This window comes from Molossus molossus, unplaced genomic scaffold (assembly GCF_014108415.1).
Source record: "Molossus molossus isolate mMolMol1 unplaced genomic scaffold, mMolMol1.p scaffold_m16_p_6, whole genome shotgun sequence".
In the NCBI taxonomy this organism is placed as follows: Eukaryota; Metazoa; Chordata; class Mammalia; order Chiroptera; family Molossidae; genus Molossus; species Molossus molossus.
In genome coordinates this window covers 42,319,642-42,447,681 of record NW_023425399.1, presented here as the reverse complement: position 1 = coordinate 42,447,681, position 128,040 = coordinate 42,319,642, and the positions used below count along the sequence as shown (strand labels likewise).

Sequence of the window (128,040 nt, the reverse complement as noted above, 5' to 3'; positions counted from 1 at the left end):
GATAGAAGCACCGATGTCAGGGACAAACATCAACCAGTTGCATCCTGCACACCCCCTACTGGGGATTGAGCCCAAACCCCGGGCATGTGCCCTGACTGGGAATCGAACCGGTACCTCTTCAGTCCATGGAGTGAGGCTCAATCCGCTGAGCCACACCAGCCTGGCAGAGAGGGTCACTTCTTGAATATGCAAGTTTACATTTCCTCAAAGAAATATTTATTGCATATTATTAGTGACCATATTTTACAGTAAAATTAAGTGTATACACTTTTCACAAACTTAAAATGGAAATCAAAGCATCTATCAAATTTATATCCTGAAACAAAGCCCTGGTTTTCAGATTCTGCAGTCAATCATGATTCTGGTCCACGGCCACCAGTCCATGATTTCCAATAGTTGAGGATCCTGTCAGTAATTGGAACAAAATCTTCTTTGTATGTGACAATGGTTTCCACGTAAAATCCTTTTGGAGGCTCAGTTATTTCATCCCTTTGCTTTAATTCATCACCTTTAAAAAATATGGTACACCTGAATTATTAACTTTTAAGTTAGAGAGCAGTCATTAAAATTATTTAGTAAAGTCTTGGAAATAAAATAAAATAAGCTAAGAATTACTTGGCTCAGGAAATTCATCTGTTGAGACATCTTTTTGTTCTACTTCATCACCTTTAAAAAAACAAAATACCTGAATTAACATCTAACTTAAACAGCAGTCATGTAAATTATCTGTAAAGTCTTAAATAAAATAAAATAAAAGAATTACACCACTCCCCTCAGAATCCTGACACTATTTTCTTTCTGTAAAAAAGAAAAATAAACAAAACGTGCCCACTATAAACACTGAAATATTTTTAAACCCTCAATACTGGACATGTGTACTTTTTGGGCCACTGATAAACTTCATCACCAAATGTAATCTTCAGCAGTTACCACATAACATCCACATCACGGCTTTACTGAGATATACTTAACATATCATACAATTACTCATTTAAAATGTAACATTAAATAGTTTCTAGTATATGCAGATCTGTGCAACCAGCCCAACAGTCAATTTTACAATATTTTCTTCCACAAAAATAAATCCCATACTCTTCTGTCACTCATGACTCCTCCCATGCAGCCTCGGGCACCCACAAATCTACTAGCAGTATCTGTAGATTTCCAAATATTTTAAAGCTATGGGATTTCCTTTCTGGTAAGGTTTTAACATTCCTTAGCTGGTGTAAGTGCTGAAATGTTTGCTCGAAAAATGCGACAAGGGCTAATGTTACAGAAGCACCACTGTCCAGTGTCTGAAAACACATCTAGAACATTACACGGATTCTTCCCATTCTTAGTATAAGGAATGGCCTCATTAAAATATAAACAAGGTTTCTGTAAGACAACTTAAAATGTAGTTCCTGCCATATTCCATTACACACAATGGCACTAAGCAACCGTTCCCAAATGTTGAAGTATATGTGGGGCAGGCGGCACAGCGAAGCCGCTCCTATGACCCCTGAGTGCGCCCCACGGAAGGCTGCACGTCCGGTGGAAGGTCTGGGAGAGCCGTACCTAATGGATTGCTCTTTTTCCTGCCGAAGAAAATCAAGGAGCCCAACAGGGTCCAGGTGCCAAATGCGTAGACAGCGGACATGCGCCGATACCAAGACACAGCCTGGTCCGGACGCATGGTAGCGCCGGTGTAAGGATTCTAGTCTCCGAGACTTACGGCGTAGGCGGGTCTTCCGGTCGGCGCGACGCCACCATAGCCGCTGCCTCCAATGGGGAGCTTGCCCCGATGCATCCTGGGGCCTATAGTTCAGAAAGTCGCGCCTGGGACTGGGCTCAAGTCACGGGGCTTTGATTGGGTGGTTTCCTTGCTTTGCTGCGAAGGCAGGACCTTGCATGCCACATGACCTACCAAATGACAGTTTCTCTGGGCAAACTTGTAGCTTGCAAAATTATAACACCTGCCTTAACAGGCATCAGATGGTGTTTGTAAAGGTTAATTGCATTCCTCTTCCAGTTTAGATTTGCGAAGATACCACCTGTCTCACCCGGCATGCTCATCTTCCCCTTTTTCCTTTCTGGAACCCTCTCTGGGTGATCATTGAGTTCCTCCAGGTCAAAAGGAATCCCTCAAGTATTATGCTAAGCAACATAAGCCAGTCAGAGAAAGACAAGTATTACATGGTCTCACTTATTTGTGGAATGTAATGAACAAAAAGATCTATAGACCTGGAAGTAGGGAACAAACAAACCCCAGAGGGAAGGGGAGAGGGGAGGGAAGAGATAAACCAAAGAACTACATACATATATGCATAGTCAGTGGACACAGACTACAGGTGGGGGAGAGGGAGCAGGGAGGAGGGTGTCAATGGAGTAAAAAGGGAAGAACATTTGTAATACTTTCAACAGTAAAGAAAAACAAAACAAAAAACATATCCCTCCACTATGCTCTGGGCCATTCTTTATTCCTTCCTCTGGGGCCTTACCCATCAATTATATCTAATTCTTCCCCACCTCCCACACATTTTCATTTAATTTTACCCTTCATCATACAAAAAAATCTGTACCATATCACAAAAACATTTTCTTCAAAACTTCCAAATCTTTCAGGGCTCTTTCTACTTTGTCCATTCTCAAGTAAATGGTGTTTTGACAGAAACAGAATAAACTCTGAATCGTGGGCCAAAAGGGGTTACATACTAACCTGACAAGCTCAGGGAAGGCCTGCATGGCAGTCTTGCAAACTCCAAAACCTAAAGTAACCAGAAAAGATGGTTTAAAATTAAAACTTTTTAACTAAAAGCCGTTTATGGCAAGTAGTCATACCCCAGGCTATAATCTTCCCTAACAAAAGTCAATCTTTACCTTCACTAAAGCTGTCTCACATCTTTTGCATCTACAATAACACACCTTTGGGATGTTAGGGTAACTCCCCTTTTTTCCAGACTGCTCAGGGCACAGCCAGGAATAACCAATGCACCAGGGAAAGACCATAAATCCTCTCATTGCTATTTTTATCATATTAATTGTTGACTATTAACTATCCTATACAGTCCTCCCTTGCCACTTAGCGCTTAAACTTTCGCAGCTTCATTCTATTTTGGTTTTTGGTTGTTTTTTTTTTTTTCAAATATATTCATTAAAAAGTGGTCGAGACAGTGAAAATGATACAGTGCGTGCTTGGTTGTCTGAGTCAATTATACACCCTGTATTACAATGAAAATTAAAATTACGGTACATGTGGACTGTAGGCCTATGTATCCAAGCACCCTTGCAAATCCTTCAACACCAGGTGCAACCACTCAACCACTCCTTGTGTGTGGGCCATAACTTTTTTCCAAAAAATTGAGTGTGGTGAAACCAAGCCAATTGGAGTGTGCTGTTCACTGATTGGCTATTCTGTCCTCCTATCCTGGCCACTGGTTAGCTCATCCTCATGCAAGTTTGTTTCTCTCATACACACTTCTACATCACTATGCATCAGAAGCATCTTTGTTCTTGTAAGTGTTTGCGATTTCCAAGAACTTTTGTCTAAGCTAAACGTGCTGCTTCTTCTAAGACTTCTGACAATGAAATTAAGTGCCGGAGGAAGATGCTTACCATCCAGAAGGTGAAACTCTTGGATATGAACAAAGATGGCAAGAAAATCATAGAGGTTGCTCATTATGACTTGAACAAGTCTACCATTCACTCCATCTGTAAAGATGAAAAGAACATCCATGCAATGGCTACTGTCTCTTTCAACAAGGAAGCAAAGCACATCATGACAAGTCGTAATAAGTTCATAGTGAAAACGGGAGTTTGCCCTAGCCATTTGGATCAGCGACAGCCGCAAGAAAAACATTCTGTTGGATTCGCTGGTCATCCTGGAGAAGGCGAGGCAGCTCTATCAGCGCTTTATGGCAGATGAACCTCAACCAGGACCCTCTTTTGCAACATTCATGGATTTCACAGCAAGCAAGGGTTGGTTTGAGAAGTTCCAGAAGAGGTATCATCTGAAGAGTGTTATTCTCCAAGGAGAAGCTGTCTCTGCTGACCAGCCTGCAATAGAGGACTATGTGAAAAACACATTCCAGAAGATCCTTGAGGAGGGTGAGTATCACCCAGAACAGGTGTTCAATATGGACAAAACAGGACTGTTCTGGAAAAGAATGCCTTCCCAGACATTCGTTTTTAAGGATGAAGCCAAGGTCCATGACGATGACGTGGATGAGCTGCTGGAGACACATTCAGATCCCCTAACTGACGAGGATCTGGTGGAGATGACTAAGTCTGCAAGTGAGGAGGAGGAAGAGCAGTCAGAGATTCCTGGGGGTGAGGAGGAGGAAGTTGGCCTTACACTTGAGCTTCCCTCGCAAGTTGTGAGAACTATTAAGGTAGTACAGGACATAATTGGCAAATGGGACCCACAAATGATGCATGAATTGCGGTTTCAGAATGCCCTTGAGGGAGCAATAGAACCCAACAAAAGCCTCCTCACACATATGAAAAGACAGCGTCAGCAACTGCCTATCATGATGTTCTTGAGCCGCGCACCCAGACACCCACTGCCTACTCCTAATGCTCCTTCAGCAGAAGAAGATGACGACGCACCTGCTAAAGATACTGCACCACCTGAAGACTCTTCTGTTGAGGTCATGCCTTCAGAGGAGCAGTAAACTTGCTCTTCTTTTTTATCCTCACCCGAGGACTTTTTTCCATATTTTGTTCAGATAGAGTGGGAGGAAGAGAGAGAGAGAGAGAGAGAGAGAGAGAGAGAGAAACATCGATATGAAAGGGACACATTGAGTGGTTACCACCCGCACAACCCAACCAGGGCCAGGGACAAACTGCAACCGAGGTACATGCCCTTAGCGGGAACCAAACTCAGGTCTCTCTGGACTGCAGGTCAATGCTCTAACCGCTGAGCAAAACCAGCCAGGGCCTTGCTCTTCTTTGCTGTGCAGTACATCTCTTCATCTTCATCGCTTCATCGTCAAACAAGTTGCACTATTTTCATAGGTTAGTGGTTGTGTGTAAGAACTGTGTGTGTAATTAAATGTACAATAATATGATATCTGCAACATCTAATATGTCTTATTTTCTCTAATTTATTGGGTAATATGAGTGTAGTGGTGACTAAAGGGTGTTATTTTATGAGAGGGTTCTAATAATGTTAAAAAACTTATTTAGAAAGTCATAAACAGGTTTTCTATGCTCTAACTGCTAAAATATTTGATTTATAAATGAAGAATCCTATTCTGCAGAAAATCATTTATCGCGGTAGAGTCTGGAACTGATTAACCATGATAAACGAGGGCCAACTATACCCACCTATGTAAAACATGTATGTGTCTATCCTTTCACTTTTCATCCAGTCCCAGAGGTTCTCCTCCCCATTTGCTTTCACTTCCCTAATCTATCACCAATGGATTCCATGTAACCCACTTCTAATCATTTCTAAATTGTTTTAGCTGCCATGATCCAAGTCTTTTTTTTTTCATCTTTACTGTTGAAAGTATTACATACCCACTTCCCCCCCACCCCTAACTCCTAGTCCCTGCTTTCACTGCCTTCAACACAATATTGTCTGTGTCCATTAGTTATGCATATATGCATATAAATTCTTTGGTTTATCTCTTCCCAACTCCCCAACCATTTCCTTCTGAGGTTTCACAATCTGTTCCCTGCTTCCCTGTCTCTGGATCTATTTTGTTCAACAGTCCTCCTAATATAAGTGAGATCATGTGATACTTGTCTTTCTCTGACTGGCTTATTTCACTTAGCATAATACTCTCCAGAATCCTCCATGCTGTCTCAAAAGGTAAGAGATCATTCTTTCTTACACCTGTTTAGTATTCTATTGCATAAATGTAGCAAGCTTTTTTTTTTAAATCTTCACCCAAGGATACATTTTTTTCATTTATCTTCAGATAGAGTGGGAGAGAGAGAGATAGAGAGAGAGAGAGAGAGAGAGAGAGAGAGAGATCAACCGGTTGCCTACCGCATGACCCCAACTAGGACCAAGGATCGAAATGCAACCAAGGCACCTGCCTTTGACCAAAATTGAACCCTCGACACTGGTCCACGAGCCAACGCTCTAACCACTGAGCAAAACTGGACAGGGCATACCACAGCTTTTTTATCTCCTCATCTACTGAAAGACACTTGGGCTCTTATCAGATCTGATATGTTGTAAATAGCACCGCTATGAACATAGAGGTGCATATATTCATTCTGATTGGTGTTTTAGGATACCCAGGATGTATTCCTAGCAGTAGCACCACTAGTTCAAATGGCAGTTTTAATTTTAACCTTTTGAGGAAACTCTACTCTGTTTTCCACAGTGGCAACACCAGTCTGTACTCCCACCACTGGGGTATTAGAATACCCTTTCTCATCTCATCAGCTGATGGTAGCCATTCTGGCAGGTGTGAGGTGATACCTCATTTTAAATTGCATGCCTCTGATAATTACTGAAATTGAGGAATTTTTCATGTCTCTTGGCCATTTGTATGTTCTCTATGGAGACATTTCTATCCAGATCTTCTGTCCTTTTTTTTTCTCTTCAACACCTTGTGAGGTTTTAAAAATTTATTTATTTATTTATTTATTTTATTTTTATTACAGATGTTTCTCATTTTTCTTCTATTGACACCCTCCTCCCAATCTCGCCCCTCCCCCAGGATTGTTGTCTATGTCCATGGTTACCCACACATGCTTATAAGTTCTGTGGTTTATCTCTTTCCTCCTCCCCCAACCCCCTCTTCTGAGGTTTGTCAGTCTGTACCCTACTTCTATTTCTCTGGGTCTATTTTGTTCATCAGCTTCTTTTGTTCACTGTATTCCACAAATAAGTGAGATCATGTAATATTTGTCTTTCTGATCGGCTTGTTTTGCTTAGCATAATACTCTCCAGGTCCCTCCATGTTGCTCAAAGATAAGAGCTCTTTCTTTCTTACAGCTACATAGTATTCCACTGTGTATATGTGCCACAGGTTTTTATCCACCAATCTACTGATGGACACTTGGGCACTTTCCAGATCTAAGCAATTGTAAATAATGCTGCTATGAACATAGGGGTACATATATTTTTTCAGATTGGTGTTTCAGGCTTCTTAGGGTATATTTGTAGATGTGGGATCACTGGGTCAAATGGCACTTCAATTTTTAATTTTTTGAGGTAACACCATATTGTTTTCCATAGTGGCTGCACCAGTCTGCATTCCTACCAGAAGTGTACGAGAGTCCCCTTTTCTCCACTCCTTTGCCAGCACTTGTTGTTTGATAATTTGTGGATGGCAACCATTCTGGCAGGTGGGAGTTGATGCCTCTTAGTTGCTTTAATTTGCATTTCTCTGATTGATCATTAGTGACACTGAGCATTTTTTCATATGTATCTTGGCCATTTGTATGTCCTGTTTGGAGATGTGTCTATTTAGATCCTCTACCCATTTTTTAATTAGATTCTTTGTCTAACTTTTGTTGAGTTGTATGAGTACTCTACATATTTTGGAAATTAGCCCTTATCTGATGTATCTTTGCCAATTATGCTCTCCCAGACAGTGGGTTCCCTTTCCATATTAATGCTTGTTTCTTTTGCTGAGCAGAAGCTTTTTAGTTAGATGTAGTCCCATGTGTTCATTTTTTCCATTGTTTCTCTTGGCTTAGGCATTGCATCATAAAAATTCTGCTGTGTGTGATGTCTAAAATTCTGTTGTCTACATTTTTTTCTAGGATTTTAATGGATTCATGAGTCACATTTAAGTATTTTATTTATTCTTTATTATCATTGTTTTATTTTTTATCTTTATTGTTGAATGTATTACAGATGTTCCTCATTTTTCCCCCATTGACCCCCTCCTCCCCACTCCCGTCCCCCTCCTGCCTTTCCTCACACTGTTGTCTGTGTACATTGGTTATGCATATATGCATATAAGTTCTTTGGTTTATTTCTTCCCACCCCCTACCCCCCTTCCCTTTAAGGTTTGTCAGTCTAGCAACCAATTTGTACTACTTAATTCCTTCACCTTTTACACCTACTCCCCCAAACCCCCTCCCATCTGGCAACCAACAAAATGTTCTCTGTATCTATGAGAATATTTCTGTGCTGCTTGTTCATTTTGTTTGTAGATTCAATTGTCGATAGATATATATTCATTGCCATTTTATTTGTTCATATTTTTTATCTTTTTCTTCAAAAAGACCCTTCAACATTTCATATAATAATGGCTTGGTGGTGATGAACTCCTTTAGCTTTTCCTTGTCTGAGAAACTTTATATGGCCATCGATTCTAAATGACAGCTTTGCAGGATAGAGTAATCTTGGTTGTAGGTTCTTGCTTTTCATCACTCTGAATATTTCTTGCCACTCCCTTCTGGCCTGCAAAGTTTCTTTTGAAAAATCAGCTGAAAGTCTTATGGGAACTCTCTTGTAGGTAACTAATTGCTTTTCTCTTTCTGCTTTAAGATTCTCTCTTTGTCTTGAACCTTTTGCATTTTGATGATGATGTGTCTTGGTGTGGGCCTCTTGGGATTCATCTTGTTTGGGACCCTCTGTGCTTCCTGGATGTGTGTGTCTGTTTCCTTCACAAAGTTAGGGAAATTTTCTGCCATTATTGTTTCAAATAGATTTTCCATTTCTTGTTCTCTCTCTTCTCCTTCTGGCACCCCCAAGATGCAAATGTTGGCATGCTTGAAGTTGTCCCCAAGGCTCCATACACTATCCTCATTTTTTTTTTATTCTTTTTGCTGTTCTGATTGGGTGTTTTTTGCTTCCTTATATTTCAAATTGATGGTTTGCTTCTTGGCTTTACCTATGCTACTATTCTATGTAAATTATTCTTTATTTCAGTTAGTGCTTCCTTCATTTCTGACTGGTCTGATTTTATGCTCTTGAGGCCCTCACTAAGTTCACTGAGGTTCTCACTAAGTCTATCGAGCATCCTTATAAGCAGTGATTTGAACCCAGCATTTGTTATGTTGCTTATCTCCATTTTGCTTAGTTCTTTTCCTGATGTTTTGTTCTGTTCTTTCATTTAGGACCTGTTTCTTTGTCTCCTCATTTTGGCTGCCTCCCTGTGTTTGTTCCTATGTATTATTTAACAAGAGGTATGAGGCTAGCTGAGACCAGATGCTGCTTGTTTGAAAGAATTTAGGACAACCTGAAGCAGGATCCAAGACAGGCCAATCCTATGGTTAAGCAACTGGCAATAGCTTGGGTGGGCCTAAAAGTTGGGTGGGGTGAGACCTCAGGGAATCACCAGGGTGGGGCAACCAGTGTGAGCCAGGTTGCTGGAGTCCCAGATATGGCGGCCATCTGCCACCCCAGGGAAGGGCTCACCAAAAAAACAAAGGCCTATAACTGCACGTCTGTCCCAGACAAAGCCCCCTCTCCAGCCCTCGCTCCAGTGCCAACAGCTCAGTTCTTTTCTGTATGTCTCTGGTGCCCCTTGAGCTGCCTTCCCTCCAAGCTGAGAGGGAGTGAGTCTGATAAGCCTCTGCTGATGCTGCTGGGGATGGGTCTCAGCTCCTAATCTGAGCTGTGCTGCCTAGGGATGGATGTCTGCTCCTGAGCCTCTGCTGCTGGTGGTATGTCTCAGCTCCCAAGCATCAACTTCTGTTGGGGATGGGGCTCTACTCCCACCCAGTCACTGTTGCTGTGAGGGAAGGTGCTGGGCTTCCAAGCTGGTGCTACTGCTGCTGAAGGTGGTGCTCAGCTCTGATCACGCTATTGATGTGGGGCATGGTGCTTGGCTCTGGGCTGGTTGAGGCTTCTGCAGTGGGCACCTTCAAAGTGCCACTACTGTGTGCTGGTCTGAGTTGACACAGTAGTGTCCACTGATCTGATGGTGCAAGGTGCACTGGTGGACTCAGGTCATTCGGCCCTAGCTGCTCCCCACTGCCTCCTCCCAAGGAAGACCAGGGATCTTCCAAAATGGCAGGTCCTTCTGGCTGTGCAGGGAGAAGCACCCTGACAAGCTGTCTCCTCCCCATCCACAGCACAGGAACCCTCTGCCCCACTTTTCTGCACTACTCAAGGTTGCTTGTCCACACTCAAATCCACTCACAGTCTCTCTCACACTCACTCACACTCTCACACACTCACCTTTACTCCGGTCCTGCCCATCGCCACTTGTGTCTCTCTACTTGCCCATTATTTAATTGGATTTTGTCTTCCTTTTGTTGAGTTCTATGAGTACTATATATATTTCGAATAGTAGCCCCTGATTCGATGTATGTTAGCAAATATGCTCTCCCAAAGAGTGGGTTCCCTTTTCATTTTGATGATGGTTTCTTTTGACGTGCAGAAGCTTTTTAGTTTGATATAGTCCCATTTATTATTTTTTTCCTTTGTTTCTCTTGCTCTACCTAGGTGATGTATCTGTAAAAATTCTGCTATGTATGCTATCTTAGGTTTTGCTGCCTATACTTTCTTCTAGGATTTTTATGGTTTCATTAGTTACATTTAAACTTATCCATTTTGAGTTAATTTTTGTGTATTGTGTACGTTGGTGGTCCAGCTTCATTTTTTTTTTTTTTTTTGGTAGCTCTTTAGTTTTCCCAACATCATTTATTGAAGAGGCTGTCTTGACTCCACTGTATGTTCTTGCCACCTTTGTCAAATATTAATTGAGCATAATTTCTTGGGTCAATTTCTGGGATCTCTGTTCTATTCCATTGCTCTTTATACCTGTTCTTGTGCCAATACTAGGCTATTGGGTTTACAGTGGCTTTGTAGTATAACTTGAAATTTGGAATTGTGATCCCTCCAACCTTGTTATTCTTTTTCAAGATTGCTGTGGCTATTTGGGGTCTTTTATGATCCCACAAAAACTTTTAGAATATTTGGTCTGTGAAATATGTCACTGGTACTTTAATAGGCATTGCATTGAAACTATAGATTGCTTTGGGTAGTATAAACATTTTAATGATGTTGATACTGCCAACCCATGAACATGGTACATGCTTCCACTTTTTAATATCATCCTCTATGTCTTTTTTCAAAATCCTTAAAATAAGTCCTTTACCTCCTTGATTAAGTATATTCCTATGTATCTTATTTTTTTGTTGTTCTTGCAATGGTAAATGGGACTGTTCTTTTTTCTTTTTTTTTTTTTAGTTTTCCTTTCAAATGTTCATTATTGGTGTATAAGAACGCAATCAATTTCTGGATGTTAATTTTGTATCCTGCTCCTTAGCCAAATTTAGTTATTAAATCTAATAGAAGTTTGATGAAGTCTTTAGGTTTTCTATGCACAATATAATGTCATCTGTGAAAATGCCAGTTTCACTTCCTGTTTTCCAATTTGAATACCTTTATTTTTTTCTTCTTGTCTAATTACTGTGGTGAGGACTTCCAATACTATGTTGAATAAATGTGGTGAAAGTGGACATCGCTGTCTTGTTCCTGTTCATAAGGGAAATGCTTTTAGTTTTTGCCCCTTGAGTATGATGTTGGCTGTAGGTTCGTCATCTATGGCCTTTATTATGTTGAGATATGAACTGTCTATGCCTGCTCTGCTGAGCGTTATCAGAAATGGGTGCTGGATCATGTCCAATGCTTTTTCCGCATCTATTCATATAATCATATGATGTTTATCTTTCATTTTGTTTATGTGGTGTATCACATTTGTTGATTTGGAAATAGTGTACCAGCCATGCATCCCTGGGATGAATCCCATTTGGTCATGGTGAATTATTTTTTAAATGTATTGCTGGATCAAATTTTCTAATATTTTATTGAAGATTTTAGCATCTAGGTTCATCAGGGATATTGACCTCTAGTTTTCTTTTTTTGAAGTGTCTTTATTTGGTTTTGGAATTAGGACTATGCTGGCCTGATAAAAGAGCTTGTAAGTCTTCCTTCCTCTTGAACTTTCTGGAATAGTTTGAGAAGAATAAGTGTTAGTTCTTCTTTGAATGTTTGGTAAAACTCCCCTGTGAAGCTGTTTGAACCCAGGCTTGTGTTTTCTGGGAGTTTATTGATTACAGCTCCAGTTGTCTTAGTTGTTATTCGTTTGTTCAATTTTTTTTACTGTTCCCAATTCAGTTTTGGGAGACTGTGATTCCAGGAATTTGTCCATTTCACCTAGATTGTCCAATTTGTTGGCATGTAATTGTTCATAGTATATTCTATCACTTCTTTGTATACTGTCATGTCAGTTTTACTTCTCTTCTTTCATCTCTGATTTTGTTTATCTTGATCCTCTTTCTCTGTCTCCTGATGAATTTGTCTAAAGCTTGATCAGTCTTGTTCATCTTCCCAAACAACAACTTCTTGGTTTCATTGATCTTTTGAATTGTTTTTTTAGTCTCTATGTCATTTATTTCTGTTCTGACCTTTATTATTTATTTCTTTGTATTTGCTCTGGGTTTTTCTTTATGTTTACTTTCTAGTTCTTTAAGTTGTAGGGTAAGATAGACTATCAGAAATATTTTCTTGCCCAGTTGATGTGGCTCACTGGTTCAGCACTGACTCATGCACTAAGAGGTCACCGGGTCAATTACCAGTCAAGGTACATACCCAGGTTATGGACCCAATCCCCAATGAAAGGCATGCAGAAGGCAGACAACCAATGTTTACTCTGATTGATGTTTCTATCTCTCCCTCTCTCTCAAAAATCAAAAAATGTTTTTAAAGAATATTTTAAGTAATTTTTCTTGTTTCTTGATGTAGGCCTGTAAAGCTATGAACTTCCCTCTCAGGACTGCTTTCACTGTATCCCATAAATTTGTGTTGTTGAGTGTTCATTTACAGTTGTTACTTTTTTTTTTTTAAATTTCTTCCTTGATCTTTTTGGTACCCCATTCATTATTTAATAGCATTCTATTTAGCCTCCATGTGTTTGAATATTTGGGTGTTTTTATTATGTTTAAATTCTAATTTCATGTCCTTGAAATATGACGTGATGCTTGATATATTTCAAGTCTTCTTGAACTTTTAGGAACTTGGTTTGTGTCGTAACATATGGTCTTTCTTTGAGAATGTCCCATGTGCAATTGAAAAGAAAGTATATTTTGCAGTTTTGGGGTATAATTCTACATAAATATCTATTAAGTCCATTGATATAGTGCATTACTTAGAGTCTCTGATTCCTTGTTAATTTTAGAGGACATATCCAGTGATGTCAGTGGGGTGTAGAAGTCCCCTGCTATGATTCTATTGCTGTCGATTTCTTCCTTAAAGGCTTCCATTAGTTTTTAAATATAGCTTGGTGCTTCTATATTGGGTGCAGATATGTTTACCAAGGTTATATTCTCTTCTTGGATTTATTCTTTTCATACTATGTAGTGGCCTTCTTTGTCTCTTGTTTTTTATGTTTTTGTTTTGTTTTGTTTTTCTCAGATAGGAGTATTGTAATCCCAGCTTTTTGTTTCATTTCCATGTGCTTAAAAATTTTTTCCCAACCCTTCGTTTTCAACCTGCATAAGTCTTTTCTTCTATTTAAATGGGTCTTTTTCTTTTTTTAATCTTTATTGTTGAATGTAAAATGTATTACGGATGTTCCACATTTTCCCCCCATTTACCCCCTCCTCCCCACTTCCGCCCCCCTCCTGCCTTTTCCCACACTATTGTCTGTGTCCATTGGTTATGCATATAAGTTCTTTGGTTTATTTCTTTCCACCACCACCCCAACCCCTTTTCCTTTGAGGTTTGTCAGTCTAGCAATGAATTTATACTTCTAAATCTCTTCACCTTTTTCACCCATTCCCCCAAACCACCTCCCAACTGGCAACCAACAAAATGTTCTCTGTATCTATGAGAATGTTTCTGTTCTACCTGTTCATTTTGTTTGTAGATTTCATTGTTGATAGATATGTATTCATTGCCATTTTGTTTGTTGATATATTTTATCTTTTTCTTCAAAAAGACCCTTCATCATTTCATATAATAATGGTTTGGGGGTGATGAACTTCTTTAACTTTTTCTTGTCTGGGAAAGTATATGGCCATCGATTCTAAATGACAGCTTTGCAGGATAGAGTAATCTTGGTTCTAGGTTCTTGCTTTTCTTGCCTGAATATTTCTTGCCACTCCCTTCTGGCCTGCAAAGTTTCTTTTGAGAAATCAGCTGAAAGCCTTATGGGAACACCCTTGTAGGTAACTAGCTGCCTTTCTCTTGCTGCTTTTAAGATTGTCTCTTTGTCTTGAACCTTTTGCATTTTGATGATGATGTGTCTTGGTGTGGGCCTCTTGGGGTTCATCTTGTTTGGGACTCTCTGTGCTTCCTGGACTTGTATGTCTGTTTTCTTCACCAAGTTAGGAAAGTTTTCTGCCATTATTGTTTCAAACAGGTTTTCGATTTCTTGTTCTTGCTCTTCTCCTTCTGGCACTCCCAAGATGCGAATGTTGGCACGCTTGAAGTTGTCCCAGAGGCTCCTTACACTATCCTCATTTTTTTGGATTCTTTTTTCTTTTTGCTGTTCTGATTGGGCATTTTTTGCTTCCTTATATTCCAAATCGATGGTTTGCTCCTTGGATTTACGTACTCTATTATTGAAGCTGTGTAAATTATTCTTTATTTCAGTTAATGCCTCCTTCAATTCTAACTGTGCATCTATGATTTCTGACTGGTCCTTTTTTATGCTCTTGAGGCCCTCCCTAAGTTCACTGAGGTTGTCACAAAGTTCATTGAGCATCCTTATAAGCAGTATTTTGAACTCAGCATCTGTTAGGTTGCTTATCTCCTTTTCGCTTAGTTCTTTTATTGGGGTTTTGTTCTGTTCTTTCATTTGGGACGTGTTTCTTTGTCTCCTCATTTTGGCTGCCTCCCTGTGTTTGTTTCAGTGTATTACTTAATGAGAGGTATGGGGCTTGCTGAGACCAGATGCTGCTCGTTTGAAAGAATTTAGGAAAACCTGAAGCAGGATCCAAGGCAGGCCAATCCTATGGTAAAGCAAGTGGCAACAGCTTGGGTAGGCCTAAAAGTTGGGTGGGGCGGGGCAGGGCCTCAGGGAGTCATCAGGGTGGGGTTACCAGTGTGAGCCAGGTTGCTGGAGCCCCAGATACGGCTTCTGTCTGCCGCCCCAGGGAAGGGCTCACCAAAGGAACAAAGGATCTGACAGCACGTTTGTCCCAGAGAAAGCCCCCTCTCCAGCCCTTGCTCCAGTGCCAAACAACTCAGTTCTTCCCTGTGTGTCTCTGGTGCCCCTCGAGCTGCCTCCCCTCCAAGCTTAGAGGGAGTGAGTTTGATAAGTTTGTGCGCGGGCCCTTTAAGGAGCTGCCTGGGGCTCCAGCCGCGTCAGCTTCCCTGAGCCTCAGTTCCCACTGGTTTTTTCAGCCAGAAGTTATGGGGATTCTCTTCCTGGCACTGGAACCCTGAGCAGGGCACCTGGTGTGGGACGGGGACCCCTCAATCCTCAGGAAGGATCTTCCCAGCCGAGGTATCCTCCTGATTTTTATCCACCACGCTTGGGTGTGGGACCAGCCCATCATGCCGCTGCTGCCGCTGCCCCTCATGCCGCAGCCCGTCCTACCAGTCTGGATGTGGCTGCTGCTTTAACTCCGTAGTTGTAGGACTTCCATTCAGCTTGATTTCAGGCGGTTTTGAATGATGGTTGTTCTGTAGTTTAGTTGTAACTTTGATGTGGTTGTGGGAGGACGTGATACCGCGTTTACCTACGCCGCCATCTTGACTGGAAGTCCCATAAAATCAAGTCTTTTGTTCTGAGGTCGGTATCTTGTAGACAAAATATATATGGCTCATGCTTTCTTATCCATTTAGGTACTCTGTGTCATTTCATTGGAGCATTTAATATAGATATATTTAAAGTTATTATTGAAATGTACTTATTTATTACAATTTTAATTAATTCTGCCTATGTTTCTCTCATTATTTCTTCTTATTGCAGCGGTCCCTTTAACATTTCTTGCGATGCTGGTTTGGTGCTAATATATTTTCTTACCCTGTTTTTTGTCTGGGAAGCTCTTTATTTCACGTTTTATTTTGTTTTTTTATTTTAGTTTTTCAATTTTTATTAATTTATTTTTATTAAAGCTGTTTATCCTTTTTCGCCTTCTAGACCCCTCTTCCTCATCCTGCCCAACCCTACCCATATAGTATTGTTGTCTATGTCCATTGGTTATGTGTATATACATATAAATTCTTTGGTTCAACTCATCGATCCCCCCGACCCCCATACTCTAAGGTTTGTCAGTCTGAACCATATTCCTTTGTATGTCTCTGGGTCTATTTTGTTCATCAGCCCACCTTGTTCATTATATTCCACAAATACGCGAGATCATGTGGTATTTGTCTTTCTCTGCTTGGCTTATTTCGCGTAGCATAATGCTCTCCAGGTCCCTTCATGTCATCTCAAAGGATCAGAGATCTTTCTTTCTTTCTTTCTTTCTTTCTTTCTTTCTTTCTTTCTTTCTTTCTTTCTTTCTTTCTTTCTTTCTTCTTTCTTCCTTACTTCCTTCCTTCCTTCCTTCCTTCCTTCCTCCCTCCTCCCTCCCTCCCTCCCTCCCTCCCTCCCTCCCTCCCTCCCTCCCTCCCTTCCTTCCTTCCTTCCTTCCTTCCTTCCTTCCTTCCTTCCTTCCTACAGCTGCATAGTATTCCATTGTATACACCACAGCTTTTTTATCCACTCATCTATTGATGGACACCTGGCCTATTTCCAGATTATGGTGATTATAAATAATGCTACTATGAACATAGGGGTGCATGTGTTCTTTCTGATTGGTGTTTCAGGCTTCTTAGGATGTATTCCTAGAAGTGAGATCACTGGGTCAAATGACAGTCCAATTTTTAATTTTTTTGTAAACACCATATTGTTTTCCATTGTGGCTACACCAGTCTGCATTCCCATCAGCAGTGTACTAGGGTCTCCTTTTCTTCACACCCTCGGAGCACCTATTGTTTGATTATTTGTTGATGGCATGCATTCTGTCTGGTGTGAAGTGATACCTCATCATTGTTTTAATTTGCATCTCTCTGATGATTAGTGATGTTGAACATTTCTTCATATGTCTCTTGGCTAATTGTATGTCCTGTTTAAAGAGGTGTCTATTTAGGTCCTCTGCCCATTTTTTAATTGGGTTCTTTGTCTTCCTTTTGTTGAGTTGTATGATCACTCTATATATTTTGAAAATTAACCCCTTATCTGATGTATCATTGGCAATTATGCTCTTCTATACAGTGGGTTCCCTTTCCATTTTGATGCTTGTTTCTTTTCCTGTGCAGAAGCTTTTTAGTTTGATGTAGTCCCATGTGTTAATATTTTTCCTTTGTTTCTGTTGCTTTAGGTATTGTATTAGTGAAAATTCTACAGCTTATGATATTTGAAATTTTATTGCTTACATTTTCTTCTAGTATTTTTATGGATTAATGAGTCACATTAAAGTTTTTTATTCATTCAGAGTTTATTCTTGTGTATGGTGTAAGTTCATGATCTTGTTTCATTTTTTTGCAAGTAGCTGTCCAATTTTCTCAACACCATTATTAAAGAGGCTGTCTTTACTCCATTGTATGCTCTTGCCACCTTTGTAGAATAGTAATTGAGCATAATGTTGTGGGTCCATTTCTGGGTTCTCTGTTCTGTTCCACTGGTCTATATGCCTGTTCTTGTGCCAGTACCAGGCTGTTTTGATTACAGTGGCTTTGTAGTATAACCTGAAATCTGGTAATGTAATCCCTCCAACTTTTTTTTTTCAAGATTGCTGTGGCTATTCGAGGTCTTTTTTGGTTCCATACACACTTTTGAAATATTTGATTTAGTTCTGTGAAATATGTCATTAGTATTTTAATGGGAATTGTATTGACTCTATAGATTGCTTTGGGTATTATGAATCTTTTAATGATGTTAATTCTTCCTATCCATGAAAAAGGTATATGCTTCCACTTTTTTATATCTTCCTTTATTTCTCTTTTTTCAATGTCCTCTAGTTTTCTGAAAATCTGTCCTTTTCTTCTTTGGTTAAGTTTATTTATAGTTATTATTATTATTTTTTGCCATGATGGTTCATCATTGGTCTATAAGAATGCCTTGATTTCTTGACATTAATTTTGTATCCTGCTACTTTACCAAGTTCATTTATTAAGTCTAGTAGATTTTTCATGGAGTCTTTAGGGTTTTCTATGTATATAATGCCATCTGCGAATAATGACAGTTTTACTGTCTCCTTTTCAATTTGGATCCCTTTTATTTTTTCTTTATGTCTGATTGCTGTGGCTCAGACTTCCAGTACTATGTCAAATAAGAGTGGTGAAAGTGGGCATCCTTGTCTTATTCCTGTTCTTAAGAAAAATGCTTTTAGTTTTTGCCCATTGAGTATGATGTTGCCTGTACATTTTTCATATCTGACCTTTATTATGTCAAAATATGATCCCTCTATTCCCACATTGCTTAGCGTTTTTATCGGAAATGGGTGCTGGATTTTGTGGAATGCTTTTTCAGCATCTATTGATATAATCATATGGTTTTTATCTTTTATTTTGTTTAAGTGGTGTATCACATTTATTGATTTTTGAAGATTGTATCAGTCTTGCATCCCTGGGATGAATCCCACTTGGTCATGGTGAATAATTTGCTTAATGTATTGCTGGATCTGAATTGCTAGTATTTATTTATTTTTATCCTCACCTGAGACATTTTTCCATTTTTTGTTCAGATAGAGTGAAAAGAAAAAAGAGGAAGAGAGAGAGGGAGAGAGGAACATTGACGTGAAAGGGACACATCGAGTGGCTGCCTCCCGCCCAACCCAACCAGGGCCAGGGACAAACTGCAATCATGTACATGCCATTAGCAGGAACCAAACTTGGGTCTCTGGACCACAGGCCCACACTCTAACCACTGAACCAAACCAGCCAGGGTGAGTCATGCTTTCTTATTCAATTAGCTACTCTGTGTCTTTTTATGGAAACATTCAGTCTATTTATATTTAAGGTGATTATTGATATGCACTTATTTATTGCCTTATTTGTTTTGTGTGGTTCTATTTTTCTTCCTATTTCTTCTACTAATTACAGCAGTCCTTTTAGCATATCTTGCAGTGTTGGTTTGGTGTTTATATATTTCCTTAGCCTTTTTTTGTCTGGAAAGCTCTTTATTTGATCTTCTATTTTGAATGATAGCCTGGCTGGACAGAGTATTCTTGGATTCAGATCCTTGTTTTTCATGATCTTGATTACTTCATGCCATTCCTTTCTGGCCTGTAGTGTTTCTATTGAGAAGTCAGATGATAGCCTTATGGTGGTTCCTTTGTAAGTAATCTGTTGCTTATCTATGCTGCCTTTAGGATTCTCTATTTGTCTTTAATTTTTGGAATTTTAATTACTATGTGTCTTGGTGTAGGCCTGTTTTGGTTCTTCTTACTTAGGGCTCTCTGTGCTTCTTGAACTTGAATGCTTTCTTCTTTCACCAAGGTAGAGAAGTTTTCTGTGACTATTTCTCCCAATATATTATCTAATCTTTGTTCATTTTCTTCTTCTTTGAGGACTCCTATGATGCAACTGTTTATACGTTTCCAGTTGTCCCACAGTTCTCTTAAGCTGTCTTCCTGTTTTTTAATTGTTTTTTCCTTTTGGTTTTCTGATTGGTTGATGTTTTCTATTCTGTCTTCTAATTCACTGACCCAGTCCTCAGCTTCATCTACTCTGCTGTTTAGTCCTTCCAATGTGTTCTTTATTTCTGCTATGTCATTCTTCTTGGTGGTTTTTCATTTCCAATTGGTTGATTTTCATTGTTTCCATCTTTACTCATGTGTTGCTGTTGTGCTTCCTCAAGATCATGGCTCTGAACTCCACGTCTGATAACTTGCTTAACTGCATTTTATTTATCTCATCTTTGGTAGAGTTCTCTTGTTTTTTTCATTTGAATTTTTTTCTTTGTTTCACCATTTTGACTATTTCATTGGGTTTTGGAGCCTGCCAAATTTTCCCTGTGGGTGTTGGTGTTCTGATGTTCATGGCTCCTTCTACTTGGTTTGGATGGGTGTGGGAGGGCCCACGTTATACACCACTGTCAAGTCTTACTTTCCTGGGTAGAGTTGCAAGCCCAGGAAAGTTTCAGTTAGCCTGTAGCTTTTTGCCTGGAGGCTATTAGTCTCAGTTACTCAGATCCTTGGAATTTGGCTCTCTGGTATTCTGTGTAAGAAGATTTCCAGAGGGTGGGACTGATGCTAGTTGTTAATCAGTCTAAATTTGCATTTCTTTGGCTCACCTTGAAGGGGCTGAATCTCTGAGGGAGGAGCTGCTGGTTTTCCCCACTGCTCTGGGAAGAAGCAAGCTGGCCACTGTCCTGTGTGGCTGGGTAGGAGCAAGCTGGCCACCATCCTTTGTGGCCATAACTCAGCAAAAACTCTGGGCACCCTCCAAATCCCGGGTGTCCCCACAGAGTTCCAGTCCAGTCCAGTCTTCCCTTCCTTTGCCGGAGCCTAAAGTGAGTGGCTATAGCTAATTCAGTGCTCTGTTCCAGCCCTCTGCACTGTGGAGCCACTTGGGATTTTAACCCCAAGGGCACTGCTCACAGGTATGGCCGCTGATGTCCGTGGGCTCCCAGCCCACCGCCCTCTCATGCCTCCACAATTTTACCAGTGTCCCTGGTTATATGGTCCTTTCCCACTGCTTTTCTGTTGCTTTGTTCTGATGATTTGTTTTTATTTTCATTGTAATTCCCATTTGGTCCTGGGAGACCATCTGTGTGGCTTCCATTCACTCCATCACCATTTTTTCTCTCCCATATGCAAGATTTTAAAATGTGGGGGAGGCAGGATGGGGAGGAGGGTGTCTAGGGGGGAAAAGGAGAAACATCTGTAATAAAAATAAATCAATAAAAAATAAAAAAATATTTTAAAATGTTGCACATGGCTTATCAGAAGTGTGCATTAAGCACTGAAAATAATTCATAAATTTTCAATGTGTGGTTCACAAACTTCCAGAGTATCACTACCGGATGGCTTCACAGGAAACCATTACTTTTGGCTTACTTGGTTCACTGACAGGACACCTGCTACCCCTGGGAGCTCCTTGTTTGAACTTGATGTTGAGTCTTACCAAGTTCCTTCCTAGGGTAGACTGAAATCTTTGGAACATACATTTTAATAAAAAAGGTATGTATACAGCCTGGCTGGTGTGACTCACTGGTTGAGCTTCAACCCATGCAACAAGAGGGTACCAGTTTAAATCCTGGTCAGGGCCAGGTTATAAGCCCATCCCCAGTGGGGGGCATGCAGGAGGTGGCCAGTCAATGTTCTCTCTCATCAATGTTTCTATCTCTCTCACCCTCTCTTTTGCTCTCTCTCTAAAATCAATAAAGAAAAAATATTTAAAGAAACATATATACACAAATAGAACAGTTTTGTTTGTTTTTTTTTTAATTTGGCAAAGCTTCCCAGGTAATTTCAAACATATTAAATAGGTCTAGTTAGTTTGAAAATGTTTCCTTTATAACAAGAGAGAATAAATTCTTGAGGTATTCCAGGGCCCATTGTTATAACTCAGTCATCTCTTGGTTAGAAAGCCTCCTAAAATTTAAACTTTGGCAAAGTTTCTTAATCCCGGAAAATGGCGGTGGGCAGGACCAGAGGGAGAGTGAGTGTGTCAGAGAGTGAGTGAGTGAGTGTGTGATAGAGTGTGAGTGGACGTGAAGGTGGATGACAAAACCCGAGCAGTGCAGAGATGCAGAGAAGGTTCCTGTGCTATGGATGGGAGCAGCCAGTGACCCTGGTAAGCAGCCCTTCAGGGCGCTTCTCCCTGCACCATGGGGAGGTCCCACCATTTTGGGATATCCCGGGTCTTCCCTGGGAGGAAGCAGTGGGAGCAGCTAGGGTCCAGCCACCTGAGCCCACCAGCACACCTGGCACCATCAGACCAGTGGACACTCTGTATCAACACAGACTGGTGCACAGTAGTGGAGCTCCCAAGGTGCCGGTTGCAGAAGCTGCAGACAGACTGGAGCCCAGCACCATCCCCCATAGTAGCAGCTCCATCAGAGTCAAGATATACCCCCAGCAACAGAGGCTGGGGAGCAGACATCCATCCCCAGGCAATAGAAGCACAGACCAGCAGCTGAGACCCATCCCCAAAACCTACAACAAAAGCTGAGCAGGAGTTGAGCCCCATGGGGCAGCAGCATGCCACAACCGCCAGCGGAGGACCTGGGGCTCCACAGAGGCCTGTGCAGTCCCCTAGCCCACAAAAGCAGTGGAAAGCCAGAGCCCAAGAGACTAGTGCTATCCAGATGCCTGCCCGTGGGAACTGCAGGGTGCGGTGGCACCAGAGATGCCTGTGCAACCCAGCAGGGACTGTGCAATCCAGTTACCCACAGGACCTGCGGTGTTGAAGCACCAGAGAGGCCTGTGTGACCCAGCAGAGACTGTGCCATCTAGCTACCCATGGGACCTGCAGGGTGCTAAAGTACCAGAGAGGCCTGTGCGACCCAGCAGCCCATAACATAGGCATAGAGCCGGCTCCCCAAAGGGACTGTGCAATCCAGTTACCCGCAGAACCTGCAAGATGTGGGGGCACCAGAAAGGCCTGTGGACCCAGCTGCGCACTAGATAAGCGTAGAGGATGCGAAAATGGAGGTGGAGTGAATAGAAGCTATGCAGATGATCTCCTAGGGCCAAACAGGAATTACAATGAAAATAAATACAAATCCTCGGAAAAAAAAGCAACAGAAAAGCAGCAGGACAGGACCCTATAACCAGGGACAGTGGTAGGATCTACAGAGGCACAAGTGGGTGGCAGGCTGGGAGCCCACAGACAGCAGCAGTTTTAACTGTGAGTAGCACCCTTGGAGAATAAAGACCAAGCCCGCTCCAGAGCAGAAAGCCAGGACAGAGCCTAAAATAGACACAGCCACTCACCTAGGGGCTAGGGCAGAGGGAGGGCAGACTGGGTTGGAATTCTGTGGGGACAACCAGGATTTGGAGGGCACTCAGAGTTTTTGCTGAGTTGTGACCACAAAGGATGGTGGCCAGTGTGCTCCTTCCCGGAGCTGTGGGGGAAAGCAGCAACCCCCCCTCCCCCACCACCACCACCACCCGGAGATTCAGCCTTTCCCAGGTGAGGCAAAGAAATGCAAATTGAGGCTCATTAACAACCAGCCTCTATCCCACCCTCTGGAAATCCTCTTATGCAGAACACAAGGGCTACATTCCAAGGCACTGAGTAACTGAGGCTACTAACATCCAGGAAAAAGCTAGAGGATAACTGGATCTTTCCTGGGTTTGCAAATCAACCCAGGAAAGTAAGACTTGACAGTGGTGTTTAATGTGGGTCCACCCAGGCTCATCCAAACCCACAAACAGCAGAACAGCAACACCTACAGGGTAAATTTGGCAGGTTCCAAAACACAGAGATTGCCAAAATGGTGAGAAAAAAAAATCCCAAATTAAAGAACAAGAGAACTCTACCGAAGATGAGATCAATGAAATGCACTAAGCAAATTATCAGAGGTAGAGTTCAGAGCCATGATCTTGAAGAAGCTCAACAGCATGAGTAAGGACATCAGCACCATGAGTAAAGATATAGAAACACTGAAAACCAACCAAGTGAAAATGAAGAATGACATAGCAGAAATTAAGAACACATTGGAAGGACTAACCAGCAGAGTAGAGAAAGCTGAGGACTGGATCAGTGAAATAGAAGACAGGGTAGAAAAAAATCAACCAATCAGAAAACCAAAAGGAAAAAAGAATTAAAAAACAGGAAGACAGCTTAAAAGAACTGTGGGACAACTGGAAACGTAATAATATTCGCATCATAGGAGTCCCCGAAGAAGAAAAAAATGGTCAAGGGTTAGAGAGTATATTTGAAGAAATAGTGACAGAAAACTTTCCTAACGTGGTGAAGGAAGAAGGCATTCAAGTTCAAGAAGCAGAGAGAGCCCCAAGTAAGAAGAACCCAAACAGGCCCACACCAAGACACATAGTAATTAAAATTCCAAAAATTAAAGACAAAGATAGAATGGGAAGGAGAGGGTCAATGGGGGAGAAAAGGGGGAGCATCTGTAATACTTTCAACAATAAAAAGAAATAATAATAATTATTGTCATCTGCTGGGCACTTTCACTGTTATATCCCACAAGCTCCTTAAACTCACAATGTCCAGAATTAAATGTATCAGTGCCACCCCCCAACAGGAAAGAAACTTTTACTTCCTTTTCTGTAACTCAGAGAATGACTACCCAAGCCAGAAACCTGGATTGATCATCTTGCCTAAATATACCATTTGTAACTTCTCTCTAAACCCAAACCTCTGCCTGGCCATGTGGCTCAGTGCTTGAGCACTGACTCATGCACCAAGAGGTCACGTGTTTGATTCCTGGTCAGGGCACATGCCCAGGCATGCAGGAGGTGACTAATTGTTCTCTTTAATCGATATTTCTCTCTCTCTCCTCCCTTCCTCTCTAAATTCAATTAAACCTTTTTTAACCCAAATCTCTCTTGGATTACAGCCTCCTCCCTTCTCCCCTGTCACTTTCCTAGAGTTTTTAAAACCCTTAGCTAAATCAGAGGCTTTCTTGGCCTTTAATGTGGAATTCAGAGTCCTCATGAGGCACATAGGTCTCCATGTCCACCTGTTGGGGTGGCTGCTCTCCAAAGAACACTAGTCCCCACCCTCCAATTTCTATCTGGAAATAGTCACATCTTCTACATTAGGTTACCCAGTGATATCCCCTTTCCCCCAGGACAACTTATTTCACTTGGAGAGATCACCCAAGTGAGCTAGGTCTATCACATTCTTCTGTTAGTTTGAAAGAGAGAGGTCTAAAGAGAAACAGTTACAGCTTTAATCTGTACACATACTTTTATGTTCTCTTCTACATGATGTAACTCAACTAAAAATTATATTTAAAAAATAAGTATTCTATGGAAAAGTTACAGGAAATAAAAGCCCTTGGCATTTAAATGTAACTCTTAGCTCGGCCGGTGTGTCTCAGTGGTTGAGCATCAACTCATGCACCAAGAAGTCACCGGTTTGATTCCCAGTCAGGGCAAATGCCCAAGTTGGGAGCCAAATCCCTAGAGGGAGGCATGCAGGAGGTGATCAATCAGTATTCTCTCTTATCGATGTTTCTCTCTCTCCCTCTCCCTTCCTCTCTCTCTAAAATCAATAAAGGAAATAATTAAAAAATGTAACTGTTAAACACCTTAAGATAGGAAACCCTTCCAGAATGCAGAGCAGAGGCAAAAAGGCAGTACATACAAACTCAAAAGACAGAGCACCAGAATCAATCCAGCCTGGCTGGTATGACTCGGTGGTTGAGTGTCAACCCATGAACCAAGAGGTGGCTAGAACCAGGTTGTGGGCCCAGTACCCCAGTTGGGGGAATGCAGGAGGCGGCCAATTGATGTTCTCTCTTATCAATGTTTCTCTCTCTCCCTCAAAATCAATAAAGAAAATAAAATTCTTAAAAAATCAATCAATCCAGATGGTCCAACATCCAATTAATAGGAGTCAACAGTTTTACTTTTCTACATAGCACTTATTCTAACAAATTATATAATTTACTTCTAATTCTTTATTGTTGTCTAGAACATAAACCCCATGAGGGCAGGAATTTTTGTCTTATTGGCTACCCTTCCCAGTTCCTAGACTACTCCATACATAGCAAGTACTTAAGAATTACTTGTTGAGCCCTGGCCGGTTTGGCTCAGCGGTTAGAGCGTCGGCCTGCGGTCCGAAGAGACCTGGGTTCGGTTCCCGCTAAGGGCGCGTACTTCGGTTGCAGTTTGTCCCCGGCCCTGGTTGGTCGTGCGGGTGGCAGCCACTCGATGTGTCCCTTCACGTCGATGTTTCTCTCTCTCTCTCCTTCCTCTCTCTCCCTCCCACTCTATCTGTACAAAAAATGGAAAATATCCTCGGGTGAGGATAAAAAAAAAAAAAAAAAAAGAATTACTTGTTGAATGAATGAAATAGTTGCTCCAAAATTTATTTGGGGTTTAGAATTTTGTACTCAGCAAAGCAGTCAAATATGAAGACAGAACAGATTCAGGGAATTATCTTCCATGTCCTTTTTTTTTAAATGAAAAGTCATGTAAGATGAAAAAATGACTTAATAGAAGAAAGAGTAGAACTAACCCGGGAGTCCAAACAAAAAAAATTCCTGGATGACAGCTGTCATAGCAACTGGCCTGTGTTTAAAGGAAACATCAGTGAACTCTAAAGAATAAGAAGTAGAATTCAGAAGAAGCAGCTGAAATTCCTTAATGGGGAACAAAATCTTCTCTCAAAATGACAAAAATTAGAAACTAGGGAAAACAACAGCAAATATAAGTCATAATCCAAAAAAGAAGCAAATCAACCTATGGAATGCTAGAATGTAAGAAAAGTGACTTTTCTCATTAGGAATGTTGTCCTTCAAGTGGCATAGAGACTGGAACATTGAACCCCTGGAGAAATTTAGTACTACCTTAGACATGAACAATATTTACATTATCACAACTGTGTAGATAATCTTTATTTGTTTTTAGAATCAACTTTGACACAAAAGATAGAACTATGGTTATAGGTCAAAATGTACATTTTACCAAACTTGATAATATAAAAATAAAGGTATACCTGACCAAAACTAAACGATAGAAAGGTCTTAAAATACTCATTCTTAAAAATGATACATCAATAATAAAAAGTTTGAAGAATAAGGTCTAACTAGGATTAGGGGAATGGAGAAAATTGTTGTTATAAGCTCCTTAGGTTAAGTTCATTTGTTTTCATCTGTAATACATTCAACAATAAAGTAAGTTTAAATTTTTTTTCTTTTTACCATGCATATATTACACTTTGATTAAAAAGCAGTACCTGGTAAAGTTATTTTACTTGTGCCCAAGGTAAATGTTATTATTTTGTTAGAACCATATGCCCATCAGCCACTCTTTTTTTTTTTTAACTGGCCAGGGCACAGGCTAATTTTTAAGTTGATAATTTTGTATGGCTTGAAAATGATGTTATAAATATCCAACTGGCCCTTGACAGAAAAATGTTCCCCACTCCTGATTTAGACAGTAAATGAGAATTAAGTACAGGAAATATCTCTAGGGAGAGTCACTTAAAACACACAAACACACACACACACTCTCCACCCCCCTCAGAAAATCAGATCTGTGTTAGCATTATTTTCGCCAATGCTCTCTTCATTCAAATTTATTTCGTTTCTGACCGTTATGGTTTTCATCTAAGCAGGCTGCCAAAATACAAAACTCTGATTTTACAGAGACTGTAAAATTAGTATACTAAAAGTAAATAAACATGTATAAGTACCAAAACATTTATGACCTTATAATTTTATGATGCAAGGAGAGGCACAGATAATACAAATAAATTATAAAGACTTACATACAATACTTCCTTTGATTATTTATTTAAATCCAAAAGAAAACAAAAGGAATGTTATTAAGCTTTTATAAACAATCATGAATACAACAGACAGTGTTTTCTTTAGTTTCCAGCTCATGTGCCCAGCTTAAGAGGCACTGGAGACAGCCAGCTTCTTCAAATGATCCATGAATACCTGCAAGCTAACGTCGTCAGTTAGGATGGGTGCTCCCGTTTCCTGAAATTAAATGATAAAGGTTTATTGGCAGATATCCTTAAAACTGTTTAGAATTCATGAATTATTAAAAACTCGGGACATTCATAAAAGTTGTCCAACTCAGTTCATGTTGTTCCCGCTGCTGAGTACTCTTGCCAACCCCATCCTCTGCCTAGTTAACTAATTCTTTCAACTGAATCAATTCCTCACAAAATCCTTCCCTGACCCACTAAGCTCAAGCCATCCCTGCCACTAGACAGTTCTGAGCATATGCTCTTCTATATCCCCCTTCTCTCCACAGTTCTAATGATTCATCCAGAATCTGGCTCCTCACCAGGCATAAACTTCTGGAGGCCTGCACACCCTGCCTCTCATCTTCCCCACTACTCTGTCACAGCACCTAGCCCGACGCTCTTAAGTGCTCTGCTTACAACAGAAGCTTGATAATGGTATATTCACAAATGAGTGAATCAGTTATTTTCACTGAACAAATGGATATTTGTAATATCAAAAAATGCTTACGATTTATTTAATGTTAGGGAATAAACTGAATAGAAACCCCAAATTTGTAAAAGAAAAGTAAATAAAGAAAAAAATATATACATTACACATTTTTAAAACATTTTAATTTTTATTTGGGGGGGAGAGAGAGAGAGAGAGAGAGAGAAACCTCGATCGGTTGCCTCCCACATGTGCCTTGACCAGGGATCAAATCTGCAACCTGGGTATGTGCTCTGACTAGGCAATGAAAGTGCCACCTTTTGGAGTATGGGATGATGCTCCACCCAACTGAGCCACACCAGCTAGAACCATGACATACGCATATTATATCACCTAGCAAGAAACCAGAAGTGGTTAACTCTAGATAGTAGCACTATAGGTCATTTTAATTTTCTTTCTTAATCGTTTTTTACACATTCAAATTTTCTGGAATAAAATTATACTATGATTATAATTAGAAAAAAGTTAGCATGATTAAAATTTTATAAAAAGACTTCTAGGAAGAAGAAGATATACCTTCCACTAGGTATAACTAAAAATCCTGGACATTTTATATAAAACAAACATAAGACTCTGAAACATAGAGAGAAGATAGCAGACAAACTAGGGACCCTGGGATCCAAGGAACAACACAGTGGTGAATTCCCTGGGTTTTCTTTTTGCCTCATACATCCCAGACTTGGGGCTACAGAAGCTGGCAAACAGTCACTGAGCACAGACAAAAGCCCACCTTCTCTAGCCAAAGGACCAGGCCAGTCTAGTAAGGCAGAAAAATGTTAGATAACCACCACTGTACTATAGCCAAAGGTGACAGAAAAAACTGTGGCCTCACCCCATCTATGCCACCAAAGGCTGAGTGGGCAGCTTAGACCTCCCCTCTCACAAGGCAGTAAGGAAGGACCCCAACAAACCCGCCAGGGTGGTGACACAGAAGGCCAAGTATTGCGCTGGGAATTTCATCCCCAGTGGCGAGCGATAAGTCTCCTTGCCCCTATGGTATCAGTAGAGACCACTGGGGCAGTCTGGTCTTCTACCCCCACATGTCAGTAATAAATGTCCCTCTCACACCCACTGGGGTAGCATCAGAGGAGGTCTAGTGGAGAGTCAGCACTTTCACTATCACCCAACAGTAGTAAGACCATCTCCACAAGAGGATTAGTGGAAACGGGAGCTGGAAGTGTCAATTGAGGCCAATGGAAAACCTGGACTTCTACCTCCACGTGGCAGTAACAAAATAATATCCCCCCTGTACCCCACACCTTCCCTGCCAGAGCAGCATGACAAAAAGTCAGCTAAAACAGCAGGTTTAAACAGATCCAGAATTTCATAACAAATATAAAAATGTCCATGTTTCGCCCTGGCCGGTTTGGCTCAGCGGTTGGAGCACTGGCCTGCGTACCAGAGTGCCAGGTTCGGTTCCCGCTAGAGGCACATACCAAAAAAAAAAGGTCCACATTTCATTCAAAAATCCTTATCATACCAAGAGCCAAGATCTCAAAGTAAATCTCAAAAAAAAAAAAAAAAAAAAAAAAGAGAGTCAACAGGTGTTAACACCATGTTGACAACAATGTTGGAATTATCTGACAAAGACTTTAAAACAGTCATGATAAAAATGCTTCAGTGGGCAATTATGAACACAACTGAAAACAAAGCCTAGCAAAGAAATACAAAGTCTCAGGAAGGAAGTAGAAGACATAAAAAACCAAATGAAAATTTTAGAACTAAAAAATACAGCAACAAATAAAAAGTTCAGTGTATAAACTTAAAGCAGAAAGGGAACAGAGAAAATAACCAGTAAACTAGAGATTAAAAAACTAACATTCATGTAACTGAGGTTCCAGAGAGAAAGAAAAAAAGAAGACAGGCTGAAAAAATATTCAAAGAAATAATGGCTGAAACCTACCCAATTTTGTCAAGAGACATAAATATAGAGAATCAAGAAGCTAAGCAAATTCCAAATAGGCTAAATCCAATTCTACCCAAAACACATGGTACTTTAACTTTTGAAAAGCAACAACAAAGAAAAAATCTTGAAAGCAGCCAGACATTATCTTGTCTACAAAAGAAAAACAGTAAGAATGACAGTGAATTTCTAATCAGAAACAATAGATGCCAGAGAGTGGCAAAATATTTAAATGCTTAACAAAAAGGAATATCACCAGAATCCTGTATCTAGAGAAAAATATCCTTCATGAATAAAAGGGAAATCAAGACTCTCAAATGAAGGGAAACTAAGATTCTATCACCAGTAGACCTACTGTAAAAGAATGGCTAAAGGAAATCTCTAACAAAAAGGAAATGATAAAAGAAGGAACCTTGGGGTATTAAGAAGAAATAAAGGACATAGTAAGCAAAAATGTGGATAAATATAACAGGCTTTCCATTTTCTCTTGAGATTTATAAATTATGTCTAATGGTTGGAAAAACTAATGTAGAGGAAATATTTAACACAATTATATTATGAACGAAGTAGGGTAGAGGGACATAAAGGGGTGGAAAGTTTTGCATACCTCACTTGTACTGGTCAAAAAGACAACAGTGAGAAGCTATGCATATTATGTAACACAATGCTCTACACTACAGCAACCAGGAGTAACCACTAAAAAAAAGGTCAACAAAGAGACACACTAAAAACCACTATAAACACAGATGGAATTCTAAAAACTGTTTAAATAACTCATAGGAAAGCAGAAAAGAAACACACACACACACACACACACACACACACACACACACACACAGACAAAGAAATGAAAATCAGAGAAAACAAAAAAATAAAATGGCAGACTTAAGCCCTAATATATCAATAATTATATTAATATAAATGGTCCAAATACATCAATTAAAAGAGTTTAGCAGAGTAGATTAAAAACAATGACACCAGTATATGCTGTCTATGAGAAATTCACTTCAAATACACTGATAAGAAGCAGGTTGAAAGTTAAAGGATGAAAAGAAATATATCATGCAAACATTTACTTATTTTTGCATGAAAAATAAAAGGAATAAAGGGGAGGACTTTACCAATGCCCAAGAAAGTATATATTAGTGCCAACAAAATTACCAAAGATAGAGGGAGACATAACATAATAAATAATATAGGTCAACACTAAGAAGACATAGCAATCCTATGTGTACACAACAAACAACAAAACTACAAAATATGTGAACAAAAACTGAAGAAATAGACAAAACTCACAATTAGAGTTGGAAACTTCAACACCCTCTCTCAACAACTGTTAGAACAACTAGACAAATAATCAGCAGGGATAGATAAGAACTCAACATCACTATCAACTAACAGAATCTAACATTTATAGAACACTATCCAACAACAACAGCAAGATACATGTTCAAATGATCATGGAACACATGCCAAGATGTCCATATCCTTGGCCATAAAACAAATGTCAATAAATTTACAAGAATTAAAACCATATAAAGAGTATTCTCCAACCACAATAAAAATAGAAATCAACAACAGACAGATAATACTTGGAAACTAAGCAACAGTTCCAAATACTCCAAGAACCAAAGAACTCTCAAGAGAATTTAAAAAGAACTTAGAAAATGGGTAAAATAAACCTAAAGCAAGCAGAAGGAAGAAAATAAAGATTAGAGCAGAAATCAATGAAATGGAAAACACAACAGAACAAGAAAAAGAAATAAAAGATATTCTCCCCACTTACAGATGATATGATTGTCTACATAGAAAATCCCAGAGAATCTATTAAAAAACTCCCAGAAGTAATAAGTGACTTAGTACATTCACAGGATACAAAATAAACATACAAAAATCAGTTGTATTTCTATATACTAGAAGTGAACACTTGGAAACTGCAATTAAAATCACAATACCATTAACAGTCACTAAAACCAAAAAAAGTAAAAATATACAACACTGAAGAAAGAAATCAAAACATATTTAATGGAGAGATACTGTGAGTTCATGAATTAGAAGGCTCAATATAGTAAAGATGACAATTATTTCCAATTGATACAGAGGTTTAATGAATTTTTTTTTTATCCTCACCCGAGGATATTTTTCAATTTACCTTCAGATGGAGTGGAGGTGGAGGGGAGAGAGGGAGAGAGAAAGAGGGAGAAAGGGAGAGAGTGAGAGAGAGAGAGAGAGAAACATCAATGTGAGAGAGACACATTGACTGACTGGCTGCCTCCCGCATGTCCCTGACCAAAGCCAGGGACAAACTGCAACTGAGGTACATACCCTTGACTGGAATCAAATCCGTGATTCATTGGTCCACAGGCTGACACTCTAACTGCTGAGCCAAACCAGCCAGGGCTAATGAAATTCTTATATCAAAATCCCAACAAGATTTTAAAAATATATAGGAAAGATTATTCTAAAATTTGTATGTAAAAGCAAAGGAACTAGAATAGCTAAGACAATTTTGAAAAAGAACAAAGTGGGGGAAAAAAATCAGTCTACCTGATTTCAAGACAGATAGTCATCATCGAGATTGTGTGGTGTTAGTAGAGGGAGAGAAACAGAGATCAATAAAATAGAGCAGAAAACCCAGAAATGTACTCACTAAAATATGCCCAAATAATCTTGGACAAAGATACAAAAGCAGTTCTGTGGAAGATAGCCGTTTTCGACAAATGGTGTTGGGGCAATGAGACATCCATTTGCACAAAATAAAGTTATATCTCATATCTTATACAAAAGTTAATTCATGGACTAAAATATAAAAATAAAAAATATAAAAATAAAATTAGAAGACAAACACAGATCTTTGGGATCTAGGGCTAGACAAAGAATACTTAAACTTGATAACCAAAAGCACAATCAATAAAAGAAAAAATTGATAAAGTGGACTTCATAAAGATCAAACACTGTGCTCTGCAAAAGACCCTGTGAATAAGACATACAGACCAGCTAAAAGTGAGAGAAATATACACAGACCACATATACAACAAAAGACTAGCATCTCTCTCTTTTAAAAAAAATCCTCACCCAAGGACATACTTTTATTGATTTCAGAGAAAGAAGAAGAGGAAGACAGAGAGAGCATCAATGTGACAGTGAAACATTGATCTGCTACCTCCTGCACACCCCCTTTATCAGGGATCGATCTCACAACCTGGGCATGTGCCCTGACTGGGAATAGAACCCACAACCTTCTGGTGCACGAGACAACTCCAATGAACGGCGCCACACTGACAAGACTAGCATCTTGAGTTCATAAAGAACTCAAAACTCAACCATAAAAAAGCAAATAATCCAATGAGAACATGGGCGAAAGACAGAGATTTCATCAAAAAAGATATACAGATGATGTCCTCTCTTTCCCATTTTTTCGTGTGGGAGGCAACCAAATTTTTGGTGGCCTTGCTTTTGCAAGGCAGAAAGAAAAATAAAAAAGATATACTGATGGAGTCCGGCTGGTGTGGCTCAGCGGTTGAGTGTTGACCCATGTAGCAAGAGGTCGCCTACTCGAATCCCAGTCAGGACACATGCCCAGGTTGTGGGCCTGATCCCCAGTAGGGGGCATGCAGGAGGCAGCCAATCAATGTTCTCTCTCATTGATGTTTCTATCTCTCCCTCTCACTTCCCCTCTCTCTAAAATCAATAAAGAAAAAAATATTTTTTTTAAAAAGATATACAGATGGAAAAGAAGCATATGAAAAGATGTTTAACATCATTAGCCACTGGGAAAATGTAAATTAAAACCACAGAGTTGTCCAGCCGGTGTGGCTCAGTGGTTGAGCATTGATCCATGCACCAAGAGGTTGCTGGTTCGATTCCCGGTCAGGGTACATGCCCAGACTGTGGGCCAAATCACCATTGGGGAGCATGCAGGAGGCGGCCAATCAGTGTTCTCTCTCATCGATGTTTCTATCTCTCTCTCCATCTCCCTTCCTCTAACATCAATAAAGAAAAAAAATTCCAGCCCTGGCCGGTTTGGCTCAGCGGTTAGAGCGTCGGCCTGAGGTCCTGAGAGACCCGGGTTCGGTTCCTGCTAAGGGCGCGTACCTCGGTTTCAGTTTGTCCCTGGCCCTGGTCGGTCATGCGGGTGGCAGCCACTCGATGTGTCCCTTTCACATCGATGTTTCTCTCTCTCTCTCTCTGTTCCTCTCTCTCCCTCCCACTCTACCTGAACAAATAATGGAAAAATGTCCTCGGGTGAGGATGAAAAAAAAAAAAGAGCTAAAAAACAAAAACAAAAACCCAAAAAACAACAACAAAAAAAACAGTGTAATACCGTGTTACACAGTGTTAACCTACACTGCTATTAGAAAAGGTAAAATAACAATACTAAATGCTGGCAAGGATGGAGAGAAACTGGATCACTCATACATTGATAGTGAGGATGGACAAGGGGAATCATTCTGGAAAACAGTATGGCAGTATTTTAGACTAACTATGTAACTACCAAACAACTGAGCAAATGTACTTCTGGGCATTTATTTCAGAGAAATGAAGACTTAGGTTCATAAGAATGCTATACATTAATACTTAAGGTAGCTTTATTCCTAACAGTCAGAAACTGAACCACCCAGATATCCTTTAATAGGTGAATGATTAAACAACTATGGTATATCTATACCATAGAGTACTACTCAGCAAATAAAAAGAACCAAATTATTAATACATACAACAACTTGGATTAATCTCTAGATAATTATGCTGATGGAAAAAAGCCAGTCCCAAAAGTTATATACCATGTGATTTCATACATATAACATTCTTATTTATTTATTTATTTATTTTTTAATCCTCACCCGAGGACATTTTTTTGTTTTTTGTTCAGGTGGAGTGGGAGGGAGAGAGAGGAACAGAGAGAGAGAGAAACATCGATGTGAAAGGGACACATCGAGTGGCTGCCACCCGCACGACCGACCAGGGCCGGGGACAAACTGCAACCGAGGTACATGCCCTTAGCGGGAACCGAACCCGGGTCTCTCAGGACCGCAGGCCGACGCTCTAACCGCTGAGCCAAACCGGCCAGGGCCATATAACATTCTTGATAACAAAACTATAGAAATGGAGAACTGATTAGCAGTTGTCAGGCATTAAGAAAGGGGTAGAGACAGAAGGGAAGTGAGTGTGACTATAAAAGGGTAACATAAGCACTGGCCAGTTTCTCAGTGGTTAGAGCATCAGCCAATAGACCAAAGGGTTGTAGGTTCAATTCCCAGCAAGGGCATGTATCTGGGTTGTAGGTTTGATCCCTGGCCCGGTTGTGCAAGAGGCAACTAATGATGTGTCTCTCTTACACTGATGTTTCTCTCTTTCCCTCCTTTCTCTCTCCCTCCCTCCCTTCCACTCTATCTGGAAAAATATCCTCAGGTAAGGATTAACAAAACAAAACAACAACAGAAAAAGGGGTAACATGAAAGATTCTTATGCTGATGGAAATGTGCATCTGGACTGTATCAATGTAATATCCTATGATAGTGCTTTACAGTTTTACAAAATGTTACCACTGGAGGAAACTACGTAAAGGGTATAGGGAATCTCTGTATTATTTCTTACAACTGTGTTTGAATTTACAATTACCTCAAAAAAAGGTTTAATTTTAAAAATGTTGTAAGAAAACAGAATGAAAGAAAAAACTCATTTGAGAGAGACATAAATGGTTGGAATGATTAGATAATGAAGGAATCAGGCTGAAAAGTAAAGAGGACACAAAACCAGTGGTGAGCATTTGTAGATGTTTTTGCCCTGTCCTCTTGAGAGAGAGAAAGAAGGAAAGGGAGGACTTGGGGCAATGCTGCTGTGTCTATGAGAACCCAATGGAGGCCACACTATGGTGTCCTGTCCTCCAACTCGAACCTGTCATATTATGCTGTGCACTGCAGAAAGGGATCCACACTGGGTAGCCACTCCCAAATCCCAAGCTATGTTTGCAGTTTTTTTCCCAGCAAAATAACCAAGTTATTCTGTCTCTGGGCCAAACAGACTCCAATTTTAACTAGTTTTTTAAAATGTAGCCTGGGCCTGGCTGATGTGGCTCAGTGGTTAAGTGTTGACCCATGCACCAAGAGGTCACCAGCTCTATTCCGGTCAGGGCACATGCCCAGGTTGTGGGTCCGATCCCCAGTCAGGGGTGAGCAGGAGGCGGCTGTTCAATGTTCTCTCTCATCAATGTTTCTATCTCTCTCTCCTTCTCCTTTCCTCTCTCTCTAAAATCAATAAAGAAAAAAAAAATTTTTTTAATAAAATAAAATAAAATGTAGCCTGGTTGCCCTGGCAGGTTTGCTCAATGGTTAGAGTGTCGGCCTGCAGACCAGAGTCACGGGTTCAATTCCAGTCAAGGGCATGTACCTCGGTTGCGGTTTGGCCCTGGCCCTGATTGGGGTTGTGTGGGAGGCAACCAATTGATGTGTCTCTCTCACATCAATGTTTCTCTTTCTCTCTCCCCTTCCCACTCTATCTGAACAAAAAAGGAAAAATATGCCCGGGTGAGGTTTAAAAAATAAATAAATAAAATGTAGCCTGGTCTCCTCCCCAAATTCCTGACAATTTCTTACCTGTCCCCAAGCATACAGGTTATTGTGTGTCTGAGATGGATTCACTTTGGACAAAAGAAATCGAGCCTTCAAAAAAAAAAAAGGTTAAAGATTAAAGTGGCATGAATATTAGTGCACTAGGAAAAAAAACTTTTACATTTCTTTTGTTAAATTAGAACTTTTTATTGCACAGGAACCCATTTCTTTAGCTTAAGATCAATAGAGGTCAATTATTAGAGTTCCAGAAACATAAAATGTATTTTATTTTGGCAATCCTCTACTTTTATATTAACATATTCTGACCACTCATTTAAAAATAAGTCATATTTGGAAGTTTATCTGTACGTCAATTTGTTACCACATAAAATATTAATCATGCTGTTTGGATTTATAGCCATAAAAATAAATCATTAAAAAAATATTAACCACCCTATTTGGATTTATAGCCATAAAGATGTATCATAGAAACAACTGAATACCAAAACCAACCTGACTGCCTCCATGTTCTGTGTTAATGTAACGTGGCATTGGGAAGCGCGCTTGCAGAATTTCTTGAGCATCATCCAATGGTGCCTGCAGAAGGTGCTTGAAGTTTTCATACTCAGGTATGTCCTGGTACCCAGCTTTACGCCACTGGGCTATAGTCTACACCAAAACAAACAAACCAAAACTACTGTGGAAACACTGAAACAATAGCTTTCTTTGACACTTAAGATTCTAACACCACATCTCTACCCCCAAACTTGCTTCAAGTGAAGAAGTCTTACATTAAGAATGGCAAGTTTTAGATGGGAACAAAGTGGAGCTGACTAGAAGTATGAGTAAGCAAAGAGGTACACCCAGGACACCCCCAACCACACAGTTCTTCTGGAAGTATCAGAGTCATCAGTCACACGTCCTCATTCCTTTCTCACTGTACATACCAACTAGCTAAAACTCCAGGGATTAGTTGAACCAAGGAACTATGGGCTCCCTTGCTTTCCACTTCCACTGCCATCGCTTGGTCTAGCGTTTCATTTCCTTAAATCTGGCAGGTAAAGAGATTTGTGGACTGCCTCCATAGAATTCATTCCCCCTTTTCTTTCCAGTCAGCACATGTCATATACCCTCTCTTCCAGGGGATAATAGTTACATAGATCTGGTGGGATTGACCTCATCTCCATCCTATGCTCCCCTGGTCTCTGACTGGGGATATTCCTGGTGGGAAAGTATTTTACAGAATATAAAAGCTATAAGAATCAAAATATGAAACTTAGACAATGAGTAGAAGGCAATCTAAGTGTGGAAAGTAAAGACTGTCTCCCCCACTAGGATAAACACTTTGTTTTTCATTCTTTCTTTCATTACCATCAGCAACTGATCTAGGAAATATCTTAAACACATAGGAAAAAAGTATCTACTGAATGATTAATATATCTTTATAAATAAACTGAAGTGCTATCACATGTGAACTGTTAACTGATACCAGAAAGAGGATTCTCTTTAGATGCTTCCTTCTGCAGCCTCTTCTCCCTTCTGAGAGTTTCTAATAACCTTTTCTAGGTCTTAATTTTTTTACTGACCAGTAGAATGGAGGAAATTTCCATAAGCTTACTAGGGTCCAAGAGTTCATAAGAACACCATAGGGCTTTGGAGGATGAGAATGATGTCATTGTTTTTGTCATTAGAACCAATCACTTGTACACAGAAGGTGCTCAATAAATGCATGAATGAACAGGATCGGGGCTGTAGCCCGAGATGTCTATAAGGAATGAGCTGAAGCAAATAAAGCTATGTTGTGATTACTGTTCTTAAAGGAACCAGTAGGAATGGCAGCTGATCACAAATGGCCTTTGGTTTAGGACCATTACTGATGGTGTACCGTATGTGGTTAAGTGGCTAGCAGACGGTGTTAATATGCTGGAAAAGTTATAAAATGCCCATTAGTATTAGAAAATAAATTCTTTTTAAGTTATTAAGAGAATTCTGGAACACAATTTATATTTTCCAGGATATCTGAAATCACTTCTAATGTACAGACACTAGGGAGTCAAGTCAACCATCAAAGAAACTTACCGAAGGTAGATAATGCACTATAAAAGAAAAAATAATATATCACTGAATATAATGCTCAGTTAAAGAATTTTCTTCAGAGGAGCCATTCCCTTTCTTAGGGAATTAACTGCTTTGAGAAAGAGATGGACTCTGCTCTGAAAACCATCCACAGCCATCCTAGACATCCACAGACCCAGTGTGAGGTTCACTGTGCCACGTTATCTCAAAGAAAAACTATCACCCTAAACGTATGAGTGTTTACTACTAACTCTAACATAACTCTGAAAGGGTAATAGTACATATAAAATATTTACTGAAGAAAAGTAACCAATCTTGCCTAACAACTCAGAAAGTAATAAATTACAGTGATTTGAAAGGACCAGGTGAGATTTACTAATACCAAATATTATTAAAATTATACAAATACTCAAGGAACCTGAAAAAATATTTTCTTCACTAACATATACTGTACTCATTACCATAAACTGTGGGTTTCCTAAGTCCAGATTCTTGTTTCAAATGCTAAATTAATAAGAAGTAAAACAATAGTAAGAAAAAAAATTAGTAATATCATCTTACCTCACCAAAATAAATGACAATTTGGAAGAAAGTATCCATCAGCAAAATTCTGTCAGCTAGAATGCTGCTGCTGTCCAATAGTACTGGCTGGAGAAAAAGGGAAAGAGATGGCATTGGTCTTCCCTCTCTTCCCCACATGGGCAAAACAGAAACCAATGGCTCTCCCCCTCTTCACTGTCATTCCCACTTTGTGCTTCCTGACTCAGGCAGTTCTAAGTTTCAACTCTGTAGAAGAAAGAGGCTCCAAACAATCCCTCCTCAACTGGAAAAGGAGATTAATTATATCTTTTGCTCTAGGAACCAAAAGGTATTCCAAACATTCTGTTTCAGGCTAAAAATGTATTTTATCTATCAGAGATACAGTCCCGCAAACCTACAACTGCAGATGACACACAGGGATGGCTATATGAAAAAGTACAGCTTTTAATACAAGTTTGGAAAGTTTACTACAAAATATATTTTTTATGATTTTTATTTCAGTAGTAAAAGTAATCTATACTTGTTAAAGGAAACTTGAACCCAAGGACAACAAATATTGATAGTTTGGTTTATTTCTATATAGTTTTTAAATTTTGCAGATTTTTTAGAAAGCATAATTTACAAAGTTTCTCTCTTAATTTTTTTTTCATGTAACTTAACATTAGGATGTATCTATTTTTATTATGTTATATAAACTGTGAATGTTTCTTAGATTACTTATTTTCCTACTATTGAGCATTTGGCTTGTTTTTTTAAATTTTCTTTAAGATACGTTTTTTAATGATTTTTTAAAGAGAGAGATAGAAACATTAATGTGAGAGATATATAAATCAGCTGTCTCCTGCATGTCACCTACCGGGGATTGAGCCCGCAACCCAGGCATGTGCCCTGACCAGGAATCGAACCGGAATCTCTTAGTTCATGGGACAACGCTCAATCCACTGAGCCATACCAGCTGGGCTGTTTTCTAATTTTCTATTCTAATAGTTCATTTACTATTTCTTTGAACAAAGCCTTTTCTGTATAAAGGAACATTTTCTTCAGATAGAATACAAGATATGAGACTACTGGGTCAAAGTATCTGAACACAGTGAAAAAAGTACCTACACATTTTTAAGTTTTTCACTTGTAATCCTGCCTTCCACAGATAATAGCTTTACATGCCCATGACCTTTCCTATGCATATTTTTAAGACTCAGATGTTTAAGCACTATAAAGACTCAAAGTTTTCTTTTTTTTACAGCCTTTCAATAAGAGTAAATTTGCTGGGAAAAAAACAATATACAGTAAAACCTTGATATAATGGACTAATTCAGGCGAGGGGGTGTCCGTTAAAGCTGAAAGTCCATTACATAATAAAGCAGGTTTTCTGAATGTGTATGTTAAAAAAATGGACAAAAATCAGTTTACCTATTTTACTCATGTGGACGCATTTGTGTAATTAAAATTAAGTTATGTATGAAAAGTTTAATTCAACAGAAAAGTTTTCTAGATGTATTACTGTAATTTTAAATTTATAAGTCTATTAATTTGTGCATTCACCAGTCACTGTTGAGTAAAAAAATGCACACAGCTGAGGTGTGGCTTAGCCCAGGTCAGAACATGAGCCTAGCACCCATTAAAACTGCTGCAGAGCCCTGGCCGGTTTGGCTCAGCGGTTAGAGCGTTGGCCTGCGGTCCTGAGAGACCCGGGTTCGGTTCCCGCTAGGGGCGCGTACCTCGGTTGCAGTTTGTCCCCGGCCCTGGTCGGTTGTGCGGGTGGCAGCCACTCGATGTGTTCCTTTCACATCGTTGTTTCTCTCTCTCTCTGTTCCTCTCTCTTCCTCCCACTCTACCTGAACAAAAAATGGAAAAATGTCCTCGGGTGAGGATAAAAAAAAAAAAAACTGCTGCAGAGCCTGGCTGGTGTGGCTCTACAGTTGAGTGTTGACCCATGCACCAAGATGTCACCAGTTCGATTCCTGGTCAGGGCACATGCCTAGATTATGGGCCCAATCCCAGTTGAAGGCATGCAGGAGGCGGCCAATCAATTTCTCTCTCATCAATTTTTCTATTTCTCCCTCTCCCTCTCTCTAAAATCAATAAAGAAAAATGAAAATAAAAAATAAAATTGCTGCAGAAAGTCATGCCCCTCAACAACATAACCAACTACCATATGCATTGTGGTGTGATTCCGTGCTAATTATTCACTGAACAGTTTTTACCAGTGGTGAATCTTGGATTTAAACATGTAGACTACAGTTGTAGATATGGAATATTTATTTATGCTACGTAATTACTACAGTGTTTTTTCCAACATATGGCCTATTAACAAAAATTTGTTAAAAATAACAGTGAATTAACAACAACAAAATAACCGGTTAATTTAATTATAAGCAAATCTTGGTTAAAAGCATTTAAAAATTAATAGACTGTGCCCTGGCCGGTTTGGCTCAGCAGTTAGAGCGTTGGCCTGCGGTCCAGAGAAATCCGGGTTTGGTTCTCGCTAAGGGCACGTACCTCGGTTGCAGTCTGTCCCCAGCCCTGGTTGGGTCGTGCACTCGATGTGTCCCTTTCACATCAATGTTTTTCTTTCTCTCTCCCTCCCACTCTATCTGAACAAAAAATGGAAAAATGTCCTTGGGTGAGGATAAAAAAAAAAAAGAGAGAAAAATTAACAGACTGCTACTTTTCACATATGACATAATGGACCGGGAATTCTGTCTGTTAAATCCAAAGTCCGTTAAATTGAGGTCAGCAAAATCGAGGGTTTACTGTAGTATATAAGGGTGATGACAATTCCAAGAAAGGCATTCATGTAAAACCTTACCTCTGGTGGTCCATGGAACGAATAGGAATAGAGAATGGGCTGGATCATGATGAGGGACTGGGTCAAATCCTGTCGGGCAAAATGGTGTCTGTAATACGACGACTCATCAGGACTGTTGTTAAACACTTGAAGAAATGGAGATCTTCTAAGATGGAACATGAACTACATTCACAAAGAAAAAAAGACAAATGCATATAGCTGTAACCTTCTTATATACCCAAAGAGTAGACTTGCTTTAGATCTCTGAAACAGGAAAACCCAGACTTTAAGAAAAAGATCTCTGGGTTCATAAAGCAGAGAATAAAATGCTGGAACCAGGGGCTGGGGAAAGGAGGAAATGGAAAGTTGTTAAATGGGTACAGAATTTTAGTTTTGCAAGATGAAAAATTCTGGAAATCTGTTGCACAGCAATGTGAATATACCTAACAATACTGAACAATAGGTACACTTAAAAATGGTTTGGATAATAAATTTTATGTGTTTTTACCACATTAAAAAATTAATTTTAAAGGGTTGGGGGAGCTTTTGGGTATGTCAAAGATTCCACATGAAATGGGAAAGGCAAAGAAGCGTCTATTTCTGGAGTAACTGGGTTGGGTTGCAGAGACAGAATGCCTGCTCTCAAAGAGATCACAGTCCAGTGGGGAAAAGGCACATTTGGGGCAGCATATTTTGGGCCCCCCGTACAGGAAAGTACTGCTACAATGGAGTGGAGCTGGAGGAGCAGCAGGAGACTTCCCAAAGCTACTGGAGTCTGAAAGATATTCATGAGGAGACCAGAGGGCAGGCGGGTAGGGGACTCCAGGTACAGTAACAGCAGATGAGAACTTATAGAGCTCAGACACAGGCTAGTATATTAGAGTGAGGAATGTAAAGGAGAGAAACAAGATGATGATGCTGGAGGTATGTTTTCTACCCTAAGCATTAGAAGGTGTAGGGGATACTTTTACTCTAAAAAGTTACCAAAACAGCCCAGTTGAGCATCGACCCAAAGACCAAGAAGTCGCCAGTTTTATTCCCTGTCAGGGCACTTGCCCAGTTTGTGGGCTCAATCCCCAGTAGGGGACATGCAGGAGGCAGCCAATCGATGTTGCTCTCTCATCAGTGTTTCTATCTCTCCCTCTCCCAACCCTCTTCCCTAAAAATCAATAAAACATATACATATATATTTTTTATTCTCACCTGAGGACATTTTTCCATTTTTTGTTCAGATAGAGTGGGAGGAAAAAAGAGAGAGAGAGACACATTGACATGAAAGGGACACATCGAGTGGCTGCCACCCGCATGACCAACCAGGGCCAGGAACAAACTGCGAGTGAGGTACGCGCCCTTAGCAGGAATCAAACCCGGGTCTCTGTGGACCACAGGCCAACGCTCTAACTGCTGAGCCAAACTGGCCAGGGCAATAAAACATATATTTTTTAAAAGTTACCAAAACATAGAAATGAGCTGCCTTGAGAAGTATAAAGCATCCCGAGATTCCACATGTTGAAGCATAAGTTCCTAAACAATAATCATGGCTGACATCCAATGCATCCTATGTGCAAGGCATAAGGCACTTGACAAGACTTATTCAATCCTTCCAATAAGCCCATTAGGCCTAGGTTCTCTTATCATCCTTAGTTTACACATCAGGAAACTGAGGGGTAGACAACTGCCCAAGGTCACCTGCTACTGAGTGGCAGAATCAGACTGTAATCCAGGCTGCTGGCTCCAGCAACTGGGTTCTTGACCTCTACCTTGGATGATCTGAGAGAAGGAATCTTAAAAACCATCTCATTCAGCCCTGGTCAGTTTGGCTCAGGGGCTGGAGAGTAGGCCTGTGGACGACAATCATGGATTTGATTCCTAGTCAAGGGCAAGTGCCTGGGTTGCAGGTTTGATTCCAGCCTTGGGCGGAGTCATGTGGGAGGCAACCAATCGATGTCTCTCTCTCACATGGGTGTTTCTCTCTATCTCCCATCTTCCTCTCTCCCTTCCACTCTACCTAAAAAGCAATGAAAAAATATCTTTGGGTGAGGATCAACAACAACAACAAAAAACCCATCTCATTCAGTGGTTTTCACATTGTGCTCCTGAGTTTTAGTGAAACCACAAAGTACTGGGAGTGAGGTGGTGGAGAGTGCTTTGGTGGGACCCAGTGAGCGGGAGTGGAGCCTGGGAAAAACCAAAGCAGCACCCAAGTTTGTCTGCTTTAGCTTTTAAGAGACCTCTGGAAGAAAGGATTCCACAGTTGTAAAAAGACTCAGTCAGTTCTCCAGACCAACTCCTACCTTTTACAGAGGGAACCAGCATTCACAGGGGTCCAGGACCTCATCCAAGATCAATAGCATCAAAGCCAATGCTGGAATTTGGCCCCGATTCTGGCTCTTTCTACAATGCTGCACAGCCTCAACTGCTTGGGTACGGGCCGGAGAAGAGACACACCAGGTACAACAGAACCCTATCCTGAGCCAGGGGTTGAGTGAGGTGACCTCTGAGGCCCCTTTTAACCCTAAGAGTCCAATCTATACAATTTCATAATTAAAACCTGTATCCACTTTCCAAAGCAAGTATATGAAAGGATAATGCACTTTTAGACATCTAAGTCCTCTTTTTATTTATTCCTCATAAAGATGTCTCTGAGGGAAGAGGAAATAAAGTTGAGTTTGCTTCCAGTGCTGGAAAAGCTGCACTTGTGAAGAACCCAACCTGCAAGTCCCAAGCCCCATCTGTAGAGCCATAGGCTCACATTTACAAAGAACTAAACACCCAACTGGCCTCAGCTCATGTAATCCTCACAGCCACCCACTCAGCTAAGCTCATTTCCTCATTTACAGATGAGAATGAAGGTTCAGAAAAGTAAATACCCAGATCCCTGACAGCACCTTCAGGCTCCCTCCTCTTACCCCTCCTTTCCTTTGTCCCAAATGCTTAGTTCCTGCATAAAGTAGTTATTTACAGTAGCTGCTTATTACTATTGCTTCCTAGTCACGATACAGTATAATAACCATGAGCATGGTCTCCTTTATTGTATTCATCTTCCTGTGTGCTTCATTTTTTTGTTTGTTTGCTGCTAAGGTAGCCAACTGTCAACCCAGAACTTCTATAAATTAGATTTTGTTGGGGCCTTACAGCAATGATCCTGTTTTGCCTTTTCATGAAAGTTTATACAGTTACTTTCTCCTTTCTGCATGTCACCCCTGTCTTCTATAGGGCTCAGGCACTGCCTCAGAGACAGAGTATTTGTCTTGAAGTGAACAATCTTCATCTCCTATAGGCCGAGTCTCAAAACATACCAAATGTTTGCCCTGAGACCAGCGAGTTTTATTTTCATCACAATTTATTCTTCTATTGTTATTTTAGAAATATACATTACTTACCTGAGGATACAGAGAGAAGGAGTCTGATAACCTAAAAGAAGTGGGGTCTTCCTTGTTATACTGTCCAAACTTCTGACACTGTTGAAAGAAAACAGCAAAATGGGGAAAAAACCTAGAAAAGTCCTTGGAGCAATAGAGCTAGCTACATTTCAGTCTCAACTCTGCCACTGACTTACTGTGAGTCCAGACCAGCACTTTTCAGCCAGAGACAGGCAGACATATTCCCCAAAGTGTTGTTAAAATGCAAATTCTAATTTGGCAGACTTGGGGAGGGCCTAGAGATCCTGAATTCTAACCAGCACCCAGGCCAGGTGGCTGAAAACCACTCTGACTAGTGAGGGGCTAGATGAGTTCTCAGGCACAACTTCCATTAAAAAAACAAACAACCAAAAAATAACACCTCTAAGACCATGAAAATACTACCAATTAGATCAGCCTTGATGTTCCATCACTCTCCAACTCAATTTTCTTCTTCCTTTCAAAGGCAAATTTATGAACAATGTTTTCTCTTCCTGCCTTTGTTTCCTTTTTATTTCACATATTTCCTCTAGCCATTAAGAGAATCAGACTGCCCACCAATTAAAGAAAGCCCATCTCTGACATTCACCTTCTTCCTACCAAATCCGATACCCTTGCTGTTTTCCTCTTCCTGAAATTCCTAACACCTCAAGCCAAGTGACTCCCCAAACTTCTGGAAACTCTCTTCTTCAGCAGTTAAAATAGCACTTTCCTATTTTCTGTCAACTCCAATCAGTCCTTCTCTGCCTTCTTCAAAAGCTCCTCATCTTCCTACTCCTAACTGTGGGCTCCTCAGAGATTAGTTCTTAGCCCCCTGCCCATTCTCACTGCTTCAGCTACAGATCTAGAGCCAGACCAATGTCATCCAAATTCCTCCTCCAGGTCCAGGGCTGACCTTCACCTAATTACAGGATAGCTTTCCTTGGACATACTTCTGCAATTTCACATTCAGCCTATTAAAACTAAATTAAACTCTTACACTAAAAAAAAAAAAGCATTCACCTTCCCTCACCCTAAAGCTGCTCTCCTTTTCCATTTTTCTATCTCGCTGTCATTCTTGCAGTTACCCACACTTAGAATTTGAGTCAGTGCTGATTTTTCTGGTTTTTGATTTTACATATATTTTCATCAAGTTTTATCAATTCTTCCTTTAACATTCATCCTGATTCCAAACCTCCCAGAATCTGCTGCCACCCTGGTCTCAGCCCCCTTGAGCTGGCAAAACCCTCATTTGGTCTTAACAGTGTAGCCTTTTCACTTTCCAAATTTATCTCATATGACAATAATAAATGTAAATATAAGAATCATGCTGCTGTCACACCCCTGCTGGGAAATCACACCTAAGTTCCCTTTCTCTCTGACATCAAGGTAGTGACTTAACTTTAAAATGAAGACATTTCAAATGAAGAAATTTCATAACTTTCACTGCCTCTCTCTTCCCCCTGCACGTCTGGCCTCTGTGACAGTGATCTGGCCATTGTCCCCAGCATAAGCTGAGAGTACTGCTACCTCCCACAGACTTGGGCCCTCCACTCAGCAAGACTTGCCTTCTCCTCCCCTACTATCCTACTCATTTTCAAGAGACTTGATTCAAAGCTCACTTTCCACATAAGCCAACCATTTGGACCCTCTGCTCAATTTTCAGATTGTGTTTGAAATGTTGATATGCCCTGGAGGAAAAAAAATGGTTCCATGAAACAGCAAAGGCAAACACAGAGCTAAACAAAGTTAATTATCTTTCTTTACTGGGTTTTCAGTGCCTTTGATCATAAATACCTGCAATAAATTGCCAAGACTGTAAAATTATGAGGTCTGACAGTTACTGATTTATGCCTTGTGGCTCAAAACTCATTCTTCCTGCCTGTTGTGAAGTAGATCTGGACTCAAAGTTTTCCTTTGATAGCTGGCACAATGTTGAGCTTTGTTAGTACAGGGTGCTTGAGGCAAGTGTTTGCTTCTAGGTTCTAGTGTGCTCAACTCAGCAGCAGCTTTATGTCTTCTTCAGTGCCCAGTTCTTGGAGCACATGGCAGCCAACAGCTACCCCATAACCTGTGTGCCTCTGATAAGATACTTTCCTGTGAACAGTTTTCTTCCACACACCAGAGTGTGGATTTTCACCTAATTCTAGAGGGTGAATTTCTAGCAAGTTCCTCTGGCACAACACCATGGCAACTTCTCTGCCATGAAACTCAGTGAACCATGGCCATGCCCTCCGCCCTCCCACCTAGGTCTAGACCAGCCTTGGGGGGAAAGGGGCTCTTCCCTGGGTGCTCTATCTCAGCCTAGAAGCAGTGGCTGTGTCTTTTACCTGCTATTCCTATATTCTTTTGCATTCTCTTTACATCTTACTAGCCAATCTTAATTATTCCAATCCCTTGTTGTAATAGTAATTCTTTGTATAAATCTTTCCCTGTTGAAATTACCGTGTGGTTTCACTCTCTTTATTAAATCAATACATCTCCCTACACTCACTGGGCCATGGACGCCTATATTAAAAAAAAAAAAAAAAAACTCCAAGATTTGAATGGAAAATACAGGACACAGCTTTCAGTGACTTATCTAAATCAACTCTCAAATACACAGATTTGCATCATTCTCTAAATGTCCTGTGCATGTCATTTCTTCCCAACTGTAACATAAGCCCTTGAATAAAAATGCCTATTTAGTATTTATCACTCTCAGAATGTCCAGTGTTTGGTATTTATCAAGTAAGCAACTGATAAATTCTTGTTGACTTATTTGCTCAAAAGTAGAGCAGAGACCAAGATGGAACCTAGTGTCACTGTTCCCAAATTACCAGTCGAATGAGTTGTCGGTCCAGCCATCGAAGTATGTCGGGCCCCTCCTCTGACTCCGCTCGGAACACTCCCAGCCGTGCCATCAAGACTGCTGCAGCCTCCTGGTCAAATGCTGCTTCTATGTGCTTGAACTGACTCTGTGCATCTGCCCAACTGACAATTCCAGAGTTAGTACTATGCTTATTATTCAGGAGATCAGAAAGCTAGCTCTTCATTAAGATAAAGAAATGTAAGTCCTGTTCCTTCATCTAAGACAACACAAATTTGAACTGAGCTGTCAATAAAGAATCATAGCAGTTTTACACACATTTACATTTACCCTCATGTGATTTCTAAAAGCTATAAGTACAAAAGAAAATTATAAAGATCTTCCCAATATTCTACAAGACATCATAAAAAGTAGATACCCAAAAGGTACCTAAGTCTCCAGCCAGTGTTCCTTCCTCTAAGACAATCTTACAAAAATCTAAACCTTTAAAAATTCGCAAAATGTCTTCCATCGGGGTAAAGAGAATTTGCACATATACAAGAGTTTTCCACACTAATAAAAACAATATGAACAAAGCTAAATGACAAAAGATAGAACAGGAACAGGTATAAGCAAGAAAATATACAAAGAATCCCTGCAAATCAATAAACAAGGGAAAAAACAGGTTTTATAAAATGGGCAAAGGCTATCACAGAAGAAATACATCTGGTCAATAAATATGGAAAGTGCTCAACCCATTGATAAATGAGAAAATACATATAAAAGTGATATGTTGTTCTATATTTGCATGTTAAAGATTAATAATAGTATTATTAATAAGGAGACAGGATACTCTCCTTACATTACTATTGAAAATACAAAGTAGTTTCCTAGGACACTAGTTTTGCATTATCCAAAATGTCACTTCTTATGAAGTAACTAGAAAGACTCATGTACACAAAGATCTAAAAATATGAATGCAGCACTGCTGGAAGGAAGATAATACCTGTAATGGCCTTTAGTAAAGGAGTGGTACATCCCATCCAAACCATGTGACAGCCATTAAAATGAATGAAATAGAGCCTTATTATGTTATAGGTATAGAAGATGTCACTGACACATTATTTTTTTTTAAGGAAGGTCAATGTCCTTTTTTTGAAATATTTTTTTATTGATTCTAGAGAGGGGAAGGGAGAGGGAGAGAGACAGAGAGAAACATCAATGTGAAAGAGAAATATTGGTTGGCTGCCTCCTGTACAACCCCCACTGGGGATCAAACCCATAACCCAGGCATGTGCCCTGACCAGGAATCAAATCGGAGACCTTCTGGTGCATAGACAATGCTCAACCAACTGAGCCACACTGGCCAGGGCTCCTTGACACATTATTGCAAAAAACATAAATATGTTAACTTAAGAAGCCATACATGTATATAACACACACAAATGATATTATAACTCCACAGAAACGGGACTGTGACGCTAAATCCAGTACAGTAATCACATTTTACTTCTGGGGAGGGTGTGTGAAAAGATTTATTCTTTTTTACTTAATGTATTTTATTGATTTTAGAACAAAAAGAAGGGTGGGGCATCAATGTGAAAGAGAGAAACATCAATTGGTTGCCTCCTGGACACACCCCCACTAGGGATCAAACCCAAAACCTGGGTATGTGCCCTGACCAGGAATTGAACTGGCAACCTCTCGATGCATAGGACAACACTCAACCAAGAATCACACTGGCCAGGGCAAGACCCATTCTTTGTATACCTAAGTGCTGCTTGAATCTTTTACAAGGATGTATTTATGGGTTCCTTATAAATAAAATAATAAAAAATAATTTTGGCCCTGGCCCGGTTGACTCAGTGGTTAGAGCAGCAGCCCGAGGATCACAGGGCCGTGGGTTCATGGTCAAGGGCACGGACGTGGGTTGCAAGTTCGATCCCCAGCCCCAGTGGGGTTGTGCAGGACACAACCAATCAGTGTGTCTCTCTCACATTGATGTTTTTTGCTTTTTCTCTCTCCTCTCTCTCTCTCTCTCTCCCTCCCTCCCTCCCTCCCTCCCTCCCTCCCATCCTCCCTTCCATTCTATCTAAAAAAGAAAAAAAGAAAAAAAAGCCAATGGAAAAACAAAACACAAAGAAAAATAATTTTGAATGAATTTATTCTTCCTGAAAGATGATTCCTCTGGGCAAGTGCCATCAGCCTAACTGGGTTAGCTAACAATTCCTCTTCTTCCAATTGAATGAGCCAGTGAGAACTGGTAAAAAACATTTAATGGAATTGCAAAGATAAATTAACAGATGTTAAATTATCTTTCCTAGGGCGAAACATAAATCAGTAGATCAACAGAAAGGAAATTGGGGCTGCTCACTTTCGGGCAATGGTGGTCACACGGATGCGTCTCTGAGTGCTGGAGTGTTGATACTGCGTGACAAATTGGATGGCGCCTCGGCCTCCTTGGGGAATCGGGGCGTTGTGCTGCAGGGTGAGAGGCCATATACTGCATCACTGTTACAGGCATGACTCAAATAAAACAGTCAGAACCCACTGGGCTCTTCCTCAAATGACTGATATGGCAGTGATGGTAAGTTCTTGAATTCTGAATGGTACATTTAAGATCTGCACATTTCACTGTATATACATTTTACCTTAAAAAAAAACAACAACAAATTCAAATAATTACTGATATCAAGTTAACGATATGCATACTGAAGTGTCTGGGAATGAAACACACTGATGACGGCAATTTGCTTTGAAATGCATCAAAAACAAGGTGGAATGATGAATGGATAGATATGTAACAAAGCAAATACAGTATATATTAATTATGGAATCTAAGTGGTAGATGTATGGGTTTTTGCTATACAATTCTTTCAATTTTTCTGTATGTTTGAATTTTTAAAAAATAAAACACTGGAGAAGGAATTAACACACTAAAAAATTCACCAATATAACAATGACTGATAAAAGCAATTACTCTTCTAATGACCTTGTCAGTTCAACATAAAGTGAGGAAAACACTTTCTGTCTAACTTGGACCAAACCCTGGAGGGAATTAAAGAGACCATGCCAGACTGGTCACAGGCAAACATAAGCCCAAAGTAGCATCAGTTTGTGCAGAAAGAAGCCAGAGGCCATGGGTCTTGTAATAAATCAGAAAACACAACACTGAGACATAAATACTCATGAAGAAATCCAACTCACCTGATTGACTACTTCAAAGTAGATGCCAAGTGTAGATGTGGCATCCAGACCACAGATTTTCCATTGACTTGTGCCACCGACACCAAGTTCCTAGGGGTGAGAAGAGGAATTTTAAAAAAAAAGCTACTCCTGTTGTTAAATGCTGATGAAGAAGCACAGATGCTGAGAATAGGACACTTAAGAATATCTCATTCCAAATGAAAATTTAACTGAAAAGTACAACTATGGATTAGAATATGGTTTAACATTTGTATTTACAATATTTTAAGCTTTTTATACTGGTACTCTCATCAATTTTCATTACATCACTAAGATATATCTCTATATTTACACATACACATATACATGCACATATGGTACATAACACTGAAGTCAAATGATAGAATCAAATCAGGGTTGGGGAAAAGGTAAACAGTAGAAAAGAAAAAGAATTATCTCTGCTAAGCATGAAAGTTTTTATACTTCTTTCATCATTATTAGAATAAGAAATAGTTAAGAATGTTAGCTATTAAATATTAATTTTATATGTATTTTAATTAATTTTTTAGAAAGGAAGGGAGAGGGAGAGATAGAAACACTGATGAAAGAGATACATTGATTGACTGCCTCCTGCATGCCCCTTACTGGGGATCAAGCCTGAAATCAGGACATATGCCCTGACTGGGAATTGAACCAGGATCTCTCAGTCCATGGGGCAATGCTCAATCCACTGAGCCACACTGGCTGGGCTGAAGGCTGCTTTTTACTGAGTAGTTAAATGGCTCCCAGTAATAAATATGAGGCTCACTAAAATGTAAGCATATCACTGTTTTAAGCATGCCATCTGGAGGAAAAGGCTGTGGGTATCAAAGATCTAGGGTACCTAGAATTACCTACTGAGATCACTAGACTCTGAAACATGCATTCTATCATTCTAGAGATAGCAAGTATTACACATTTTAACATATCTCATCAAACTGAGGAATACCATGTTTAGAAAGTAATGTGATTATGCATTAAGAGTGATGATATTTTTCTTTTCCTTGCAAAAAAAATTTTATTAAGTTTTTCTCTCAGCTAAGCTCTGTTAGTTTGTAAAAAGCCAGCAATCCTAGGTTATAGAAAGCTCTGGGGTACTGGTATTTGGAGTTGCTGGTTCAAGGGCAAATTCATTAGATTTGGAACCAGAGAAGCAAGTGTATAAGGGATGATAGAAATTGAACACCTGAGGAGTAAATTTCTGAGTCCCCAGAGATAAGGCCACTTTCTGGGTAACTTCCTGCTGAGGCAAAGAAACTGAGAAGAGCTAATGTTTAGTCAACAGAGATGAGGGTGAAGTTCACGAAGATTAGAACATAGCTAAAAGGCTGTCAAAGAGAAAAATGTATCACATGAGGTTTGAGGTCCTGGGTTGACAGGGGAACCCCAGGGTGTTCAGGTTCACCCTAGTCCTACTGGACCTTTGAAGCCCTGCATGAGCATTTCCAAATATCCCCTCCTCCTCACACAAACCCCCTCCCTGCACGTCCCTCACCTTTGTCTGTGAGATGCCAGGGAGCCCTGGAGCCCCTCAAAGCACTTCCCACCCAGCATAGGTACCCTCTTCCTCCTTTGTTTTGGGCTGTCTTTTCCTCTTTCATCCAATCCCATGTCTCTTTCAGGGGTCTCATAGGATTCAGCAGCATTATTAAATTTTTTCATCTCTTTCCTGTTATTTCTAGAGGTCTGGGGTGGAGTTAAAGGTTTGTGCATATGTTCAATCCACCATCTTTGATACCATTTTGCTTTTAACCTTCTAAAAAATCCTTAAATGTTCTGGTCCCTTGATGGAACGCTCTCTCAACTCCCAACCTGTTGAGCTGCATAACTTTATACCTTTGCTGTCATTTCAGTAGAATCTTAAGTATACATTCAGTCCATCATCTCAAATGGAAGCTTTCTAAAGTGACCCTGGGCTCCAGTGGAAGGAGTGTAGAACAGACTCGAGTTGCATGAGGAGAGACTGGGTTTGTGGCTCTGGAGAGAGAGCTGAAGGGACAGTTGCCAGGATTCCTGGGCTGAGTCCCTCTTCCACACCACAGAGGCCATCTTTCTTGGGTGAAGCACTCCCCTCCTCCATAATATTACCTCTATGTTACTCTCAATCCACCCAAAGTGCATCTGAGTAGAGCTGATGTTAGTCTGGTCTCTAGAAAGCCATGTCAGGAAACTTTATATCTGGCCACAGAACCAGTAATCTCAGGGAAGCAATGGTCAGAGGGGAAAGGGAAGATTCTTAAGTGAAATCAGGTAACAGCTCTAAAGTGGAGAGTGGAGAGAACAAACTGTTTCATCAGTGTTAGCAAAGCAAGACTATGGGATGGATGGATTCACGGGATTCCCTTTTAGCAGCTTTTTCTAAAAGAAGCAGGTAACATCTGCTGAAAGAGCCACACCCAGGAAAAATGGCAAAGTAAAAGAAGCTTGCATGCCTTTCTTGCCTTGCTAACCCATTCTCCTGAATCTCTCTCCACACTTACCAACTCAATTTTTAATATATGGAATTTCTTAAAGTTTCAAATGAGGAGAGCAGGGGTTCAGAGTATGCAACCTCAAAATACACCCCTCATATAATGATTATTTTGAGTTGAAGGCAATTAAAAAAGAGCAGACACAAGAAAAACTCTCTGCCCTCCCCTCTCTACCAGGAAAGGCAGAATGATTTTTAATCACCAAAGACATTAGATGCTTATCAGTCCAGAAAAGGCACCAGAGGAATCTACAAAACAAACCTTGCTGAAATAATCTTACCTTCCATTAGTTTCCCTCTTATCTCTACTTTTCTACAATTTAATACCCTATAAGCTCAAAGTCCCTTTCCTCTGTCTTTCCACTTTTCTACAAATTTACTGTTTTTTGTTAAGAAGCTATAGTCCCAAGTTCTAACCATCCCTTTGAAAGTTGCTCGTCACTGAGTATATAGGTGTGATGTGTATATGTGTGGTACACATGTAAATAAACTTCTGCTTGTCTTTCTCTTGTTAATCTGTCTTTTGTCAGTCTAATTTTCAGAGCCCAAGTCAATGAAGCTAAGACAGGTAAAGAAAAAAACTTTTTTCTTCCCCTACAGCTCCGAGGCCCAGGTAGCCACAAACCCTGCAAAGCTCCAAAGGTACATTTTCTGAATAATACACAAATTCCTTACATAAGCATTTACCCTGCCTTTATCAGAGGAACTATAAAGACAGAATTAGGAAATTACCATTTTATAATCGCCAATGAAATACACTGATTCATGTAAGGATAATCACTGGACACTAAAACCATTAGGTGAAAGGCAAACAAGATTTTCTTGCCAATGGCAAAGGGAAATGTGCCCTTACAATAGAATGACGTGGGACAGTCATCACCTTCACCACACGATGTAACACAGCTTCACTAACACAGGATAACAGGACTGAAGCGCCTCCTGATGAAACACAGCATGAAGTATACAGATCACTCACCAAGTATGCTGGACAGAAAGGTTCAGCCTGAATCTAAGCACCCTTTCAAACCTAACTTCCACTTTAAAGAAAACAGAGAGAAAAGAAACATCTCAAACACCACCACGAAGAAACAATCAGACATACAGAGTATATGAGATGCTCTATTATAGAAAACACTGGGCATTGTCTCTTCAAGAAATCAACAAAACAAAACCAAGTAAAAACAAAAGCCACACATAAATTAAACAATAGAAAGACTATTCTAGATTGAAAATGACTAAGGATAATAATACCAAATGGTTAGAGGGCATTTGAGGGGATATTAGGGAAAAAATATGGACTAGATATTAGGAAATTATTTTAAGTTTGATAATAATGTGGTACTGCACATCCTTATTTTTAGAAGATGCATACTGAAGCACTGAAAGACGAAGTGTCATGATGTCTGTCTGCAACTTGTTTTCAAAGGTTCTGAAAAAACAGATCATAAAGCAAATATGGCAAGTAGGTGATAACCAGATGGATAAAGCACACGTGGCTAATCATGATGACAGAGCAATTATGAGAGAAAGTTAACAATTATTGATTCTAAATGGTGGGTACACAGGAATTCATTATACTTTTCCTTAAACTTCTCTGCATGTTTAAAAATTGTATTTTTCTCTTTTTTTGCATCCTCTATTCCCCATCCAAAAATTTCACGGCTAATGCCTATTGGATCCTAGATCAGTTAAACAGCTTGTACTAATTCATAAAATTATCTTCTTAAACTACTTCAGGAAGTCTTCATCAGGCAGATTTCAAGGTTATCAAAAGTATTTTAACTATGCAGCCTCATAAAGCCCCGCCAGGCAATAGGGGTACAAGTCCTTCAATACACTGGGGTAAAGTGACTTATGAGATGGGCTTTGGTGCAGCAACCTGCCTCACCCAGGATATTACACAAATGTTCCTTCAAATTGCTTGCCTCTGTCAAGCTCAACAAAAACTTTATCTAAGCACTTACTAAGTGAATGTTCGTTGCTGATGAAGAAAATAATAAAATCTAGAGTGGGCTTCCATTGTGCCAGGCACTGTTATAAGTGCTTTACCTGAAATAAATCATTTAATCCTTCTAAGAGTATAAAGAATGGTACTAATATTATCTCCATTTCCCAGATAAAGACGTGGACCCCCAGACTGATTAAGTTCCTTGTCCAGGCCACAGAGCTAGCAGTCAAAAACCTGTGCACTGAATCCACATCTGGCTCTACCGTCCACCCTTTTTTTGAAGAGGACAATGAGGGAAAGACATGGTTGTGATAACTCCAGCCCAGTGCCAGCCTGAACAGGCCTCATCACAATAAATGGTTTGTCTCTTGGCAACTGAAGTATAATCAGAGGAAGCAGGCCATCAGCAAAGCCATCTCACCCTCTAGTGGTCACTTTGTTTGTATATATATTTGTTGATATATGTATGTATATATATGTGTATGTGTGTGTGTGTATACATTAGAAACTTTTACTCAAAGAACATAGATGTCTGCTTATACAACAGTGTTCACTGCACAACCAACTCAAAATGATACGTGAGAACTGAGACAAAGGTATCATCTCTAAGGGCAACAAGCACATGGATTTATTGCTGAATGCTTACCTTGTGCTGAATACACTGCTTTGTGATTCGTTGGCACAGAGACCCAAGCATGGATAGCGGGGTTAGGGGGACCTAGACTCTAGCTCCTCCATATCAGTTTTAACCCTGAGCATGATACTTAACCTCTCTGCCCTGGTCAGTGTGACTCAGTGGTTGAAGCGTTGGCCCACACACTGAAGGGTCATCGGTTCGATTCCCAGTCAAAGGCACGTACCTAGGTTCGATCCCGGCCCATCGGGAAGCATGCAGGGCTTCCATGTCTCTCTCACATTGATGTCTCTCTTTCTTTCTCTCCCATTCCTTCCTTCCCTTCCACTCTCTAAAAATCAAAGGAGAGCCCTGGCTGGTTTGGCTCAGTGCTTAGAGCATTGGCCTGCGGACCAAAGAGTCCCGGGTTCGATTCCGGCCAAGGGCACATACCTCGGTTGCAGTTAGTCTCCAGCCCTGGTTGGGGTCATGTGGGTGGCAACCAATCGATATGTCTCTTTCATATCGATGTTTCTCTCTCTCCCTCCCACTCTGTGTGAAGATAAATGTAAAAATATCCTCGGTGAAGATTAAAAAAATTAAAATTAAAAAATTAAAATAAAAAAAGAAAATATCCTCAGGTGAGGATTAACAACAACAACAAAAAAAGATACTTAATCTCTCTCGGCCTCAGTTTCCTCCTCTCTGACCCTTTAGACAGATGGACAGATGAAAATAAAACCACCTCTCAGGCCCTGACCTGTTTGGCTCAGCGGTTAGGGTGTTGGTCTGCGGACTGGATAGTCCCGGGTTCAGTTCCTGTTAAGGGCATGTACCTGGGTTGCAGTTTGTCCCTGACCCCAGTTGGGATCGTGTGGGTGGCAACCAATTGATGCGACTCTCTCACATCGATGTTTCTCTCTCTCTCTCTCTCTCTCTCTCTCTCTCTCTCTCTCTCCCTCCCTCCCTCCCTCCCACTCTATCTGAAGATAAATGCAAAAATGTACTTGGGTGAGGGAAAAAAAAACTACCTCTCAGAGTTGTGATCATCATTAGCCCTTCTCCCATCACCAGACTCATCCAAACAGGTAACACAATGCAAGGTCATCAGGCTCTGACATTTCTAATGGGCTAATCCCAGGGTACGGGAGGTGAGGGTGATGGAGAAAGTTTTCCTTACATTTTCTGACACACATGGTCCTTTCACATTCAGAGATACACAAGGACCAACAGCTCCCGCAATCTTCAGTTCCCGGGAGGTCTAAAACAGAATTAAATAAGAGTATAGTTATAAACCAGAGAACCAACCCGCTCTCATAAAGGCCACAACTAAAGCTTAGAGGAAAAATACAGCAGCATTATCATTACACCAAGAGAAAATCCCACATGGATTATGGTACACAAATGCTCTTACAAACTTTTCCAGGGACAATGTGATCTGATTAAGACTTTAGTAAAAATCCTCCCTTAGAAACTTCATTATCTTTGTTCCACAGTGGATGCAGAATTTTCAACTTTCTCAATTTTTAAATCATTGTATACATAGAAGGTAACAATTCTACTAACAATACTACATTTTTTTCTAATTCCACGTACAAAGACATAATTACTTACAACTTCTAATCAGTGAATATACTGCTTTGTGTTGCTTTAAAAATAAGTAATTCAGGCACTCTCCCTCTTAGGAACATGCCCACACCTTTCTTTCCTCTCAGGTATGCACCTCCTAAACTCTTAGGGTCTGCACTAGACTTGCAACCAAGGGAGCAATGGGCAGCAATAGCTTGTCTTGGGCCAACCTCCTGAACCTCTCTCCAAGGTCCTTTTCTCTGACTTTCCAGTGAGCCAAAGCAACCCTGTCTGGGCTCATTTCTTTCCTATAACACTTCTAAAGAGTCAAAGCAATCCTGTGTATTGCTTCTTCTATCCTAAGCCCATCTTTGTTTCACTGTCCCCAGCTGTCATAAACACTCTCATCAAACAATAAGTGTTGGCGAGGGTGTGGAGAAAAGGGGACTCTAGTACACTGCTGGTGGAAATGCAGACTGGTGCAACCACTATGGAAAACACTATGGTGTTACCTCAAAAAATTAAAAATTGAACTGCCATTTGACCCAGTGATCCCACTTCTAGGAAAATACCCTAAAAAGCCTGAAACACCAATCAGAAAGACTATATGTACCCCCATGTTCATAGCAGCACTATTTACAATAGCTAAGATCCGGAAACAGCCCAAATGCCCATCAGTAGATGAATGGATAGAAAAGCTGTGGGCCCTGGCCTGTTTGGCTCAGCGGTTAGAGCGTCGGCCTGCGGTCCGGAGAGACCCGGGTTTGGTTCCCGCTAAGGGCATGTACCTTGGTTGCAGTTTGTCCCCGGCCCTGGTTGGTCGTGCGGGTGGCAGCCACTCGATGTGTCCCTTTCACATCGATGTTTCCCTCTCTCTCTCTTCCTCTCTCTCTCTCTCCCTCCCACTCTGTCTGTACAAAAATGGAAAAATGTCCTCGGGTGAGGATAAAAAAAAAAAAAAAGAAAAGCTGTGGTACACATACACGATGGAGTACTACTATGCAGCTGTTACAAAGAAAGATCTCTTATCCTTTGAGATGACATGGAGGAACCTGGAGAGTATTATCCTAAGCAAATCAAGCCAAGCAGAGAAAGACAAATATCACATGATCTCACTTATTTGTGGAATATAATGAACATAACAGTCTGAGGAACAGGGTAGTCCCAGAGAAGTGGAAGTGGGGTACAGACTGACAATCCCCAGAAGAGGGAGGGGGGAGATAAACCACAGAACTTATATGCATGTATGCATGAACAATGGACATGGACAACAAACGGGACAGGGCAGGGAGGGTGGGGGAGGGGTGTATCAGTGGGGAAAAAAGGAGAAACATCTGTAACAAAAATAAATTAAATAAAAATAAATAAATAAAAGAAGGCTACAGAAAATAAAATAATTAAAAAAATACTCTCAAAACCAGTATAAAAAAAAAGAAAAGAAAAACTTAATTCATGAACTCCAACACAATGACAAGGCCAACAAACACAGTTAAGACTTTTTAAATGGAATTCATTTCAGCAAAGTCCACTCCTCTTCATCTTAAAAACAAGCCCAGCCGGTGTGGCTCACTCCATGCATCAAGAGGTCGCTGGTTCGATTCCTGGTCAGGGCCGATTCCCAGTGGGGGGCATGCAGGAGGTAGCCAGTCAATGCTCTCTCTCATCGATGTTTCTATCTCTCCTTTCTTCTCTCTCTAAACTCAATAAAGAAAAATTAAAAAAAAAAAACCAAAACAACAAAAAAAACCACCCCCAAACATTTGAGAATGTTGTTTGAAGTTTAACCAAGATGACTTAACTCTCAAAGTACTAATTCCAATCATATGTTCTAATAGCCCCTTTTGTTTTCTCAACGACTTATAATCAAGAACATCATGCTCTATCAGTCCGTACATGGTAAAACAAAATCCAAACTCACAATCTGCACTGTTTTAGAGCACTCTAGGTATACTTCAGGCTGGCACTAAACATAAACCAAGGTTCTGTGCATGCAGTGACCCATACCAACAGCTGGGAGAATGCTCCACACAGTGTGGCTGCCTCTGTGCTCAACCCACCACCCCTTCTAAGGCCTGCTATCCTACAGCAGAGCACAGTACAGCCTATAGGGGAGCCAGACAACTCTTTGTTTAGAACATTAATAAATATATAGGCCATCCTCAAGAATCAAAGATTTAGAATGAATACATGTTGTTGGGAACCTTTTAATTTACCTGTATCTGGCAGGCTGAGGCTTTCACAAGTCTGACTACTAAATAAAGAAGAACACTATTCTTCCACTCAAGTTTAAACAATTTATTGTACCTTTACTTCTAAAGTAGCACCAAATGCCATTCGGAAATCTCCATTAAAATCTTTACTAAAAATTCTTTGGAATGTCTGCTTGAAGAGAGATGTGTTGAAAGAATCTCCCATCACCATGTAGCCTCTGGAAAAGAAAAAAAGTGAATATTTAGGATGGTTGAAAACCATTCAGATGCTCCCTCAGTATTTACAAACAATAATTTAAAGATTAAGGGAAAAAAGGAAACCATGTCCATAAAAGTGCTACTAACTTAAATGGAAACAGAAAATTCAATTTGTACTTAGGAAAGACACTATTTTTAAAATATTAAAAACAGAATACTTTTGAACAGTTCTGTATCTCGATCACTGTGGCAGTTACACAAATCTACAGAGACAACAAAATTCTCATACAACTACACACACACACAAACATGTATAAAAACTGGTAAAATCCAAGCAAGGTCTATGATAGAGCAAACTGTATTGTGCCAGTGTCAATACCCTAGTTTTGACAGTGTACTCTGTATTTACATATGATACCACTGGGAGTAGATAGACCAGCAGTATAAACAGATTTCTATGTACTATTTTTACAATTTGTGAATCTGCAATTATTTCAAAATAAAAAGTAAACAAACAAACGAACAAAACCCCCAAAACCTCCAATCAATAAACCCACAGGTGCAGGTTTAATAGGTCATCTACTGAGAAAACATCTCCAACTCTTCTCATACTTCTTTGGTATGGAAAATACACAGGCCTATGGGAAATCCTTTTCAGTTTAATTTATTGCCACAAAACAGTGAACCTCTGGCTTTACATGAATTACTTTTTCTGGCTTATAAATATCTATATTCATCTTTTTTTTTTTTTTTTATCCTCACCCAAGAACATTTTTGCATTTATCTTCAGATAGAGGAGGAGGAAGAGAGAGAAACATCGACGTGAGAGAGACACATTGAGTGGCTGCCACCAACACAACCCCAACAGGGGCCAGGGACAAACTGCAACCAAGGTATGTGCCCTTAGCGGGAAACAAACCTGGGACTCTCTGGTCCGCAGGCCAACACTCTAACCACTTAGCAACACCGGCCAGGGCTATAGTCATCTCTTTTTGAAGTTAGAGAAAAATATTGTTCAGAATTTCAGTATTTCGCCCTGGCTGGTGTGGTTCAGTTGGATGAACATCCTCTCGTACACCTAGAGGGTACTGTTCAAATGGCTGTCAGGACACATGGGAGTTGCGTGCTTGATCCCCAGTAGGGGGCATGCAAGAGGCAGCCAATGGATGTTTCTCTCTCTTTCTCCACCCTCCTCCTTCCTTACTCTCTAAAATCAATAAAAACATATTAGGAAAAAAAAGTCATTTCATGTATTTGGGCACACAAGCACAGCAAATTCATTAAACAGGATCTCAGAATTGGGAAGAACACAAGATAATCTGGTCTAGCTATTTCAGTGTCAAGCTCCTCCACTGATAGTGATTGCTATTTGGCCTCAAATATATACCCTTCCCACCTTCCTTATCATGGGATCCTTGGATTCCTGGAATAAAGACTATTTCCCTGACTGCTTGGCATATGGCTGTGTGACTCAGCTGTGCCTATTGGAAGTGGCCCTTGTGATTTAAGGAGAAGGGGGTGTTCTGACAGGAAGGGATGTGTACTTATTCAACCCTTCCTCCTTCCTGCTGCTATAGACATGGCTAGAACCTAGCAGCACATTGAGGTGGTGGAGCAACACAGGAGCCTCAGCTCCTGATAATGATGAAATTAATATTCCTGCGCTGCTGCCTACCTCCAATGAGAGAGAAAAAAATCTGTTTGGGGTTTCCGTCACAATCACACAAACCTAACACTGACTCACACCTGCCCTCTACCAAAACAGCTGCCAAATTATCATCCAGATTAGACATCTCCAGTACGGGAGATGCAGTCCATTCCAAGCTCAGAGAGTGCTGACTGCTAAGAAAGGTTTTCCTTTATACCGTAAAATTCTGTTTTCTAGCAGCTTCCAGCACTGACTCTAGTTCTTCCCTATGGTCACATACAGATCTGATTCCATCTCCACAGAACAGGCCTGCAATTATTGAATAGTTCTCACACCCCATATGTCTTTAGCCATCTTTTCTAGCTCCTTCAATCATTCTCCATATAACATAGTTTCAGGCTGTCTCCATCACTCTTACTGCTCCCTTTTGAACATCTCCAGTTCATCTATATGTCACTTTGAATAAAAATGGTCAGAAAGGGAAATGACACAATGGAAATAAGGAGTGACAAGCATCAAGGAAATCAAGACTATGATCTTCTTTGAAGATAAGCAACTCCTATAACACAGTATAGGATCACCTTGTCTTTGCTGGAAGTCATCCCAAACTGTTGGCTTGTTTTAGGTTAGTTATCTACGAAAACCTCTACTTTTTTTTTTTTTTTAAATATCACTGCTAACACACCTCCCTGATTCTATATTTGTGCAAAAGATGATGTGACCTAAATACTAAAGTCATTCAGGAGTCAAAGACCTAACTGAAAATCTGATGGAAATGATGGTTCCACTCCACAGAAAAAATATACATACACATAAACTTTGGTGTACAAACTCAGGAATGTTCACAAGTACACTAAAGCTTTTGTGTGGCTGCTCCATGAACTCCTGGAGGGCACTGTAGAAGTTCACCTGATACAGCTAGTGTCACCTAACACATCTGCTGCTTTCCAAGACAGCTTCAAGTAACTTGGTTCTATCTTCCTCCCTCCTCTCTTTACTCGGTGAGGACTAGCAGCAACACAGGCCCACACAAAGCCCTATACCAGTGCTTCTCAAACTATTGTGTGCATATAAATCACCTGGGATCATATTCAAATGCAGGTTTTGAGTCAACAGATCTAGGGTAAGGTTCAAGATGCTGTGTTCCTAATAAGCTTTCAGGTGGGCTGATGCTACTTGTGCTCAGTTACACTTTGAGTAGTAAGGGTCCACACCAGTGGTTCTCAAATTCTGCTCCTCAGTAGAATCACTAAAAGTGCTCATGCCCAGGCCACACCCACGTTAACTAATTCAGAATCTCTGGGAAGACCCAAAGCAAAAGTAGTTTTTCAAGTTCTTCAGGTTATTCTAATGTGATTCCCCAGCTTCAGAACAGTGCTGTACATCAGTGGTTCGCTCACTTTCATGTGCACCAGAATCCCTAGTTAAAACCAATTGTCAGGTTGCACTTCCACAGTTCCTGATTCAGGTCTGGAGTGAGGCCTGAAGACATACATTTCTAAGCAGTCTCCAGGAGCCCTGAAGGTTGCTGGCCAGACACCACTGCACTTTGAAAATCATGGCTCTACACTGTGATCTGTGTGCACGTTATGGACTTAGGCTCTAATTCAGCAGCACACCCTGTGATGCACCCTCTAGGTTTAGCGTGTGCTCAGTGCTACTCATGAGGAAAGGTCACTAAAGCCAGGTGAAGGGTCTCTTAATTGTTCCAGCATTCAGACCCAATTTTCCCCCTTCTCACAAAGAAGTACCTTGCTGAAGGCCACATACACTGTACTTACTTTCTTTCCTGCTCTGGTATCTGTAACAACTTTAAGAAAGAAATGAACGCTCAGCTGGTATGGCTCAGTGGATTGAGTGTCAGTCCCATAGACTGAGAGGTCCCAGTTCGATTCCTGGTCAGGGCACATGCCCAGGTTGCAGGCTCAATCCCCAGTAGGGGATGTGCAGGAGGCAGCAGATGGATGTTTCTCAGTTACATTGATATTTCTCTTTCTCTCAAAAATAATAATAAAAATCAAAATCAATGAAAACATTCAAAGAAAAAAAAAATAAATGAAATTAATCTGATAATGATTAGTTAGAATGATTTATTCGTAGTGAACCCTTGAGACCTCCTATTCACCACTGTCTCGTCCTCCAAGAGGCCCACACACCTTCTAAGCCACTGAAGCCACAGCCTGGAGCTATCTGAACACTTATGTAAGACAGCCATCCCCTTTCCTATCCTTCCATCACACATCTCTTTTCTTAAAATAAACACCCTCACACTTCCAAGTGTTTGCTGTCAACATACCCAGTAAGATTTGCACAGCATTTCATCTCCAAAAGTCCAGTTTGATCAAGGGCACAAGCATAAATATCAATGCAGTGGCCATTTGTAGCAGTTCGATTAGCAAGCATTTCATAGTGCTGTGAAAAGAAGTAAACCATCTTTATGAAACAGTAACATTATTCACTAGGTATGCCTCATTATACCAAAGAGATATAATCAAAACAGGAATATGAAGATTTTTTTTAAATAATTAAAATGGAGTTTCAATCTCAAAATACTTTTGGCAGTTTTAAGGCCACCCACTCTAAGTTCTCAGAATTAGGGTAGTAATTTAACAGCAGCCAAAATCTTCTCAGCAAGAGCAACTTGCTGACCACAAAGCATGCCTCAACAAAATAGCTATCACTCCAGAGGAACCCAAACCCAACACTGGGTTACCACAACTTGATTACAGCCTGTATCCAGGAGCACCTACCTTGGTTGCTTTCTTCATAAAACGTGCATTATCTTTCTCAATATCATGCCAAGAACGAATAGGAACCTTTAATTCATCTCCAACCACCATTCCAGGACCTTGGGTCGGGGGACCCCCTGTAAACACCATAATCCTGGCTCCTGTATTTGGAAAAGTGCCCTAAAACAATAAATGGCAACATTGTAAAAGCAGGCAACTCCACCCCAAGTATGTTTCTGCTTCCCTAAAAAAATACTACAAAGATGAATTCTCATCAGCTATACTGAATACTAATATTACAGAATAACACAGATGACAATGCAGAGAAGCAGCCTTCTCTCTTCCAACCTGAAGGTTTTGTACACTTTTATTAATTACTGTTAGCACTTCCCATTGCCCTAATTACTTTGTGTTTCTCATGAGAACTTGATCTTTTTTTAAAAATAATTTTTCTTGCCCTGGCCGATTTGGCTCAGCAGTTAGAGCATCAATCTGCGGACCAGAGAGTACTGGGTTCGGTTTCTGCTAAGGGCACGTACCTCGGTAGCATTTTGTCCCCTGCCCCAGTTGGGATCATGTGTGGGTGACGACCAGTCGATGTGTCTCTCTCACAATGATGTTTCTCTCTCTCTCTTCCCCACTCTCTCCCTCCTGCTCTATCTAAAGATAAATGCAAAAATGTCCTCAGGTGAGGATAAAATATAAATAAATAAATAAATAAATAAATAAATAAATAAATAAATAAATAAATAAAATAATTTTTCTTTATTGATTTTAGACAATAGGAAAGGAGAGGAAGAGAGAGAGATAGACATTGATGAAAGAGAACTTCAATCGGCTGCCTCCTGCATGCCCCTCACTGGGGATCGGGCCTACAACCTGGACATGAGCCCTGACTGGGAATGAACCGGCGGGCGACCTCTTAGTGCATGGGTCGATGATCAACCACTGAGCCACACTGGCCGGGCGCAACTGATTTTCAAATAGGGCCAATAAACACAACTTCTGATACCAAGTATGCATGGTTTGAGGGGTCCCAGTAAAGTCTCAGTTACCTCCAACAAGCCAACAGCAATAGACAAAGCAACACCAGTGGATCGCAAAGGTCTCTTCCCCTGAGTTACAGGCCAAGGGTCCCTCTGCAGCTCCCCAAGAAGGTCAGTGAGGTTCATGTCAATCTTGTAAACAGGCTGCAGAAACCTGTGCAATTTTGAATAGACACATCAATTCTGGTTTACAAAAGTACTCTGGTCTTCAGCCCTAAGTAACACATAGTTACGGCTCTTCAAAATAAATTTTCAGAATAGAAAAACATGCAATTTTCTTTCTTCAAAGGTATCTCTAACTACAAAAACAAAACAACTCGAAGCAATTTTATTCAAAAATACATCTTAGCCCTGGCCAATTTTGCTCAGTTGGTAGAGCACCAGTCTGCCAAGGGCATATGCCTGGATGGCAGGTTCAATCCCCGCCTTGGTTGGGTTCCTGAAGGAAGCAACCAATCGATGTATCTATCTCACATTGATGTTTCCCCCACTCTCTTTCCCTCCCTCCTTCCCTCTCTCATATATCTAGCAATTTATATATGTAGCATGGAAAAGAATAAATTTAAATAGGAACAAATCATAACGTTCATTATGTGGATAACCTTCATCATTCTAAAGATTCATAATTTGTGTTTCTCTTAAGCCTTGGGAGTAATAGAGAGAAACAATGGTTTCTTTTTTTGTTCTTTCTTTTTTAATTTTTCCCCCTTTATTGATTTTAGAGAGAAAGGAAGGGAGAGAGAGAGAAACATTGATGAGAGAAAACATCAACTGGCCACCTCCTGCATGCTCCCCACTGGGGATTTGGCCCACAACCAGGGCATATGCCCTGACTGGCGACCTCTTGGTGCATGGTTCGACGCTCAACCACTGAGCCACACTGGCTGGGGAACACTGGTTTCTTAACAGGGTACAAGACTGTTCCCAGCAGGTCAGGCAATGCATTTTATCATGTTTGCTGAATATTAATCCAGGCCAGGGCAGCCCCAGACACTCAAGGGGCCGAGTGAACTATGTGCCTTGTTTCAGGTTTGAGGACACCCAACAGAAACCTTTTCAATTTTCCCAGTTTTACTTCAGAATCAAAAAGGACAACAGCCATATGTTTAAGAGGAGGGGCATGACTGAACCCATGGTCTGGAAAACCTTTGAGATGATAGAACATTAGCAGGAAAAACATTCAAACAAACCCGCCCCACATGTATGTGAACACATATATAATTCAGTTATACTTAATACATAAGTTCTGTTGCTAAATACATTACTAAACATTAAATACTGGTTAGGCTTAATAATTTATTTTTTTCTCTAAAAATAAGAAACTACAAATTCTAATGTTTTTCTTTACTCACTTGAGTGGATTTCCCTGTATACTAACTACTGTATGTGCAAAACTCTATGTCAGTACCTCACCTGCTTGAAACAAAAGGGTGCTCCTGTGGTTGAGGTCTTGCTTGTTGCATGGGCATGGCAGGCTTGGTCAGGCCAAGCATATCCTAAAAAAGAACCAAAAAGACTCATTTCCTCTAATACTGAAAGGAAAGGACTACTTAATTTTTTTTAAATACCCTTGCTTCTGCTTGTATACGATTTAAAGCACAGGCCTGGCTGGTTTGGCTCAGAGGTTGGAGCGTTGGCCCACAGACCAAAGAGTCATGGGCTCAGTCCGGTCAAGGGCACATACCTCGGTTGCAGTTCAGTCCCCAGCCCTGATTGGGGTCATTAGGGAGGCAGCCAATCGATGTGTCTCTCTCACATCAATGTTTCTCTCCTACCCTCCTCCCACCCCCACACCACTCCTCACTCTATTTAAAAATAAATGGAAAAATACCCTTAGGCGAGAATTATAAAAAACAAAAAACAGCCCTGGTCAGTTTGGCTCAGCGGTTAGAGCATCGGCCTGCGGTCCGGAGAGACCTGGGTTCAGTTCCCGCTAAGGGCACGTACTTTGGTTGCAGTTTGTCCCCGGCCCTGGTTGGTCGTGCGGGTGGCAGCCACTCGATGTGTCCCTTCACGTCGATGCTTCTCTCTCTCTCTCCCTTCCTCTCTCTCCCTCCCACTCTATCTGTACAAAAATGGAAAAATATCCTCGGGTGATAAAAAAAACAAACAAACAAACAAAAAAAAAAACAAATTTAAAGCACAAACCTGTATCTGCTTTGCAGTTAAATCCTTGGTCCCTCGAAAGACATAACTTTTGGAGATTCCTTCACAACTCAATTCGTGAACCTGCACCATCCTCCCAAATGTGATCAAACCCACCAGAGCATCTGGAGGAAGAAGACTCAGGGACATTTGTAGAGATTCTTTGAGTGCTTGAAGGTCTTCTTCTTCTAGGCATGTGTCAACCACATAGAGAAAGACTAGAGGAGTCTGTGGACCTCGCTTTATGCAGAGAAAAACAACATTATAATCAATCTAGAGATAGACATATCCAGCTCTTTTAAGTCAAATCAGGTATGCAAATAAAAAGTCTTCATCTACAGTTACTGTCAGGGGACAAGAACAGCTAAAACAAATGACATTTAATGTAAGGTTCTATTAAAATAAAGTCAAAGAAAAAACTATTTGTATCTAACAATTTATTCCATGTTTTTGAAAGCCTTCTAAGTGTCATCAGACACTGTTCCAGATCCTGGGATACATCAGTGAACCAAAACAACAAAGACCTCTGCCAACCTCAAAGAACTAACTTTCTGGAATGGAGAAGGGAAAGGGAACTGCAAATGCCAGAAGTGGAGGTAGGGGGCAGGTTCGAGTATTAAATGGTAGGTCAGGGCAGGCTCATTAAAAAAGTAACATTTGAGTAAAAACCTGGAGGACCACAAGAGTGTGCCTAAAGAAAAGCTAGAGCAAAGCCCACAGGCACAAGTGCTCCTGGCATGCTTGTTCTTGGCATGCTTGTTCCTGGCATGCTGGAGGCAAGTCAAGGAGGCCCATCTTGCTGAATAAGGACACAGGCAAAATCTGAGGTCAGAGTGGTAACACAGAGCTGGCTCACAAAGGGCTCTAAAAACTGTATGTTACTCGGGGTGAAAATGAAGCCATTTTTAGCACTGGAAGTTTCTGAATACAGAAATAACATGATATGTTTAAAAAAAATTTTTTTTTCCTTTATTTTAGAGAGAGAGGGAGAAACAGACAGAAACATCGATGAGAGAGAACATCAACTGGCCATCTTCTGCATGCCCCCCACTGGGGATCAGGCCCACAACCTGGGCATGTGCCCTGACTGGGAATCGAACTGGAGACCTCTTGGTGTATGGGTCAACACTCAACCACTGAGCCACACTGGCCGGAAACATGGTATGTTTTTAGAGTTCCTCTGGCTGCTGGGTTAATAAAAATTTAAGTGGACAAGCGTAAAACAAGAAAGAATAGTTGGGACTATGCCAGTAATTCAAGTGAAAGGTGGTGAATGGCCCAGGATAGGAGCAGTGGGAAGAAAGAAGTAGACAAATTCTGGATAAATTTTGAATACAGAAGCAATGGCATTTCCTAATGAATTAGATATGGGATGAGAGAGAGAGAGAGAGAGAGAGAAAGAGAAGGATGAATTTAAGGTTTTTAAGCTGAACAACTAGAAGGTGGAGTACCATCAACTGAAATGGAGAAGGCTGTGAAAGGAACTGAATTTAATCAGTGCTGCCTTGACCTGGCCGGTTTGGCTCAGCGATTAGAGCGTTGGCCTGCGGTATGGAGAGACCCAGGTTCGGTTCCCGCTAAGGGCACGTACTTCGGTTGCAGTTTGTCCCCGGCCCTGGTTGGTCGTGCGGGTGGGAGCCACTCGATGTGTCCCTTTCACGTCGATGTTTCTCTCTCTCTCTCTCTCTTCCTCTCTCTCCCTCCCACTCTATCTGTACAAAAAATGGAAAAATTTCCTCAGGTGAGGATAAAAAAAAATAATAATAAATAAAAAAATCAGTGCTGCCTTTTTTATAGCCTTCTCCCAAGACCTGAAAACAATGCCAGAAAGTGCACACACACCATAACCTAATGTTTAGGATCTTGCTGCTCTTACCGCTTTAACTCCATATGGAAGACAAAGCCTTTCAAGAGAATCTCGGTATTTAACACTACTCATTAAATGTGTGACAAACAAGTTACCTGTATCACATACTCAATTGTAGAAAACTGGGGCATTAATTCAGCAGGCTGATTCACCTCAGATATGCCTGTATAAGCTGGAGGAAACTGAAAAGAAAACAAAGCCATGTTTTATTAAGGCTGAAATATTTGTACATTTTACCTTTTATTTTTCACTTCCAAAAATAGTTGATTACAATATATTAATTCTGAAAACACAAAATAAACGTGTTCCTAAAATACAAATATCATAATTTAAAATCTATAACCATTCCTTATATTTATATCACACTATAACATTTTTTAATGCAGTTTTAGGTTACACTGTAGTTTCTGAATGATTAAAAAACAAACTATTAAAAACCATTTCTTGGAGATGAAAAATGGCGGCGGAGTGAACGGAAGCTACACAGACCTTCTCCCAGAACCAAACTGGAATTACAACTATAACACAGACAAATTGATGGGAAAAAGCAGCTTGCAAGGACCATATAACGAGGGACCATGACTCCATCCCGGTAGCCTTGCGAAGGCGCGAGATGGGGGCTGGGAGCCCATGGTCCACAGCTCGGCAGCAGCCTTAGCTGGAAGCGGCACCCTCTGGTTACACTCCCTGGCGGCTCCACAGCGCAGAGCCGGACAGAGGCTAAAACAGCCACAGCCACACACCTTGGGCTCCGGCAGAGGGAGGGCAGACTGGACTGGAACTGTGTCGGGACACTCGGGATTTGGAGGGCACTCAGAGCTTTTGCTGAGTGCAGCTACACAGGACAGTGGGCATATTGCTCCTTCCCAGGGCTCTGAGGAGAGGCAGCAGCCCCTCCCTCGGAGATCCAACCCCACCCTGTGGGCCATTGAAGTGCTAATTGAGGCTCACTAACAACCAGCATCTGCCCCACCCTCCGGAAATCCCCTTGTGCTGAGCACATGAGGGAGCTTATCAATCAACTGACAACCCAAAACTCATCAAGTAACTTCGACTGCTAGCCTCCCGGCAAAAAGCTAGAGGATAACAGTACCTTTCCTGGGCTGGCAACTTTAACCAGGAAAGTAAGACTTGACAGTGGTGTTTAACGTGGGTCCTCCCTCGCTCATCTAAATACTGGAGAGGGAGCCACAAACAGCAGAACACCAACACCCACAGGGAAAACTTGACAGGCTCCAAAGCCCACAGTGATAGCCAAAATGGTGAAACACAGAAACAGAAGCCAAATGAAAGAGCAAGAGACCTCCACTGAACATGAGATCAATGTGGAGCAATTAGGCATGTTAACAGAGCTAGAATTCAGAGTCATGATCTTGAGAAGCTGAACAGCATGAGTAAGGACATAGAGACACTGAAAATAAGCCAAGTGGAAATTAAAAATCATCAGGAAGAGCCCTGGCCAGTTTGGCTCAGCGGTTAGAGCGTCGGCCTGCGGTCCGAAGAGACCCGGGTTCGGTTCCCGCTAAGGGCACGTACCTCGGTTGCAGTTTGTCCCCGGCCCTGGTCGGTCGTGCGGGTGGCAACCACTCGATGTGTCCCTTTCACGTCGATGCTTCTCTCTCTCTCCCTTCCTCTCTCTCCCTCCCACTCTATCTGTACAAAAAATGGAAAAATATCCTCGGGTGAGGATAAAAAAAAAAAAAAAAAAATCATCAAGAAGAGATCAAAAATGACATATCAGAAATGAAAAACACTTTGGAAGGTTTAAAAAGCAGAGTAGAGGAAGTTGAGGACCGGATCAGTGAATTAGAAGAAAGGGTAGAAAAAAATCAACCAATCAGAAAAACAAAAGGAAAAAACTATTAAAAAACAGAAAGACAACTTAAGAGAACTGTGGGACAAATGGAAACATAATAATATTCGCATCATAGGAGTCCCCGAAGAAGAAGAAAATGAGCAAGGGTTAGAGAATATATTCAAAAAAATAGTGACAGAAAACTTCCCTAATTTGGTGAAGGAAGAAGGCATTCAACTTCAATAAGCACAGAGAGTCCCAAGTAAGAAGAACCCAAACAGGCCCACACCAAGACACATAGTAATTAAAATGCCACAAATTAAAGACAAAGAGAGAATCCTAAAAGCAGCAAGAGATAAGCAACAGGTTACCTACAAAGGGAACCCCATAAGGCTCTCAGCTGAATTCTCACAAGAAACACTACAGGCCAGAAGGTAATGGCATGAAGTAATCAAAGTCATGAAAAACAAGAATCTGAATCCAAGACTACTCTACCCAGCAAGGCTATCATTCAAAATAGAAGATCAAATAAAGAGCTTCCCAGACAAAAAAAAGGCTAAGGGAATACATTAGCACCAAACCAGCACTGCAAGAAATGTTAAAAGGACTGCTGCAATTAGCAGTAGAAATGGGAAGAAAAATAGAACCACACAAAACAAAAATGGCAATAAATAAGTACATATCAATAATCACCTTAAACGTAAATGGATTGAATGCTCCCATAAAAAGACAGAGTAGCTGACTGGATAAGAAAGCATGACTCATCTATATGTTGGTTACAAGAGACCCACCTCACAACAAAAGACTCACATAGGTTGAAAGTGAAGGGATGGAAAAAAATTTTCCAAGCAAATGGAAAGAAAAAAAAAAGCTGGGGTAGCAATTCTCATATCTGATAAAATAGATTTCAAAATGAAGGCCATAACTAGAGACAAAGAAGGTCACTACATAATATTGAAAGGATCTATTCAACAGGAAGATATAACCTTGATAAACATATATGCACCCAATACAGGAGCACCAAAATATATTAAAAATCTTCTGGAGGACTTCCAAGGAGAAATCTACAACAATACAATCATAGCAGGGGACTTCAACACCACGTTGACAGCACTGGATAGATCCTCTAGGCAAAAAATTAGCAAGGAAACAGAGACTCTAAATGAAGCACTAGACCAAATGGATTTAATAGATATCTACAGAGAATTATCCCCAAAACTACAGAATACACATTCTTCTCAAGTGCACATGGGACATTCTCAAAGATAAACCACATGATAGGACACAAACTAAATCTCTACAAGTTCAAGAAGATTGAAATCATATCAAGCATCTTCTCAGATCACAATGGCATGAAACTAGAAATCAATTGCAACAATAACATGCAAAGACATTTCAACACATGGAGGATAAAGAGCATGTTATTAAACAATGAATGGGTCACCGAGGAGATCAAGGAAGATATTAAAAACTTCCTGGAAACAAATGAAAATGAATACACAACAACACAAAATCTATGGGATGCAGTGAAAGCAGTTCTGAGAGGGAAGTTCATAGCACTACAGGCCTACCTCAAAAAAAAAAGAAAAATTTCTAATAGACTGTCTAACCTCACAACCTAAAGAATTAGAAAGCAAACAAAAAGAAAACCCCAGCCCTGTCTAGTTTGGCTCAGCGGTTAGAGCGTCGGCCTGCGGTCCGGAGAGACCTGTGTTCGGTTCCCGCTAAGGGCACGTACTTCGGTTGCAGTTTGTCCTCGGCCCTGGTTGGTCGTGCGGGTGGCAGCCACTCGATGTGTCCCTTCACGTCAATGTTTCTCTCTCTCTCTCTCCCTTCCCCTCTCTCCCTCCCACTCTATCTGTACAAAAAATGGAAAAATATCCTCGGGTGAGGATTAAAAAAAAAGAAAACCCCAGAGCAAGTAGAAGGAAGGAAATAGTAAAGATCAGAGCAGAAATAAATGACATAGAGACCAAAAAAACAATTCAAAGGATCAATGAAACAAAGAGCTGGTTTTTCGAAAAGATAAACAAGATTGATGGACCCTTAGCTAGACTCACCAAGAAACAAAGAGAGACAACCCAAATACACAAAATCAGAAATGAAAGAGGAGAAGTAACAGCCAACACCACGGAAATACAAAAGATTATTAACAACTACTATGAACAACTATATGGCAACAAATTCGACAATCTAAGCGAAATAGACACATTTCTAGAAACACACAGTCTCCCAAAACTAGACCCGGAAGAGATAGAAAACTTGAACAGACCAATAACAACTAAGGAAATTGAAGAGGTAATCAAGACTCTCCCAGCAAACAAAAGCCCAGGCCCAGATGGCTTCACCGGGGAGTTTTACCGAACATTCAAAAAAGAACTAACACCCATTCTCCTCAAACTATTTCAAAAAATTCAAGAAGAAGGAAGACTTCCAAACACGTTCTATGAGGCCAGCATAATTATAATTCCAAAACCAGAAAAAGACACTACAAAGAAAGAAAACTACAGGCCAATATCCCTGATGAACATAGACGCCAAAATCCTGAACAAAATATTAGCAAATCGGATCCAGAAATACATCAAAAAAATTATTTACCATGACCAAGTGGGATTCATTCCAGGGATGCAAGGCTGGTACAATATTCGCAAATCAATAAACGTGATACACCACATAAATAAAATGAAGAATAAAAACCACATGATCATATCAATAGATGCTGAAAAAGCATTCCACAAAATCCAGCATCCATTTCTGATAAAAACGCTCAGCAATGTAGGAATAGAGGGATCCTATATAGACATAATAAAGGCCACATATGAAAGACCTACAGCCAACATCATACTCAATGGACAGAAACCAAAAACATTTCCATTAAGAACAGGAACAAGCCCTGGCCGGTTTGGTTCAGCGGTTAGAGCGTCGGCCTGTGGTCCTGAGAGACCCAGGTTCGGTTCCCGCTAAGGGCGCGTACCTCGGTTGCAGTTTGTCCCCGGCCCTGGTCGGTTGTGCGGGTGGCAGCCACTCGATGTGTCCCTTTCACGTCGATGTCTCTCTCTCTCTGTTCCTTTCTCTCCCTCCCACTCTACCTGAACAAAAAATGGAAAAATGTCCTCCGGTGAGGAAAAAAAAAAGGAACAGGAACAAGACAGGGATGTCCACTTTCGCCACTCTTATTTAACATTGTACTGGAAGTCTTAGCCATAGCAATCAGACATGAAGAAAAAATAAAAGGGATCCAAATTGGAAAGGAGGAAGTGAAATTGTCATTATTTGCAGATGACATGATATTATACATAGAAAACCCCAAAGACTCCATTAAAAATCTACTAGACTTAATAAATGAATTTGGCAAAGTAGCAGTATACAAAATTAACGTCAAGAAATCGACGGCATTCTTGTACACCAATGATGAACTCACAGAAAGAGAAACTGAAAAAACAATCCCATTTACCATCACGCCAAAAAAATTAAGATACCTAGGAATAAACTTAACCAAAGAAGTAAAGGACCTATTTGCAGAAAACTACAGGTCATTGAAAAAAGAAATAGAGGAAGATATAAAAAAGTGGAAGCACATACCCTGTTCATGGATTGGAAGAATTAACATCATTAAAATGTCCATACTACCCAAAGCAATCTATAGATTCAATGCAATCCCCATCACAATACCAACGACATATTTCATAGAACTAGAACAAATATTTCAAAAGTTCATATGGAACCAAAGAAGACCCCGAATAGCCACAGCAATCTTGAAAAAGAAGAACAAAGTAGGTGGGATCACAATACCAGATATCAGGTTATACTACAAAGCGACTGTAAACAAAACAGCCTGGTACTGGCACAAGAACAGGCATATAGACCAGTGGAACAGAACTGAAAACCCAGAAATGGACCCAAGGCAATACGCTCAATATTTGACAAAGGTGGCAAGAGCATACAGTGGAGTAAAGACAGCCTCATTAACAAATGGTGTTGGGAAAATGGGACAGCTACATGCAAAAAAATGAAACTAGACCATCAACTTACACCATACACAAAAATAAACTCAAAATGGATAAAAGACTTAAATGTGACCCGTGAATCCATAAAAATTCTAGAAGAAAATGTAGGCAACAAAATTTCGGACATAATACGGAGCAGAATTTTCACTGATATATCACCTAAGGCAACAGAAACAAAGGAGAAAATGAACACACGGGACTACATCAAACTCAAAAGCTTCTGCACAGCAAAAGAAACAATCATCAAAATGGAAAGGCAACCCACTGTATGGGAGAACATCATTGCCAATGATGTATCAGATAAGGGGTTAATTTCCAATATATATAGAGTGCTCATACAACTCCACAAAAGGAAGACAAAAAATCCAATTAAAAAATGGGCAGAGGAGCTGAATAGACACCTCTCCAAACAGGACATACAAATGGCCAAAAGACATATGAAGAAATGCTCAACATCACTAATCATCAGAGAGATGCAAATTAAAACAACAATGAGGTATCACCTCACACCTGTCAGAATGGCCGCCATCAACAAATCATCAAACAACAAGTGTTGGCGAGGATGTGGAGAAAAGGGGACTCTAATATACTGCTGGTAGGAATGCAGACTGGTGCAGCCGCTGTGGAAAACAATATGGTGTTACCTCAAAAAATTAAAAATTGAACTTCCATTTGACCCAGTGATCCCACTTCTAGGAATATACCCTAAGAAGCCTGAAACACCAATCAGAAAGAATATATGTACCCCCATGTTCATAGCAGCACTATTTACAATAGCTAAGATCTGGAAACAGCCCAAGTGTCCATCAGTAGACAAATGGGTAAAGAAGTTGTGGTATATATACACAATGGAGTACTATGCAGCGGTAAGAAAGAAAGATCTCTTATCCTTTGAGACGACATGGAGGGACCTGGAAAGTATTCTAAGCGAAAGAAGCCAAGCAGAAAAAGACAAATACCACATGATCTCACTTATATACGGAATATAATGAACATAACAGTCTGAGGAATACAGTAGACCCAGAAACATGGAAATAGGGCACAGACTGACATCCCTCAGAAGAGGGGGTGGGGGGGATGGGAAGAGATAAACCACAGAACTTATATGCATGTATGCATGACCAATGGACATGGACAACTAAGCCGGGGATGGGGCGGGGTGGGGGGGTGCCAATGGGGTGAAAAAAGTAAAATATCTGTAACAAAAAAATAAATAAAAAATTTATAAAACAAACAAACAAACCAAAAAAAAACCATTTCTTAAGCATTGTCCTGCAAACTAAAGGCAGAGATTTTAGCTGTCTCATCAACAGCCTATGTGGGAGACCAAAGCTTTCATTTGGGTTTATTATTTCAGTTGTTAATCAATAAAGTAATGCATGTTCACTGTAAAAAAAAACTGGCAAGTACAGGAAAATGTTAGAAAACAGAAAGAAAAACCTCATAATTCTATCACCTTGAGGTAGTGACTGTCAACATCATGGCATTTTCTTTCAGACTTACACACAGCCTAGGTTGCCCTATATATATAATTTTGTGACCTTTTTGTGAACATGTCACAAGCATTTTCTTTTGTTTTTTATAACTCCCTCCTAACATTTTAAATCCTTAGTTTACAGGTTGAATTTTTCTCCCAAATTTTTATTATAGGAAAGTACATATACATTTCACCATATTAATCTTTTTTCAGTGTACAGTTCAGTGATGTTAAATACATTTATCATTTTCTGCAACTCTTTTCATCTTGAAAAACTAAGATCTGGAATCTATTAAACAGTAACTCTCTATTATCGCCTCCCCCTATACCCTAGAAACTGCAGTTCTAATTCCTGACTATAAATATGACTACTCCAAGCAGCTCATCAATGTGGAATAATACAGTATTTGTCTTTTTTGTAAATAGCTTATTTAATTTAGCATAACATCCTCAAGATTCATCCAAGTGGTGGTACATGTCAGAAATTCCACTTTAAGGCTAAATATTCCATTGTATGTGTTATACTACATTTTGTTTATCCATTCATTTGTCAATGGACACTTGGGTTTCTTCTATGCTTTAGCTATTGTGAATAATGCTGCTATGAACACATGGATGTACAAGTATTTCTTTAAGACTTTGCTTTCAATTCATCTGGGTATATATCCAGAAGTGGAAATGCTGCGTCATTTGGTAAGCATCACTAATAAATATCTTTTCATATCTTTGGAGAAATATCTATTCAAGTTCTTTACCCATTTTTGAATTGGGTTGACGGTTTTTTGTTCTTGTGTATTAGGAGTTCTTTATATATTCTGGATATTAATGCCTTTTTAGATAATTATTTGCAAGTATTTTCACCCATTCTGTGGGTCTCCTTTTTAGTCTGTTGACAATGTCTTTTGATATTCTCGAATTTTCACAATAAATTATATTAAACACAGACATCAATTCAGAACATACTACGAGGTAGAAATGTCTTTAAGATTTAAATGTTTAAGATATACTTCTAAATCATGATTTAAGATATAAATCATGAATGGTATCAGCTTACAGTTTCCAAGCCTATATATAGTTAGTCATCAACTGTACATTATTCTTTTCACCACTGGACTTATGGTTGTTGTTGTTTCCAAGAATTAGACTGTTAATTATAATGATGATCAAATATATGAATAAATAAATGCATGTTATTAATATCTTAAGATTTGCTAAAGCACTGTACATTATGTTGGGTACAAATTTTTTCTAACAGCTATATTGAGGTACAGTTTATATACCAAGAAATCCACCCATTTTAAATGTACAATTCAATGACTTTTAATAAATATAGAGTTGCGCAATGATCACCACAATCCAGTTTTATTTTTTTTATTTTTTATTTTATTTTTGTTACAAATGTTTCTCCTTTCACAATTCAGTTTTAGAATGTTTCCATCATAGGCACATTCACTTTATTTAAAATTTTTTTTTTTGTTAATCCTTGCCCAAGGAGATACATGTACCTATATGTATACATATTTTCTTACTATGTTTTTACTGATTTTGAGAGAGAGAGGAAGGGGGAGAGAGAGACAGAGAGAGAGAGATGGAAACACTGATCGGCTGCCTCCTGCATGTTCCCTACCTGGGATCAAGCCCACAACCCAGGCATGTGCTCTGACTGGGAATCCTATCCATGACCTCTTGGTACATGGAATGATGCTCAACCAACTGAGCCATAATGGCCAGCCCAGGCATATTTTTTTCATTGATTTTTAGGGAAAGAGAGCGGGAAGAATGGGGAAAGGGAAAGAAGAGGGGGATGGAGAGGGTGGGAGGGGGATGAAGATGGAGGGAGGAAGGGGGAAATGGGGGGAGGGAAGAAGGGCGGGGGGGGGAGAGGGAGAGAGAGAGAGAGAGAGAAACATCCACTGGTTGCTTCCTGCACAGCCTCCTGCACACACCCTGAACAGGGCTGGGGATCGAACCTGAAACCCAGATGTGCCCTTGACGGAGAATTGATCCTGCAACCCTTCAGTGCACAGGCCAATGCTCTAACCAATGAGGCACATTGGCCAGGGTAGCACATTCATTTTAAAGAGAAGTCTTTCTTGTGATTTGTGAGCTCTTTTTAGTTTAGTAGTTTAAAATCTTCTTAGCCAAAGGAAGCTTTACACCAATACTTGGACCCTAAAAGTTAGAAAGATCAGAAAATGGAAATGCAGTAACATACACTATCCAATTAGAATAAACTGAAGTCAAATAAAACAGAAACAATTTATCTGTTTTCCTTTTTTTTTAATCTTCACCCGAAGATACTTTTACATTTATCTTCTGACAGAGTGGGAGGGAGAAAGAGAGAGAATACTGATGTGAGAGAGACACAGAGATTGGTTGCCACCTGCACAATCCCAATGGGTCGGGGACTAGCCGCAACCGAGGTATGTGCCCTTGGCCAGAATCGAACCTGGGACTCCTTGGTCCGCAGGTCGACGCTCTAACCACTGAGCAACTGGCCAGGGCATTATCTATTTTCTTATGGTAACATATTCACTGCCTACAGAGAATTTACAAGAAAAGAGATTCTATGTCTCCTCCAGAGCAAATAACAAGGATGCAAATAATACAACTGAGTCATCATTCAACAGAAAAATCACAAATGTTCAATATTCAATATCATGCTTAACTAGAGCTATCATCTTGCTGCAAGCCAAGGCACAATTCAACCTCACTTAATTTTTCACAGTACAACTCAAACATGGAAAATATTTTTAAAAATAATTCACATACCTGATTTCTTTGGAAACAGAAATTACAGGCCCAAAGTTTTGCCCGATAATCGACCTGACTGTGAAAAAAATAAATATTAAAACTGGGTAACATTTTCATTTTTAAGGTAGAAAGCATTCAAATGTAAACTTTAAGTTTAGTAAATTACATAGGCATGTTTCTGTGTGGGTATATGGATAAAGGTATGTAAAATCTTCACTGCAATTAAAGTTCTGGCTGTTACGTACAACAATTTCTTTCCAAAGGCAGTAGAGAGGAATTAGTAAGTCCTTTTTTCTCTTTTCCAATTTCCTGGATAATGTTTAAAATTTTATGCCATATATGAATTACAGGTTACATCTTTTGCCCTGTCATTTCAACAGTCTTTGTAGTTTTTCTAACATCTTCATTGTTCAGATATGTGAAACTACTAAATTTCAATTTAGTATACTTCACACAAGGAAAAACTTCCATCTCATTCCCATAAATTCTAACTTTATCTAAAGTATTATGCCAAACAGATCACTTAAAAAATTTTTCTATTGGCCTCCTGGTGCTTACCACAGGCTGTGTTCTTGCACTGACTATACAGAAAGAGGCGGTAGAGTAAACCCACCCCATATACACCTTAGCCCGGGCTCCCTTTGCCTGGTTTGTATTGTGAATGGGAGGACATGAGGTAAAAAAAAAAAAATTCTATTTATTGATTTTGAGAGAGAAAGAGGAAAGAAAAGAGAGAAACACAGATTAGTCATTCCACTTATTTATGCATTCACTGGTTGACTGTTGTATGCGCCCTGACTGGGGATCAAACATGCAACCTTGGCATATCGGGATGATGCTCTAACCAACCGAGCTTCCTGGCCAGGGCACCAGATATCTAAAAGTAATCATCAACTAAGAATCTCACCATCTACTAATCACAAATTTGGCAACTTGCCAAAATCCAATCACTTATATGAGAATCAGAAAATGTCATAATTTAGCCCTGGCTAGTCTGCTCAGTGGTTACAACACTGGCCCAAGGACCAAGGGGTCAGAGATTCGATTCCCGGTCAAGGGCACATACCTGGGTTGCAGGTTCATCTCCTGGAAGCAGCCAATCAATGTGTCTCTTTGACATCAATGTTTCTCTCTTTCCCTTCCTCCCTTCCACTCTACCTAAAAAAACATATCATAATTTATTATATTCATCATTTACTAGTTTTTAAAAGAATTCATACCAAAGTGGATTAAGAATGGCTTTGCAGGTTGGCCTGCTGCAGAGCACGGGTTCATATTGTACAGGTGGCAAATCTAAACGTTCTTTCAAAGGTGTAAGAAGACAAGCCAGAGGAACAACCATTCTCGTAGCCTCAAGTCGGCTGGAAGGCCACACATTCCAACTGAAACGCACACCATCCCGCTCTTCATTCTGCTGAATGAACTCCAGATATGTTGCCATAGTCTAAAAACAAACTGAAGATAAAATTTTAATTGTATGTGAAATTATAAACTAAACTTCAAGACAAAAAAAAATGGTCCCCTAACATAATGTTTCTTAACACTTAGTCTGGACGAACCTGTCACTGTAGGGTGACAGTATCTTGCTTCCCACTGACCCCCAAAAGCTGATTAACTTCACAGTTATCTTTGACTACTGTTCCTTTCTCAACTCTCCTCTCTAAAACTTAAAAAAAAAAAAGGAGGAGGCTTACAATCATTTGATCATCTCTAAGCTGCATTTAAACTTCCTCATATCATCTCATCATCTCTGCCAAGCTAATTTCAGCTCCTTGCCCAAGGGTTAGTATCAAACTATGTTTTAGCATCCAGCTACCTTCCTCCCTGATCCCTTTCCTTCCTTGCTCTACTAAAGTAAACACTACTAAATTTTACATTCCAAGTGGTCTTGTTTTTGTGTCCTTTTCCCTCCTCCCTTTGTTACCTGTGGAAAAAAGAACTGGATACTGATGTGCAAATCCAACTCAAAATGGGAAAAGCCACCAGTTCTGAGTGTTTTACTTGGTATAACCAAAATTACAAAGGAAAGTTTGCTGTTATGCTGAGTGACTTCCTCACCAAGACTTCTCTCCTCACCATGGTTGCTTATGTCCATGCCCTGAATGACTCCAGTAATAAGATACTCATTCAGACTAACCTTTTCAAACCCCGATGATGCCAACTCCATGAATGTTTTATACATCCTGTTTAAATCCTAAAACCTAGGCTACACCTCAGCTATTAGGCCTGAAGGGAACAACCACATCAAGAAAAATGGGGGTGGGGGTGGGAGCAAATTGAAGAATCAATGATGTTATTGGCCTCTGGTGTTTATTTCATACAGAGCTGAATAATAATTGTCTCCATGTTATCATCAAAAGTGCCATACTGTAAATAATTTGAACCAAGGTAATAATATTATATGGCTAGAAAAGCAAATGAATGAATTACTCTACTATACACATCCCAGCCCACAAAAACTCCAAATGTTTGCTCCATCTGAAACTCTAGTCTAAGGTATGTATTTGTTATTTCTGGAAAAAGCGGGAAATTGAAGCACTGTGTACACAGGAGGCACTTCTGCAGCTTTCTGGATGGCAAAGGGAAGATGTTCTAATAGCACAATTCTCAGCAAGTACCTCAGTAGACTTCATTGACAGCTTCCCCTCTCAAAACAGTTCATTATTAAAAAGTATTGGCTCCAACCAATATCCTCAAGCATCTACATTTTAAAACCTGCTCTCTGTTTCCCAAAGTCTCTTCCCCTTGTACCTTCTACAGCATGGATTCTTTTTTTTTCTTTTTCTAGTTACAGTTCACAAATAAAATTATATTAGTTTCAGGTGTAAACCCCGTGATGAGACATCATATAATTTTCTAAGTGACCATCCTGATAAATCTTGCACCCACCTGATACCATACATATTACATTATTGACTATATTCCCTATGCTGCACTTTACATCCACATGACTATTCTGTAACTACCAATCTGTACTTCTTAATCCCTTCAACTTTACCCATACCCCTAAACCTGCCTCTCATTTGGCAACCATCAAAATGTTTTCTGTATCTACCAGTTGGTTTCTGTTTTGCTTATTCACTTTTTTTGTTTTTTAGATTCAATTGCTGATAGATATGTATTGCCATTTTATTGTTCATATTTTTTATCTTTTTTTTCCTCCTTCCTGTTCTTAAAGAAGACCCTTTAACATTTCATGGAATACTGGTTTGGTGGTGGTGAGCTCCTTTAGCTTTTTCTTGTCTGGAAAGCTTTACTAGGTAGAGCAATCTTGGTTGTAGGTCCTTGCTTCTCATCACTTTATTGCCACTCCCTTCTGCATTCAAAGTTTCTGACGAGAAATCAGCTGACAGGCTAATGGGAGCACCTGTGTAGGTAACTAACTGCTTTTCTCTTGCTGCTTTTAAACTGCTCTGTCTTGCTCTGGCCGGTTTGGCTCAGCGGTTGGAGCATCGGCCTGCGGACCAGAGAGTCCTGGGTTCGGTTCCCACTAGGGGCACATACCCAAACAATAAATAAATAAATAAATTGATTAATTAAATAAATAAAATGCTCTGTCTTTAACCTTCTGCATTTTAATATGTGTCTCAGTGTGGGCCTCTTTGGGTTCATCTTGTTTGGAATTCTGCACTTCCTAGACTCGTATGTCTATTTCCTTCACCACATTAGAGAAGTTTTCTGTCATTAATTCTTCAAATGGATTTTCAATTTCTTGCTCTCTCACTTCCTTCTGGCACACTCATGATGTGAATGTTGGATCACCTTAAGTTGTCCCAGAGGCTTCCTACACTATCTTCATTTTTTTTGTATTTGTTTTTCTTTTTTATTTTTTTTTATCCTCACCCAAGGACATTTTTTGATATTTTGTTCAGATAGAGTGGGAGGGAGAGCAAGAGAGAGAAACATCGACGTGAAAGGGACACATCGAGTGGTTGCCACCCGCACAACCTAACCAGGGCTGGGGACAAACCGCAACCGAGGTACGAGGTACGTGCCCTTAGTGGGAACCAAACCTGGGTCTCTCTGGACCGCAGGCCGACGCTCTAACCCGAGCCAAACCGGCTAGAGCTGTATTTGTTTTTCTTACTGTTGTTCTGATTGGGTGTTTTTTGCTTCCTTATATTCTAAATCACTGATTTAATTCTCAGCTTCATCTACTCTACTGCTGATTCCCTGTAAGTTATTCTTCATTTCATTTAGTGTATCCTTCACTTCTGATTGCTTTTTTACGGTTTCTATATCCGTTTTTTGTTAAATCCTCACCCAAGATATTTTTCCATTTATTTTCCGTCAGAGTGGCAGGAAAAGAGCGAGAGAAACATCGATGTGAGAGAGACACATCGATTGGTTGCCTCCCGCATGACCCCAATCAGGGCCGGGGACCGAACTACAACAAAGGTATGTGCCCTTGACCAGAATCAAATCCACGACTGTTTGGTCCACGGGTCAACACTTTAATCGCTGAATCAAATCAGTCATGACTCCATGTCCTTTTTCATGCTGTTGAAGTTTTCACTAAGTTCCTTGAGCATCCTTATAACCAGTTTTAAATTCTGTCTGGTAGTTTGCTTGCATCCATTTTATTTAGTTATTTTTCCAGAGATTTCTCCTGTTCTTTCATTTGAGATCTGTTAGTTTGTCTCCACGTTTTGCCTGCTTCCCTATGCTTGTCTCTCTGTATTAGCACAGCTGCTACATGTCCTGGCCTTGGGTAGTAGGTGTCCTGTAGGGTCCAGTGGCACAACCTCCTGGTTCACCTGAGCTGGGTGCTCCAGATACACCCTCCCACCCCCATGAACTGTGTGCAGCTCCTGTTATACTTGAGCCTTCACTGCTCTTGGCATCACTAGGAGGGACTGACCCCGAAGCTGATCAACTGTGAGGACCTGCTGTGACTACAGCAGAGGAGCTGCTATGCTGGAGCCAACCCTAGCAGACTTTTGTGCTCAGGGAGTCTGACCCATGAGTGTGTCAGTACAGCATAGATTCTTAACCCTAGGCACATAACCCACTGGGGACTTCGGGCTCAAATAATCCTGAGACTTATACAAAATTCTGTGCATGAACGAATGTGCATTTTTCTAGGGAGTTGCGTCTATGGCTTACACCAAATTCTCAAAGAGGAAGGGTATCTCAAGAGATTAAAGGCTGAATAAATGAAAGGGCTGGAACGATTCTATAGGAATATCTGCCAAAAAAAATGGAAACCACTCGTATCCCACCAAGGTATACGTTTTTAAGACAGAAACCAAGTCTAACCAAAGCTTGAACCTAAGGGAGTCAGAAGACCTGAGTTCAGGAAGCAGAAGTCATGTCACCTGAAACACGAGTTCCTCAAATGAAAAAGGAGGTTGGGGGTCCTTCCGCACCCCGCCATTCTGAGAGATTCCGAGTCAGAAGCCATGCCGATGCCAGGCCTGGAGGGGAAATCTTTCCTCTCGGAAGACTTCTGGATCACCAACTGCCCTAGTTCCTCTGCCCGACCGTAAAAGAACTCACCCCAGGAGCAAACCATTCGCCGCCTACAGACCCATGCCCGTGCGCTCAGACCTCCGGTCCCCACTCACCTGGCCGTAGCAGTCCGTGCCCACAACAGCAAGAGCCGGACTCAGGCTCCCACCGCCAAGTCCAGCTCAGCTCTCCGCGGATTGGTCAACGCCCCTGTGAATCAAGCCACAGCGCCCGTCCACGGGCCAATAAAGAGCGCCTCCCGGCAGACGAGCGGAAGTAAGACACTCAGGGAAGCCGCGCCGCCATCTTGGAAAAGGGCAAGACCGTCGTACCACACTGTACAAAACCCTAGTTCTTTGGAATATATATTTCTCCACGTTCACCTCTAAACGTTTCCGCTTTAGAAAACCCCGGAGCTTTCCGGACTGTTTTCTAGGCGCAGGCAGCACGCCTCAGGAACTCGCCCTGACCCAACAACGAAGTCCGCTCGCCTCAGTGGGAAGTTCCTCTCATCGCCTTAGTTACCCGGAAGCGAGAACGATGACGTATGGCTCCGGAAGAAGGAGTGGCGCTGCGCGGAGGAAATGAAGCCTGCCGGAAAGAGGCGTCAGCGCGCGGCAGGGGCGGGCAGGGGCGGGCAGGGGCGGAGGGAGCGTGGGAGCGGTGGAGTGCGGAGACGCTTGCGCGGACACGCTTGTGCGGACACGCTTGTGTGGAGGCGGGTGTTTGAGTCTAGTTATGATTCATCGTGAATTCCACAGGCTTGGTTCTACTTCATCCCCTCGTTCGCTCTAATGTCTCTCGCTGCCTGCGGGGATTGGCACTACAGCACAGTTCCCCTCTGCTCTTCCATCCTTGCCATTCCACCCGGAGGTGAAGGACTGAGAACTGTCATAGTCAAGCACGGGAGAAGACTAAACCTCTAACTACGTAGTGCGCAACTTATGCAGCCACCACAACTGATTTTACGCCTTTTAATAAGTGGCAACGTGAAATTAAGGTTATTAATCTGGCCCAGAGAAATAGCCTCTCTGTAGCATATAAAAATAAGCAAAACTATCTAAATTTAAAATTATGCTTAGAACATGTCGAGGCGTCCAAGAATTACAATTAATTAGCTCAATTTAGTATTAGTAGAGAGTTTTAAATTACAGATCGTAGAAATTCGTTTAAATTGATGTACTGTGAAACAATTACTGTTAATATAGAAAGTTTGTCGGAATAATTGTTCAGTTTTGTTGAGCAAACTTACATTTTCATGTTCCAAAACATTATGTAAGAGTAATGTTAGGTCATTTGATCATTACACTTGTATAAATTGAGGAAATTCAAATTAGTTATTTTCTCAGTAAGGGAATAAGCTAAAATAAAATACTTTACTTGCATTATACTTTACATTGAAGAAAGACATTGATGTGTGTGTTTAACCAACCATTAAATATAATTGAATAGCCCTGGCCGGTTTTGCTCAGCATTTAGAGCGTCAGCCTGCGGTCCACAGAGACCCGGGTTCGTTCTGGCTAAGGGCATGTACCTTGGCTGCAGTTTGTCCCCGGCCCTGGTTGGGTCGTGTGCAGGTGGCGACCACTCGATGTGTCCCTTTCACGTCGATGTTTCTGTTTCTCTCTTCTCCTTTCCCCCGCCCTCTCCATCTGAATTAAAAATGGAAAAATTTCCCTCGGTGAGGATAAAAAAAATAATATTATTAAAAAATATATATATATATATATAATTGGACAAAGATATGTTTTGATTATTTCAACCTAGATTCTTTCTGTACTAGAAATTTCTGTAAGAAGGCTTTAAAAAATATATAGCACATTTAAAGTATTAGAAATTTAACTTCCTTATTTCCTGGGAATTTTAAGAACAGGTAATTTATATAAGTGTATTTGTCTTCACAAGCCAATCACAGAGCTCCTTCAATGGATGTACTAACCTGATTTCATCTTCTTCAGCAACATGATTTCCCTGGTTTTGTCAGGTGAATCGATTGGGATGTTGATGAAACCTCCAAACTTTTAAAGAAAGTTTCAAAAAGGTAAAATTATGGCCCTCATACAAATGTAAGATGAAATATGTAAAAAATTCTACATAACTTATTCATTAATAATAGGACCAGTAAGGACATTCAAATTGGTTCATAGAAAATTTTGATTGATAGAGACATTCTCTACCACGCAAAGTTCATTTTCATTGCTGTGAACAGTAATCATTTGCATTGTTATGGGAAGAAAACATTTGTATTATTGTCCATTTTCTATAAGTTAATTTCTATCTCTACAGAATTGTAAAACCGTTTAGTCAAAGAAAAAGGCATGCATCTCTTACCATCAGATCATTCCATAGGATCCTTTAAAAAATGCACAGCATTCTTCCACAATTTTCCTGAGATATGATACATCATGTATAATCTATATCCTGTATTTCTGGCTTATACTTCTCTAACATCAGATTCATATATTCAACAACATGCTGGATATCTCTGGATATTTTTGGGATCTCAATCTCATTATGTCCTAAACTGAATTTATATTTCCCCTTGCCCCTAAACTAACCTTCTGTCCCTTGTACGTTCTATTTCACTTGAATATTCCATTTTTTCCCCAGTTACTCAGCCTGAAAACTAGAGTGTTATTCTTGGCCCCTCCTCTGAAAGGGTTCCAGGACACACTACCCCAAAATATGCCACCTTGGCATATTGAATATTTTAACTTGAAGGAATTTGAGAAATGATAGATGCATGGAAGGGCTCTCTGATCTACCCTCTCTTCCTTAAAGCAGGTTCTAAGATCTTAATTTTAAAGGTCCTCTCCCTTTACCAAGAGTAAAGGAACATTCTTCCTTCTGAAGATGAAACAGAATGAAGAGGTCTTGCTAAGTTCCCCCATACTGCTCATATCTTTTGTCCTATCACATTTCCCCATGACTTTCCACACTTCATCAAAACTAGCATTAAAACAGTCAGGTTTAACTGCTTCTTTGGGTCTTCATTTCCTTATGAAGGCTCCTACGTCCTGTAAAATTTATAATAAGTAAATCTGTATATTTCCCCCTACATTTCTAACCTCCTCACCCCTGAAACTAACAATGAATCACTTGACCCTATCTTCTTACTTCAGGCCCTCATCCTCTCTCATTGGATTCTGCCACAGCCTCCCAAATGATCTCTTTGCCCAAATTTTGCCAAACCCAAGTCTCACATTGGTTGCCAGACAGATTTTTCGAAATCAGACATCTGACTCTGACATTTTCTTGTTTAAATCTTTATTTAGTTTTCCTTTAACTCACAGGATAAAGTAGAAGCTTCTTATTGTAGTGCTCAAGGGCCTTCATGATTTACATACCTCATTCCTACATCATTGAATCAATTGTCTTTCCCATCTCACTGGTGCTGTGTCCTTGCCTCTGCCCTTTCACATGCCCTCCTGTCTGCTAAGAACCACTTACCTCTCTTCTTTTCCCAATTAACTCCTATGTGTCCTTCAAGACTCTAACGAAGCTTTCCTTTTATTTCCTTTTCTTCTCAAGATGGTTAAAAAAAATAATATGAAAGAAATAGAAAAGTAGAAGAGGGGAGAATGCTTGGAAAGTGAGTTTGAAGGATTAGCTTACAGCCAGCCTACAGAAGAGATCCTTACCTGAAAACAAAAGTTCAAGCAGAGGAAGATTTATCAGAAGGAGGGCCTCTCCTGGCCAGTGTGGCTCAGTTGGTTGGAGCATTGTCTCAAACACCAAAAGGTTTAGGGTTTGATTCTTGGTCAGGACACATACCTGGGTTGCAGGTTCAATCCCCAGTTGGGGCACATAGGGAGGCAACTGATCTCTCTCTCTCTCCCCCTTCCCATATGTCAAAAATCAATAAACATGTCCTCAGGTGAGGATTAAAAAAAAAAAAAAAGGGTTGCCCTGGCCAGTTTGGCTCAGCAGTTGAGCGTTGGCCTGCGGACCAGAGAGTCCCGGGTTCAGTTCCCACTAGGGGTATGTACCACCAAAAAAAAAGAAGGTCTCAGAGGAAGGTGGCTGAATCCATTAGAAGGAATAAAACTTCCATGGCAAGTTCTTATGAATAGCTCTTTCAAAATTAACAAATGATGTGCCAAATATAAATTGCGCACTTTCAGATTTTTTTAATTCATAAAAATGTTGTTTTGGAACTAAGCTATTTCACAAGCTCAGAAAATGCTTGTACAAGAGATATAAAGTAGAAAAGGTGGATTTATGTGTAAATATATAATCTCTGTAATTATTATTGATGTAAACAATCTGAGAAAAGTGAGAGTTGAGGCCATTACCTTAATTTTCTCCTTCTCAGAGGAAGAGCCAACCACCTTGTGAGTTAGAAGAAGGTCAAATCTTAAAGGGAACCCCAAGGAAGGATAGATCCTTTTTCAGTCTACAGTTACTGTTAAATCCCGGTCATTGTTTCTTGAACTAAAAACCACTAAGCAAACAACCACTTAGCTACAGAAATGCCTCTGGCTGTTTTCATTTATTTTTACATTTTTTTGATTGTTTGTTTTTGAAGCAAGTTTTAAATAGTCTTTATTGTTACAAAGTGGGTCCTACCAAGCAGGGCCTTACAAACCAAAATATGTGGACCCAGGATATCACAATGAAGAAATCAAGAGGTCATGATTGCAGAAGAGGCCACTGTAACTGAAGGACATGATCCAGGGGAGGCCAGCCAGGAATGCAGCAGACATGATCAGGGCAGGTGGGGGGTGGTCAGGTCACAGGGAGAGGAAGAGGACAGCCCCCTTCACTCCTGCTTCTTGTAGCTCTTCAGGTGAGACAAGATCCAGCCCGCCGGCAAGCATATACCCAGGAAGCAGGAGGTGAGCCCAGTGTCGATGTCCATGGTGCCAAGCTGCTCCGGCAGCGGGGGGTGGGGGGTCTTGGAACAGATTTGGGCACTCGGCACCAAGAGCCGCCAGGCGGGCTGGCTAGGGCCCTGAGTAAGTGCAGCTTCAGCGCGGACCTGACTGCTGGGAACGGACTGTGGACAGTAGACAGTGGGAGCCCAAGGTCAGGAAGTCAGAATCTATTTTTACGTTTTAAACAACTTTATTGAAGATAATCGACATACAATAAGATGCACAATTTTTTTTTTATCCTCACCCCAGGGACATTTTTGCATTTATCTTCAGACAGAGTAGGAGGGAGAATGGGAAGGAGGTAGAGAGAGAGAGAGAGAGAGAGAGAGAGAGAGAAACATCGATGTGAGAGAGACACATCGAGTAGCTGCCACCCACACCACCCCAACGTAGGCCGGGGACAAACTTCAACCAAGGTACGTGCCCTAAGCGGAAACCGAACCCAGGACTCTCTGGTCCGCGGGCCAACGCTCCAACCACTGAGCAAAACCGGCCAGGACAAGATTTACACATTTTTTTAAAATATTTTTTTATTGATTTTTTTTTTTTTTTAGAGCGAGAGTAAGGGAGAGGGAGATAAAAACATCAGTGTGAGAAACATTGATCAGTTGTCTCCAACACACCCCCTACTGGGATGGAACCAGCAACCTGGGCATGTGCCCTGACCCTTAATTGAACAGGGACCTTTCAGTCCATGGGAAGATGCTCAGTCTACTGAGACACATGGCTGGGCAAGATGTACAAATTTAGCCCGGCTGGTGTGGCTCAGTGGTTGAGCATAGACCAATGCACCAAGAGGTCACCAGTTCTATTCCCGGTCAGGGCACATGCCCAGGTTGTGGGCCCAATCCATAGTGGGGGACATGCAAAGACAGCCAATTGATGTTCTCTCTCATTGACGTTTCTAGCTCTCTCTCCTTCTCCCTTCCTCTCTCTCCAAATTCAATAAAGAAAAAAAAATTTTTAAAGATGTACAAATTTAGCCCTGGCCACAGACCAGAGAGGCTTGGGTTTGGTTCCCACTAAGGGCATGTACCTTGGTTGCAGTTTGTCCCCCGCCCCGATTGGGGTCGTGTGGGTGGCAGCCTCTGGATATGTCTCTCTCATGTCGATGTTTCTCTCTCTCTCCCTCCCTCTCTCCCTCCAGCTCTATCTGAAGATAAATGCAAAAATGTCCTCAAGTGAGGATTTTTTAAAAATGTACAAGTTTAAAGTGTACCATTTGTTAAGTTTTGACACTCACCACCACAGACAAGATAATGAATGTATATATTTACTCCACAATATTTCCTTGTGCTCCTTATATATTTTTTTTGTTTAGAGTTTTAATAAATGGAATCATATGGTACATACTATTTTTTGTTTGGCATCTTTCACTCAACATACTCCTTTTGAGACTCATCCATGGTGTTGTGTGAGTCAGTAGTTCATTTCTTCTTAAGTGAATAAGTTTACATTTAAAGTTAAATAACATTGATCCTTTTAAGAAAATCTAGAGTTTAAGGTCCAAGAGGAAAAAGTGTGTCTTGCTCTTCCTAAAGAATGTGGTGGTGTGGCAGTGTATCATTGATCATCTACTCAATCCCGTTTAAAAAATAAACTGCTGAAGAGTGTTTCTCAATGTCAGATGCTAATACACATGTGATGTACACAGTAAGGCCATGGGAAGAATAAGGAACAAGAAGGACTTTCTTCTTCATTCCCATGTATAAGGCACACTCTGCCCACCTCAATTCAGTAAACTTTGAATATATAAGATAGGACCAGTTCCTAAAAGTTCAGGACTGCCATATTATAATAGGTAAACCATTTCATCAGTATCTCAGTTTCCCCAGTCTCTAAATCGGTTTAAGAATGAATGTTATCCACGTGCTCTACACAGAGGGTGAAACCTTTTAAAGGACGGCATTTAAAGAAATAAAAAATACAAACAGGGCTGATATTGACTATTATACAAAGAAATATTTTGAAATCAGAAGGAAAAATTATAAGGATTCCAGGAAACCACAGCTAATAAATAGGCTGTCTTCTGTATGTTTGGAACTAAAAGCAAACTTTCCTAAAGAAATATCATTAATTCTAGTAAAATGCCCTGGCCGGTTTGGCTCAGCGGTTAGAGCGTCGGCCTGCGGTCCTGAGAGACCCGGGTTCGGTTCCCGCTAAGGGCGCAGTACCTCGGTTGCAGTTTGTCCCCAGCCCTGGTCGGTTGTGCGGGTGGCAGCCACTCGATGTGTTCCTTTCACATCGATGTTTCTCTCTCTCTCTCTTCCTCTCTCTCCCTCCCACTCTACCTGAACAAAAAAATGGAAAAATGTCCTCGGGTGAGGATAAAAAAAAATAATAATAATAATAATAATAATTCTAGTAAAGAGATAACACTGGCACGTCATAGCCTGTCTTAATTAAGGGGTGGGTGTGAAGTGGCGGTGGAAATACAAGCAAGTAAAAGGTGATTTCCATTGGGTGCTCTGTAGAGTAAGGAAGGCCAGAGTGCACGAACTACCTGCCCTATTGGCGCCCTAGAACTACAATTCCCAGAATGCCGCAGTGCAGGCTCTCCGCGACTCAATCTAGGGCTCTACGCATGCCCTTCTGCGATCATGGCTTCTCCTAGCAAGGCTGTAATTGTTCCTGGGAACGGAGGTGGAGATGTGTCCACCCACGGATGGTATGGCTGGGTGAAAAAGAGATTGGATCAGGTAAGAGACACACCTCGCTGTGCTGGGAAATCAGCCTGGAGCTGGAAGGGATGGAGGACTGAAGTTTGAACGTTGTGTTTCCCCAGTCCTCCCCAACCCCAAGCCCTGTGTATTTTCATTCCTCTGCTCTGCAGCCCTGTCTTAAACTCTAGAACTAGTGGTCAGAACTTAGATAAAACTGCCTGGGAGTCTTCTTTGAAGGCGTAGTCCTTAGAGTACAGGGCACCACCTCTTAGGACTGCAGAGATGGAGCCCTCCTCCCTCTCCCCCATAAAGTTTCACAGCTGTCTTCTTTGCTACCTGGCTCAGATTTCTAAAAATTCAACATATAATATTAATTAATATATACAAAGGATGTATGTAACATGTGTGTCAATTATAAATCAAAATGTAATCACTACCTGAGAATCCATCATCAAACTAAAATCTAGAAGGTTACCAGTTAGAAGCCATCTGTGGATCCCCCTCCCATTTCCCTGCCATCAAAATTTTTTTTTATTGGCTCCTCTTTTTAAAGTTAAAGCACTTTGCAATTTATGTATGCATTCTTTAAACAACATATTGTTTAATTTGGCTTCTTTGTGAGCTTTATAAAAATGGCATTCTACTGTAGGTTGTCTTGTACATCTTGATTTAAAAAAAAAACTCTTCCATAAACAGACAAGATTGCTTCCTGAATTGCTGTCATCTAGAGCCCTAAAGTAGATTTCTGGAATAAAAGCCCTGGGTTGTGACTGAAATCCTTGGCTAGAGCTATAAATCAAATGGTCAGGGCTGGAGCTGTCCAAGAGGATGGGATCTCCAATTTTCTATACTACATTTTACTTACTCCCTGACCCCTAGTCTGGCTCCAGGTCATTCTGTCTAGAACACATTCAGTCATACCCTCTCTATGAATATAGGTCTTTCTAAATAGAGACCTACCGAGTTGGCTACAGAACTAAAGACACATGAAGTTTATGAGAGGGATTGTATATTCATATGTAATCCTATAGTGCTTAATCCATTTCATTTCATAACATAAGAACACTTATTGAATAAAGATTATATTAGGTGTCTCATTTTTTATTAGCAAAGTATTAGTTATAATTAAGCTGCTTATTATAGCTCTTTTTTCCCCCCTCATGTCACAGATACCTGGTTTCCAGTGTTTGGCTAAAAATATGCCTGATCCAAGTAAGTATTAAAAGTGTTTTTAAATAACCTTATCTTGTTAGGTTTTGGTCTTCATTTTCCTTGTAGAGAACAAGAATATTATAGCAGAACAGAGAACCCAGAAATGGACCCAAGGCAATATGCTCAATATTTGACAAAGGTGGCAAGAGCATACAGTGGAGTAAAAACAGTCTCTTTAATAAATGGTGTTGGGAAAATTGGACAGCTACATGCAAAAATATGAAACTAGACCATCAACTTACACCATACACAAGAATAAACTCAAAATGGATAAAAGACTTAAATGTGACTCATCAATCCATAAAAATCCTAGAAGAAACTGTAGGCAACAAAATTTCAGACATCATATGCAGCAGAATTTTCACTGATACATCACCTAAGGCAACAGAAACAAAGGAGAAAATGAACACATGGGACTACATCAAACTCAAAAGCTTCTGCACAGCAAAAGATACAATCTTCAAAATGGAAAGGCAACCCACTGTATGGGAGAGCATAATTGCCAATGATATATCAGATAAGGGGCCAATTTCTAATATATATAGAGTGCTCATACAACTCAACAAAAGGAAGACAAAGAACTCAATTAAAAAAATGGGCAGAGGAACTAAATAGACACCTCTCCAAACAGGACATACAAATGGCTAAGAGACATGAAGAAACGCTCAACATCACTAATCATCAGAGAGATGCAAATTTACACAACAATGAGGTATCACCTCACAGCTGTCAGAATGGCCGCCATCAACAAATCATCAAACAACAAGTGTTGGCGAGGGTGTGGAGAAAAGGGGACTCTAGTGCACTGCTGGTGGGAACGCAGACTGGTGCAGCCACTATGGAAAACAATATGGTGTTACTTCAAAAAATTAAAAATTGAACTACCATTTGACCCAGTGATCCCAATTCTAGGAATATACCCTAAGAAGCCTGAAACACCAATCAGAAAGAATATATGTACCTCCATGTTTGTAGCAGCACTATTTACAATAGCTAAGATCTGGAAACAGCCCAAATGTCCATTAGTAGACTAATGGATAAAAAAGCTGTTGTACATATACACAACGGAGTACTATGCAGCTATAAGAAAGAAAGATCTCTTATCCTCTGAGATGACAAGGAGGGACCTGGAAAGTGTCATCCTAAGCAAAACAAGCCAAACAGAGAAAGACAAGTATCGTATGATCTCACTTATTTGTGGAATATAATGAACATAACAGTCTGAGGAATGGGGTAGTCCCAGAGTTGTGGAAGTGGGGTACAGACTGACAGTCCCCAGAAGAGGGGGTGGTGGGGGAGAGATAAACCACAGAACTTATATTCATGTGTCCATGAACAATGGACATGGACAACAAGCTGGGGACAGGGTGGGGAGGGAGGGGAAGGGGGAATCAGTGGGGGAAAAAGGAGAAACATTTGTAACACAAATAAATAAATTAATAATAATAAAAGAATATCATAGTAGAGCAGCCAAAGAGAATATGTACCTAAGAATGAATGATAGCAAACAGTTTGGGAAGGAGGATACAAAAAACATTGTAGACAATTCTAGTAAGGATCAAGAAAAGCACTTGGGCCCTAGCCAGGTGGCTCAGTTGGTTGGAGCATTATGTCATACACCATAAAGGGTGCGGGTTTGATCCCCAGTCAGGTCATGTACAGGAGGCAACTGATCAATGTTTCTCTTTCACATCCATGTTTCCTCTCTCATCGATGTTTCTCTCTCTCCCTCTCTCCCACTCTATCTGAAGATAAATGGAAAAATATCTTTGGGTAAGGATTTAAAAAAATAAAAGATGTGAACTGCTGAGTAGTCATCTGTTAGAAAGGTGGGCAGTGTTAGACTAAGGCTGTCCCTATCAAATGACAGACTCTTTCTTTACCCTGAACCTCAGTTACAGCTCAAGAGAGCATCTGGCTGCCTTTCATGGACACAGTGCTACATTGTGATGAGAAGACCATCATCATAGGCCACAGTTCCGGGGCCATTGCAGCCATGAGGTGCGATCTTTGTTGAATTATCACCCCCGTGTGGGCTCCAACCAAGTCTGCTTGGGAAGTATCTTGGGTGTATCTGGTTTCCACTGTAGAGGAAACAGTGCTGACCTCAAAAGTGGTAACAGAATGTATCCTAGTCCCTTTCTGGATTGGTTAGTGGATTGAAAATTTTTTTTCTTTTATTAACTGGGATATAGTGATCTTTTAAAAACATTTGTGGCTCCAACCCTAGCAGCTGCCTATCCCTTCAGGAAAACTACTCAGCCTTCAAGGCTCCCAGAAGCTCTGATGTCATTTCTACCTTCACTATCCCCAGCCTGGTTTACAGACTTCATTGCAGTTCCTTAACATGCTAAGTGTACACCTACCTTATGCCTGTGCTTGCTCTTGTTCTATCTGGAACTCTGTCCCTAGATACCTGCATGGTTTTTTTTCTCCTTTTTAGGCTCTGCTCAAATGTCCCCTTTCACTGCACCCTTTGTCTAATCACTCCATTTGAAACAACCTCACCCCACTGGTTCCTATTCCCATGATACATTATTATCCCCCTTATTATCTATACCACTTTCTACCATCTGACATACTGTTGCATTTCTTTTCTTTCTCCTGCCAATAGAATGTAAGATCCATGAGGGTTAACTTTGTTCATTCTGACTCTGAAACCCCAGTGCCTAGAAGAGTAGTGTCTGGCATATGGTAGGTGTTCAATAAATATTTTTTAGTTGTTAGAGGCTGTTACCTTCCCTCCTTAACCCCTCAGTCCTTAGGATTCATAGGCATATCCCTGATGCTCTCCAAAGAACATTACAACTCTCCCTTTAGGTTTATAAGGCCTAGAGGGTAGCTGAATAAGCCTGTTGGGGTTGGGTTTCTTCCATATTTGCCAGGCTGGGTGACAAAGATTGCTGTCTGATCACAAGCAGTCCTTCAGGATGTCACATGAATTGCATGTGAGAGAATCTTGCCAAATTCTACAACCTTTCAACCACAGTAATCAAAGCTACAAGAATAATAATGCTTTCCAATATGGAACTACAGAATTATAGTACAGCCAATGTTTATAAGCTGCCAGGGGTTGTTTAGAAAATGAAGAAATCCCTTTATGCTGAAATCTGTACCAACTCAAGGCCAACTGAATTTTTCTCAGACCATTGCCTAATAAAGATGTGCCTTCTTTTAAAGATCCCTGTAACTTACTGCAGAATTGTCAGCCACCTTCTAAGGACTAACTTCTAAAGTTAAGGTAGGCAAAGAGAAAAATAGATGCCAAGACCATCGGGGATTGTACGGGAACAGGATATTGACAGAGTCACAGAGGACCACCCCACAGATTAGTTGTTAATCACAAAGGGGAAATAGTGTCTCTACCATAAAAGGATTTGATAGATATCACCTTAAGCCATCAATGTTCTTTGTTAAAATGTTTTTTTTTTTTAATTGATTTTATTAGAGAGGGGAAGAAAGAGAGAGATAGAAACATCAACATGAGAGAGATACATCCATCAGCTGCCTCCTTCATGCCCCTCACTGGGGACCAAGCCTGCAACCCGGGCATGTGCACTGACCAGGAATTGAACCGGGACCTCGCAGTCCATGGGATGACACTCAATCCACTGAGCCACACCAGCCAGGTTTAAGCCAGCAATTTTCAACCAGAGTGCCACAGCAGGCACACTGGTGTGCCGCAACAATTTTTGAAACATGCAATACTTGACTATCTATTTAGGGTCACTAACCTCTTTTCCCTTAGATTGTCAAATAACAGAATGACATCAGCCTCGGCCAGTTTGGCTTAACCGTTAGAGCGTTGGCCCACAGACCAGAGTCTTGAGTTTGATTCCTGGTCAAGGACATGTACCTTGGTTGTGGGTTCGACCCCCAGTCCGTTGGGGTCATGCAGGAGGTAACCAATCCATGTTTCTCTCTCTCTCCCTTCCTTCCTCCCACTGTATCTAAAAAAAAAAAAGGAAAAATATCCTTGGATGAGGATTAAGATAATAGTAAACAGCTAACACAATAGCTGTCCAGTGTGAATCAAAATTATACCTATATTTTGTCAGATTGGCAAAAAATATATTTTTGTGTGTGCCGCAGAGTTTTAGTAATTAGTGTATGTCTGCCATGAGATGAAAAAGGTTGAAGATTGCTGCCATAAGCAAGTAATCAAACAATCTCAGCAATAATAGGACAAAATGGCTTCAGGTGCCCCTAATGGATGGGCTGGGAGGTTTACATCATTGCCTATGTAGTAACCTTGCCTAAAATGTCTAACCTCAGTCTAATCATGAGGAAACAGGCAAATACATTATGGGATAATGTACAAGACAACTGGCCTAAATTTTAAAAAACTGTCAATGTATTTAAAAGATTTAGAAGTGACCATAGAGTCATGAAAAGCAAATGCAATGCATGATCTTTTTTTTTTTTATCCTCACCCGAGGACATTTTTCCATTTTCTGTTCAGGTAGAGTGGGAGGAAGAGAGAGGAACAGAGAGAGAGAGAAACATCGATGTGAAAGGAACACATCGAGTGGCTGCCACCCGCACGACCAACCAGGGCCGGGGACAAACTGCAACCGAGGTACATGCCCTTAGCGGAAACTGAACCCGGGTCTCTCTGGACCGCAGGCCGACACTCTAACCGCTGAGCCAAACCGGCCAGGGCGCAATGCATGATCTTTGGCTCTAGGATGGAAAAGCAGTTTTAAAAAGCATTTTTGGTGGAATTGGGGAAAAAGAAGTTAATATTAGTCTCTCAATGTTAAATTTACTAGATGTAACAGTGGTACTGTGGTTATATGAGAATGGCCTTAATCTTAGGGATATGTGAAGTATTTAGTGGTGAAATGTAGCAAAATTAATGAATCAAGGTGCTTATTATTATTTTCTATAGATTTGAAAATTGTTCAAAACAAAAGGTTGGGGAAAGAAGGTTAGGGGCAAGAACAAAATATCAGCCCTAACTCTTTTCTGGCACAAAGGCTCCTTGAAACTGTTACCATTCTGTCTTACCTTAAGCCTAGTTTTTGCTGTTTGCAGTAGTTAACTGTTTACCAGGCACTGTACTAGGCACTAAGGTCACAAAGAAGCTGATTGTTTACATTGAGGAAGATAGATATAATAAATATAATATGTAATATAATAAATATAATAATAGTACACAAACGAGTAATACAATGTAACATAGAGTGTGTGGTAAAAGAGGTACATTTCTGCTGTTCAGTGTTTATTAAAATACGGTTAGGTTGCCCTGGCCAGTTTGGCTCAGCAGTTAGAGCATCGGCTTGCAGACCAAAGAGTCCCCGGTTACATTCCAGCCAAGGGCATTTACTTTGGTTGCAGTTCATCCCGGCCCTGGTTGGGGTTGTGCGGGTGGCAACCAGTCAATGTGTCTCTCTCACAGTGATGTTTCTCTCTCTCTCCCTCCCACTGTCTGAATGTAAATGTAAAAATATCCTTGGGTGAGGATTAAAAAATAATAATATATATAGTTGGGTTGGGAGAGGTGGCATGCCTTGAAATGCAGATTCCTAGGCCTTATTCCCAACCTTCTGAATCATGCTCTGGGACTGAGCCTGGAAATCTACGTATTAACCAAATAATGCTGATGCATATTAAAGGTAGATTGCACACACCAAAAAAAATGATTACACTTTTTATGTGTATTCAGAAAGGATTGCGGAAGAGGTTTGGATACCTTGAAAAATGAGTAGAAACTCAAGTAGCCAAGGTTAAGTGATTAACCATTGGGCTTGTAGTTCTGCAGTTTCCTTATTATTTTTCATATTAACTTGAACAGCATATAGCACATGCTTCCTGTAAGCTAAACCAAATGAGTTTTTTTTGTAGTTAACTTTCATGATCAGATTTAACATTAAATATTAGCTGCTATCATTTCTCTCTCCCCAGGTATGCAGAAACACATCGAGTATATGCGACTGTATTAGTGTCTGCATACACATCAGACTTAGGAGATGAAAATGAGCGTGCAAGTGGTAAGTTTGAAGGCAGAAACCCCAGAAGAGCTCTTTCTCTGGTCACAGGGCTGCTTGTTCAGGTTATAAAACAGCATTGTCTTTTGGATAGGCTAAAAACAAAATCTAATAGCACATGAAATATTTATTTTAAAAATGTTTTTATTGAATTTTTTTTGAGAGAGAGAGGAAAGGAGAGATAGAAACATTGATGTGACAGAGAAACAGTGATTGGCTGCCTCCTACATGCCTTCTACTGAGGATTGAGTCTGTAACCCAGGCATGTGGCCCGCCTGGGAATTGAACTGGGACCTCTCGGTCCATGAGATGATGCTCAATCCAGAACTACACCAGCCAGGCACAGATGAAAAATATTTACAACCCACCTTTACATATAAGTTTGGCACTTTGAGAGGTCATAGACCATTTCTAGTCTATAGTCTAGAGTTGAACCCTCAAGGCCTGACTGTATTTGAGTCATACTTCCCCTTCACTAATACCTATGGCATCAAACCCTATAGATCTGAAAACCACTTAGGTTCTGATTCTTTGTGTTTCTGTTACGGTCTTCACTAGTAATTTTAGAATAGCTAGAATGGAAATCATCCATTGGCACTGATAGGTTATATATATTTTTCTCCTTAGGCTACTTCAACCGCCCCTGGCAGTGGGAAAAGATCAAAGCCAACTGCCCTCACATTGTACAGTTTGGCTCCACTGACGATCCTTTCCTTCCCTGGAAGGAACAACAAGAAGTGGCTGATAGGTTGGAAGCCAAATTGTACAGATTCACTGACCGCGGCCATTTTCAGAACACAGAGTTTCCTGAACTGATTAATGTGGTAAAGTCTATGCTGAAAGTACCAGCACAGAAAGAATGATTTCTGCTATTTTGCATGCCAGTATAGTAGAGCAATGATCAGATTATAGGTAAATAATCATAAAAAAGTTTCTAAGGATCAAAGACAAAAACAAAGTTTCAATTTTCAAACTAAGTTACAAATAGCATTTCCATTTTCTATAGAATCTACATCTCTCCAAATTGCTATGAATTAAAGTAATATTTTCTCTGTATGATAAGGGACATAAGGACATCTTTACCACCCAAAGTAAGATAGAGATGGAGCCCTGGCCGGTTTGGCTCAGCGGTTAGAGCGTCGGCCTGCGGTCCGGAGAGACCTGGGTTCGGTTTCCGTTGGGGGCACGTACCTCGGTTGCAGTTTGTCCCTGGCCCTGGTTGGTCGTGCGGGTGGCAGCCATTCGATGTGTCCCTTTCACGTCGATGTTTCTCTCTCTCTCTTCTTCTCTCTCCCTCCCACTCTATCTGTGCAAAAAAATGGAAAAAAAAAAAGATAGAGATGGAACCCAGATTTCTTGATTTCCAGCCCAGATTAAAACTAAATAAATTTCATATGCTATAGGAGTTGTACTCCTCTTTGACGTAAAACTTTTCTGTATTGTTGGACAAAGAAAACATCACTGAAGATCCAGAGTGTTGGCCTGGAGCTCAGAACTCTAGCTGTTGTTTTGAGCTAGCCCAGGATATTAAACCCAAACTGAGGCCTTCACCTTTGACACCTTGTCTCCCAACCCCCAGTCCTTCAGACAGGCTGAGAGGGAATTTGAGCAGTCAACTTTATATGTGTAGGTTTACAGTGGTGAGGATAAGGGCAATGTAGAGAACTCATGACATGTGGGAATGTAGCAAGGTGTTGCCAATTTTTTGATTTTTCAAGGAAAAAACTTTATACAGTGGTTTTTGTATGCAGGGAATATATAGGTATATAAAATCCATATATACATTATGTCCAGTCCATATATGTACCAATTAGTTGGCAACTAAATAATAAATTTACAAACACTGCAACACACACAAAGGTCATTCACTTGTGGCCTCTGCCATAATTATTAACTTAAGCAGGGGCTCTCTACTGCCCGGCCGGTGTGGCTCAGTGGTTGAACATCAACCTATGCACCAAGAAGTCACCGGTTCGATTCCTGGTCAGGGCACATGCCCAGGTTATGGGCCCAATCCCCAATGTGGGGGCATGCAGGATGTTCTCATTAATGTTTCTCTCTCTCTCTCTCTCTCCCTAAAAATCAATAGAGAGCGGGGGGAAAAAAAAAAAACTCTCTACAAAGCCTGAGAAATGAACATGTCAAAGGATAAAATCATGAAAACAATTTGAATTTAGATCAAATTTTTAAAAATAATCTTTCCATTCCTCAAATTTTTGTTCTGTAGAGTTCTTCAACTTCCACGGTCTTTTAGATCTCTTTCAAGCATCACTCCATGATTTTTCTTCTGATCATGATACATCAAAAAATCCCTTTTCATTTCTCAACAATTTTTGCCTATCACTAAGTATTGCCTGAAACAATTCCCAGTCCATTACTACAGAAAGTTCTACTGGACAGCACTGACTGGAGTCTAGGGCATATATTTTATATTCTATTTCATCCACAATCTAATAATAGTTCAAAGTAAAAATGACTCAACTTGAAATTACTTGTTTGACTAGTTTGCTTAATAAAAATCATGGTTCCATAAAATTTACTCATCACCAAACTTAGATCATAGTAGTTTCACAGAAGAATCCCACATCAACTATTCATTTAAGCCATCAAATCGTAGATTGCCATGAATCTGTTTGACTGTGTATGGCTCACTAACCACAGCAAGGCCTTGACAGACTCCTATTCTCAGGTGAGTAAAATATCTTATACTAAATGAAAATGAACTGTAAGGATTAGGACTTCACTCACAACTAGATTTTTGGTGTTGTCATGAGTTTAGAGCTCCACTATTTGTTTTGATCAAAGTTTACTCCTGTACATAAATATACAATTACCGTAAGGGTAGCTGTATTTTTAAATTATTGTCTCTTTTCTCCTTCAGTTAATATTCAGACTTTTAAAACATGCTATGAGAAAAATGTTGAGATTCTTTATTCTAGTAAGGCAAGGGATACTTTTGTTTTAGCCATTGATTATAAGCTTTAAAAATCAATCTCTGAAAAAAAAAATCAGTCTCTGATTATCAAAGACATAATGCAAAGTCTGTAATTAAAACTGGTTCCTATGAAAACAACAATGAGGTATCACCTCAGACCTGTCAGAATGGCCGCCATCAATAAATCATCAAACAAATGTTGGCGAGGGTGTGGAGAAAAGGAGACTCTAGTACACTGCTGGTAGGAATGCAGATTGGTGTAGCCACTATGGAAAACAATATGGTGCTACCTCAAAAAATTAAAAATTGAACTTCCATTTGACCCAGTGATCCCACTTCTAGGAATATACCCTAAGAAGCCTGAAACACCAATCAGAAAGAATATATGTACCCCCATGTTCATAGCAGCACTATTTATAATAGCTAAGATCTGGAAACAGCCCAAGTGTCCATCAGTAGACGAATGGATAAAAAAGCTGTGGTATATATACACGATGGAGTACTATACAGCTCTAAGATAGATCTCTTATCCTTTGAGACGACATGGAGGGACCTGAAAAGTATTATCCTAAGTGAAACAAGCCAAGCAGAAAAGGACAAATACCACATGATCTCACTTATATATGGAATATAATGAATATAACAGACTGAGGAATAGGGTAGACCCAGAAACACAGAAGAAGGGTACAGACTGACAACCCTCAGAAGAGGGGTTGGTGGGGGGTGGGAAGAGATAAACCACAGAACTTATATGCATCTATGCATAACCAATGGACGTGGACAACAAGGCCGGGGACGGGGCAGGGGGTGGGGTGGGGAGGAGGGTGTCAATGAGGTAAAAAGGAGAAATATCTGTAATAAAAATAAAATTAAAAACAAAAACAAACAAAAAAACTGGTTCCTGCTCTCCAATTCTAATTCTCCTCCAACTTCAGTTTGCTTAGTAAGTAAGACTGCCTCTGCAGATATTATCCTTCCAACTCTCACTGGGGGTAGAAGAGAAACCTGTAGTTGCAGGCTCCCAGATTCTTTGTATCTTATATCCAATACCTACAGTGATCTTTGTTTCAAAGAGCCAGTGTCATCAAATGCTAATTCTATACAGTTGGCCACAGAATTTATCTGGTTCTTAAAAATTGTTTTTTGAGCTGAATTTATTTTACTAGCTCCATTTATCTCAAAAGAACCATTCTAATGGTTGCTCACTTAGAGTATCTCCAAACCGGTGTTTGAACTCAGGCCTAGGGGGTAGCTGAGCTTGAATTCCTTTCCTTTGGTACCATGCTTTTGGCCTAGACACAGAAACGTTTTTTAAAAATATTTTAAAATTGATTTTAGAGAGAGAGAAGGAGAGGGAGAGGAAGAGAGAAACATCAATGAGAATCAGTGATCAGCTGCCTCCTGCATGTCCCTCACTGGGGAAAGCCTGCAACCTTGCCATGTGCCCTGACCAGTAATTGAATTGGTGACCTCTTGGTGCATGGGATGACACTCAACCAACTCAGTCACACCAATCAGGGTGACATAGAAACTTAAATGTAGTTAAAAGGGAAAATACAACAGCTGAGACCCTAAAAAGCCCTCCAGCTAAATTCTGTACAATACTACATCAAATAAGCTAGTGTTTTCTATATAGCTAAAGACTGGAATTGAAAATGCTATTAGAACTGAGGACAGTTATAATGGCTTTCTGCTCAGTTTAGACTTACCGCACTATGATTCTTAGAATAGAATAAGGAAAAGAAACAAATCTAAAACCAGACAAGAACAGAAGAATGGTACCCTTCCCCAAAATAACGTGTGAATGGAGGGCAATAGATTATTTTTAGTTTTAATTTTAGTTAAATAATAAAAATCTAGGAAAAAATTCTAGTAAATAATAAAATTGAGCCACCAAGTGAAATCGTAAGACTTTAACAAAGAAGGTCTAGTGAAAAGAATCCTTCAGAATGAGAATAATAGTTAATATTTATGGACTGAAAACATATCCTTGACAATGGTCATTTAGATTTAAAGTAAATACAGTAGCATAATCCTCTGAAAGAATAATTCTGACATGAAAAGGAATTAGGAGTGTGGAAAAAGGATGTTCCAATTCTCTCCTCCACTCATGCATAGACTGCTTTATTCCTTCCTTTCCTGTTTTGATTTCTTCTCAATGGAACCATTCAGAAAACAGAAATGTTGATAATGAACCAGATATAAACAATTTCCAATGAAGTAACCTTAATAACTTCAAAACAAGCATTTTTAGGCTCTAGCCATTATCCATTGGTAAATATACATTTGTTGGCTTCTTTTTCCTTGGACAATCAAGTCTTGAAAGCTTCAGGTGTTGTCCTCCAGAATTTTGAGAGTATTTTATTTATTGAAGAATGGATTTCACTACTAACCTTATCTGCTTCACATTCTGTTGGTTACTCTACCAATATAAATTTAGTCTTCATAGATAAAAAATATATTTTCATAGCAGCAAGTCTGTATCCATTATTGTGAAGTTTCCTTTCAAGGGAATTTGATGTTCCATCATGAGTTAAATAGCTCTCTATTAAAATTCGAGCCACTCTGTCATGTAAATACAGTTAGATGGTGAAATCTCACCACCTTCATGGCAGTCATCGAAAACCTTTAAAAAAGAAAATGTTTATATTCAAACTGAAGGTTTAAAAAAATTATTATACTAATAAAGTCAAATTAAATGTCAGTTATAACTCAAATTTATGTTAACAAAATATTCAAGACACAACCATTTATTTAAAGTGCTATTAAAAACAAAACTTTCAAACTGAAAGAGATTAGGACTGTATTTAAGAACATAACTATAATAGGACCTGCTCTGTGATCATATAGTTAACGGGAAACCTTTTACTACATCATGAAGATGACCACGTTTGCCTGTCCACTAGGGAAAAGGCTGTGTGCGAGTAACACAGGAGTACAAGAATGGAGATCTATACATAAGAATGACTTAGCCCTGGCCAGTATGGCTCAGTGGTTGAGTGTTGGCCAGCGGACCACAGAGTCCTGGGTTCGGTTTCCGCTAGGGGCACGCACCACCAAAAAAAAAAAAAGACTGACTTAATTTTGACTAACCAAACATTTCATGTTTGGCCACCTTCCTTTTTGTGAAGGGTAATGAATGTATTCCCAATATGCTAGCCTTTTTTTTTAGTAATTGAAACCATGGCATAGAGTGCTTAATGTATAGGAAAGGGCCAGTATAATGGAATAAAACAGACTTGCAGCCCAAGAATATAAATGCAATGAGGGCTGGGACAGTACCTATATATAGTATACAGTTGGCACTCATAAACTATATGGGAAATGAATGGATGAAGAGTGCTTGGACATGCTGCAGGGGAACGAACATTATCTCTGAGTTTGAATCCTGGTTGTTACTTCTAAACTACATGCTCTTAGGTCTTCCTTAGCCTAAGTTCTCTCCTATTTAAGGGGAAGTAACACCATTAGCTCAAAGGGACATGAGGAGGATTAAATGAAACCACATAAATTTTTAAAAACATGTCTGGCAATGGCATGTTCTCAATAAATCTCATTTCCACCCTGGCCAGTTTGGCTCAGCGGTTAGAGCATCGGCCTGCGGTCTGGAGAGACCCGGGTTCGGTTCCCGCTAAGGGCATGTACCTTGGTTGCAGTTTGTCCCCGGCCCTGGTTGGTCGTGTGGGTGGCAGCCACTCGATGTGTCCCTTTCACGTCGATGTTTCTCTCTCTCTCTCTCTCTCTCTCTCTTCCTCTCTCTCCCTCCCACTCTATCTGTGCAAAAAATGGAAAAATGTCCTCGGGTGAGGATAAATAAATAAATAAATAAATAAAAATAAATCTCATTTCCCACCCTACTTAGGTTAAATGATTCATCGTTGTCAAAAATTGTCCATTTTAGGGCCAAGAGCAGAAAACACAAGTTTCTTATGTAAGGCAATGATTTGTTCATTAAACATCAGTCATCAAGGATACATGGAGGTTTGAGTAGTTCTTGGTCAACCCTGAGGGATAGAAAACTTAAGTGTGCTTGCTGGTACATTTTGTGGCATTTGCATTTGGTAGCAATCAGGTGTAAAGTGAAGCCACTTTAACTCACCGGGCAGAGTCCACAGGGGGCCCGGACCAAACCCGTCGGTGGGATGATTGGATTGACCGCCCTATATAGTTTCATGTGTCCATCTACACTGCCAACTGTGCCTTCTTTTGCAGCGATGATAGTCATCTCCACTTTCCCATCATATATGAGTGTATTCAAGATGGTTTCAATGTCCTCCATGGACAACTCTACCTATAAAAGGGATATATTAAAAAAGAAAACAAAAAGGATAAGAAGACATTCTTTTGGAGGAGGTTAAAAACAAGTAATCAAACGCACAAAGAGGCTGAATAATGGTCTAAGTTGGCGCAAATCACTCAAATTCTGGGGACAGAAATCTTAAACTGAATTTGACACTTTCTAGTATTGTCCCTCTTTTAATAAAATCTAGAGTATTGTAGTAACATTTATTTGGCAAGAACTTGGAGATTTATGAAATGCCTGAACAGAAAGGTACTTTGGGAAATGAAAAATGACTTGCCCAAGCGTCCACTTCAGTTTCTTCTCTAACCATGAAAAGCATTCAGCAGTTTCCTTATGTAGAGGACCCTATGTATAGGTCTTCAAAAAATATGCTGATAACACCACATATCTCTTAAGAAGGAAAATACCAATAAATGACAAGTGATGTGATGACTGATGTTTAGCACAAATGTGCCTGAGAAAGTCAAGAACTTGTCAAAAGAGACTTTTGAATTCTGGTAGTGAAGTGTACTACCAGGCCTCCACTCTGCTGCTCTATCTCCCAAGCTCAAGTACATATAGTTCAGACAGCGCCAATGGCAATGACCAACTTTGCCTAACTGGCTCAAGAAAGTACTTTCTCATGTATGCACGAACAATGGACATGGCCAAAACTGGGGACAGGGCAGGGAGGGGGGAATCAGTGGGGGGAAAAAGGAGAAACATCTGTAACAAAAATAAATTAATTAATTAAAAAAAAAAAAGAAAGTACTTTCTCAAAGTGGGTTCTGTAGAATGTCCACAGGTTATCACCTGAACAAAGGGTCTGGGTCAAATATGTTTGCAATACACCATAAACTATACCCCTATGATAAATAAGTTTTTAAAAATAAGATTAAAATTAGAAATGGAATTCTGACCTTACTGATCCCTAGTTCACAGATATATTTCCACACTTCGTGTGATGAAGCAAATGAACTATTTCTTTGTATCATTGGATTCTGTTTGCTTTCTCGGGCTGTTTCTGCCTATAAGGATAGAAATGCAAATCTCAGCAAGAACACTAGTGTTTTCTAAATACAGTTTATACAGAGTGAAATCAACAATAGAACGTATTTTGGTAAGCAAAAAGTACCAATTTAATTCCTATAAAACAAGACCTAAAAAATTAAACATTGTTTATGAAGAAATTTTAAAAGAAGTGGTTGTTTACTCAATTATGCCTCACCTTGGTTTGTAGGAACTTAAAACACTGCTGGTTAAGCACCTCTACAAATTCAGATTCAAAATCTTGGTCACTATACCAGGCTCCCCCAGTCACAGACCGGTCAGGCTGCAGGTTATAGAGCATATACACCTTTTTTTTTGAGGCCTAGAAAAAAACATGCACAGCAGTTGTGGTTATAAGCTAACAGTCTCCCAAAACAGATTGGAAAAAACCCCAAAACATTCTATTTTAGAATTTTATTTTGCCCAGCCAGTGTGGCTCAGTGGTTGAGTGTTGACCCATGCACCAAGAAGTCGCTGGTTCAATTCCTGGTCAGGGCACATGCCCAGATTGTGGGCCCGGTCCCCACTGTGGGGGGGCATGCAACAAGCGGCCAATCGATGTTCTCTCTCATTGATGTTTCTGACTCTCTTCCTCTCTAAAAATTAATAAAGAAAACAAATTATTTTATTTATTTATTTTTGTTAATCCTCACTTGAGGGAGAGAGAGAGAGAGAAACATTGATGTGAGAGACACATCGATTTGTTGCCTCCTGCATAACCCCGAGTGGGGCTGGGATCAAACCTGCAATCTAGGTACATGCCCTTGGCAGAATCGAACCCACAACCTTTTGGTCCAAGGGCCAATGCTCTTAACCACTGAGTCAAACTGGCCAAGGCATATTTTAGAGTTTTAGATTCACAGAATTATTGTGAAAATGGTATAGAATTCCCGTTTACTTTGTGATGTTTTCCCTATTACTGACACCTTACATTAACAGGGCACATTTGTTACAACTGATGAACCAATACTGATATATTGTTATGAGCTAAAATCTACACTTCATATTCCTTAGTTTTTCTGTAATGTCATTTTTCTGGTCCAGGATTCTATTCAAGATACGGATTATATTTAGTTGTCATGTCTCCTGAGGGAAATTTTAATTGTGATAGTTTCTAAGTGTTGTTATTGATGAAAGTGACAATTTTGAGGATTACTGGTTAGATATTCTGTAGCATGCCCTTATTTGGGATTTTGGTATGATGTTTTTCTGATTAGACTGAAAAAAAGACCACAGAGATCAAATGACCTTATCACATCATGTCAAGGGTATCTGTTACCAAATGATGATTGGTTGTCATTAATATGACTTACCAGTGTTGACATTAACCTTACTCACCTGGCTAAAGGTTGGTTCACAATTTTGTTCACTGTAGTTAGTTTTTAATGTTTTTATTGATTTGAGAGATGGAAGGGAGAAAGAAAAACACTGATCAGTTTCCTCCTGCATGCACCCTGAATGGGGACCAAACCTGAAACTTAGGCATGTGCCCTGATTAGGAATCAAACCTGTGATCTTTTGGTGCACGGAACAATGCTTAACCAACTAAACCACATAGCCAGGGCTGTAGTTCCTTTTTATCCTGCCCTTTCCTTGGAAGAAAGTCACCATGTATGGCCCACAGTTAAGGATTGGGAATTATGCTCTACTTCCTTTAGGGTGGAGTATCTAAATAAATTTGGAATTCTTCTGTATAGAAGATTTGTTAACCTGCCCCATTTATTTATTTATCTAAACATTTATCTACTGGCATGGATTCATGAATATTTATACTACTTTACTTTGTAACCTCGAACACATCATGCTAAGTGAAAGCCAGACCCAAAAGACCATGTACTGTATGATTCCATTTATAGGAAATGTCCAGAACAGGCAACTATAGATACAGAAAGTACATTAGTAGCCCTGGTAGGTTTGGCTCAGTGGTTAGAGCATTGGCCCTCGGACCAAAGGGTCATGAGTTCGATTCCTGGTCAAGGGCATCGAACCTGGGTTGGAGGTTCTATCGCAGGTCCTCGTCAAGGTCATGTGGGAGGCAACCAATTGATGTATCTCTCTCACAACAATGTGTCTCTCTCTCCTCTCATTCCCTCCCTTCCATTCTATCTAAAAATCAATGGAAAAATATCCTTGGGTGAGGATTAACAACAAAAAAAGAAAGTATATTAGTGATTGTCAGTGTCTGGGGGCAGGGAGGCTGGGAAGTGGCTGCTAGTGGGGTCACATTTTGAGGTAATGGAAATGTTCTAAAGTTAGAAGAGTGTGATGGTTGCACAACTCTGTGAGTATGTTAAAACCCAATGTATAATATACTTTAAGAGGATTAATTTTATAATATGTAAATTATATCTCAATAAAGCTATTAAAAATAAAGATGTAGAAGAATGGTTAAAATGAAGCTAGATAATGGGTATGTGGAAATTCATTATATTTTTTTCGTTACTTTTGTATATATTGGAAATTACCAATTCAAACTAAGAAATTATAGTCTAACGTAAGGAGTGGTATGACATAAATATCATTGATAAATAAAATCAAATGAATATCAAATCTTTTTTTTTCTGGCAGTTCACCTGATATTTTGTTTTTGTTTTTTTCAATTACAGTAGACATCCAGTATTATTTTATATTTGTTTCAGGTAGAAAGCATAGTAGTTAGATAGTCATATACCTTACAAAGTGATGCCCCCAATATTTCAAGTACCCACTTGGCACCATACATATAACATTATCAACTATAATCCCTATCTATGCTATACTTTACACTTCCATAACTATTTTGTAACTATCAATCTGTACTTCTCAATCCCTTCACCTTTGTACCAAGTCTCCAAATCCCCCTCCCCTCTAGCAACCATCAATTTGTTCTCTGTATGTATGTTGTTTTATTTATTCATATATTTTATTCTTTAGATTCCACATATATGTAAAATCATATCTGTCTTTCTCTCTGACTTACTTCACTTAGAATAATACTCTCTGGGTCCATCCATGCTGTCACAAATGGTAAATCCATTCTTTTTTATGGTTGAGTAATATTACATTGCGTAAATGTACCACCGCTTTTTTTTTTAAAAGATTTTTTTTTTTTTTTTTTTAGAGATAAAGAGAGAGGGAGAGAGAGACAGAAACATCGAGAGAGAACATCGATTGGCCGCCTCCTGCATGTCCCTCACTGGGGATTGGGCCCACAACCTGGGCATGTGCCCTGACCAGCAATTGAACTGGTGACCTCTTGGTGCATGGGTTGATGCTCAATCGTTGAGCAATGCAGGCCAGGCTATACCACTACTTTTTTATCTACTCATCTACTGATGAGCACTTGAGTTGCTTCCATATCTTTGTTATTTGCTACAATGAGCATAGGGGTGCACATATTCTTTTAAATTAGTGTTTTGGATTTTTTTTTGGATATATACCCAGAAGTGAAATTGCTGGGTCATAAGGCAGTTCCATTTTTAATTTTTTGAGGAACCTCCATAGTGTTTTCCATAGTAGCTGTGCCAATTTGCATGAATTATCAAATTCTTATATGCTGAAATTTGTGCTCAGGCAAACTTTAGTCTAGGGGAATTTTGGCTCCTCTGACACCTAAATCAGTGAGGTCAGCAGCAGATATCCCTAATGGACCCAGCTCTGGAGCATGGAGCCCCTCAAGGATGTGATGGGTAGGGCAGGATGAGGAGCAGAAATGCTATGTGCTGGAACAGATGTTCTACCTAGGCAGGGATCTTTCTCTGATTTGTTCATTAATATATTCCTAGCACCCAGACAGTGCCTGGCACATAGCAAACACACAACAGACATTTGTTCAATGAGTAATCTAATATACCAGGATGATGTAAATTCTCTTACACATCACAAAATCCAAGAAAAATGTTCATGATTCCAAAAATTCTTTCCTGAATAGAGTAAATTAGCTTTAGATTTTTGAGTGGGCAAGATAATAAGAGTTAACTAGACAGTGACATATCTAAACAGCATCTCCAAACCAGTATGAGCTAAATGTTTAAAAATCGTTTTTGATCAGCTGTTTTAAATCACAACATAGCTTAAAAAACAATACAAATCTGAAATATATTTGGAGTCAACATCTGGGAGAAGAAAAGAGAACACTACTCACTGCCACAGACTTAACAGCTTTGATAAGCTTTTTACTTTCCAAATTCTTTAAAATTTTGTTGATTTCTGTTAATGGCAAATTACTTTTGTATCGGATATCTCTGCTCCATATTCCTATAAGAAAGTAAAGTAAAAAGAAGTAGAAAACTATAGATATTGTGCTTATAATCCCATTACTCATATCACATTTCAAAACCAGCAAAAAATATAAGTATATATCCCTAGAGCATAGCTATAGGAAAAATTAAGTGACTTAGAGGTAAGAATCTCACATAAAGTAACAAAATTATGCAAAACAATACGTAAGTTATATGCTCTATTTTCTATGGAAATTTCTTAGAATCCTAGTGTGGAACCTTTTAAAAAACAATTGAAAAGGACATTTTTGTGATGGAAGAAAAGTCTTGAATGTTATTGAATTTATATAGTCATGTGCTACATATTAACATCTCAGTCAATGATGGACCACATGTATACTGGTGGCTCCATAAGATAATAGAGCTGAAAATTCCTATCACCTGGTGACGTCACAGCTGTCCTGATGTTGTAGCCCAACTCATCACTCATGTGTTGTGGTAATGATGCTGTAAATAAACCTGCCAGTCCTATAGCATATACAATTATGTATAGTACATAATACTTGATAAGTGACTATGTTACATATTTACTATACTATACTTTTAATCATGAGTTCAGAGTATACTCTTCCTTACAAAAAAAAAAAAAAAGTCTGCTGTAAAACAGTATGCTGCAGTAGCCTCACAAATCTCCAACCTCATACATCTCATGTTTACTGTGTCTCTTGAGTGTATCCTTTTCTCTTGCACTTGATTCTTGTGTTATTTTGTACAGTAACGTGCTATATACACTTGTAGTTTAGGAGCAATAAGCTCCATATAGCCCAGATGTGTAGTAGGTTTATACCATCTATGTTTGTGTAAGTGAACTCTATGATGTTTGCACAATGTCAATAAAATCACTTAACAATGCATTTCTCAGAACTTATCCCTGTTGTTTGTTAAGTGGTACTTGACTGTATTGTCTCTTCCATCCCCTCCTGCACCCCAACCTCTATTTTCTAGAAATTTCACTTCAGATTGTATATGTGAAACACAAACTTAAATTTGGGCTATGCTTAGTCGCAATCCTCAAGGGAGAGCAAAAACAGCCTTTATGTGAGCACCTATGTCCATTGTTTATACACTATATTTGGGAGATGGAAAATAGGAAGATTATAGTTCTTACAGCCACTAAAAGCCCTTCACAGGAAGGTATAATTTTTCTTTCAAAGAAAGAAATAATGTTATCTGTGAAAAAGAAATTTTACATAAAAATATTTTGCCACATTTTCTTTCCAATGCAGAAGCATAATGAGATAGGAAGAATTTTTTTTTTTAAACAGAGTATGACTTCATAGATCGATCTATCTATCTATTTATTTATTTCAGAGAGGAAGGGAGAGATAGAAACATACATTCATTTCCCTCCCTCCCTCCCTCCCTCCCTCCCTCCCTCCCTCCCTCCCTTCCTTCCTTCCTTCCTTCGAGGAAGGGAGAGATAGAAACATCCATTGGTTGCCTCCTGCATTGGCTTGATCCCTACCAGGGATCAAGGCCACAACCCGGGCAAGTGCCCTGACTAGGAATCGAACTTGCGACCTCCTGCTCTCCTGCTGCATGGGATGATGCTGAACCAAATAAGCCACACTGGCCTGGCTCGTAGGTCTGTCTTTAAAATGTTCCCTGAACTTTCTAATAAACACAAGAATTACATGGTTCCAGACTACATTATAAATGTTAAAACTAATAGATCAAATAGATCCTAAGCAATTTAGATATAGTTCTTCAATGAAGATAGAGGAACTAAATAGCTGTTGACATGATCTAGTCAGACACTGCCATATTACACTATATATCTGTTTTTTTTTCAAAACCAAAGAGACTTTATTAGCCACAATTTATAGATAAGATGAAGAAACTAAGACTTCCAAAGTACAGAGAGTGAGAATTAAAAAGAACCTTAAACCCTGGCCAGCGTGGCTCAGTGGTTAGAGCATTGGCCCAAGTACTGGAGGGTTGTAGGTTTGATCCCCAGCCTTGGCTGGGGCACATGTGGGAGGCAACCAATTGACGTGTCTCTCTCACATCGATGTTTCTCTCTCTCTCTCCCCCGTCCCTCTCTGTCACTCTTTCTAAAATTAATGGGAAAAACATTGTCCTCAGGTGAGGATTAAAAAAAAAAATAGTAAAAAAATAAAAATCAATGGAAAAAATATCCTCAAGTGAAGATTAACAACAACAAAAAAGAACCTTAGGCTTTCATTTATTTTAAATAGATAATACATTCACGTGGTTCAGTATTTGGAAGTTTCTTTCATTCTTGCCCACAGTCATCTAATTCCTGTCCTTTGAGGTAACAATGACATTACTCCCCATGTCCTTCAAGCATATGCATAGTATAGGGCGGGGCAAAAGTAGGTTTATAGTTCATATGGAAAATAATACAATAATTAATAATAAAAGAATAAACTGTTTTGCATACTTAAAATTGTAAACCTACTTTTGCCGCAACCTGTATGAAAGTATGTTATATTTTCCTCTCTTTTTCACATAAAGGGTAGCATACATACTTATCCATACCCTTGGAAGACAGGATCTCAGTCCCTCTATCTGGTTCTAAAGTCAATGTTTTTTCCTACTTCTTCCTTCACATGCTTACCTTTATTTCCTGCATCCTCTATGATCTGATATACTAGTTTTTCTTGGTTATCTGATCCCTTCATTTTACTGCAGGGGAATAAAGTAGAATTAAAAAGGCAAAGAGGTACAGGACAATCTAATAATCTACATAACTACTTAAATGAATTAGCAGGCAAGGTCGTCACACTAACTTATTTACCAAAAGGACTTACCTTAAAAAGAATGAGACAGGGCTATATGTACCAGAATGAAAAGATGTCCAAGAGAGAGTAAGTGAAAAACAGTATGGATAGAATGATCCCATTTTTGTTAAAAAAAAAGAGAGAGAAAGAGATTATATATAAATATATAATCATCTACATGTATTTATATATATCTAGAAGAAAAGATATATACCAAATTATTATGAGCAGTTATCTCTAGGAAATAGAACTCACAGCAGGAGGCAGGATGATATGCAAGAGGTTTAAATTATGCAATTCTGTATCAGCTTTTTGTCAAAAATATATATTACTTTTTTAATAATGAAAGTTTTCTTAATATAATTAGGTAGGCACTTACCCAGCATTCTGAGAATCCTTTATTCTATACAAAAGGCCTGTATTGCTTCTTAAAAGATCCAACTGACCCTAAATTTTTAAAAAATAAAAAATAGCAGTGAATTACTTTGAAGATACATCAAATCCAATGACAAATGTTAATGCATTCTTTAATATTTTACACAGACTAAAATATCCCACCTCCCATAGTTATGTCAGTTCCTTGAGATTTATGTTTTTGATTATCTGTCACATGCAGTGTATTATTTATTTATTATTATTACTTTTATTTTAATCCTCACCCAAGGATATTTTCCCACTTTTGTTCAGATAGAGTGGGAGGGAGAGAGGGGAAGAAAGAAAAAGAGAAAGAGAGAGAAAGAGAGAGAGAGAGAGAGAGAGAAAGACATTGACGTGAAAGGGATACATCAAGTGGCTGCTTCCCCCACGACCCCAACCAGGGCTGGGGAATGAATCGCAACCGAGGTAAGTGCCCTTGACCAGAATCAAACCCGCGACTCATTTGTCCGCGGGCCAATGTTCTCACCACTGAGCCAAACCAGCCACGGCTTATTACTATTTTTAAAATGTTTATAATTGACTTTTTAGAGAGAAAGGAAGGAAGAGAGAGAGAGAAATATCAATGCGAGAAACATCAATCGGCTGCCTCCTGTACACCCTGTACTGGGGACTGAGCCCGCAACCTGGGCATGTGCCCTGACAGGAAATTGGGACCTCTCAATCCACTGAGCCACATGGGCTGGGCTGCAGTGCATTTTTTAAAAACTTAGCTTTTTGTCTTATAATTTTCTAAAATATTAATACCCAACAATTACCTATATGTTTGGTTATATGACTGATGAATTATAAAGAATTATAAACAAGCAGCTCTAGAATAATAGATAAAAATCTGTATTCAAATTAAAACAAATTCAATAAATATAAATAAGTATAATACAAATAAAACATAATTTACATAATATAAAGTTCAAATAAAAATTAACATGCATAAACATTCTATAACATGCCTATTAAATAAAATTTACAAAGTTAATAGTGCATTTACTGATATGTGTGATTTCTTTTATGTTACATGAAAACCAGGCAGAAAGGTCAACCAATGAATAAAAGATCTGCACTTTTGTTTTTCTATAAGAAACCAAAAGTAAAATAAAGCATGTCTGATATGGTTCTGAATTTCCTTGGGTCTGAACTTAGGAGCACCCAGAAGGCCACACCACTTGGTTTCTGGCAGTTTGGGGAAGCCATGGCTAAGAGAGACCCCATTCCCGTATATTAAGACTGGGCAGATCCATGATTTGGAAATGAGTTTGCAGATCCATGATTTGGAAATGAGTTTACAGTAGTACCCTCGTTCCTCTGAACCCACTAAGTGGCAAAACTGAACCACAAAGCTCAGTTTAGAGGCTCCATTCAGTCATTTAATTCAACCTATGAACATTTAATGAACACCAGTACTATAATTATTATTTGCGGCTCCAAACATGAATTCTAAAAGAGAATCAAAATAGAGGTAAGTAATGGGTGGAATGAGCTATCAGAGAAGCTTTGGCCCAATCTGGGGATTCAGGGAGGCTTCCTAGAGACAACAGCAGAGATGAGTTTTAAAGAATAATGAGGAGTTAGTTTTTGAAGAAAGGGAATAAGGACCTTCTAAGCAGGGAAGACAGCATGATCAAAGGATCAGAGAGATGCAACAGCATGATGTGGCAGGGAACCAAAAAAAATCTGTTCATTTTGAAAGCTAACTTTTGAGGCACAATGATGGCAAAAGATAAGGCAGGTAAGGAATGTAGAGGCTCAGTGTGGTCAACATATGAGTTTGGACTTGAATCTCTAGCACTGAAGAAGCATTTCTGGTCGGGAAGTGACTTGGTCAGATCTGTATTTAAGGCAGTTCAGGTGGTCTGCTCTGAGGCAGTTGGAGCCAGGAGAGCCAGTTGGGATGCACTGTAATAGTTCAGTTAAATCCAAGAGCCTGAACACATGCAGGGGTAGTTGGAATGGAAATAGGGGGACAAAATTGGGACTTATTTAAGAGCTAAAATCAGTAATAATTTGTGATTTAATGGTAATTACTCTCTTGTTTAAAATTCTTCAATAGCTCCATGATTGCCTACAGCCTATAACAAATAGGACTGGCAGTAGGTGGGGGTCAGTCACAGATATGGTGAAAGAGGGGGAGGTATTGAGGATGATTTTAAGATAGAAAGGAAAGGGTTGAAAGAATGGTCATAGGACAAAAACATCTTCTCTTGCCATAACCTCCCAGCATCCCTTCCTCTATCCTTCCTGGAGCTGAAGATCTTCATCATAATGAATTGACTAGATATCAACAGTCATTTTTTCCTGGTGCTAAAACAAGGGTCAGTAATTTGGCCCACTGCTTGTTTTTATAAAAAAAAGTTTTATTGAGACACAGCCATGCCCATTTGTTTATATGTGGACCATAGCTACTTTTTTGAAGAGCTGATCTATTATAACAGAACCATATGGCTTGCAAAGCCTAAAACATATACTATCTGGCACTTTATACAAAAAGTCTGCCAACCCCTGAACTAGAGAAAAGATCGAAAAGAACGGTTTAACAGAAAGTTCCCCTGTCCTCAAAGCTCCATATCCAGAGTCCTTAGAAATCCCACAAAGCTGGAAGATTTAAAGAGCAAATCAGGCCCAGATGGTGTAGGCCAGGGCACATGCCCCAGTTTGGGGCTTGATCCCGAGTAGGGGGCGTGCAGGAGGCATCCGATGGATGTTTCTCTTTCATACTGATGTTTCTATTTCTCCCTTCCTCTCTCTAAAAAATCAATAAAAGCATATTTTAAAAATCAGAAATAAAAGCAAATCATCCTCGGTCAGGTAGCTCAGTTAGAGTGTCATCCTGATACGTACACCAAGATTGCAGGTTCGATCTCTGGTTGGGGCACATATATGAAACAACCAATGAATGACACATTAAGTGGAACAAGAAATCAATGTTTCTCTTTCTCTCTCTCTGAAAACAAAACAAAACAAAACAAAACAAAAAAACCAAATTAGCTTTCAGATGATTCCTTAGTATAGCAATCTTTTACTTTCTGCTAAGACAAACTGAAATGCTCTCAGGACATGGGAATTTTGATGATAGCAGAAAGGAAGAAGAAACAGGTAGATTTAGAGCATGGGGTACTACTAGATGGGGTGTTTTGGACAGTAGAGGGAAATGACATTAGGGCTCCAGAACAGAAGAGGTAATAGGTGGAAGGGTTTCACTAAAAAACAAAAACAAAAAAACAAACAAAAACCACTGCTATCACTGGGGGCTGAGTTGGCTCTGTGATGACTCACAGAAAAATGAGGGGGATAGGAAGAAAACAGGTGAGAAGAGACTATGCCTATATGCATCTTAATGACAATTAGATTAACAAATAAAACAGTTTAAACAAAATACATTTATTTCATTTGTCTTGTAAAATGATTGGTAATTATTTCCTCCTTCCTCAGTTCTGGCAGTCTGAGCTGTTCCCTGGTTTAGAATCTTATCAGTCACAACCTAACATACTTTCCAATTTTTTTTTTTTTTTTTTTTGGTACGTGCCCCTAGTGGGAACGGAACCCGGGACTCTCTGGTCCACAGGCCGATGCTCCAACCGCTGAGCCAAACCAGCCAGTGCTTTTATAATCAATAATAGCAAGTAATACAAAATATGTAATTACATTGATTAGTTGGATTCACCTTACCATAGACAACAGTCTATTGATTGCCACTGCCCGCTGCTGAGCTTCTATATGAGGCATTTCGTTTTGAATTACTTGGTCTGTGATTCCATGAGGGAACTGGTGACATAATTCTATAATCCTAGGAACAAAGGTATTAATATTATTCATGTTTTTACTTATTTCAAGAGGCCATGGGGGAAAAACTAGTAGAACAATTTGAAATTGTGTCCTTTTTTTTTTTCATCCTCACCAGAGGACATTTTTCCATTTTTTGCACAGATAGAGTGGGAGGGAGAGAGAGGAAGAGAGAGAAACATCGACGTGAAAGGGACACATCAAGTGGCTGCCACCCGCACGACCAACCAGGGCCAGGGACAAACTGCAACCGAGGTGCACACCCTTAGCGGAACCGAACCCGGGTTTCCCCGGACCGCAGGACGACGCTCTAACCGCTGAGCCAAACCGGCCAGGGCAAAATTGTGTCCTTTTTCACATTTGGCAGATGTCTGGGTTTTTATGATGGTTCTGAATCAAAGTTTTTGAAATACATGTTTATATTATTATTTAAGGAAACCACTTTTTTCCTTGCTAATATGAACTGTAAATTAGAACAAAAGTCAAATGAAAACACAGGAAAAAATATTAATGCTGCGGTTTCAATTTTCTCAGACACAAGTACAAAAGTTAATATCCAGTGTATTGGACAGCCATAGTCTGCAAGCAGAAGGCAAATCAGAAACTTCTGGAGAGAAGCCAAAATTTATGACAATTAACCACAACTGGAACCTGCTTTTGGAATCATACCTACTAAACAGAAATAAGCCCAAATCTTCACTTTGTCATGAGACCCTCGTAGGTTATTCATAACAGTTTGAAAAAGTTGGGTTTTAAAACAACTATGTGGTAACCTAAAAATAGCAGTGCACTGATAGAGAAAATTGAGAGGCTTTAGGCGCCCTACAATCTTGACTTAAATATTGCACTGAAACCAGTTTTGGCTTAATGTTGCTTTGTAATCACAAACTGCACCGTAATTTAGCCCAAACGTCCTGTGGCGGGTGTTCCCAAAGAGACAACAGCGAACTTGGATCAGAACATGTATCCTCAAGTACTACAGTAAAATCTCTACTTTCTCTGTGAGAGTCGATCACCTTAACGCTGGAAGGCAGCGCATGATCACAACTTCCCCATCGGGACAGCTACACAAAATTGCAAACTGCCTAAGTCGTTTTGAACTTGACTTTTGCTCTCCAGGTGGGAGGGGAGGAGGATCCAAACCCGGCAACCCCGACCCTGCGCGCTCACTGAACCTGTTCCAGTATCTCCCGACGGTGCCCGGAGAATGGGTGCGGGTGACCAAATGACCCTGCCACCAGTCGGGGCTCCCGAGCCAGGGACCTCAGCCACCGATTTACCTGTTTTCTATTTCCACTGGATCTGCGTCGGGTGGCTGCAGCTTTACCTTCACCTCAGCCATGAGAACGCAGTTCCTACCCCTGCGGGGAAGAAAAGCGCGCAGCAGTCAGAGAGCACACGGCACACCTGGAGAACCGGCGGAGACTGCGCCCCGCCTGGCGATGGGCCTTCTTCGTGTCACAGCCGGTCCTTCCTTGTCTGTCGGCTTGAGGTGACCAAGCCGCGCCTGCTCCGCCTGACTCCCCGGCGCTGCTACAACCTTTAATTCTTGTTTTCCAGAATTAATTCTTGTTTTCCAGTGCCTGTCGGAAGAACGAGCGTGGTTTCCTCATTCTGAGTTGAGACGCCACTTTTTAGCATCTTCTAACTTCTGTGAAGGCGTATTCTCAGATACCTACGGTGAAGCCTTAGGAAAGGAGGTTGGTACCACCTCCCAGTCAAACGTCACGGGCAGAGCTGGTTGCTAGGAAGCCGTGTTTCCGCCAATCATCTGCCCAGCTCTCAGTAGGCGGGGCGCGACTTGCAGCGTCTGTGGTAACCGAGACCTTGGCGAAGGAGAACCCGAGGCAGTGAGAGGTGGGTTACCTGGCTGGGGACCGCGGAGGTACCTCGGGGGTCTCAATTCGGCTCGGTGGCCGCAGGTGGAGGAGAAAGATGAGGAGGAGGACTTTCCTCCCTCCTGCCGAAAGGAAGAGAGTCTCTGACTGCCCCTGATGGGCGGGAACGCGACCAGACAGGGTTCCGGATCCAGGCTGCGGAGGGGCAGCGTGGAAGGATGGAGTTGGGGGTTAGGACTGCTGTTTCCCCCACACTGCCACTTGGGACTATTTCCCCCCATTGCTATTTGGTCTACTTCTTGATCCCCTTTGCTTGAGGCCTATTTGCCACCCGGGCCTCCGGTAGCTCTTGGTTGCCGTGCGCGAATTACTCCCTCCCCAACTATTTTTCTTTTCTTTTTAAAAATCGTAACCAGAGAATACTTTTTCCACTAATTTTTTTAGAGAGAGTGGAAGGAGGGCGGAGGGGAGAGGGGAAGCGGGGAGAGAGAAAGGATAGAGAGAGAAACATTGATGTGCTCATCCATTGGTTGCCTCTGCAGGCGCCCGGACCAGGACCGGGCGTCAAACCTGCAACCCAGGCACATGCCCTTGACCGGGAATCTAACCTGCGACCCTCCGGTGTGCAGACCAAAGGCCCTCCCCAACTTTTTATTTTGAACTCATTTTCCAACTATTTTTATTTTAACTGTCTCTCACATAAAAGGAAATGTGAGAATGGGCAAGTCCCCCAAGTCCAGCCATCTTTTCATTGGGGTTACTGATCTGTCAGTATTTGCAGTTCAAGTTCTTGACCTCCAACATGGAACTATCTAACCAGACATTAAGGTCAGGCCTACATTTGTTTATCTCACTTTTGGGAATACAGTCTGTGACAAAACTAAAAACTCAAGACGTTTAGAGCAACATTATTTGGAATAGCAACAACTAAAAACTAAAAGAAACTAGTAATATCCTCAATACCCAAACACAAATTGATAAATAAGATTGTATAAGTCTGTGGAAAATAGTAAATAATAGAGTGAGGGTGCAATAAATACACTATAAAAATGAAATTAATATATAGATTATAGCTGAGTGAAACCTATGTATCCATAATCATTGGAATTTGAATAGGCTAAAGAGTGACGTAAATGGTTCTTATATTAAGGTGAGGGTTGTTTTTTTCCTTCTGAATCATTTACATATAAAAATTATGGTACTGCCCAGGAAAAAGATCAGTTAGGCCTCCAAACTTATACCTAATTATTAATAAATATATTAGATGGAATGGGAAGCTTTTGATTTTGTTGCTGTTTATATTAGTGCCAACTTTCTTTCAGCAGAGGCTTGATACTCTGGCATCCTAAAGTTTTTTTTGCAGCTCTCAAATGCAAGAATTGCTTGGTGAAAATTCCAGGGCCTTGAACACGGAGCTTTCCCAAAGGAGTTGGCTCCAAATTAACATTTCATGCTACATACAAAGTTACTTCTATTTCTCTTTCATGATGACTTGCCCTGAAGCCAAGAGAGGTAGCACATGAATAAAAGGCAAGAAAGACTGATAGTGATCTTGAGGAAACTCTGACCAGATAATTAGTGATGGTCTCTGTTCTGATGTGTTTATTTACTTTTCCCATTTAAAATAATTCCATTCCCCCAGCTCTTTCATTCATGCTCTTTTCCCAAAAGTAAGGTAGATATTTAGATAATAAAAACCCCACACAAGACTGCAACAGCAAAAATAGAGCTGAAGCAATTATTTCAAATAAAAATTGAATAATATTTTAGGTGACATAGTAACAGTATTCTCTTTAGTTTTTACTACTTTTATGTATTTATTTACTTTTTAAATTTTTTATTTTTATTTTTTTTATGAATTTTTATTTATTTTTTTGTTACAGATATTTTACCTTTTTACCCCATTGGCACCCCCCACCCCACCCCACCTCCACCCCGTCCCCGGCTTAGTTGTCCATGTCCATTGGTCATGCATACATGCATATAAGTTCTGTGGTTCATCTCTTCCCACCCCCTCAACCCCCCGTCCCCTCTTCTGAGGGATGTCAGTCTGTGCCCTAATTCAGTGTGTCTGGGTCTACTGTATTCCTCAGACTGTTATGTTCATTATATTCCGTATATAAGTGAGATCATGTGGTATTTGTCTTTTTCTGCTTGGTTTCTTTCACTTAGGATAATACTTTCCAGGTCCCTCCATGTCGTCTCAAAGGATAAGAGATCTTTCTTTCTTACCGCTGCATAGTACTCCATTGTGTATATGTACCACAACTTTTTTATCCATTCGTCTACTGATGGACACTTGGGCTGTTTCCAGATCTTAGCTATTGTAAATAGTGCTGCTATGAACATGGGGGTACATATATTCTTCCTGATTGGTGTTTCAGGCTTCTTAAGGTATATTCCCAGCAGTGGGATCACTGGGTCAAATGGAAGTTCAATTTTTAATTTTTTGAGGTAGCACCATATTGTTTTCCATAGCGGCTGCACCAGTCTGCATTCCCACCAGCAGTGTATTAGAGTTCCCTTTTCTCCACACCCTCGCCAACACTTGTTGTTTGATGATTTGTTGATGGCGGCCATTCTGACAGGTGTGAGGTGATACCTCATTGTTGTTTTAATTTGCATCTCTCTGATGATTAGTGATGTTGAGCATTTCTTCATATGTCTTTTGGCCATTTGTATGTCCTGTTTGGAGAGGTGTCTATTCAGCTCCTCTGCCCATTTTTTAATTGGATTTTTTGTCTTCCTTTTGTGGAGTTGTATGAGCACTCTATATATATTGGAAATTAACCCCTTATCTGATACATCATTGGCAATGATGTTCTCCCATACAGTGGGTTGCCTTTCCATTTTGATGATTGTTTCTTTTGCTGTGCAGAAGCTTTTGAGTTTGATGTAGTACCATGTGTTCATTTTCTCCTTTGTTTCTGTTGCCTTAAGTGATGTATTAGTGAAAATTCTGCTCCGTATGATGTCCGAAATTTTGTTGCCTACATTTTCTTCTAGAATTTTTATGGATTCACGGGTCACATTTAAGTCTTTTATCCATTTCAAGTTTATTTTTGTGTATGGTGTAAGTTGATGGTCTAGTTTCATTTTTTTGCATGTAGCTGTTCCATTTTCCCAACACCATTTATTAAAGAGGCTGTCTTTACTCCACTGCATGCTCTTGCCACCTTTGTCAAATATTAATTGAGCGTATTGCCTTGGGTCCATTTCTGGGTTTTCAGTTCTGTTCCACTGGTCTATATGCCTGTTCTTGTGCCAGTACCAGGCTGTTTTGTTTACAGTCGCTTTGTAGTATAACCTGATATCTGGTATTGTGATCCCACCTACTTTGTTCTTCTTTTTCAAGATTGTTGTGGCTATTGGGGGTCTTTTTTGGTTCCATATGAACTTTTGAAGTATTTGTTCTAGTTCTGTGAAATATGTCGTTGGTATTGTGATGGGGATTGCATTGAATCTATAGATTGCTTTGGGTAGTATGGACATTTTAATGATGTTAATTCTTCCAATCCATGAACAGGGTATGTGCTTCCACTTTTTTATATCTTCCTCTATTTCTTTTTTCAATGACCTGTAATTTTCTGTGAATAGGTCCTTTACTTCTTTGGTTAAGTTTATTCCTAGGTATCTTAATTTTTTTGGCGCGATGGTAAATGGGATTGTTTTTTCAGTTTCTCTCTCTGTGAGTTCATCATTGATGTACAAGAATGCCGTCGATTTCTTGACGTTAATTTTGTATCCTGCTACTTTGCCAAATTCATTTATTAAGTCTAATAGATTTTTGATGGAGTCTTTAGGGTTTTCTTTGTACAATATCATGTCATCTGCAAATAATGACAATTTCACTTCCTCCTTTCCAATTTGGATCCCTTTTATTTTTTCTTCATTTCTGATTGCTGTGGCTAAGACTTCCAGTACAATGTCAAATAAGAGTGGCGAAAGTGGACATCCCTGTCTTGTTCCTGTTCTTACTGGAAATGTTTTTAGTTTCTGTCCATTGAGTATGATGTTGGCTGTAGGTCTTTCAAATATGGCCTTTATTATGTCGAGATATGATCCCTCCTCCGGACTGCAGGCGGACGCTCTAACCGCTGAGCCAAACTGGCCAGGGCAAGAGATATGATCCCTCTATTCCTACATTGCTGAGCGTTTTTATCAGAAATGGATGCTGGATTTTGGCGAATGCTTTTTCAGCATCTATTGATATGATCATGTGGTTTTTATTCTTCATTTTGTTTATGTGGTGTATCACGTTTATTGATTTGCGAATATTGTACCAGCCTTGCATCCCTGGAATGAATCCCACTTGGTCATGGTGAATAATTTTTTTGATGTATTTCTGGATCCGATTTGCTAATATTTTGTTCAGAATTTTGGCGTCTCTGTTCATCAGGGATATTGGCCTGTAGTTTTCTTTCTTCGTAGTGTCTTTTTCTGGTTTTGGAATTAGAATTATGCTGGCCTCATAGAACGTGTTTGGAAGTCTTCCTTCTTCTTGAATTTTTTGAAATAGTTTGAGGAGAATGGGTGTTAGTTCTTTTTTGAATGTTCGGTAAAACTCCCCCGTGAAGCCATCTGGGCCTGGGCTTTTGTTTGCTGGGAGAGTCTTGATTACCTCTTCAATTTCCTTAGTTGTTATTGATCTGTTCAAGTTTTCTATCTCTTCCGGGAATAGTTTTGGGAGACTGTGTGTTTCTAGAAATTTGTCCATTTCGCTTAGATTGTCGAATTTGTTGCCATATAGTTGTTCGTAGTAGTTGTTAACGATCTTTTGTATTTCCGTGGTGTTGGTTGTTACTTCTCCTCTTTCATTTCTGATTTTGTGTATTTGGGTTCTCTCTCTTCGTTTCTTGGTGAGTCTAGCTAAGGGTCCATCAATCTTGTTGATCTTTTTGAAAAACCAGCTCTTTGTTTCATTGATCCTTTGAATTGTTTTTTTGGTCTCTATGTCATTTATTTCTGCTCTGATCTTTACTATTTCCTTCCTTCTACTTGCTCTGGAGTTTTCTTTTTGTTTGCTTTCTAATTCTTTAAGTTGTGAGGTTAGACAGTCAATTAGAAATTTTTCTTGTTTTTTGAGGTAGGCCTGTAGTGCTATGAACTTCCCTCTCAGAACTGCTTTCGCTGCATCCCATAGATTTTGTGTTGTTGTGTATTCATTTTCATTGGTTTCCAGGAAGTTTTTAATTTCTTCCTTGATCTCCTCGGTGACCCATTCATTGTTTATTAACATGCTATTTAGCCTCCATGTGTTGAAATGTCTTTGCATGTTCTTGTTGCAATTGATTTGTAGTTTCATGCCATTGTGATCTGAGAAGACGCTTGATATGATTTCAATCTTCTTGAACTTGTAGAGATTTAGTTTGTGTTCTATCATGTGGTCTATCTTTGAGAATGTCCCATGTGCACTTGAGAAGAATGTGTATTCTGTAGTTTTGGGGTGTAATTCTCTGTAGATATCTATTAAATCCATTTGGTCTAGTGCTTCATTTAGAGTCTCTGTTTCCTTGCTAATTTTTTGCCTAGAGGATCTATCCAGTGCTGTCAACGTGGTGTTGAAGTCCCCTGCTATGATTGTATTGTTGTCGATTTCTCCTTGGAAGTCCTCCAGAAGATTTTAAATATATTTTGGTGCTCCTATATTGGGTGCATATATGTTTATGAAGGTTATATCTTCCTGTTGGATAGATCCTTTCAATATTATGTAGTGGCTGTCTTTGTCTCTAGTTATGGTCTTCATTTTGAAATCTATTTTATCAGATATGAGAATTGCTACCCCAACTTTTTTTTGCTTTCCATTTGCTTGGAAAATTTTTTTCCATCCCTTCACTTTCAACCTATGTGAGTCTTTTGTTGAGAGGTGGGTCTCTTGTAAACAACATATAGATGAGTCATGCTTTCTTATCCAATCAGCTACTCTGTGTCTTTTTATGGGAGCATTCAATCCATTTACGTTTAAGGTGATTATTGATATGTAATTATTTATTGCCATTTTTGTTTAGTGTGGTTCTAATTTTCTTCCCATTTCTACTGCTAATTACAGCAGTCCTTTTAACATTTCTTGCAGTGCTGGTTTGGTGCTAATGTATTCCCTTAGCCTTTTTTTGTCTGGGAAGCTCTTTATTTGATCTTCTATTTTGAATGATAGCCTTACTGGGTAGAGTAGTCTTGGATTCAGATTCTTGTTTTTCATGACTTTGATTACTTCATGCCATTCTCTTCTGGCCTGTAGTGTTTCTTGTGAGAAGTCAGCTGAGAGCCTTATGGGGTTCCCTTTGTAGGTAACCTGTTGCTTATCTCTTGCTGCTTTTAGGATTCTCTCTTTGTCTTTAATTTGTGGCATTTTAATTACTATGTGTCTTGGTGTGGGCCTGTTTGGGTTCTTCTTACTTGGGACTCTCTGTGCTTCTTGGACTTGAATGCCTTCTTCCTTCACCAAATTAGGGAAGTTTTCTCTCACTATTTTTTTGAATATATTCTCTATTCCTTGCTCATTTTCTTCTTCTTCGGGGACTCCTATGATGCGAATATTATTTTATTTCCAGTTGTCCCATAGTTCTCTTAAGCTGTCTTCCTGTTTTTTAATAGTTTTTTCCTTTTGTTTTTCTGATTGGTTGATTTTTTCTACCCTGTCTTCTAATTCACTGATCCGGTCCTCAGCTTCCTCTACTCTGCTTTTTAAACCTTCCAATGTGTTTTTCATTTCTGATATGTCATTTTTGATCTCTTCTTGTTGGTTTTTATTTTCCAATTGGCTTATTTTCAGTGTCTCTATGTCCTTACTCATGCTGTTCAGCTTCCTCAAGATCAAGGCTCTGAATTCTAGCTCTGTTAACAT

The 128,040-nt window shown here is 40.0% G+C and overlaps 4 protein-coding genes and 1 non-coding gene across 8 annotated transcripts; 2 read left to right on the top strand and 3 right to left on the bottom strand.

The window, feature by feature from the left end:
- Window positions 1-102: 102 nt before the first annotated feature.
- Window positions 103-1,702, bottom strand: SMIM26 (small integral membrane protein 26). The gene is made up of 3 exons (XM_036245493.1): window positions 1,558-1,702; window positions 616-666; window positions 103-508 (listed from the first exon to the last, which is right to left on the bottom strand). The coding sequence occupies exons 1-3, from the start codon at window positions 1,673-1,675 to the stop codon at window positions 354-356; spliced, it is 324 nt and encodes a 107-aa protein (XP_036101386.1). The 5' UTR covers window positions 1,676-1,702; the 3' UTR covers window positions 103-353.
- A 25,309-nt stretch (window positions 1,703-27,011) lies between these two features.
- SEC23B (SEC23 homolog B, COPII coat complex component) lies at window positions 27,012-85,652 on the bottom strand. 3 transcript variants are annotated; one of them, XM_036244432.1, is made up of 20 exons: window positions 85,251-85,652; window positions 80,904-81,138; window positions 79,702-79,759; window positions 69,746-69,832; window positions 67,787-68,023; window positions 67,052-67,134; window positions 65,648-65,792; window positions 64,614-64,772; window positions 64,160-64,275; window positions 60,112-60,235; window positions 57,419-57,499; window positions 51,190-51,279; window positions 50,357-50,463; window positions 48,014-48,167; window positions 45,198-45,275; window positions 41,836-41,997; window positions 39,048-39,134; window positions 36,924-37,079; window positions 36,456-36,521; window positions 27,012-27,476 (listed from the first exon to the last, which is right to left on the bottom strand). In XM_036244432.1, the coding sequence occupies exons 2-20, from the start codon at window positions 81,122-81,124 to the stop codon at window positions 27,387-27,389; spliced, it is 2,301 nt and encodes a 766-aa protein (XP_036100325.1). In that variant the 5' UTR covers window positions 81,125-81,138; window positions 85,251-85,652; the 3' UTR covers window positions 27,012-27,386. The 3 variants fall into 3 exon arrangements, with proteins under 3 accessions (XP_036100325.1, XP_036100327.1, XP_036100326.1); XM_036244433.1 differs by lacking the exon at window positions 27,012-27,476 and adding an exon at window positions 32,632-32,658; XM_036244434.1 differs by lacking the exons at window positions 80,904-81,138; window positions 85,251-85,652 and adding an exon at window positions 80,750-80,787 and having other exon boundaries at window positions 27,290-27,476.
- LOC118619474 lies at window positions 80,225-80,358 on the top strand. Its single transcript, XR_004957247.1, has one exon. It is a non-coding gene; the product is annotated as a small nucleolar RNA SNORA51 (small nucleolar RNA).
- A 6,947-nt stretch (window positions 85,653-92,599) lies between the features above and the next one.
- On the top strand, window positions 92,600-101,027 carry RBBP9 (RB binding protein 9, serine hydrolase). Its single transcript, XM_036245075.1, has 5 exons — window positions 92,600-92,710; window positions 93,844-93,886; window positions 95,782-95,887; window positions 99,794-99,879; window positions 100,504-101,027. The coding sequence occupies exons 1-5, from the start codon at window positions 92,612-92,614 to the stop codon at window positions 100,737-100,739; spliced, it is 570 nt and encodes a 189-aa protein (XP_036100968.1). The 5' UTR covers window positions 92,600-92,611; the 3' UTR covers window positions 100,740-101,027.
- Window positions 101,028-104,706: 3,679 nt separating this feature from the next.
- On the bottom strand, window positions 104,707-120,771 carry POLR3F (RNA polymerase III subunit F). 2 transcript variants are annotated; one of them, XM_036246005.1, is made up of 9 exons: window positions 120,639-120,771; window positions 119,245-119,362; window positions 115,526-115,593; window positions 114,984-115,051; window positions 112,267-112,379; window positions 108,322-108,465; window positions 108,014-108,121; window positions 106,911-107,102; window positions 104,707-105,437 (listed from the first exon to the last, which is right to left on the bottom strand). In XM_036246005.1, the coding sequence occupies exons 1-9, from the start codon at window positions 120,698-120,700 to the stop codon at window positions 105,360-105,362; spliced, it is 951 nt and encodes a 316-aa protein (XP_036101898.1). In that variant the 5' UTR covers window positions 120,701-120,771; the 3' UTR covers window positions 104,707-105,359. The 2 variants fall into 2 exon arrangements, with proteins under 2 accessions (XP_036101898.1, XP_036101899.1); XM_036246006.1 differs by lacking the exon at window positions 108,014-108,121.
- Between the last annotated feature and the right edge of the window lie 7,269 nt (window positions 120,772-128,040).

Bases quoted from the DNA above. Each gene is read 5' to 3' on its own strand.
- SMIM26 (XM_036245493.1), bottom strand. From the start codon at position 1,675: ATGCGTCCGGACCAGGCTGTGTCTTGGTATCGGCGCATGTCCGCTGTC. The intron at 667-1,557 runs GTACGGCTCTCC...GTTTTTTTAAAG, and splicing joins GAAAAAGAGCAATCCATTAG to GTGATGAAGTAGAACAAAAA. The intron at 509-615 runs GTAATTCTTAGC...TATTTTTTAAAG, and splicing joins AGATGAATTTCCTGAGCCAA to GTGATGAATTAAAGCAAAGG.
- SEC23B (XM_036244432.1), bottom strand. From the start codon at position 81,124: ATGGCAACATATCTGGAGTTCATTCAGCAGAATGAAGAGCGGGATGGT. The intron at 79,760-80,903 runs GTATGAATTCTT...TTTTTTTCACAG, and splicing joins GCCATTCTTAATCCACTTTG to TCAGGTCGATTATCGGGCAA. The intron at 64,773-65,647 runs GTAACTGAGACT...TTATTGTTTTAG, and splicing joins TTGCTGTTGGCTTGTTGGAG to GGCACTTTTCCAAATACAGG.
- RBBP9 (XM_036245075.1), top strand. From the start codon at position 92,612: ATGGCTTCTCCTAGCAAGGCTGTAATTGTTCCTGGGAACGGAGGTGGA. The intron at 92,711-93,843 runs GTAAGAGACACA...CTCATGTCACAG, and splicing joins TGAAAAAGAGATTGGATCAG to ATACCTGGTTTCCAGTGTTT. The intron at 99,880-100,503 runs GTAAGTTTGAAG...TTTTCTCCTTAG, and splicing joins TGAAAATGAGCGTGCAAGTG to GCTACTTCAACCGCCCCTGG.
- POLR3F (XM_036246005.1), bottom strand. From the start codon at position 120,700: ATGGCTGAGGTGAAGGTAAAGCTGCAGCCACCCGACGCAGATCCAGTG. The intron at 115,052-115,525 runs GTAAGTGCCTAC...ATTCCCCTGCAG, and splicing joins AAGGATTCTCAGAATGCTGG to TAAAATGAAGGGATCAGATA. The intron at 105,438-106,910 runs GTGAGTTAAAGT...TCTTTTTTAAAG, and splicing joins CCCCCTGTGGACTCTGCCCG to GTTTTCGATGACTGCCATGA.